Source organism: Desmodus rotundus, chromosome 9 (assembly GCF_022682495.2).
Source record: "Desmodus rotundus isolate HL8 chromosome 9, HLdesRot8A.1, whole genome shotgun sequence".
Classification (NCBI taxonomy): Eukaryota; Metazoa; Chordata; class Mammalia; order Chiroptera; family Phyllostomidae; genus Desmodus; species Desmodus rotundus.
In genome coordinates this window covers 2,665,360-2,801,702 of record NC_071395.1, presented here as the reverse complement: position 1 = coordinate 2,801,702, position 136,343 = coordinate 2,665,360, and the positions used below count along the sequence as shown (strand labels likewise).

General features: G+C 51.5%; 1 protein-coding gene across 1 annotated transcript; it reads left to right on the top strand.

The window, feature by feature from the left end:
* The first annotated feature begins 36,663 nt into the window (after positions 1-36,663).
* Positions 36,664-120,095, top strand: PRDM5 (PR/SET domain 5). Its single transcript, XM_053911638.2, has 16 exons — positions 36,664-37,043; positions 49,607-49,690; positions 62,365-62,487; positions 72,195-72,330; positions 74,349-74,523; positions 75,556-75,648; positions 75,868-75,989; positions 78,453-78,532; positions 80,333-80,417; positions 81,634-81,791; positions 88,751-88,844; positions 91,311-91,471; positions 94,127-94,220; positions 102,778-102,863; positions 118,433-118,537; positions 119,804-120,095. The coding sequence occupies exons 1-16, from the start codon at positions 36,951-36,953 to the stop codon at positions 119,966-119,968; spliced, it is 1,854 nt and encodes a 617-aa protein (XP_053767613.1). The 5' UTR covers positions 36,664-36,950; the 3' UTR covers positions 119,969-120,095.
* Positions 120,096-136,343: the final 16,248 nt, after the last annotated feature.

Below are 136,343 nucleotides of genomic sequence, written 5' to 3'. Positions count from 1 at the left end.
GGGGCCGCGTGCTTCCCCTTGTGAGTGGTTGTTGAGTGCTCGGGACTCCGATGTTTCCAGCCCATTTGCTTTAAATTCATCCCCCTCCGAGGTGTCCTTCGGCACGGCCGGCCCTCCTGGGTAACGCTGGGCATGGCTGCTGATTTCTCTGTAATTAAAAACCCTGTGGGAAGAGCAGAGAGCCGGCCTTTCACATCATTTTCTCATTGGTTTGGTTTGTCACTCCTCTTGGGTCACTGTTTAAGTTTGTCACAGGGCAAATTTCATGAGGGTCCTCTGGCTGCCGTGTTGTTTTAACAAAGGCAACGGAATTCAGAAACCCAAACAAACCTCTCTTCTTCATTTCCGATGGATAAATGAAGCCACTAAACACAATAGCCTCTTAAGGGTGTCATTTCTGCCATATTTAATATTTGATCTTTGAGTTTTGGTAAAGACTATTGTTTAGGAAAATTTTACAAATGTTAAAAATTTCAAGGGAGTCGGTTGAGTTTTCTACTAAGATTTAAAATCGCAGCACCAGAAACTCAAGAGTATGGGAACTCCCTCGTTTTGTTGACTTTTGTCCCTTGGTTGGCGGGAGCCTGGACGGCAGACCCAGCTGTGCAGCTGAAAATTGCGCTTCGGGGCCATCGCCTTCCTTTCGGTTTTGACCTGGGCCGCCTCTTCCCACGTTCAGCTTGCCAGGCTGTGTGTGCGGAGCCATAAAGTGCACGTCCTTGGACGGACCTCTGGATCTCCCTCTGTGGCAGGGGCCTACTGCAAAGGCCTGCCTGCGAGCCGGCTGTTGCTCGGCTGTTGCTAGGTCACACAGAGCAGAGGGAGATAGCTGCCCCCCTCCCGGGCTGCTCTGGGCTGACTTTTACGACCGAGGTGCCGTGCACAGGGGAGCCTGGTACCAGGCTTCCCACAGGGCCCGCGTCTACCGAGGGGCCATAAATAAACTCAAGGTCCTGACACCGGTGCAAACACCAGGATCAGAGAGGAAATTGCACAGAAATGAACCCTGATTTCAGATAAGAAAACCTCGGCCTTCACATGTTTTCTTTTTGTCGGCATGAGCTTTTCCCGAGTCTCCTCTTCGGCTACTTACAAACCAGAATGGAGTCCCGGGAAAACACAGTTGTGCCGGGGGCCTGGAAAGTGCATGCTCTTTGAGACTGTAAAGATTCCACGACTTCCCCTTGCCTGTACCAGAAAACGACCGTGGAGAATTTACCGCTTCGATAAAGGGGGAAGAAGTGTGTGTTAATAGTAGCTTGTGCATCAGGAGCTGGCAACCTGGCCATTTAAATGTATCGTCCAAACATTACTCTCTGCCACCGGCCGACTAAACACGCCTGCTCGCGGGAGAGGGCGAATGCCCCTCTTCTGGGTCTGCTTAATGTTACCCCTTGCCCTTCTGCGACTGGTTTCTTCGGCCCACACCTGTGCCGAGAAGCGTCTCTAATGTCCCGCCGTTTCAGCCCTAACTCATCACACGCGGTCTGTGACCCCGCACGTGCGCAGCGCGGGTAAGGAGGGTTCCTGCGGCAGGGCTGTGAGTCCGCCAGGTCGCGAAACAGGTGGGCTCCGACGACGAGAAGCAGATAATGTGCCTGGTCAGCCGCACAGAAACAGGAGGGAGGCCATCTCACCCCTCCACGCCGAGTAGTTTCCAGCAAGTCATAAAACCAAAGAGACAGAGACTGCGTCGACAATTAAGCTTGGAAGAGCTCTCTCCGCCAACCCGGGCAAACGTAGTCAGTTGAACGGCAAAACAGACAGGCTCCGAGTGATGCCTCAGGTGGCCCGGGGTGACGCGGGCTGTTCCGTGATTCCTGCTCAACAGCCTTTTCTCTGCAATGCCTTCCTCGTCTCAGCTCCTCCGTTCAATGTCAAACTTAGTTACAAAGTTTGGCCTGATAGTCACACTTACTGTTCTGAAGTATTTTCAAAGATCAAAACTCCACACAATTACAAGCTTCGGATTTAAATGGTAAAAGTGGCGGTCAGGAGCCTATGCTTCTATTCCTCTACGTAGTTCCAACTCACAACAGATCATTCACAGCCCTGACGTGGAGCTTTCCTTCAGAAACCGCACTTAGGATTTGCAGTAAAAACGTTAAAATGAGAGGTGGGCCTGTAAATCGGTTCTCCATCTAGCTGCACTTTAAGACACTGCAGGCCTACTCAGAGACCACTTGCTTTTGGGAAACAAGCCCCGATTGTGCCTTCTTCCCCAGGTGCCCCAGGAGCAGGCGTTATGTATAACAATTGCGTGAAATTACGAGGGGCCTGTTGTTTGCGAGCCCGGGTGGAACTGGACCGCTGCTAGCCGGAGCTTAAGGTAGAGGGGGCCCGACAAACGGGAGCTGGCACAGAAACAGAACCTCTCCCTCCTTGTGTGCTCTGAAGGAAGAGTAAGCCACAGACTGCACTGCAGGAGCCGGTCAGCCTCACTGACGAGGAGGTGGCCGCTGGGGCCTGTGCATGTGGAAGAAGGCAGCTGGGGCAGGCGACGTCAGCCTTCCCATTGGTTGTCAGAGGGGTGGGCGGGCGGGGATGGGGGAATGGAGACAGGGAATATAGTCAGTAACACTGTGATACATTTGCACGGTGGCGGATGATGACTAGAATCCATGGAGTGATCACATTGTATAGGATACATCATTGTACTACGTTGAACCCACGTCGGAAAACCTGCGGCGTCCTTGGCTGACACAGTGGGATTTTAGGCACTTGGCTGCGTATCTGGACTTCTTGTTAGTGAGTTGATTCATCAGGGTGTGTTTTAAGTAATTTATCTACATTTAACTAAAATTATTACTGCATCACACATTACTCAGAGAGGAAGGGTCTTGGAGGGATTCAAGGATCATTCCCAACCACATGCTCTTGACTCAGAGAGAAGACAGTGCCGAAGACAACGGTCATGTTCACAAAACCACTGCCTGCTCAGGCAGGTCATCTGGTGGATTTTGGGACATGTGTTTTGCTACTTGACCCGTAATAACACGCCTGAATTGGCCACGACATTGAAGCACCATTGGCTGGGTATTTAAGAGCATTACCAAGGATGTTTCCAGGGTGCGCCTTGGACACCAGCCTGGCGAGGCCCCAACAACGGGACGTGGGCGGGATGAAAGCGTCTGCGTTCTTCTGAGTGCCTGCGACCCTGTCACCCCACGGGTGGGCGGTACGCGTCTGCCGGTCATGTCTGTTCATTCTCGGGATGGGCTGGCCTTTTGTTGCTGAGGATGAAGACTAATGGCCTGAAAGTTTGCTCAATATCTTAATTTCCGCTGTGGGAAAATCTAACCTATCGCCCCAGTGAGAGGTCACGCACTTCACGGAGACCCTTATCGACGAACTCTGCAAAACCTCGGCTTTCACTACTCAAGACTTCCTCCTCAGTGTTCAGGGAAAGTAGAGCAAATAAACGGTACTCTCCAATGATTAGCGTGGGTTTCAGAGACACCCAGCTCCCCTTGGCCTTCGGTATTTTATCAGCTTTAACGACAATGAAATCAACTACTTAGGGCATTCGTCAGCTTTCCGCCTTATGAATTAATTAGTAAGAGGCCACCCCACGTAGTTTGGACTTCACTGTCAGTCCCTGCGGCCAGCTCCTGCAGTCCAGGCCTGCTGTGGAAGCCTGCTCATTCCATCTCACATCGACACAGCAGCTTCCCCCAAGCACCCTGCTCGGAACATCCGACACCGAGAGACCCAGTCTTCCAGAAGGAGGCCACCCTCCGAGTCTGAAAAAAAGGCCTTATCAGGTGGCGTCCACAGTGGGGCCATCGTGAGCACCCAGGCCCTGATGCTCGTTTCAGGCTTTCTAAGTTAAAACACACAAATTGTCTTCCCGGGACCATCGGACATTCATTTCATCAAGAGACCTTAAACCAAGGATTCTTTAGAATCCACCAGAGAGAGAAGAGTTCGGAACAAGGCTATCAGCCCGAGAACCTCTAGGTCAGGCTGCGCATCAGTGTCCCAGGTGGGCAGCTTCCATCGTCGATGAGGCAACCAGGTGGTTCTTCTGCTCTCAGCGCTACCCTGTCTACCCTTTCTTTCTGTGTGGTCACTCTTCCTTGTCGTTGTACTTTGTTGACCCCTAGAATTGCCAACAAAGAGAAGGCTTTATCAATACGTTGTTATGTGTGGACCTCATTTCCAGTAGTCCGAGCTCTTCTCTACCACCCGGGGAGAGGGGTCTAGTGGGTCATGGGCTGGTCATCCCCGCACCTGATCCCGCTGACAGACATTTAAGAGCCAGTCAGGTAACGCCTCAGACGGCTCAGTTCCATTCACTGGTCCCCCAGGGGCTTGAATTCACTGGGGTGCAGGCCCTGCTCCCGAACTACAGGTCACCCGAGCTGAGAGAGGGATTGGCTCCAGCAATCCGGCTGTAGTAGTTGGTTGGTTACTTGTTTTGTTTTGACTTTGGATTTTCCAGCCAACTTTGCCCACACTATTTAATTCCACTTAAGGAATCTGGCAGCAGTGACCAGGACCAGTGACGAGGACCAGTCACTGACCCACTCTGGCACTGGGGACCTGTGCCCTGCTCGGATACCACTCCTTGTGTGGGTCCCTGTCTTGTAAGGACTCCCCACGCACGAACGGCCTTGTGTTTACAGCCTGAGAGCTTGCGGCTTTCAGAGCCCCTCCCAAATGAGGGACAGAAGGACCCCTCAGAGCGGCACAGCGGGGTGCATGAGGGAGCGAGGCCCCCACCCCAAGCCCAGTGTGTGGACGGTAATTCCAACCGTAGGTGTAACTGAGTTGGGAAGAAACATGAGTGAAATGTCTTTCTAACCCAGGAAGAAGTGATTGGTAACACTGCAAGTTCTCTTGAAGTCGCTCCAAAGCCGATTTAAATGCATGAGTGACAATTACCACTGAGAGTCACACAGCCCCTGATTGCTCTCGGCTGGGCAGCGGCGGCACGTGTCCTACCGCGCACCCCTGTGGCACCTGGGTAAACGCCACCAGGCAGGTAGGGAGGTCTGCGGCTATAGGTAAGGAAAACCCCTGTTTTTCTAGAACAGCCCCGGCTGTGCTCTCAGTCTTCTGTCACGGCCGGAGACAGCAACCATTCCACGAATAATGATCTTCTCCGTTCCGGTCATTGTCTGCATTCAGTTGGCTGGTGCAACAGCTGTTGATTCACACACTTGGGGCTTTTCACACTTAAAAACCTTTTCTTTGGAGCTATTCTCTCGGAGCAGGGGTTTAAAAGGCTGTTTAGAATTCGAGAGTCCAGTGGCGACTTTTGTTTGTTTTGTTGCTCTCTCTTCTGCCGTAACTAACCCTTTCTGAAGCAATAACTGACTCAACCCTACACCCTAAAACAGGAACGCGGATACGGTGGTTAATTTCAGTAGGGAGGCCCACCGCGCATAGACTCCCTTTGCTGAAATAAAGTGTTTTCCTTCGCAGCGTGCCATGAGCCACTCTCAGAGGTTCCTCCTGATTTCGTAACGGATGAGGAACACCCCCTGTCAGGGGTGCACACACACGTACCTTACTGATGTCTACTGGCACACAACAGAGACTCCCTCAGGCCTATGAAGGGTGCAACCAGGCACACCATTCTTCCTCACAGCACGCTGCTATAACGCTTATTTCCGTTGGGACAGCCCATGATTGTCTTCCCATCACACGCAACATGTAGGAGGCTTTGGGTGAGAGACACACCACAGTGAAATATCTCCTACCTCCAGATTAGCTCCAAACTGAAGGGAGGGTGACTGAACTCATCCGGAAATGATTAAAGAAAACAATTAATGAAATGAAGGAAGGGCCGTAGAAGTAGGAAAGTTCTTGGGGCGTGTCCATTTAGAGGAGGGGTGACAACCTGAACTCACTGGTTAGCATCAGAAAGGTTTCCCTGAAAGGGCTGGCTTCCACCACAGAGAGCATCGGCGACCTGCGTGGCGGGACCAGTGTAGGATGGCCTAAGAAGGAGTACCGAGGGAAAAGAGCAAGCTCGACTGGCTAAATGTATAGGCTATGTGGGACAAGGAGCCCGTTGGCAGGACAAGGAGAGAGAGAGAACAGAGAGTGGGCCAGGGCGGCGACCCGTAGTGCTGCAGACAGGATGGCATTGTGCGGGTCACACTTTCAGTATTTCTCTTATGTTCTTGTTGGGACATCGTTGGCCTTGAAAAATACAACTTCAGGTTAGGAGTAGGAGTAGGAGGCGATTGCAGCAAGATGAGAGAGGGGCAGGTGTATGAAAGTCGGGAGGTTGAAGAATTGTGCGGAGAAGGGCAGGGATGGGGACATCTACGGGTTAGCAAGAAGAAGCTGTTTCTCATTGGCTTGTTTGGGTAGCACGGGGTAGAGAGAAACGCATTGTTGTCGAAAGAAGTAAAACCCAGGGAGAGGGTATCATTGAAGATACCAGCCAGATAGGAGGAAAGTGGTGGGCAAATGGCAAAGAGAACTCAGGAGGAAATGGGACAACCCATGTAAGAGGCAGGATTAGCTATTTCCATAAAGTGGGCTGTTTCCCTCAATGGCTAGGGCACAGAAGTTCATGTGTATAGAGGACAGAGGTGAAAGGGTGTGTGTAAATGCAGTAGTTTCTTCCTTGTACAAAGTGTGTTCACGTTCACGAGCTCAGGCTATCGTCCCCAATAAACCCTAACTCGCAGCCTAACACGCTGACGGTTAAAGACGTTACACGAGACCCATGTCCACACACTGAGTCGAGACCTCCACTGCCCCTCCAGGGCGTGAGCATCCCAGGCCGTGTGCCTCCTGGACATCAGGAAATCGAAAACAGAGGGTTGTCTTTGTTAACGAGAGGGGGGAAGAGAAGCACCTTCAGAAATGTGAAATTTTCACTGTGCTCATCAAGAAAACTCAGAAAGCTTCCCTTAGATGTGAGGACATACCGGTAACCACGTCAGCTAATGCAGAGAACAGACCCGGCCAACTGCGAGTGGGACTGAAAGGAGCGGATGGGTCGTGTTTCTCTTTCCTCTTTCTGGTTCGTGGTTTTGAGAAATCCTTTTTCACCTTGAGATCATAAGGACATTCCTCTCTTACTACGAAATTTAAAAAATGTTGCCTTTTCTATTAGGTCATGTTATAAAACTGAAAAAAACTATTTTATTAATATCAAACTAGATAAAACCAGCAACAAAATATTTGTTTTCTTTTCTGATCAACTTCATTCAGGGATAACTAACATGTAATAAAGTGCACCCGTTTAAAGCACTCAATTCTATGAGTTTCAGTAGAACTATACACCACGTGACTGCCACAATCAAGACACAGAACATTTCTGTCACCCGAGGAAGTCCCCTTGCCCCTGCCCCCAGGCCCAGGAAAACATGCGTGGCTGTCATTCCTCTAGATTAGCACTCTCGATCCTCTGGTTTATGTAAATAAAGCCGCGGAGGGGAGCAGTCCTCTGAGTCAGGCTCCAGTGCTCGCGGTCACAGGCCAGACATCCATCCACATCACTGCACTCAGCAGCACCCTGCTCCCTTCTGCCGCCCAGCGGTGACCCGGTGGCTAAAGACACCACAGATCTCTTCCCCTGTTGGTGGGAATTTGGTAGTTTCCAGTTTACGGGTATTATGAATAAAGCTGTTACAAACATTTCTATCTAAGATGTTTTGTGGACAGAAGTCTTTATTCTTCTTGGGTAAAGATCTAACAGGAGTATTGCCAGATCACGGAGTAAGGTTGAGTTTAACTTTAGAAGGAACTTCTGAGCAGTTTCCCAAAACGAGTGGTGTTGTTTCCCACACACACCAGCAACGCAGTGAGGTCCAGTCGCCGCACTCCTTCTCATGCAACCTCACTGACCCTGGTATTGAGATCGCTGAGGTGTGCAAGTGTGTACGTGTGTGTGTGTGTTCAAATACAAAATACCCATGTTTCCCATGATCAGATCCGCCATAAAGCCACCAGCTCGGGCTGGCCCTGCTCCTGGAAGTCCTCCAGCTGGTCCAAGGAGAGTGTTTTCTGCCAGGGTGGCTGCAGGCCTCCTGCCCGGAGCCGCGCCGCAACAGTGCATCTGGGACAGCCACTGCGGTTTGAGTCGCCACCTTACTAATGACAGAGTATCTTTCTTATCCCCCACGGCCAAGGACCAAAAGGGGACACGAGAGAGACACCACCTCTGCGAGTTCCCAGTGTTTGAAGATGACACTGACGTCTGCTTTCGGTGAAGCCTTTTGATAGGGACGCGTGGTTACACGTCCTTCCTCTTGGCGCTTCCATCCAACAGTCTGCTTCGTAAGTCAGCGAGCCCGAGCCTGGCTCTGCTCGGCGCCCCGTCTTCCCACTGAGAAGTCCACCCGTGTCGGGGGCGCGTTGCTGTTCGTGTAGCGGGCACAGAGTCAGGTGTGCAGGATGAAGAGGTCCTGGGGGCTGCTTGTGCAACGGTGGGAATATGCTTAGCACTCTGGACCTGCGCACTTAGAAGTGGGTAGGATGCTGATGTTGTGTGTATTTTACCCCAACTAAACCAATAAAAAGACACACTGCCTTCACTGAAGTCCAGGGACAAGGTCACGACAGTGTTCCAACCATCCCCGAGTCCGCCAGAAACAAAGTAAGCGACAGGACACGGCATCTCCAGGGAAGACTAGTCTGGGCTCAAGCTGTGCTTCCAGAAGAAGAGCCGACCATCAGGCTGAAGGCCTCTGCCTGTCTCCCTTCAAAGCCCTGTGTGGCTTGCTCTGAGCCCCACAGCCCCCCGACACCCCAGCGAGGAGCGTAGGAGGATAACCAGGAGAAAGCGAAGTGCTGCTAAGTGCCAGTTAGCCCCACCCCCCACGGAAAAAGTGGTTTTATAGAGAAAACACAATTTGAAGGCAGCCAGGAGTGGGTAGTATCACGCAAACAGAATACAAATAAAGGAATGGAAGGGTCAAAGTGCCAACCTGGGTCACGGCAGCTTCGAGACGGTCGCAAGTCAGTGTCACGATGACTTTTAAAGGGACACCAGGAGTCCATGGGTCTGGGGCAGCCCTGATTCGGGACTGAAGTGACAGCCAGGAAGGTCGCACTTGTCTACTGCATTCTTCCCTCCGACACAGTGGCAGGTCACATGTGATGGGAAAGAAGAATCGGGACTTAGAGAGGAATCCATTATTTCCTCTCTCAATACCGGGTGGGCATCTTTCCTGCAGCGTTTGAAGACAGTTTTCTGTTCTGCACAGAAGTCAAAACAGTGTCTCTTTCCTGTGTGCAGCTCAGAATCTGGATGCCAACAGTGAGCAGATGAAAACACAGCGTTTCGCTTTCTGTATGGGAGCCAAGGACCTCATTTCCAGCAAGGGACCAGATTGTAGCACCGAGTAACTGCCTTCTACTGGGTCTCGCAGCTTTTTGGGGTGCCACCCCTTGCGACGGAACAGCAGAAACTCGGAGGATTTATATCCAGAAAAGCTAAACCAAATGGGGGAGATTTAAGAGAGCGTTTAATCCTGATCTGGAAAGGGGATTTGTTTGTTCGCTGGTTTAATGTTTGTTTTAACTTTGATGTCCTCAAACAGATTTCCACAAAGAAGCATCTTCTTCCTGTATCTGCAGAAAGGAGCTGGTGATTTTATTTTTGAACAGTAAGGGTGGTTTTTTAAAAGAAAGCTACCACGTTAGTCCAGCTGCATTACTTTGATCGGCCTGGCTGTGGGAAGGTGTTCAGACATGATGCAAAGTAGCTTCCTCGTCCCAGCCCCAACCACCCACCTCTGGACGTCCTGAAGAGTCGCTGTCATCACCAGGCTCTGTCCCACTCAGCCTGGCACCCGACGGGGCTCCCACACCCAGTCTGCCCTAGGTCTTTGGGAAGAGACCATTCTTTCTGGGCAGCAAGGAAGGCAGAACATGACGCAGAACCTTCCAGAAGTGAACCTCTCATGAAGCACTATTACATTTAGATGCCTGCAGGGGGTGTACAATTACATACAGGTGTGAACGCCTAAGGTCAGCTGTTTGCATTTCAAAGTAGGCAGGAAGGAAAGAACCTGCTCCAGGCAGAGGCACAGCCGTGAGTGCAAAGATCCTGGGGCAGGAAGAAGTTTGACACACTGAAGGTGTTGAAAAAGGGCAGTTCCATTTTTAGTTTTCTGAGGAAATTCCATACTATTTTCTGCAGTGGCCGCACCAGTCTGCATTCCCACCAACAATGTACTAGGGTTCCCTTTTCTCCGCATCCTCTCCAACATTTGGAGGCAAGGGAGGGAGGTGGGATTGGCTGGGGTGGTGTGGAGGGATGGGGAGAAAATGCAGACAATTGTAACTGAATAATAATTAAAAATTAATATAGAAAATAAAGAAAGAATAAAGAAAAAGGCCAGCAGGAGTCAGAGCAGGGATTGGCTGGGGACGGCTTTTGCATTACGAGGGCAGAGTAATTGCAAAATAGACATATGGCTTGAAAGCTTAAAATATTCACTCTCGGGCCCTTTAGAGAGCAAGGATGCTGACCCTTGACCTAGCCAACGGAGAGGCAGGAGCCAGGTGTGGCTGGTGAAACCGAGCCTGGGTGTGTTCACGCAGGGTCCTGTAGGCTGGCGCTGAACGACAGGATCTGGCAGAGGTAAGGCCTGCTTGCGTGCAGTGGTAGGGTAATCATATGGGTTAATAATGCATAGTTTTAATTTGAACGTTTCACCTAGAATGTCGTATGGTGTGCTTGAGTGTAATATTGGTATGTTACAGAATTACGTGCTTGTGATTTTGTAATAAAAAAGGGCGTTACGTGGGCTGGACCCCTCATTTTGAGTTTATGTTATGGGCCATAGAAAGCCGAAGAAGTGTTTTAGGCAGGGAGTGCTGTAACCGGGTAAGTGTGTGTAAGGCAGCACTCTGGCTTCTACTGCAGGACAGACGGACGGATGGAGACAGGAATGGGAGGAGACGAGGGGACCAGTTAGGAAGCCGCTGTGCATTGTGCTCGCACAGAGGGCGGGGCGGCAGGGCCCTCGGCACTCAGGGGTTTATTTGGGGTGAGGATGGAGGGGGAGGCAGGGATGTGTCAGTTCCCCTGTTATCACGCCTTGAGAGCTTCGAGTAGAGTTGAGGAAAATAGAACGGGGGACCCTGCAGGCTTCTCCGTTCTAAAATGTCAATTCTGCACTAGTTTGTGCACCGATAGCATTGTTGTTTGTGGGTATTACTATTTAAATGTACAATAACAGTTATCAAACAAATTAAAAGTATCCTGTCAGGCAAATATAATGTAAATGCATATCAAAGATATTATTTAACTCACTAATAAATGAAGGACCAGTAAAATGTTATAATTCGTTCCAAGGATATTTATGAACTAGCTGTCTGAAATTTTAAAATGAAATGTTAGACAAAAAATTGCTGGATTAGATACTAAACTGGTTACTCTCTTAGGGGGCGACTGACCCTTGTGGCTACTGGTTCCCCCGGACAGAACATTTTTGTGTCTGACGGACAGCCGTGTGGAGCCGGCCCTCCCTCCTACAGAGCTGTGATGCGTCCGAGACAGCGAGCATCCGGCCCGATAATGTCTTCTGCGTATCCCCAAGTTCTCTGTCATCTTTCTGTTAGCTGCGCCGTGGAGTTCTGCGTCAGGATAAATGGGATTGCTTATTGCGGCACAACGGAAGTGCGTTATCATCCTCTTTCTTCCCTGGTCCCCCCCGCGTTCGGATCCCAGTGGGAGATCGACGGAGCACTGTGTCAGGGGGAACGTGAGTTTTATGTGGGAGGGTTCGGGTTAGGAGACTTCTTTCAGATTTGAAGTGTGAATTTTCCATTTCTGGGATAGTCACTCAAATGTCAGTCCAAGAGTCCAACTTTAAATACATGAACTTGAATTTGTATCGGGGGAGAATGTACTCCTTAAAACACAGAGTGAAGCTAATGACGACCACTGCAGCCAGCAGCAAGATTTAAGGATGTTTTCCTTGGGTTTTCCTCTGACTTCGGCTTGCCTCGCTGGCAACGTCCAACTTGAATGTGTCCCGCTGTGAGCTGAAAAGCTGACCGGTGTCCTTGGCGGAGCAGGTTCTAGCACCAGCTGTACTTGGCCGTCAACCTCCTGTTCTACCTCATAGTCCCACCGATGGACTGATTCTCTCAGAGAGGGCTGATTATGAAGCACATACAACTAACTGTTTTAATGCTTCCTACCTGTTCCAAACTTCTTCGTGTTCTTGAAGCATACCTTTGTGGGCAGGACCTTGCATCATTATTCATCTCGCTTGCCTGAAATCTGAGCCACGAGAAGCGAGCATCGTTCCTGTGCCATCCCACAAAATAATGCGGAGAAAGTAAGAATGGATTTTCCTGGGGAGCTGAAGGAATCAAATCATGGGGATTTAATATTGGCCTGGAATTCGGGTTCCTGAAAATGTATTTGAATGTCAAAAATGGAAATTCTGAGGTGAATAATTTTGTAGAGAAATTCTAAGAATCTTTGGCGCTTTAATAGGTGTTGCTCATGACGAATGAGGTGTTTTGTTGTGAACTTGGACAAGGTGCCTCCCCGGGGTGCTCTCATGCACTGGGGCGGGAAGGAGGCCATATCGCTCCGCAGTATCAGACTTGGGAAATGAAAATGGAATCACTCCCTGGGCTGGGATTTGTCTGTCATTTACTACCAAATAAGCTCAAAGGTCCAATTCTCTTTCTCTTCTTGGTAAGATGAATGCAAAAGGCAGAAGAAAATTAACTATTTCTTACTGCATTCAGATAGTTCTAGAAATAACCCACATGCTCCCATGATGCCTTTGACTGCGCATGCTGGCGGCCGCAGTGGTCACCCTTCAAAGTAAAGTCGCCGTCTTTGGTCCACAGCCTCCCTCGTCTTCCACGGACCGTCCAGAAGAGCAAGAGGCTGCCCCCCGCAGCGGCTTGGGAGACCCCGGCACGGAGTGATCCATCCCTGTTGTGTTCCACCTGCCTCAAAGGCACAGAGTAGAGCTTTCAATAATAAACTGAGGTAGTCACAGCATTCTCGGCGAGTTAAAACTCTTCCCTGTTAGCACAGAAAGAGGGACGGACAGTGACACCAAGGAAATAAAGGCCCTGTGACCTTAATCGCCCTTGACCCTTGATGGCTTTGTATGCAATGGCAGATCTGGAGGATTTCCGTTTTCCAGTCCCTCCTTCCTCCTTGCTCCTCCTCCCGTTGATGGACAGCTTCAGAGTCCACTGCAAGCCCAGTGCCTGGGCATCTCCGCCAAAGGACCCCTGAGAAATAGTTGTGCGGGCTCGATGTGATTTCTTCTGTCTCTGTCCTTTTGTTCTGCCACCTGTACGGTTGGAACTGTATTAGTATTGGTTCAGAACTGCACAAGGTGGGTTAGAGGCAAATAGCAGCATAGACTCAGGCAGGCAAAGATTGAAACGCATACCATCCCAGCTGAGGACAGATGTCACGTCTCCAGAGATGCCCCCCCAGGGACCCAGAGCCACGGGAAGCCTCCGTTCACGCAACTGACAGGCTTACTTTTCAACTGCAATTCTTTTCAGAGGTGTCCACCACTCCGGGTTGTTGTGGAACGTACGTAGCATTTTCCAAGTATTTCTTCCTGTCAGTATCGGGTGACTCTGCACTTCATCTGTCATCCGAAGAACTCTGTCCTGGGGGCCGCTTTGCATGATATTCTTCATCATGTGTGCAGGAGACTGTAAAGGCTTGAGGTAATTTTTTTACATAAAGTAAATCCTCGAAATGTTTTTTCCAACATACTATCAGTAATGAAAACACTCAGAGTGGGTCCTTTCTTGTGCCAATAGGAATATTCTCTCTCTGGCAGCTGTTGAATACAGCCTCTCAAGGATTGTCTCTGTCTTCGGTCGCTATCTGTCAACTTCCAAATGTAATTCAATGAGTGATGGGTGATCCAATGTTTAACACTTCACATTGACCGTCGGTCGGTTGGCATCGACCTGTTAAGAAAGCTTCAGTTTTGCGAGAGGCCCACGTCTCTGGGAGCTTCCTCACCTGGGATGTAAATGTCCACGCCCTGCTCTGTAGCTTCACAGAAACACGTAAAGCCGCGAAAGTTCTTTCAAGAGTTCACAATGAGTCGATTGTACAGTCGTCTTGCCAAATGCAGAGGGAGTGGATAGACCAAAGTCGTTCCCAGATCAGAATCTGATTTATAGAGTTTCCCAAAAGGACCCTCCCTGAAGCGGGCAAGATAAGCCAAGGCTTCTAAAACACACAGGGGCCACCAATCACCTGGTTAACTCTTTACACAGTGGTTTCAGGGTCACACGCACTTGCTGAGCCTCCGTCCTGCACCTGCACTTCTGTTGCGCTTGGAGGACCGAGCAGACGGCGGTGCCTTCGATCACCCAGAGCTCCATGGGACATGCAGTTCTCTCGCCTTCCTTCCTGTCAGCTTCGTTTGGCCTCAGTGACCCAGAGGTTGGGCAACATCAAGCTTTGTGCTTTCATCGCATTCAATATAACAGCAAGAATTACCCACCTCCGTTGGACACATACAGACTTGTTTAGAACTTGAATAATCTCTGATCATTGCTCACCATCTTCAAAGTTTCCGAGCATGGGCTATTGTAGCCTCTGTCAGAGCAACGGCTTTCAAATCTAGTTTTAAAATGCTATCCATCCGTCCATCCGTCCGTCCATCTGTCCATTCATTCATCCATCCATCTGTCCATCCATCTCTCCATCCATCCATCCATCTGTCCACCCATCTCTCCATCCATCCACCCACCCATCCACCCATCCATCTATCCATCCATCCATCCATCCATCCATCCATCCATCCATCCATCTATCCATCCATCCACCCACCCATCCATCCATCCATCTGTCCATGCAATCATCCATCCATCCTTCGTTAGTTGGGCACCTCTCAGGTGTGAGCCACTGTGCGTTAGGTGTTATGGGTTTTCCCATATTATGAAGATAGCTGAAGAGAGTATGATGCTTTCTACAAACTCAAGTAAGCTAAATTAAAAATTGTATATATTTTTTCTTTAAAGCCCACATCCCGTCAAGTTGAAAGATAGTTTAGCTTCAGTCATCACTAGCTACTACATAGAGGAAAAGTTGAGGAGAGGGTCTTACTCATGTTTCATTGCATAAGTTAACTGTCTTTTCATAGCCAAACCTCATATTATGCTCTGGGATTCTGTATAGAGAGTGAGCAAGTACCAATTTCCACATTGGTGGTTGTCCTATGGAGTTAAATGAAGTGCAGGAGAGAGCAAACTCAGAAATCAAAGATTCAACGGCTCACCACTCAGCTGAATGGATATGGTTCACTTGTAGGCTATTCACTGGGCAGCCAGTGTGTGCCCAGTGTTGGCTGGGCACAGAAAATGCGAAGATAAAATAAGCACCCCTTCCCTCTGAGAACCCACGGCTGCATCCTTCTCACTGCCAGCCTCACACTGGCATAGATGTTAAAATATATCCTATATACCTCTGTGTGCCCCTTGCAATTGAAACAAATGTAAGTGTTTATATAGGGTAGCAAACGTAAAGGGTAGGATGGTATTTCAAAGCTTGCATGGACATTCCTGGTACAACTGGTGGTAAACGGATTCTCGAATCCCTTTACTCTCAACTCTAAAACCTAACATGGCTACAACAGCTCTGACCACTTCTCAACTATGTAAAATAAAACTAAATTTATGTACAGAAAACACACATCTAGATACAATTGTACTAATGGCTATCTCTGGACTGTGTGTAGATATTATTCTTTATACATTTCTAAATATTCTGAGTGCTCTACAATAAACATTTATTCAGAAAAAAAATACTTAAAATAAAATTGATCAGGTATGTTTCACTGAGTTATTTTTAAAGAGGAGAAAGCATGCAGACTATTCAATGACCATTCCTATGAAGTGGTGTTAACCGGAGCTCACAGGCAGGCGCCGGGCGCCCCTGTGATTTACTCCCAGAGCCGTGAAGCTGTTCACTCGATCTTTTAGCTCCCCCTTTGTGAGGAGAGGGTACCAGCCATTCTTGGGCCATTACAACGGCAAATGAGCTTAGGTTCGTAAAGTGTTTCAGAGATGAGTTCCCGTGTTAACTTGCTTTGCAATTTTTGGTGTGATTTAAAGCAACAACAAGGATGGTGATGAATGATCTCGAGTGTTGGTGTTCTCGTGGTAAAAGCAAACAGAGCTTCATGCCTACAGTACAAGCTTGCGTGGCAGCAAAACGGCTCAGTGGGCGAGAGCGGGCACGCTTGGAAACGCAGCAGAGGAAAACATTTGTGCGTGGGCCCCCTCTCCAGGACCCACGGCCTTGGTTTTTGAAAAATTTTATTTTTAATGTATTTTTGAGGCTGAGCAGGAGTTGGGGAATCTTGAACAAAAGATAATATTCTTTGCAATATTAATTAAAATATGAATAGGATGGAGGAAAAGTCCTAGAAACTGAGAGACGATTTTTCGCAAAAGCCTCTTTCATTTGAGATAGCAAGCCAACAGCACGTTGTCAATTAAGTCAGCATCTCTCTGCAGGTCAAAAATAAAATTCTCCAAAGCTGACTCAACCTAAATTTAATTTAGTGGGGTGATGGTACTCTGGTAGTTTCTTAGGCTTAAGAAATTAATGGACTAGACTGAAATACTGATTAAACTCCAACAGTTCTGAAATAACTTCTAGGAACAAACGTTACCAACTTTTATCTTTAAAAATCATTTGCTTGTAGTAAGTCAAAGTATGTTAAGGAGGAAACAGATGTTTTTTGCATCATCAAAAGTGTAGGCAAAGAAAACATTACGGAATGGGGGAGGGGGGGTGCCTTCTCCCTGAGTGAGGAAGGACCTTCTTAGAGGCTGACAAAAGGCCCGTTTAATTGCTTAAGAAAGTGGATCAGGCCTTTGATTTTTGTGGAGGAGCCCCTGTAGGAAATCAGCTGTGAACATGTGGTTCGTGTTGTGTTCACGTCAACACGATTTGTTCCGGGTCCTCTATCCGCAACTGTCCTCCTGCCAGAACACCGGGCAGGGAGGAAAACGGAAGTCAGGAAGCCCCATCTCTCAGGAGCAGAATGTGGTGCACAGGGCGTCCTGTGACCTTGGCCGTGCCCCGTGGTGCGACCGCATCCCCTTGCTAATCCGCACCCCTCCTAACCTTGCGAGGGGGACTTGTCTCTCCGCACCGAGCTACCGCCGTGCGAGTACAGAGCTGTCAAACGCAATCCTTGTAAGGTAGGGTGTCCTCTTCCAGAACCCGACCCGAGACAGCCCAAGAGCCGCCCAGAATCTCCCCAGACTCTCACCTGCGCCCAAGCACACTTGCTGCCCATTATGAAGGATTAGTGAGGGTCTGTCTTGCAATTAACTTCTGGCTCTGATTTTGTTCTTTTGAACCTCAGCTTAAACCTCCCAGGAGTTCCTTCCAGGTTTACAATTTTCTCGCTTTGCCCCTTTCATGAATAGTGAGTGCAAGCATAACTCGGTGTCAGGAAGGATTAGTCACATATTTGCTGACGATATTATTTGCATTGCTCTTTTAGATATGGCAGAAAAGAACGCAGTTTTTCAAAGGTCACAGACCTGCAGCTTTTGTTATGATCTGAGAGAAAAGTACGTATTGAGGGCCTGGGCCTCGTTTCAAGAAGAATATGAACTCCGTGTCGGGTGTGCTCTGTCGACAGCGTCCCGATCACGGAGATTAAAGGAAAATGAGTGTGCGGAAGAAAAGTTTGATCCCAGCATTTCTTATGGTTCTTGCTGCTGATGGCCTGGACTCTGGGGCACGACTTTTGGCCAGTTAGTCATTAATAAGTGGTGAATGGTAATAATAGCAGGGTTTCAGTGTTGAGATAGTATCGGGGTCCAGTGTGATGTGTATTTGAACAACCTCCTGGTTTTTGCAGTTTGGCATTAATACTGAAGATCTCGGCCAGTGCAGATTTCTGTCTTTCGCAGGATATTTTTATGTGCTTTCCATAAGCAAATAAATTTGGATAGCAAGTTAAAACTGCATGGAACTCTGGAAATTTTTTACATTTTTTTTATTACTAAGTCTCATTCACTCATCAATTCCCTAAGAAGTAGGTTGAGAAGTTGAGTATAACGGTTTAGTTCCCCGAATAAAATCCAGAGAGAGGGCTTAGGAGCCCTCAGGTTTGACCTTAGCTCTCATCTTATGAGGAGAAAGTTTGCTGTCATTGGGCCAAGGATGCAATCTTAGATTCTCTTCTTCTGAGAATACGTAGAAGATATTCTACATATCGTCTTGTAAATGTATCTATTGGCTGTTGATGGCAAGAGAGTTAAGATACTGGGGCTTCCATTTAATTCAGCTTCCAGAAATATCTCTTAAAGGCAGACTGTACGTATTATGCCTTCCCTGTCCCAAGCCCACTTGCCTGTGCGTGGACCCCAGGTTTGGAGGCCGCATGCTGCTTCTGTTTGTCTCCGGCAAAAGAAGGATGTGCCTACAGCCACCACACTGGGATGCGGGCCTGAGGAAAGCTGGCCTTGCCAAGGGACGATCGCTCAGTGCTTGACATTTGTCCTGTTAGTTTCACATCTCTACGGAGTCCCAGCAGTCTCGCCCCGTCCCCTTCCCTGGGTCATTTGTGGTGGACCAACTGTGAGTAAAGTGATGGGCTGCTTGCGATTGGAGTCCTCGAGACTTTTCTCAAGCCAACAGTAGGAATCTGTTGGAGTGAGATTTCTACTGTTGTGAGTATGGAAGTGAGTACTGCATTATCGCAATCCTGCAATTCAGAAGGACACAGGCACCCCACATTCGCTGCAGCCGAGACAGAGAAGCAACTTAGGTGTCTGTCGACAGATGACCGGGTAAAGAAGTGGTTCCTGTGAACAATGGAACATTACGCAGCCATAAAAATAATGAAATCTCACCTTTCGCGACTACATGAATGAACTTAGAGAGTGTAATGCTCAGCGAAATAAGTCAGACAGAGAAAGACAAATACCATAAGATTTCACTTATATGTGGAACCTAAAAAAACACAAATGAGTAAAACACAACAGACATATTCCCATAGATGCAGGTAACAAGCTGATGGTTGCCAAAGGGAGGGGGGGCGAGACTTTTTTTTAATGGAGGGCAGGCTGATGAATTGATGCCTCAGGGAACTGTGCAGAAGGAGGCTGTGGCTCAGATAAACAGTGAAAACAACAACAACAAAACCCAAACGTGGCCTTGGCCAGGGAGTTCAGTTGGTTAGAGCGTCTGACACACCAAGGCTGCAGGCTTGATCTCCAGGCAAGGCACACGCAAGAGTCAACCAAGGAACGCGTGGGCAGGTGGAACAATAAATCCATGTTTTTCTCCCCCTCTCTCTCTCAAATCAATCGATAATTTTTTAAAATTATTGTTTAAAAAACCCACAAATGTGGGAAGAAGGCAGCTAGATTAGAATAGGAAATTTCCATGAAAAAAAAAAAGGAAAAAAAAAGGAACCAAATTTCAGGTTAGAGTGAGCCTGAGATGTCTACAATTCATTTAGGAAAGGTTGCGCACCATCTGAATAAACATAATTTTCATAATGAAAACGCCGTTTGCCCACGGACAGCGGTTATCTGTGGTGGGACTGGAGGAGGGACACCAGGCCCATTCTCAGCAGCTGCTTTAACACGGAAACTGCTTGAGCTTGGGAAGGAGTCGTGGGCTGATGGATGAAGGAAGCTTCAAGGCTCAGACTGCAGAGAAGATGCGGAGAGTGTTCCGGACTGAGGAATGCAGGTGGGCAAAGGCAAGAACAAGAACGCAGGCTGCCTACCGCGCAAGGGTGTGCCTAAGGAAAACAGGAGAGGGAAGGAGAGGGGCCATGCCTCCCATCGTAGCGATGCGTGAACCCTTTAAAGGTTATTAACCTGGCATTTCCAACCATTTAATTGAAGAAGCATGGGCTCAATAAGTATTTGCCATGTATTGAATAAACAGATTGATAGGAAAGATGAGTTCACCTTCGCGATGCATTTTCCCAGTATCCTGACCCTCGAATTTGTGGGAACTGTGTTTTCCTCAGGGTCTGGGCACTGGGTGGATATCGCTGAATGTGAACGCACTGCCCACTTCTAGAAGACTTGTGCTTTCTGGGGGAGATGCCCTGACGGGCGCACCCCGTGATGTGAGCCGTAGGAAGAGCGCTGGGGGTGGAGGGTTAGAGGCACACCCACTGCGCTAAGTACTGTGTTTGCTGAAATTGCTTCCTAGTGCCTGGAGGGAACAGGAGGGAGAATTTAGTTTAAAAGTGATAAAAACTTGCCTAAATCTGGTTTAAATGACCTAATCGAATGAGTGAGTTACTTCCGAAAGAAGACCCTTCACACGCGCTCACTGTGGAATCGAACAGAACAGAAAACTTAATCACTGCGTTCTCACGCGGCCCGGCAACGGTTTCTTCATGGGAGGAAATGCCGAACAACGCGCGACTGTGAGACATATTCTTCACGCTATACACCTTCTAGAGATGAGAAACTTCCCTAGTCGAATTGTAAGAAATAGTTGGCTGTTGTGTTTTTCCAGGAAAGGCTGCCATTTTGTGTTTTACCATTTTTAGTGACAAAAAGTGTTTGAAGATGAGTAGGGGAGAAAGCAAGGAAAATTATTAGTAGCTTTAAAGTCATTAATAGAATCGGTGATCCCTTTTAGGTTATCTCTTAACTAGTGCAGAGTGAAAGTGACTTTAAAACGGTTGCACATTTTAGGTATTGAAGGGTTTCAATTAGCAAAGAAAATCAGCCTCAACACTTTCCTTAGCAAGTTTATCCTATTCACTGCGCACCAGGAAATAGATGGGCGCAGTGATTTTAACTGTCTAGTTGATACCTTTCTTGGGTGCTGTGGTTTGTATAATTTCACATGGAAATAAAAACATTTATTGGAAATTAAGCTATTTGACTGAGTGACTTCTCTTGTATGCAGTTTTACACTTTGAGCCCTTCCAATAGTGGGTGACTGTTAGACCGTTTAGTCAATATGCGGACCTGTCGGTGGAACGGAGTGCTGGGCTGTGTGCTTGTGGGTGTGAGAGAGAGTGTGCACTTTACTTTTTATGAACGTCTGTGAGTCCAGCGTGATGACAGTGCGGACAGCCTGCGGGGACACCAGCATCTGGACCCGCGGGCTGAGAGAGAGGACAGAGCCTCTCAGCTTTCTCGTGAAGGTAAGGAGTGGGGGCGCGGAGATGGGCGGGGGCATGGAGGGGGCAGGGTGCAAGGGGAGAGCAGCCCGAGGTGTGGGGGAGCCGTGGGGCCTGGGCCACGCCCCCTCTGGTGCAAGCCGCTGACTTCTGCACCTGGCACCCTTTCACCTCCCTCCTCTGACACCTTAGAGTCTGGGGAACTTTATTTTCCGAATCTGGCCGTTTGATTGGGAGGCAGAACTTTTCCCTGTAGGAAAACACTGACAACTTGTCAAGGCTTCAGCAAGAGTTTCCCAGCACCGCCCGAACTTCACACAGAAACGGCCGGCACCTTGACCAAGGTCGGGGGCTGCAGGAGCACCAGCGACGTCTGGGTGGGTCCCGGCCTGGCTTTTCTCGGTTCAGAACTTAATGTGGGTTTATTAAATCCGCAAGCTTAGAGACGGGCTCCAGTGATTTAGAAGAGATGAAAGACATAAATTATAGCATTCTGACAATAACTTTATTAAAAATCCATCAGTGTTACACTTATTACATGAGAAATGTACTTGAAGTAGTGCATTTGGGTTAAATCCTTTCTCAAATCTTCATCACCAGATTAGCTCCACAAAGATATTGCATTTTGCAAATTCCAAGAGATTAAGAGGAGGCGATCAGACAGGAGCGAGAGAAAGGCAATATAACTTGTTTTTCATAGAGGGTCGGATTTCCAAAGGGACCTTTTTGGTTAAGTATCATTAGGGGTGGGCTTAACGCTGGATCCGTATTACCAGCCACATCATTATGGCCAGAAAGGGTTGACGTCTCTTTGCAAAGCAAATTGTTTCATGCCTATACATCGGCCGGTCCTGAAAAATGGTCCCCCACGTGCTTTAAAATCTTCTTATTACATTGTCCTCCCTCCATTCTTTCGAGACAGGGGATTGCAGCCAGCGGTCACTTGTACTTGTGTGACCCAAGGCAAGGGGAGTAGGAGGAGTAGTGATGCAGCAAGCCCTAGCAAAGTTCACTGAGTAAAAAATAGAATTGAAATCCAGAAATAAGAATGGACTGATTGCAGGAACTCGCTAGAGCATTAACTTTTTAGAATTCAGAGGTATCTCCCAGACGGGCGGCTCCAACTCCCTCCTTCCGCAACTGAGGAAAGTGAGTTGTATGGAGAGCCCCGCAGCGTGCACGAGGTGTATCGGACAAGACAGGCCCAACCCACGAGACGCCCGCTCCTGGTCCTCTTCTCCCAGCAGCTACTGCGTTTGGAGACAGAGTCCCTGCCACCCACGTCCAGAAAGGCTGTAAGGAAAGCAGACCACATAGACGCGTGCATCTGACAGTCGGACGGGACAAAGACTGTTTCTGGGAAGATCCAGGAGGGCACCAAAGAGGAAGAAGGGGGTGTGTGTGTGTTTTGTCTGTGTGTTACTTCAGTTTTTAGGATGAGGAATTGGTAGGCAGTGGTGAAAGGAGCAAGTTGCAGTGCAAGACAGTGGGGCCCTGGGGGGCGTGAAAGCCAGGTGAGAGTGTGGAAAGGGGGAGGTCAGCGTGATGGACGGATGGAGCTCCCATGGAGACTTCCGAGTAAGAAGAGGAAGTGGCGGAGGCCATGCTGCCAAGGGGCTGAGTCGAGGAGAGGGGCCCTGCCATGCGGACAAGTGACAGTAGACCTCGCGGGAGAGGGCCTTGGCTTTGGTTCTGGGTCCAGGTGTCCCTTCTGTCAGGGCTCATTACCCTTCCCCCTGGCAGGAGGGCTCTGCCAGGGGGGAATTCAGATTTGATTATGGCAGCATCTGGGAACTACTGTAATTTTTTGCCTGCCTTTGATTTCTCAAATGTGGTTATTGAAGTGAACACATGTACCGTTGTACATGCATGCACAAGAGAGACCCCCAAGCGAAGCCCCCAAATATTACACATTGGCTCCAAAAGTGTCTATTCTAGCTGATCTCGTGCCTCTCTGGGCGTTAGAGTACCCTGAAAACACCACAAAAATGAAGGACTGTCCCTAAGGAGATATCTCTATCTATCCCTGTGCATCTCTCAGGGGAAAATACTTTTTAAAGTCTTACCTTGTGCAAATACTCATCAGTAGCCATTTTTATTACATGTGCACTAGGAGTTCTTACAAGGTCAATGACAAATCGTCCAGTCAGTGTCTTAGCTTTGCAAGCGTTCCTTACGAGCCGCTGAGATCATGTGGCCGCCACCCCGAAGTGCAGGGCCTGGTGTTTTCCTGTCCGCGTGGTTATCCCCAGGCGGGGTGTTAGTGACTTTGTGATTCTTTAAGCTGTGGTATGAGGGAAAGGCTGCTGTTTGAATCAAGGACTAATGGAACTCCAGGTAGAGCAATAATACTCTTTTTAAATAACCACATTCCCCCACCTCCTGCCCCAAATTGTCAAAGATTTCACAAATATTGATTGTCATTTCTAAGACCATTACCTTTATTTTTTTTTAAAAAAACATATGCGTTAACTTAAACCAAGATTATTGTTTGTATCTTGCATCAATCCCCGCATTTAGACAGAGTTCTGAAAGCCCGACACTTTCCTGGACGTGGCGTCTCTGCTGTGACTGTGCCCGGTGCGCAGTGTTTGTGAGGAAGACACGTAGCATCTCTCTGTGGGGTTACGTCCTCAGGAACTTGCATCTCCGTCAAATTAACAATGTTCACAAATACCCGAGAATCAGGGCAGTCCCAAATGTTTCTCTCTACATTACAGATGTTTTCTTTCTTCATTTTTCCGCCTTAGATGTATTAGGTTCCTTTTCAACTTTACAATCGGAGTTCAATCAATCAGTTTCTGTGGGGAAAATTATGGACTTTCACCAGCTGCAAGCTTCGCTGTGTCGGTAAATTGATGTTTATTCTGTAGTAAAACAGTAATGCGGGGCCCTGGCCTGAATTCACAGATAGAACGTAATCTGTGTAATTGGGCAGGTTCAGTCTGAGGTCCTTCTGTGCTTCATAAAACTGTACTCTGGTGGTTTACGATTCCCGAGAACCTCCGAGAGCCAGTTCCAGTTTGGGGCGCAGACTGGGAACACGCGCAAGATTATTCAGAAACTAATACCCCATTCGGGGGTACTTTATCTTTTTACAATGGGATATTTCATTTTATTGGGCCTGGAAATATTTGTCAAAGCAGCAAAAAAGAAAACTTTTTTCACAGACCTTTGGTTCTTTGCTCTTGTTTTCCAAGGTAGTTTGTGTAATAACGTTTCAGTTCCTTTGACTGGAGAACAAGTGTTTTCCAACCGCCAAGGAGTTTTCACGAGAAGTCAGGGCTCCGTCCAGGTTAATGAGTCATGCGGAGTCTCGGGCGTGGGCCTCTCCGTCCTCCTGGGCAAGTGCTTCCCAGACAGAGGGAGTGTGGACTGGGGGCCCCAGGGGAGGCGCAGCCTCAGAAAAAGGCTCAGCAGGAATTGTGTGTGTTTTGCTTGCACTGAACAGAGAGAGGACACTGGCAGTTTGGGGGCACTCCCTGCAAACAGCCACAGTACATGGTGTGTCACAAACATTAACTCCTCCCACACTCCTCTCTCTCTCTGTCATATCGCTGTTATTACAGATCTAGTACACAGGATGTATATGATTATCATTACATGTATGACACATAGTAGATGCAAACTTGTATTTTATTATGTGTTACACTGTATATTCTAGATTATACATGGTACCAGTATACTGTATAGATTCTATGTTATTCACAATATATGCTAGAGTTACATCTATATAATAAAATATATATTAGTATCCCTACTTAGTAAACGAGAAAACTGGTGGGTTAACACATCGAATAATTTTTCAACATGGACCCAGACGCTAAAGCATGATCTCTGCGGCTCCAAAGTCTGTCCTCTTTTTCCTTCATTTTTATTTTTTAAAATTACATGTGTAATGAAAAATCCATCCTCCTTGGAAACATCTAGATTATGGCTAAACGTAGGTCCCTTTTAAACCCGCTCCGATCCCGGTCTCCTCCTTCCCTCGTCTGAGGCCCGCAGTCTAGTAGCCCCTCCCCCTCGTCTGGTGAGCGTCCTGTCCCTGAAGCTTGCATTTCCCTGGACGGCTCTCAGGCCCTGTGGACAGCGCTGCAGAAAACTTATCTCGAAGGCGCACAAAGAGAGTCCGTTTTCCCCAGGAAGCTGTTTTGGGGCACAGTTGCGTATAATCAGAGGGCTAGGGTGATTACTATGTAAATTTTCCGGCTTTTTCTTCAGTTCAGGCCAGTCCTGGTTCCGACGACCGGCCTGACATGTTACAGTAGCTGGAGTTTGAGGGCTGCCCCCTGGGGACTGGCTTGTCACCCCACTACACTTGCCTCGATGTGCTGCGTCGTGTCAGGGGGCAGAACCGCAAGTGCAGTGGAAACAGAAGATTCTGTGTTCCAGACTTAGAGCTGAGTGACTCTGGAATGTCTTAATAAATGTTCCACAAAGGCTTCAGAATGCTTTCCTTCCTTCTGGGTACACGGTTCCATTCCGGCTTAAGAGAGAAGCCCCTCCCCCCCCCTTTCTATCAGGTTCCAAAACCAGCTTCCAATTAGGCCAACTTCTGACCCTAGGGCTCCTTATAAAAAAGAGCCTTTCAAATATCTTACCAGGTTTCAGCCAGGATGCACAGTAAATGTCCTTGCAGTACCGAACGTCATTTTACCTTCAATTCTTTTTTCCTCTTTCTTTTAAACCAAAGGCGTACGTATCGAGGCACGTGAAATCCAAACCAGCGACCCTTTTATGACAACCGTGGGTGCAAGAACAGCCCCAGAGAGGGTGTAGGACCCAGTCGTCCCAGGACCCAGAGCCGCTCCCGAGGGAGCCCGACAACCCTGCTGAGGGCAGGACGCTCGGTGGGATGGTGGCCTCGGGTAGGGCCCAGCCCACGCTTCTGTGCAGACAGCCGTATTCGTGGGCCCCCAGCCTGAGTGTTGAGTTATCTGCTCCTGCAGAACACGAACACCTCCCCGCGCCGGGAGGGCAGAAAGCCGCGCCCAGTCCTCTGGACACAAACCAGACAAATGGGAGCACAAAGCTGCCGCTGGGAGGGACAGGGTCAGTGGCTCATGGGCCCCCCAGATCCAAACTCCCAGGAATCTCGATTCAAAGACCTGATTCTTCCAAAGGTTTTTCTCCAGCTCACCTGAATTTGGAAAGGAAAGGTCAAAGTGCAATTTGCCTTCCTGTCTCGCCTGGGGAACCAGACAGTGATGCAGGAGGACTGACTTCAGGGAAAGTTCTCCCCGTTCCCTGGCTTCGGATGGTTTTCCAGGCCCCACTGTGAAGTGGGCCAAGCTGGGAGGCCACGAGGCCATGAGACAGAGGTGGCTCCGATGCTGGCGGGGCAGCCTATCTCAGCAACCCCCCGTGTGGCCTGTAAAAGCCTCCAGGTTACGACATCGAAACACTAAGGACAGGTAATCACAAACAGCCGGCAGGCTCTGCCCACAGCCATCCGGAGTTCCCGGCTTTGCTTCTGCCTTTCCTCTCTCGAGTCCCTCCCCAGCTCCCACCCACTTCCGGTTTGGTGCTGCCCGATTTGGATCCATTTTTGCTGGATCTCTCAAAAAGCCTTGACTATGCCTCAGTTTATTTTTTAGCACCACCAGCAGCAGGCTTCAGAGCAAGAAAGCATTCCTTCCTTGTCACCAAAGTTGGAAGGAAGAAAAGGTAATATTCCCTCTACTTTGCTGAGTTCCTGGCTGAGACAGATTGGAGAAAACCAGATGGAAGTTTGCCGACACGTCCACCTCAGGTACACATGGGTGGCACCCAAGAAGGTCGGACAACCCTCCAGATGGCCCAGGTGTTCCCCTTAAATTCCACCTTCGGCTGGAGACAGAAGAGAGATGCCGAGGGAGGAAGGGAGAGGCCAGTTATGGGAGGTGGCCTGGAAAAGCAGGGTGAAGAGGAAGGCTCGCTATGCAGATTCAAGTCACTGCTTTGTACCTACGAAGTGTCTTGGGATTTAGAGTCACCCTTCTTTTCCTGGTACCAAGGAGGAGGCATCTTGCAGATGGAGATTTTCTTTATAAATGTACATTTACCCCACAGAAGGGGGAACTTCTACTCACTACATCTCCACAGCTTCTCCTGTGTCTGCTGTTTCTCAGAATGATCAGCTCAGAATAAATCTCTATGCCCAAAAGATGTATTTTGGTGGCATATTCTACTACCCTTCAGTTGTAAAGAGACAAAGGCAGCTGTGACCCGCTGAGAAACTGTTGTTACAGAACATTAGGGAAATGATGCAAGGCAGGTAGAATGTCAGGCCTGAGACCTAAGCTGACGCCGTCGGCCAGCAGGCTGCCCCGTGCAGCCAGGTGTGCGCCGTGCAAGCTCAGCCCCGGAGGGAGCCCACCCAGCACGGTGACCCTGACGTGATGCGGGAGCCTGCCTCCCTCTGAACTGTGCCGCTGTCTTTAAAGTGGGTTTCCAGGTAAATGAGGATATAAAATTAAGACAGTACTTGCCTTCAAAGACCTTAAAGTCTAGTACAATAGTTTCAGAAACACACGCACACACACACACACCCCCCTAACAATATAAACTAGTGATTGTTAACTGGCAAACGACCAGAAACCAATATCGAGGGCTATGTAATAGCAGGAGAGATCACTTCCCACTGTGGGGATCAGAAATGGCTTCATGCAGAGATGACACATAGATCGGACTGTGAAGGGTGGTAGAAGTTCAGAATAAAAGAGTGGAGAGGGGTGGTCACCCTTTGACTCAGGGTGAGGATGCTGGTGTACCCAGCAGGTATGTGGACTTGTTCAAGGTTTTAGAGAGAGGACGTGGCAGACATTACTCAAGGAAGAGGAATCTCCCTGTGCTTCTGCACTGCATTCAGGTACAGAGGCACTAGAGTAACGGCATCACACACAAGGCTGTAATAATCAGTGGGCAGCTCGGAGGGTCTGAGCTCGGGACAGCACCAGTGGTAAGAGAAGGGGCAAGATGAGAGTGAAATACATGTCAACCCAGGCCCTCTGCGGGGGAGGGAGCAGCATTTCAGGAGTAGATGTTGGCAGAACAGTTTCTAGAAATGGAAAAGCAGAGGGATCAATCGTATTGGGGTGATGTCATGAACAACCCAGAACAACCTTGGGGCTCATGAATTCAGCGAAAAAATAATTACAGCCAGTTTTTCTTTTAGTTCTTTAGTTTTGTTATTTACTATTTTTCCCCATCCGTTCTTCTTAGAGCCAGTGGGGAAACCACCTGGTTGCAACTCCATATGTTACGTGCATCTAAATGGTCCTCCTTCACACAGGCAGTACGGCTTTTTCAGATTCTGCGTTGCGGCTGATTGTCATACGGAATGTTATTGGGCTAGGAAATAGTCATCCTTTGGAAAAGGTGATGTTGGTATGAGTAAATATTTTTGAATACATAATGCATTCTTTATTAGACGTGTTCTTTTTATTTATTTATTTTTAATCCTCACCCAAGGATATGTTTTACTGATTTTAGAGAGAGGGGAAGGGAGAGAGAAGCATCGACTGGCTTCCTCCCGCACACACCCGACTGGGCATTGACCCAGCAACCTGGGTGTGCGCCCCGGCCGGCATCAGACCCACAACCGTTCGGTACACAGGAGGATGCTCCAACCAACTGAGCCACCAGCCGGGGCTGCTTGATGTGTCCTTTAAAATAGGTTAAAGCACTTCAAAACTAGTTGAAGTTAAATTAACAACTTCTTCTTAATCGAATTTTGCTGGGTTTTAATGACTTCCTTTTGAAAGTTCTACGGCTGCTATATAATCATAAGCGTAAGCAATATTTTACTTGCCCTGCAATCATTTTAAACTTCATGGGCCAAATTCTCCCTTCAGATGTATTTTGTGTAATTCCCACCGAAGGGAGTGGAAATACAGTTAGACTATCTGAGGGCAGACATTGGAATCACATTTGCAAAGATACTGATTTTTCCTGATTCATGTTTTATTGAGGAATTGGACACTTAAATTGGCTAGGATTATCTGTAATAAAGTATTTGAACATGACGCCATTTAGACATACTGGGAAAAGAAGAAAAAGGACTGCAAGTTGCTACTTTTCAGATTTTGACTTTCATTTCCCCCGGAAAAAAAAAAAAGTAAAACTGGAGAATTAAACACCTCCACATTTTTCCCTACTGAGCTCGCAAGTTAAAAGCATTGCAATTGCATGAGTGAACTGTTTTTTATAGTGTATAATAACGCCAAGCCGCAGGAGGCTGGCAGGAGAAGGGAAAGAAAATAGAGGCGCATGTGTGTGAAATAGGGGACCCAGGAATCCAAAGTAAATGAACCAAATAGTTTTAAGATTAACTCATATATTTTTCTCCTCTACATTCTCATTGTGTGAAAACTATTACGAAGATTTCTAACAGCTCTCTTTTTTCGGTGTTGACTTTAATTATCTTTTCTAAATATTAGCGTAATGGTATATATGTACCCAGACAAAATTCAGTGCCGGGTGGACGGAATTCTGCAAGGGATATCTTGCTGTGAGATGTCCCCTGGGGGCACTGGACTTGTGACGGCAAAGCGCAGGTAGAGGTCATTCGGTTCTGCTGTTGAATTTAATGAATTTGGGAGGAATTTTTTTTAGTACCTGATGAAAGGTTTGGCCAAGACAATGGTGCTCATCCTCTCAATGAGGAAATCTTCAGTTTACTCCTCATACCAACTTATAATCTGCCGTGCGTGTGAGCTCCTCCGTGTCCTCTGTGTGCTGGGTTCCTGCGTTTGTCCCCTGTCTCCCGAGCTCACGTTGTGAGTGCAGAACCGGCTAAGGCCCCTGTAGATCCTCCTCTGCGTCTTCAGGTTTCCCGCGGTCTTCACAGTCGCCCTTCGGCCTGGCTGCCCAGTCTGGTCTCTGTGTAGGCCCTTTGCCCAGATGCACCGAGAGTGCTGGTTCCAGCCAATGGTCGGGAAGGGCTGTGACCCTTCCTGGAGCTCTGCAGGCCGGTTCCGCGTCTGCGAGAGACCGCAGTGCTATCTGTGGTGTGACTGCCCCGTGTCTGCATCCCCTTCCTCCTAGTGAAGTTCCTGCTCCAGGGACCCCCTTCCTCCTAGTGAAGTTCCTGCTCCAGAGACCCCCTTCCTCCTAGTGAAGTTCCTGCTCCAGAGACCCCCTTCCTCCTAGTGAAGTTCCTGCTCCAGAGACCCCCTTCCTCCTGGTGAAGTTCCTGCTCCAGGGACAGACACTGGGGAGCCCGCTCCTTCTCAGGAAGACTTCCCTTCCTGCACACTCACTCTGCCTCCACGCGAACTCTTGGTGCTTGGCACGTAATCACGCGTTCTCTACATACACACTTGTTGTAGGAAGATGACAAACATGGGTGACCTTAAAATGTTTTTTAGTCCTCACTGAGGATGTGCTCGAGCGAGGAAGGGAGAGAAACATCGATGGGCGGCCTCCCGGGTGCACCCCGACGGGGGCCACACCCACACCCTTTCTGTGTATGGGACAACACTGCAGCCAATGAGCCACCCGGCCCGGGCAAGATTTATTTTCTTAAATAGACAGCGCATACTTTCAGTTAAAAATCGAAGGACTTCCTGCAAAGTTGTGAATAGACTGGGAGTGCCGTCCTGGACTATGTACTGATAGGACATGTCTAGCAGCATTTAACCGCGGGCAGGTTGGTTTCCCCTTCACTGGGACACGTGAGCGAGCCGCGAGCCCAGAGAACGAAGCTTCCTGCTGGCCGTGTGGAAGCATCACCATCTAGAGTCAGCTCTGTGCCGACGCCAGACATGCCGTTCTTGGCCTGCAATGACGGCTGGGGGCTGCATGTGCACGGTGCAAGTTCACAGACCCCTTCTGTACAACTGCGGCGAAGCCCAGGTGGCGTGGTGAGGGACACGGAAGCGTGGCTGTGAAACCGAGTCCTCAGCCATGGCAGTCATAACAACTACTCCCATTTATTTGGAAACTGTGCTGGGCCTGGGGCTCCGCAAAGGAGGTGTGATGATCCCTGAAGTACAGACAAGGAAACGGGGTGGCAGAGTGGCTGCTCGCCTTCCCTGTGGCCTCGCGCGAATACTTCTCAGCTCTGTGATTCAGACGCCACTCCCCCGGATTCCGGCGTCCTCACCATCCCCAAGGCTCCTCCCCACTGCACTGGAAACTGCGAACCCTCCATGGACGGGGCTCCCACGGCGGGGACAGTGCGGGTGACCACTCTGGCAGCTGTGTCTGGAGGAAGAGGCTTCCAGGAGCTATTTCGGTGGGTAGCCTGTATAATTCAGCCCAGACTCTGGCATGGTCGGTCTGATTTTTTTAAAGGCTTTTGCCTCTTCTGGTCTAAGGTCCTTCATGGTAATATTTTGCAGAAATGCTCAGGCCTGATGACTTGAGGAATCAGCATGACGCCAATTTTTTCCTCACAGCTGCAGCGTGGCCCTCAATAAAGAGAGACTTATAATAACTGAATTCCTCAAAGAGAGCAGCAGTGTGAAGGCGGCGGGATTATACAGAATTCATAGAGGAAACATCTGACCCAACGGTATAAGAGAATCTGTTATTTTTGCCGTCTTTGATTATTTAAAATTTTTTGGTATCTTTTCTCCAGAGAATACACCTGTCACACAGCCAGAAGTCTTCCAATTCGGTTTTCCATATGTTGACAAGTTTCTTGTAACAAAGGGTTTAAGTTACCTTCAGGGCACACGGCACTGGGAGCTTTTGGAATAATTTATTGTTTCTTATTGTGCTCACATATACGATTTAAATGCTTTTCTTCACAGCTTAGGTTTGGATGTAACAGCTTAAGATCTACAGGCTTATTTCAGTGACAGAAGATTTTGCTGGTGTGAGCGAAATGAATGGTATGTATATACTGTTGCCTAATTACAAAGACTCTTTAAAACAAAGTAGACCACTGTTGGTGAACATAATTTTCTTGAACTCACCCTAGAGGCCAAGTAAATTTCTTTATTCATATGTAAAACTATGTTAATATAGTATTTGCTTACAATTGGAAAACAGAAACATCCTAACATCAATGATCCTCCAACAGTGTTAACTGGCTGTGATCACACGCAGCACGGGGTCAGAAGCTTCTCTTTCTGACAGTGAAACTTCAGGCTGCCAGACTTAAGAAGAAAGAAGCTGTTGGGAGGGAGGAATTCTTAGGGGGACCCTCCTTCCACAGGGAATCACATCATCAGCGTGCGTGTGACCCTTTTTATTGGAGGGCCATGCAGACATCAGCACTCGAGTGTCATATTTATCTGAAATAACATTTTCTATGGAAAAGTTGGTTCTTTCTCTTGTGCTAAATAATTAGTGAGACGTTATTATGAGGGTTATTATTATTTCTATCCTCTACACAATTTCAGCATTTATAAAAAATGCTTCCTTACTAAGACCCTTCCTTACTCATTTGGGAGAGTGTGTCATAATCAATAAAATATATTTTAAAAATTTTAAAAAAGGAAGATGAGTTTTTAAGGGAAAATATTCTCGAGCGCTTTAGTCAAAATGTTATTTTAATAAGGGAGAAGGGAAACTAGTAAAACAAATTGTGAGGTTTTGGCAAATGTAGGAGCATTGGTATTGCTTTGTTGATTCATTAGTAATTCTTTTTAATGTCATTTCTATAGATTAAAAATTTGTGGATGAGCTAGGGTATAATTATAAGGAGACCAAGCCACAAAATAGCTTCCAGCTTCAGGGAAACCCTCTGTGAGACGGTCTCATCTTACACCCCTCTGCAGAGGAGATTCTTGGAGAATCACAGGACTCGGTCTTCTCTTAGACACAGTTGATTGGACCAAACTAAAGCATCTGACCGTGACCTTGACCAATCGTATTGCCGTCCCGGTTTTAGAGGAGGATTTGGAGGGCAGTTGGGCGGGGAGGTAAGAGAAGTGGAAAGAGAGAGAGAACTGGAGGGTTCCACCTGTGCTGGAGCCCCTGCTCAGCCCCGAGGGAAGTGAACCTGGAGAGAGAGACAGTCCGACTCAGCTGGGTCTAGAATCGAGGACGTTGCTGTCAGCACGTCCTCAGTTCGAGTCACCTCCACCGTGCTGTGGCTGCATGCAGTTGCCTCAGGTCAGTCACCTGTCCGAGGTTGTTTCCTCGTGCGCAAACTGGGGCCAAGGACAGGTACTCTGTGGGGCTGCCGCGGTAGGGCCGTTAGGGCTTTAGGATAATGGAACCAAAGAACCCCGTCCAGTTTCTGGAATATATGAGGCTCAATACGTGGAGACTATCATCCCTCCTGGTCTCCTGCCTTCGCCTCCCTCCAGCTTCCTGCCACCCCTGCACACTCTGCTCCAGGGTCGGCGCTGACTACTGACGTGTGCTCTGGCTTTTCTTTCTATAACACGACTCACTCTCGTTCCGACAGTGTCTGGGCTTCTTCTGATGAAAGGGTGCCGTCTGGGCTTCTTCTGATGAAAGGGGGCTGCGATTCTTCTCTGGTTCTGCCTTCGAGTCGTTGGTGTTGTCGTCACTGCAAACACGAGGTGATGAAGCGGGAATGTGCAGACTTCACCAGCTTTCAGGGCTCGTGTCCACAGCGCTGGGGCTACTGCGAAATCCCTGCGAAGGGGAGGTGGTTTCAGAGCCCACGCCCAACTCGGAGTCTTATTTTGAATGATTTTTTTTTTCTTTTCTTTTTGCGAGTCACACCAAATCAATCTTTGTTCTTTGCTGCTCAGGCAAGTTGGTTTTATATTCATTCGCTTCAAAATCCTTCTGAGTCTCAGGAAACTGAAGACAAATAAAGCTCAGCGTTTCCTTCTGTCAGGCTTTTATTCTCCCATTGCAGTTGGAAAGAGTCCTTAACAGCCAAGACACGGTCAACAGAATTCGACAGAGTGTGTGGTAAAATCATTAATTAATATCGAATGAGCATTCAGGTTTTCCCAGTAATGAACCAACAGGTTCTGCATCGGGACATAGTCTGAGTTCAACAGCTAGAGCTTGCTTTAGGCATATCAATAAAAAAAATTTCTGCCCAAAGCAAATTTAAAAGTACCAAGGAATGTGCGGGGAGTCATTTCTCTTGGGTCGATGTAGTGAAATAGTTTCTAGAGTAAGTAAATCAGGAGCATGGTAGTACTGTAATGTCAATATTTTGATTTTCTTATTTTTTTTAAGACTGGATTTAAACGTTTGATATAAAGCAGACTTTTAATTTCCCTTTTTTCAAAGATAACATTGAAAGGTCACTTTCTGGGTTTTAGAGTTTTAGGGGATGACTCACGGTACCGCCACTGTCTCACTGGCTTCGAAATCCAATTTCCGGTCACTGCGGTGCATTGCGATTTGGCGTGCATCTGTTTTTACGTGCTGTAATAGAGATTATTTTTATTGCTGGTTCCCACGCTGCTGGTAGTAGATCCTCAGAACACTCCGTCAAATAGATAACAAGGACATTGCATGCTTTGATGAAATATGCTGTTTGCCCCGTAACAAAATTCCTGGTGGAGGCTATAAAAGATCTGGAAAGTGTCTCAGCTTATTACTTTCAGATTCATCTTTATGAACATATTTATTTATTTATTTATTTTTATTTTACCATTTCCTTACTAGTACAGATGACTATGGTGCATTGAGAAAGGTGAGCATTCTTGAGCTGCTTATTTTGTTCCCCAGAAACGCAGCACGCATCCAATAGGGAGGCAGGCCAAAGCCAGGGGCATCCGTGACCGAGGACTGTGTCAGACCAAGACCTTTCTCCCTTGGTGATCAAACGCTGGGGTAACTCCTGTGCCCAAAGAGACGCAGCAGAGCATTTGCCTGGGGGGCCAGTGTGGCTTCAGGGCCGGAGCTGAAAGACAGTCCTCTGATAACGGGCCATTTCCTGGGGAAAGGCCATGGCCACCCTCTGCTTTGGTTGCAGCAGGGCCTGGTGGAGCCGGCCTGGCCTGGGCTTAGCACAGGGTTAAAGGGCCCCCAGAAAGCTACTCACTCAGTCCAGATTCTTTGAGGTCCGATGGTGACCTCTGGGCTCACCACTGACTGGCTTGAAAATCCACACTTAGCTTCATCATTTCTTTTAATTAATAAATGTTTGTTGAACACCTATTGTGTGTTTCAAGGCCGTCTAATTTTCCCCAAACAAACTTTGTGGTTATGTATTTATTCATTTCCCCGGAAAGCAAGTTAGGGGATATCTTCAACAGTGGGTCGAAAGGGCCAAAACTCAGAGAATGATTAAGGCATCGTTCCTCTCACCTCTGGCAAAGCCTCCCTGAAACTCTGTGTGAAAAACGCTCATTTGTTCTATTCTTTAAAATCTCTGAATGTTGCTATTACTGATTTTCTCCATAATGCTTTAAGAAAAAAAAACATTTTCTAAACGTTTATAGAATTCTTCTATGTGGGATATTAGGAACTGTTCATGTTCCAAGGTTTTCCTTAGTCCTGCGGACACAGGAACCGTTTCTGTGGTGTCTGTTGTGGAAAACAGGAGGACAGGCCCAAAATGGAGTCACTTATGCTAAGGACTGCAGCCCAACTGACACTCAGCTGAAGTGTTTCGGCTCTCCTGGAAGTGGACCTTATGCCCGTCAATCACGAGTTGTCTGATTGGCACTAGTGAGGTCATCTGCCTGACAGACCCCTCAGGACAGTGGCTTTGCAGCAACCAGCCGGCTGTGCGGCCTAAACGTCCGTGTCCCCGCTCCCTTCTGCCAGTGAAGTTCTTCCTTCCTGCAAAGTCCCTCCGAGGTCCCGTCTGCTGGATTGGATGCTGCCTGATTCATGGATTGCTAAACAAGGCCAGTAAGACCTTTCAAATGCGTTCAGTTGAAGTTCTTTTTTTAAGAGAGTGGTTTTTAATTTCGCCAAAGTTATTATTTTATTGGTTTATAAGGAGCAGCAAGTGTTTATGGGAATATCCATGGTTTCCAAGAGAAGAACCCGGACAGAAAATTATCAGGAACGCCGAAAGAGCAGAGAGCTCCTGGCTCGCCTTGAGGGATGAATCAATCAGCCTTTTAATTTCTTTTAGCACACTACCCTGACTTCATTAAAAACACGAGCACGAGACTTGTGGCGTTATTATACGGCTGCGATCGTGGATTCTACGGTTTGCGTGTTCCCTCCCACAGCCCCCTCCCCCACCGAAGTATGTTTGGAAATGCAAGGTCAGGTAATTTTCAAGCAAGAGAGGGCTCAGGAATAGTGTTATCTCGGGAAATGTAAGGACTAACCAGGAGCTGGCACCATAAAAAAACTAGTTTCTACTCTATTTAAATGTTACGTAGAGAGTTCTCGACAGATTTTTGAATTAACTCGAAATGGATTGGTGGCGGGGGGGGGGGGGTGGTGGTGGTGTACACCCCCTTTCTCTGAACGTTAAACAACATTCTTAGGGGGTCCCCACGACTTCAAACCTCTCGAACAAGCATGAAAAAACAAAGTTGCAGAAGTCAGATGCGGGAGGGACCCCTACTTCCTGGCACCCAGGGGCTGTTCCCAGGGGTCTGGAACTTGGTAAAGCTGCCGGAGATGCCCGGGCTGTGGCTGGGTCAGGCCCACATCCCAGGAGTAAAATCCCCGCCTGGCACTCGCGGTGTTTTCGGAGGGGCAGACCCAGCTCTGGGCGGGGCGCGCGGCGGCCGGCGCGGGTGGAGGCCCCGGGTCAGCCCCGCTGCGGGCAGCGCGTCCGGGCGCGGGTCCGAGCCACCACCTCGGGGCCAATCAGCGCGCGGCGCCCGGCGCCCCTGCCCGGCCGGCCCGCGCCCCCGCCGGGGCAGCGCCGGCAGCCGCGGCTGGGGCCGAGCCAGGGCCGGGGCGAGGAGGGGCCGAGCCGCGGGGGATCCTGGAATCGGCGGGGAGGTGGGGATTCTGGGAGGAAAGCTCCATTTCCTCCTTCCCGCCGCCTCGCCCCTCCGCCCGCACCCCAAATTTCGATGCGCCGTCTCCTGCGGCGGGAGAATGCTGGGCATGTACGTGCCCGACAGGTTCTCTCTGAAGTCGTCCCGGGTGCAGGACGGGATGGGGCTCTACACGGCCCGCAGAGTCGCAAAGGTGGGTGACCCGGCGGCCCGCGCGCCCTCCCCGCCCCGTGCGCCCTCCGCGGGCCCGGGCCGCCGGCTTCTCGCCCAGGGGGTCGCCGGGCGGCGGGGTCCCGGGGGCCGGGGGCCGGGGTCCAGCAGGGCGGCCTTGCCCGCCAGCCTCCCGGCGGCAGCGCCACGTCAGTGCCGGCCTCGCCCCGCCGCCCGGTCGGGGGGCGGCACTGCCTGCGGCCCTGCGGCAGGACGTCTGCCCTCCCCCGGCTCCCCCGGCAGGAAGTGTCCTTGTGCAGCCTTTTCTGCCCGGGCACCGCGAGGCCGGGTTTCCGCGAGGGCTTCGCCCGCGGGGCGGGGGTCCCAGGGCGCACGCGCACCCCCCCCCCATTCCTCCTTTGGGATGAACCCGCGCGCAGCCCTCCGCAGCCTGAGTCTCGCTCAGACACCGGGGTGCTTTCCCTCCTGCGGATTCTGGGAGGTGGCAACTACACGCTCTTTTTTCTCTGCCTCTGGAGGTCTCTCCTTCCAGAAACTTCGGAGGCAAGTGAGCGGGGTGAGCACATGGCACTGTACACGCGGGATGGCCGGGAACAGTGAATCTTGAAAGCAAAGGCCTAGGAGGAGAGAGGACTGGAAAATTCCAAACCTTTGGGTTCACAGACCTGTGTCGTAGCCATTTTGGGCAGGGCTGAGGGTCCAGCGAGCTGCGCTTCCTGAGCAGATACTCGGTGCCAGGGCGCACCTGGAGCTCCACCTGCGTGAGAGACGCCACCAGCCCACCGCTCCCGGAGAACAGTTCCAGTCCTCGAGCAAAGATGCAGAAACAGAAGCACTGCAGGGTCCGATTTCCTAACGAGCTAGTGAGTTAGGCTTCAAACCCATGGCTTCTGAGTCCAGAGCTCACATTCTTTCCAGATTGTTCCCTGTCAGCTTCCTAGCACCCCCACCCGACCCCCTTACCAGATACTTTCACAAATGGAACTCTGGGCAAGAGCAGGCTTGTGTGGGTAAAGCATGCTGTCAGGAGGGCTTCGTGTGCGCCAGAGATGCCAGGGTGCAGTCTCCCCCCACCCTCACCTCAGAGCAGGGGAACGGGGTGGACAAGGCCGCGGAGGCTTCCCTGGCTGCAGCCTCCTGGGCAGACTTGGAACCAACGAGCCCCACGTTCACTTTCTCAAATGGGGGTTTGGAGGAACGCTTGCAGGGGCGCCCCAGGAACAAGCCGCTTCTCTGAGTTGGAGGTGCACTAAGTGGGTGGATGTTAACATCGCCACTCTTTCAAAGCAGGCGCTGAAAATCTGCTCTTAATTCTTTCTCACCAGGTAGAAACATTCCCAAGTGGATTTTTCTTGAGGATCTCAGGTCTAAATGTAAACACTTAAAAGTTAAACACAGTCCTTAAATATGGTTTTGTTTAATGTTATTACGAGTAATATACTGAAACGTTGTGTAAATATTAGAATTATTACATAATGCCTATTTTTTGCCTTATATTATTATGTAGGTTTTAAAGAAATAGCTTGCTAATGTGCTTTCTTTTGGTATATTCATTGATTCCCACTTGTATTCCCATGTCGTTGATCATGTGGAAGTTGTCATTATTTGGGGGCATCCCATGAACAGCGCCCAAAGTCGCCAGGTGACTCCGTTTTACTCTCGCAGCCCCAAACACACCCGTCTGTTTCCTGGTTCCCGGACTTCAATGTGTGAAACACACAGATTTGCCTCCAGTCACATCTGGGATTCTTACCTGTATTTCGGGTGAGTCTGCAGATGTCTGCAGAAAATCCAGATGACAGTCTGTGAGTGACACAGACCCATTATGATCACGAGACACGGCATCCGGAGGCCGTCGACCACAGACAGGTGTACTGAGGCCAGAGATGACCCCGGAGCAGGCTTCAGCTCCCCTGCCGTCCGCTGGCCGCGGAGGGAACTGAAGCTGGATTCAGATTTCAGGTGAACTGAAGGCTGATGCTGAGTATCCCTCCCTACACCTTTTACCTGTTTGCCTATAGTTTCTTGATTCCTAAGTGTTTCCCAAGTTATCTGCACTAGGCCGGCCCCTGGTGATAAAGGGGTCTGAGAAGGGGACTTCAGCTGTTAAGTGAAGGACCTTCATTTAAAGTTTTCTTATTCTCTGACCAGGTTTTTGAGTAGATGACTTAGATACACAAGATACACAGATGCGTTGGTTCCGCAGCCCTTTCGTCGCACTTTGAAATCCCCTTTGACACGTATAACACTCGTGTTTTAGAAAATGGTTGTAACCCAGCCACCTGTCGATTTCACATCCGGAGGCTCACCCAGCTCGGTTTTGAGGGGCTGGGCCCTTGCTGCAGACTCCGCCCACACTGCCTTCGCCGAGTTGACTTGGGGTTCCCTTACCCACGGGACCCCGGAATCCCGCTGGACATGCACCCCGTTCTGTGCAGCCTGTCCTGGAGCGGGCTCCCTGCTGCAGAATCACCCAATTCCGGGCTCCACCTTCGCCCTGCTAGGTTTACGTTCATTGCAGGCTGTTGGTTTTCCTTCCGTCTGACTTTGTCACACACGGCGGGCACTTTGCCAGGCTCTAGGGGTGCAAACAGACAAGGTCTCTGTTCACAGGAACTTGTCCTGTGCGGGGCAATGGGCGGTGAGCAAGTGGAATCGGGAGAATACCCAGGCCAATCCACATGTGGATGTAAGGGCCGATTTTGCTAGGCACCTGCTAGGCAGCAGCGTTTCAGAGTTCCCGTAACGTGCTGTCTGGTCAGAGAGGCAGGAATGTAAATGGTTCCCATGTAGACCGACGACAGGAGGTTGCGAGGTGGGGTTGCGAAGTGATTGTAGGAAGTCCTTAGAGTGAGGCATCGGAAAATGCGGGGGGGTTGCAGAGGCCTCACGGAGGAGGCGAATCTCATGGGGGCACGCTAGTGTTACTAACACTGTTTTACTGAGCACTCTAACTGGGTAGGCATTCTTTTCTTTTCCGCTTCTGGTAACACTGCAGCGTAGGCACTGGATCATACCCCTGCTCAGCTGAGGCAGAGAGGGCGGCCAGTGTGACATGCTGCGTGTTGCCCGGGTGGCGCAGAGCGAGCGGTGGACCCGCCATGCTGACTGCAGCGAGTCTGCCCGGGTCTGGGGCTCCCGACGCGGGTGGGTGGAGCTGAGGGGTCTGTTGGTGGAACTGTTGGAGGAAACTGTGGGCGACCTGAAGCTGCCGCGTGCAGTCGCAGGTTTTGGAGTCTGGGTTTTCTGTTTTCCGTGCCCTGGCCTGTGCCGTCTCCTTTTATTGTACAACAGACTTTCAAGGTCTAATTGCTGCCCCCCGATCTACTGATCACTTACTTGCTTGATTATTACTTCTTGTCAACAGTTTTGCAATGGTCCTATGTTGACCTCTACAGTTTTTTCTGCTTTCCAATTCACTCTTCATTAGTGAGCTAAAACCTTACCTGATCTTCGGATGTGTTTAGAAGCCCTTTAACTTGCATATGCTTAGCAGAGCTGAGCTGGGTGTGTATGTATTTTTAAAAGGAACTAAAGACTAAGAGGGAAACTGAAGAAAAGTAAAAGAAGGAAATAACTAAGTATCGGTGAAATGCAGTATGACGTCTCATCTCCCCCAGGTTTCTGGTCCCCTTGTTCCTCTAGAAGCAGGAAGGGCATTGCCGGGACCCCAGAGCACTGACCTGAGTGCCCACCAGGTTCAGGGGACCGCCTGGGCCGGGCTCGCTCTGTCCCTGCTTCCTTCCCTCTCAGCCCTCCGCCGCTCTGCCTGCGGAGCCCCCCGTGTCCATGACCCCGGCTGTCTCCCACTGTACTTGGCCCTTCTCCAGAACAGACGCAGTTCCTAGTTCAAACTTCCCTTGGTGTTTTTCAGGACAAAACTTAATGGCATTTAGTGGCATAACAACACAAACACATCACAGAGAATGTGCATGTGAAGGGAGAGGCAGGCTGCTCCCTCCTGGAGCCTCTGAAAAGTCCCCTCCTTGGCCCTCATCAGTGCTGCGGACACTGCCTGTGTCCTTTGCTCAGGGCCCCACAGCCTCCAACCTCCACCTCCTCCATGAGGACCCTTGTGGTTAGGCCAGGGCAGGTAGAAGCCCGGGTCCCTACCAGAGTCACATCCGCAGAGGCCCTTTCGTCAGTGCCATGGGAGATGACCTGCTCCCAGGTTCTCAGGGTTTGGATGGGAACGCTTTGCCGGGCTGTTACCCATCCTACCACAGCTCCCACGCACAGCTCCTCCCCTCTTAGCTCATGCGGCATGTTTCACAATGACTGGCTGGGGTGAGTCCCGCCTGCCAGTCTCCACGCACTGTACCCACTGCAGGTCTCCCGCAGGATGGGTGTCCTGCCTTGTTCTCGGGTGGGTTCTGGCAGAGGTGCCCAGGGTTGGCCTTCACGCGGGGAAGCTGGGCTGTGGGGCCTCCGACGAGTCCGTGCGTGAGAACTGGACAGGAGGAGGTCCTGGTAGTGGTCTGAGCGGCAGTGGTTTGAAGACATTTGGGAGCGACCTCGAGTGCACGTCCTCCTGCAGTGGATGAAGACGTGGGAGTCTGGGGCAGCCCTGCGCAGTCTGGCCGCCAACAGCTGCCTCTAGGGCCCACGCCTTCTGCAGTCCCTGCGCCCTGTCCACGCCCTGTCTGCCCGGCGGGGGCCGACATCCTGATAGGGCATTTGTGGTTACAGATGGGGTCAGGTAAAATCTGAGGGAACGACACCTGACATAAAGGTTTAAATTCGAGCTTTTGAAAATACCATAAGCTCAACCAGACGCAAGTTGGATAGGGTTAGAGAAACATGGGGAAGAGGAACCACAAAAGGAAAAGGCAGCAGGTGCATGGAGGAAGAAATGCACAATGCACCGATGTGCATGCGGCAAGAAGGCGAGGCTCTGCGGAACGAGGTGTTTGGTTGGTCAGCTTTGAAGGTGTCTCTGGGGAAGAAACACCGGATCGCTGTGCAGGGCTGAACTTCCGCCGCTGGTGTTTGCCTGTGTTTCCTGGTGGCTGATGATAACTAATCTGGAAACACCCGTGGGGGTGGGGGGGAGCCGCCACCAGTCAAGCCTGCCATGGGGGCTGTCTCCTTCTGGGCCCCAGGGTGGTGACTCCATCCAGCTTTGCATGTCCTGGGGTTATTACAGATTTAAAAAAAAACCAACAAAAAACTGTGCAACTAATCCACTTACACTAATGTTTCCTGGGAAACTTCCTAGTTTGTTTATTTGCGATAATAACAGCTACAGTTAATTCTCTTAGCAAATATTTGTGGAGCCACTGTCTTGGTTGGCACTGGGCTGGCTGCTGGCGATGGGGGTGAGTGACAGAATGGCAGTCACTGGCTGTGTCACACCCTTGGAATTTAAGTCCCCCAGCAAGCCCGTGGGAGAGTGATGACTGTGTTTTACAGGTGGAGGCTGATGGGAGGAAAGTAATGTCAATAGTAAGAGAATTAGTCAGGATTGGAGCTGAGATCGCTCCACAGGCCCTTTTCACTAAAGAAAAAAAATCCCTAAGACTTTCTCTGTACCTATAAGAAGCTGTCTCACTCACTCAAACACTTTTAAAACATTATTTTATAAAAATGAGACAAGAGTCAACTCACTTCATCAGTTGGCATTTCTCATGCAAGGGTGTCTTGTGGAAATCCCTGCAAGTAATCTTTTTTGCTTGAATTTATTATTTTTAATGACTGAATACATTTCTGTGCTGTGGGTGGTGCCATCGTTTTCATTTATTCAGGTCTTGTTTTACACGATTATTCAATGCATCTTCATCACTGCGATCCGTCCTGGCCGTTTGGAAGACGCTAGGGAACCAAATGGAAACTGGTTCTGTGAGCTCGCGTCCCGGCCCAGCGAGGGCAGACGGAAGCAGACAGGGACTGTGTAGCTGGGTTCTGTGCTGTGCCGAGATGTGAGCAGTGCTGCGGAGGAAGGAAAATGTGGAGCTGGGCCTGGCTGACCAGGCGGAGAGTGTGGGTGTGCATGTGGGAAGCTCGAGTGAGAAGGGGGTCCAGCCTGTGCTCCCCACACAGGGAGATCTGGGCAGCAACCTGCAGGATGGTGCGGGGGAAGGAGCCGGACGTATTTCTACGGGAGAGTGTTCTAGGCAGCAGCTAGGGCAGGGGCCCCAGGGTGGGGGTTTGCCTGATGTGTCCAGACAAGGAGCCCAGTGAGGCCGGAATGGGCTGAGCCAGGGGGCTGAGTCCAGGGAGGAGGCTGGGGAGTCAGTGAAGGGACGGGCACAAGCGGAGCAGCCCCTTAGGCCCTTCAGGCCCCTGTAAAGACATTGGCTTTCCGTGGGGTGAAGGGGGAGCCACTCGCTGTGGGCCTTGGGGCAGAGGAGTAGTTCCTGCTCTGGCCTGAGTTTACCGAGGGTGCTGGTCTGCTGTTGAGGATGGGGGCCCAGGGTGAGTGTGTGACTTGGCACACTCGTCAGGGTTCTCCCGCAGTCATCCACAGGGGAGGTGGCGGCGGCTCGGACCAGCGTGGTGGCCGTGTGGGTAGACAGTGGGGACAGAATGTGCCGCTGAGATGCGGGTGAAGGAGAGGGAAGGATCAACAACATTCTAAGGATTTCAGCTCGGGAAATGGGCAGGGCTGGATTTTCCAGTTCATTCCTCCGCCCCCTGGAGAGAAAGCCTCACGCCAGTTCCAGGCGGGAACCTGGGGCCTCACCTGCACCCCGTTGCCCGGGCACGAGAGGAGCAGTGGCTTTGCTCATGAAAAGCAAGTAGTCCAGGGAAACGGTGCAGCAGGCAGGTCACCACGTGCCCAGAATCTCTCCTTCCTCACAGCTCTCCCGCACGACCCATTTCATACCTATTCTATCCGTGATGCATCTCTTAAAGAGTAATTCCGGGACCTGGGCACCTGGGCACTTTTCCCTGACTTCTCCCGTAGCAGCTGAGAGGAACAGAGACAACTGTGGTAACCTAAACCTGGGGACTACCTTCTCCCAATGACAAGAAGTTGGCAGGTGGGCTTGGCTATCCATTCAGCAACTCAAAATGTCAGGGTGGAAAACTTTGCAATTCTCCTGGCCTCAGAATGGCTGCTGTAGCTCCAGCTCTCATGCTCTTATTCCAGGTGGGGAGAAAGAAGTAACCAAGACTCACCAGCTGACCCAGTTCTCATTGAAGAACTTTTGTGGTTTCTGCTTATTAGCTCTCCACCCTGTCTAAATGAGGAGGTAGTATATGTAATTTTTCTACCTGGTCACATCAGTCCCCTCAACAAGGCCAGCCTTCTGGTACTAAGGCGAATGTGGGAGGATGGATACAGGGAGGCAACTTGTCCCTGCCGGGCAGTCACAGTAGGGAAAGGAGATTGGATATTTTTCAGAATTGCACTTTGTTGAAGGCTTAATTGCATTGCAAGAGTGCATGTGTGCACAGTAGTTTAACATTGAAATATACTTATGTTCCAAGTGGGAGCACTAGGCCCCTTCTGTGAAAAATCATCATCTCACACAGAAATGATTCAACTGCAGATCGAACTCCCTGTGATGTGTCTCAGCTATGTGTATATACATTTTTTATTTGCTGAACCATTTCAAGGTAAATTACAGACTTTATGACAATTTACTCCTCAATAGTTCAGCATAAGGGCATTCTCCTAAATAGCCATGATATCATTTTAACATCCACCAAAAATAACAGCAATTTCCTAATGTTGCCTAGTTCCCCCCATATTCAGATTACTCCAATTACCTCCAAAATGTTTTTATAAGCAGTTTATTTGTGAACCAGGATCCAATCAAGGTCCACCTATTACATTTGGTTTTGTCTATTAAATCTCTCTTAACAGCCTTCCGGTTTCCATTCCTTTTCTCTCTCTCCCGCTCTCTCTCCCCCTCTCCCCTGCGCCCTTCCTCCTCCTCTTTCAACCCAGATCCCTAAGTTTTAGAGGTGAGGATACTGAGGCTCAGATGTCTGTGATGTCCTAGGTCACAGCTAATTAACGGCAGCAAGGACTAGGATTCAGACCTCGGGAAGCCTCCACTTGTGCGGTCCCCGCTCTCCTAAGGGGTAAATCTGCAGTGAGTCTTGCTTTCAACTTCTTACCAATTATATTAAGCAAAACAACAGAAAATGGCCCACATGTTTGCAATCATATATTTTATAAAAGTTATTGTCTAGCCCAGTGGGTGGCAAATGGAATGGATAATTGTCTGCTTTGTTCAGAAACTGCAAAAGAGCACCGCTGTCAGCTGGGCTTGGGTTGGTCTGAGCGGTGAGTCTGACTGGGACAGGGTGGTGTCTGTAGGTTGGTTTTGTCTCACAGTTATATTTTATTGGACCTGCATAGAGTTTGAAACGTTGGAATTCCTTTCTAATATAGAAAGGTGGGGATTTCACATACGCACTTGAGTCATCAGCATCTCTAAAATATTTGCAGTTATCTGGCAACAACATTCAACCGTGGAAAAACTGTGGGAGTGGGTGTGCCCTCCCAGCGCGCCTCCTGGCCTCTCCCCGACCTGCCCTTGGCACACTTGTTCTCGGGGTCTGACGTTGCTTCCTGTCCAGCCTCAGAAGCGTTGCAGATGGTGGCCCCTGAGATAGTTAGAAGCGAAGAATTTTAAGAGGGCTCTCGGGTGAAGTCACAGACGGAAGGTCGTGTTTGTGGCAGGAGGATGGGAGCACCGGCCGAGCCCTGCGGCTGGTGTGGGGTCTTCAGCCGCATGGCCACAGAAGGGGAAACCAGCCAGGGCAGGAGGGCAGCTGGGAAATTTTGCTGTTTTCGAGAAGCTAGTTTGAGACGTTGGTTTTCTTCCTATTATTAACATTAATTATGGACCCCCTCTTAGGTGTTTAATTTGCTCAGGCATATGTATGTAATTTGTATTATAATGAATCATAAAAATTTTCATTTTTGTAGGTTGAAAATGGTCCAATGTTGACAATTTCATATGGTCCAACTAAAAGAAAAAATAATTATATATGATATATATTTATTTTACATAACTACATATTATATATATATATATATATTGTATTATTTGAGGTCTCTATCCAGCCATGCAATATGAAAAATAGAGACATTTATTGAAGAAGATACAAGAAACATTGTACACAGGACAGATGGTGCTTCAGTCCCTTTCAGAGTAGGCTACCTCCCAGTCGCCATCAGGTGCCCCATCGTATTTCTGAATTTCATCAACAGTCTGAAATCTCTTCCCTTTGAAAGATGATTTTAGTTTTCGGAAAAGCCAGAAGTCTCAGGGTGCCAAATCTGGGCTGTAGGGGGGCTGAGTCATCTGGGTGATTTGATGTTTTGCCGAAAAACTGCATGAGACATGATGCGTGAGTGGGCACATTACAATGATGAAGCTGCCAATCACCAGTTCTCATAGCTGCAGCCTTCTGAGTCATCCAAACAGTTTCTGTAGAGGAACGTTCAAGCTTAACACAAAATGTGATGCAGGTTTGTTGCTCTACTTGCTCAGTCATTTTGAATGACGGCCACACAGTACACATGCTCATCACTCGATGTCTACCACCCCCACTGACTAGTACAGTCATCATTGTCCACACATGTGCCTTCCAGTCCACTCTCCTTGGCTGCCAGGTGACATCGATGTCACACAAACCATTCTTGTTATATTAACAATGAATGGACTTTTTTGTAGGCGGACCTTGTATTATCACCTGCCTGTGCTACCCAACCTGGTTTGAAGCCCACTAGACAGAAGCAGCTTACACGGAGGCTAGAGTTTCCACAGGAGGAGGTCAGTGGATAAAGCAGTGTATACAAGGAACTTAGAATGATAAGAAAGTGCCGTCCCTGGCAGGGGGGCTCGGTTGGTTGGAGCGCCCTCTGTGCCCCGACAGACTGTGGGTTCAACCTTCAGTTCGGGCACGTATAGAAGGCAACCGATCGATGTTTCTCTCTCCCACTGATGCTTCTCTCTCTCTCCCTTCCTTTCTCTCTAAAAATGAATTTTAAAAAAAAGCCCTGTTTGCACAGTGGAAACCACAGTGAAGGAAGAGTTAGAACTAGAGCGGGGGTGGGCAGCAGGTGCTGCGGTCCTTGGGGGAAGCTTCAGAGGGAGGGTGTGTCTGCGGTGTTTGGAGATCTTCCTGTGAAGTCACACACAGACACATTGTCTTAATGACCTGCAGCGCTTCTCACCGCCAGCGCTGTGCGCGACTGGGAGCGGGCCACTCGCATTTCTGTCATCTCGCAGCCCCAGAAACTCACGTGCCCTCCATCAGATTATTGCGACGCACTCAGCAGCACGCTGAAGGCCGTCTCCTCAAATCCAGAGAGCGAAATAGTCTCGTATGTCCCCTCCTCTGTGTCTGCCTTTGTGTCGGTGTTTTGCAGACTGTGATGGCAGCCTGTTGGTGAGTTGTGGAACTGTTCCTCGGCCAGAACTTGTATTTTGACACGAGTGATTAAAATCGAGCAGACGATATGGGCGTGCCCTGGGCAGCGTAAGGGGAGTATGGTTTCGCGGAATTTCTGTTTTAGGGTCCCATGCGTGTGTTTCTGCGTGTCTGTGTGAATGTGCTCAGCCGAGACGCACAGTGCGCTTCTCGCTGTGGGTCGACGGAAGGCCGTAGTTGTCATAGTTCGCGTTTACGGTGGAGCGATTGAATAGCGGTCTCTGAAGTCGGTTTCTGAGTCTTGTTTTGAGTAGTCGACGCTCTACGTCCTTTCAGGCATTTATTTGGGTTTCCTTCCTCTTCAGTCTTTTTCGGGACTGGCCGATTCATGGTTTTCCCTCCAAGTTCGTACTGACGGTCCGGGTAGATCAGTTGCATCAGGAAGTGTGTGCACTGATGATCACCGTCTGCTGTCATTGATCAAGGCTGAACACATGACCACGTGGGGCGAACAGCTGACCTACCTGCATTAACACAGAACCCTCACATTTGCTACCAGAACACACCTGGTTTTTGGCCTGTCTTCCAGACTGGCTTTGTCCTCGGTTTCCCCACTCAATTCCCCCGTCACTGTGTTGACCGCCTGCTGTGGACAGGCCCCTGGCCGGTGCGGTCATCTGCCAGCGTGTTGAGTGGTGGCCAGGGACAGTGCCTGAGCCCTCGGCTGAGAACAGACCACAGGTTCCCAGTCCTTTGTCTGGCCTTAATCAAGTGATGGGAGCTCTCGGGTCCCAGTTTCCTTCCCTGCTGGACAGGGGCATCCTCACAGGGCATCGCTGGGCGTGTGGCACACAGCAGGTCAGGAAGCGCTAACTTCCCTTCCTCTCCTTTCCATCCTGCACAGCCAGTCAATTCCGGGAGGGTCTCCTGCTGTGCAGAGGACAAGTCCCCTTTATAGGAGTGTCTTTGGTGCTGTTGTGTCTGCCTGAGGAGCGATGCTGAGTGTCCGCTGTCAGCATGGCGTGGCCGGGACGTGTGGCCCTGAGGCCTGCGCCCTGAGCTCTGTGCCAGCACCTGTGTGTTGCTGTAAATAGCAGTGTGCCTGTGCTGGCCCAGGAGGGTCGGAGTCTGGACTGGACGGGTCTCTGTAGCGTTTCCTGCCTCCAAGTTAACACTAAGGATGGGTCCTCTGGCTCTTCCGTCGCCCACGGCCTCTCGGGCCCCTTTCCTCATCTGGGAAATGAGGGGCTGGTGAGCAGGTGGCAACTCCTTTATGCTTTAACATTTTACTGTCCCCGGCAGCTGGGTCTTCTGTTGCTCATTAAGTCATTGTTTTCCTTCAGATGCTGCTTTGGTGGTTATTCTTCCCCCAGCTGTGGTCATCCCAAGTCCCCCGGAGAGTTGGGTGGCTTTGCGTCCTCTGTCTCCTTAGGGAGGCAGGGCAGCCTCGTGTGGAGACCGGGCGCAGTCAGGGCCCTGAACACAGCTCACAGAACATCTGGCCGCCACCCCGAGCCCATTCCCTGGGTCTCTCCAGTCCCCGCTTCCTTCGCCTTAGTGAGAAGAGTGTTCCTGAGCTGTTGGCCCACCTTATGGGTCCCTCCAGGGCCACTGCAGCCACTCCTGGTGCACGGGGGCCCCTGACCTGGGAGCTGGTCAGGACGCAGCTCCCACAGCCCCCTCCCGGGGCCCCGAAGTTGAGGCTCTCACACAGGTGGGCTGCAGGCAGGTGCTGGGACAGCTCTGGTTTCCGGTGTGCCCCTTGGCTGTTTGAGAGACTGGCAGGAGAATTTAAACTTTATTTATGAAGTCTTCCTCTGAGAATGGCAAGCCTACTTCTTTTTTCATCATAATTGGGATGAATTTATGATTTTGATGGAAACCAGGCGATTTTCAGCCTGGTGGGCTTGTCTCTCAAGGCAGGCCGAACCCAGTGCCTGTCCTCGGAGGGCCACGCGTGCAGGACACAGCCCTGCAGGGCCTGGTCTGGGTTTGAAGGTTCCGAAGTTTAACCCTTTGATCTCGGCTCCTGTGTTTTACAGTCAGGATCTTGGGCTAAAAACAGATTAAGTTGGATTTTAAATATGTAAATGTTTTGTGTTGTATAAATTGGTTAACATTTTAAATGTGTCTCAATCATGGAGCATGAAGACTTAGCAGAAGAAATTTTTCCAGGAGACAAATGATAGTTTCTCCTCGTCATTGGAGTCTTGTACTGATGCTTCTTCAATGTCATCCCCTGTGCAGGGCGAGAAGTTCGGCCCGTTTGCGGGAGAGAAGAGGATGCCCGAGGACCTGGATGAGAACATGGACTACAGGCTGATGTGGGAGGTAAGGCTGGGGCTGGGATGTTCGACAGTGAAAGTCCGTCTCTCTTCATGCTCTTCCACGCGTTCGCAAGGTCGGGTAATAAATACGGATTCTAGTCGACTCCTACAGCATTGCAGTATTGCTCTCTTAGGGAACCCGAGCACCTTGAAAGTTTGGCATTCAAGGACAAATACTGTTGAAATATCTTACCGGACAATTCCAGAACTTGGAACTTTATGGAGTTCACTGCTGAAAAAGAAATTTCCGTGCATCGGGGTATTTGGAGTTCAAAATAAGCACATTCTGGTACTGGGTGGAGGATTTGATTTCTGTACACGAAATGACACTTTCCCCTTCTTTCCCAGTCGTAGTCGTAACTGCGTAGAATCAATGCTGAGCTCTGCATCGGAACGATAAATCCCGCCCTAAAACGTGCCCTCCTTTCAAAACGCGACACCGTGTCCATCTCCATACAGGGACTTCAGGGGAAAACAGAGCGGGGTCTAAACTCCGCCTCTCGGGCAGGCTGTGCTCTTCCCTCCTCCGCAGAAGGTGAGGTCTCGCGAGGGTCCCGGAAGGGGCGCAGGCGGGTGAGGTGGGTGCACAGGGGCTCTGAGAGCTGTCTGCTTTAGACCTGCCTGCGCCCGGCTCAGGGGCAGTGTAGAAGTTTTTGTTTGTTTTCCTAAATCCGTCCCCGTGAGGCCTGAGGAAAACCCCGTTTTTCACAGCAGAGGCCCGTGGAGTCGCCAGGGCAGGCGGCCACCTCCGCCCTCGGACGGCGGCCTGTCACAACGGCCAGTTGTCATGGTTCTCTCTGTTTTGCCAGCAGAAGAGGTGTTGTGCCTCTGGCTAAATGACATGTTCTCAAAAATATACCTTCCAAAGTATATGATCACAAGGGTTGCAAGCATTTTTGTAAGAACTGTTAATCTCCTATCATTATAGTAAATTATTTCACAATAAATGTACATACGGGTGAGCGGGGGCTCCTTATGTAACTGGGCTTTGAAAACAATAAATACAGATTGTTTGGGGAAACTTCCTTCCCGAACCCCCACTGCCCACTTCACCCACACCCTGGGGTAGCCCCTAATCAATACCTCCTCTCTCCTTGTTTCTCACAAGCATGCGGTAACCCTTACTTCAGGGCTCCAGAGAAGCTGGATTGGAGACTGTGAGTGGGATCCGAGACCCGAGTGTGGACTTTACACTCAGCTCCTTTAACCTTGACCTTTGTACCATGTGTGGCAAGAGCTGGGTCTGCAAGGGAGCTTCTGAATATATGTACCCATCAACTGCATGGACACCTGGGGCCTGACTCCCACGGAGGACACCAGTGAGCGTGGGCAGGGACAGTCCCCGGACCTCGGAGAAGGCCCACCCGAGCGGTGTGGGGGGCAGTGGGCAGAGAGAGCGGGGCAGTCAGGGTCTCAGTGGTGAGCCAGGAGGAGAGAGGGCTGTGACGGGGAGCACTCCAGAGCACAGGGACTCTGCTTCCCCTCTCTGGGGGTGCAGGGAGGGAGGGTTCGCGGGAAGCGGACCGAGGTCACGGACGTGGGGACTCAGGGTTTCTCTTCTCTTACTGAAAAACAAGGCGGCTGTTTGGAATTCTGCACAAAAGCAAACCCGGCCTGTCAGGGAAGCACGAAAGCACGGTAGGGGGAGGGAGCATGTTGGCGTTTGTTTCGTTTTTGGTTCTAAAACTTACGTGAAAATGCAAAGGCCACGAGCAGCCCAGGCAGCTTTGAAGGGAAGGACTAAAGCTGGAGGACTTGCACTGTCAGACGTCAGGGCTGTTATGAAAGAACTCTGATTCGATGCTGTGTTGGCTCAGGGGTGGCCGAGCAGCGTTGCTGTCTGACAAGGATGTCACCACCAGTGTGGGTGGAGGGTGGCATTTGCAGTAGTGCTGGGTAAAAACGCTGTCCGTGTGGCTAACAAGTATTCTCACCCTTTCCTCACACCGCATATAAAAAGTCAATTTAGTATCGTTGTAAATGTCAGGTTAATAAACACAGTAGCCTGTAGAAGAAAACGTAGAAGAATACCTTCATGATCTTAGGGTAGGCGGAGGTTTCTTAAATAGCAAGCAGTAAACACTCTAAAGGGGAAAATGGTAAGTTGGAGACCAGCAAAATGAAGAACTGTTCATCCGAAGGCACCGCAAAGAGAATCAGCAAGCAGGTAACATGGGGAGAAGATATTTCTAAGGCATTAGTCTGCACAAGGATTTGAGTCCCAAATAGCTCAAGAACTACACACTGATTTCAAAACGGAAAAGTGGGCAAAACACTTGAACTGGCACTTCACACAAGAAGTGACCCAAATGGCCAATAAAGAACACGAGAGATGGGCAACTTCATTGTCGCCGGGGAAATGCCAAGCCGCGGCAGAGGGACGTCACAGCGGCCGGGAGGGTGGGGGGGGCCTCTCACCTGGCACCTGTGTGCTGTGTTCATGCCGTGACAAGAGCCCGGGTCTGCGGTGCGGAGAACAGGCCAGGGGAGGCGGCAGCCCGCGGGTCCCAGGCAGGACGGAGTCTGCTCTGTGGTCCAGGAGCGACTAGATGGACTGGGCCTTCGCAGTGGGGTTGGCGAGGAGTGGCTGGCTCCTGGCTGGACGTTGTCAGAGGCAGTTCTTACCTGTGGGGCGTGCTGATGGTTGTGTGCGGAAGAGCAAAGTCCAAAATGGCTTTGAAGTGTGTGGCCTGGGCCACATGGGGCGGGCCGCTGCACTGTGGTCTGAGGACAGGGTGTTGTCCTAGCGATCTTTGCTTCACGGCTTCTAGAACATCGGTGCACAGTGTCTGTCATAGTCAGTACGTAGTGACTCATTAATGCTTAATAAACACACTAAGTAATGTGTGTTGTGTTTACCACCCGCGTTCTTAGACGATATGAAAGTCAAAGGTTAAAGAAACGGCTTACGTTCCCTTAGCATTTCCTGCCTGGTGGATGGTTCTCTTTGTTGTGAGGACGGGGGTTTGACGGAGAATGGCTTTTAGGGAAGCGGGGGGTTGGCTATTGGACTGGACGTTTTGTTTAGATGTTTTCCTCTCTCTTTGCAGTTATTTTGTGATTACAGCTGTTCTGCTGTTTGGGAACTTGGTTCAGAACCAGGTTTCCAATGTGTTTTAGTTTTTGGAAAAAATGTTTTCAATTGTTTAAAATCTCTGATTTTTCTCGATTGTTTATAGAAGTCTCTTTAGGTGTTTGGAACAAAGAATTGTCTTCGCCAAATGTTTTTATTTTGCAGATGATAACATTTTGCTTTAGGTTCCAAATGGAACCACTTAGGGTAGACGGCAGTGGCCAGTGCCACCCAGGAAGCCTGGTGGAACGCTGGGAATCCCAGGACAAAAGTCGCGACCACCCCTCCTGACACCCGTCCTGCCGTTGGGGACGAAGCAGAGCCGTGGGGGGCTACGTGCCTCCTGGAAGACCTACGCTGGCCCGGTGGCTGTCGTTTTCTGCTTTTCACAGGAAGGCTCCCACCTGCGGATGTCAGCCAACGCCTGGCCACGCAACCAAGCCTGTGGTACGAGTAGAAGAATCCTGGGAATCCAGGCCAAGTCATTTGGTTAAAAAAACAAACAAACAAGAAACACAACCCTTTCTGCATTATTGGAGTGCTTGCACCGAACTTTCCACCTGGAGCGTGGGGTGGCCAGCATCTTGGGCAGGGCGGACCTTGGAACACGTCTGTTCCTTGAGGAAGGAGGATGGCGTCCAGGCTGGGTGGTGTTCTCCCTGAGAGCCACACGGTTGTCATTGGTTCACTCAGCAGCTTCTGTGTCTGGACAGCTTGCTGTGTGCCTTCCCGTGCACGATGAACCCCGACAGGAATGATACGGGCTTCCTCTTACTCGCCCAGGAGTAGCATTGATGTTGCTGGTCTGACTGGTGATCACGGAGCGAGGCTTCCCGTTCGCACTAACAGTTTCCACGCAAGTGGGGGAGGCGCTTGTGAGTTCTTTAGAGCAGCTGTATTGAGATCGTTCACACACCAGCATTCACCCTTTCGAGTGTGTAACTCAGTAGCTTTCAGTATGTTCAGAGCAAGGGTCCCAGTGTGAAGTCGTCACCGCTAATTTTGGAACATTTTTATCACTCAACATAGAAACCTTGTACCTATTAGCAATTGCTTTTGAATATTTTATGAAAACATTATGTTTTGGGGTAATATTTCACGTAAAATTACATTTTAGAGAGCCGTGTTTATTTAAGTAATTTCGGAACACAATATTCCCATCTTTTCCTGTGGGACCTCATTTGGCTCTGTCTTCCTGCATGGCCACTTTCTCATGGAGATGGGGGTGAGCCCATGCTGACCTGACCTGGCCCCCGGTGACCACCACTGGCTCTCCCAGGCGCCCCGCCCCCTGGGCACCAGAGGGGCTTTGATGCGTGAGGCCGGTGCAGCCTGGCTGGGGAGACCCGCTGCCCTGTCCTCTGATAGCCCACCTGGCGAGCACAGCCGCCTCGCGCCTTTGAAGCCTCAGAGTCACGGTTAGCACAGCGCCGGGGCAGCCAGCCCTGAGCTGTCTGAGGGGCACTCCACTCAGAGTCTTTCCCTGTCATCGTTTTCACCGGCTTGCTGTGTCTATGAGGTGTAGGCTTGGGGTCCAGGGTGGCCTGAGCCGGGGCCCTGGGCGGGCTAACTGGAGGAGGTTGACCACATGCCGTAGGTCGCCATATCCAGCCAGAAGTCTGCTTCATCTGTTCCTGCCAGCCCATCAGGCAGGCCTAGAGCAGCCCCTCAGGATATCACTGTGGGCTGAGAAGCCGGTAGTGGCTGCCCAGCGGGGCGGCCCCTGCCTGAGGGCCCGTGCCCTGACCACTGTGGACCTGTCTCCCTCGTCCTCGTCCGCGTTTCCTGCTGCTCACTTGACTTTCTTACAGTTTACATTCCCCTCGCCCCCACGTGGGTACCCCTGCTGCTGCTGCCCCTTCCCTGGGACCGGCCCTCCTTTCTTGCCCAGACCCCCTCATTCCTTCCTGGCCCACCTGGCTTCTCCTCGCTGCTCTGAGCACCTGACACAGGTGTGGTGCTGCGGTCACCATGCAGGGTGGGTCTGTCCCTGCTCGGGGACTTCGAGCTCCTTCCCAGTGACTAAATGGTGTTGCACTTTGATTTCTTGGTGCCACAAACATGTTTATTCAATGAAATGAAAAGGGGTGGAGTCTTGATCTATGTGCCCCTGGACTTGACCCACTGAAGTTGCTCATGGCTTTGGAAAGCTGGGAGAGAATGTATGTATTTGTTTCAGTTTCCATCATAACATTGCCAGATGGTTCTAGAGACCTTAATCGGGGTGGGGTGTGCCGCTGATTCTCAGCGGGAGGCCTGCAGGGCCCCCCTTCCCTCCCCGCCCCCCCCTTCTCCCTCCTCTCCCTCTCCTAACTCCACCCCCTGCTTTCCTAACCCCGTGCCCCCTCCTTTCACAGTGCTCTCCTGCTGAGTCGGCAGGCTTCTCTGTTCCAGTCTCGGGCGTCAGGGAGCTGAGCCGGAGCAGCGCCCGAGACCTCAGAGGCACGCGCCCCGCAGAGACCCCCGGTCTCCTGGCTGTGTCGACATGGGTTTTCTTTCTTTTTCTCCAGCATGGCGAATGAGGTTCCAATGTACCTTGTTCAGTCTCCACATTTGCCACTTTATTTACTTGTCTTTCTAGATTCTTTCTTTTTCTGTCTTCATGCCAGCCTCCTGATGCCCACCGTCTGCGGCGTCTCTAATGCCGCAGCAACACAGGCTGCGTTGGCATTCAGGGCGGTTTACGTTTTGGTTTGCCAAGATCTTTCGCTGTTATTATGCAGCAAATTAAACGTGAGAACGGCGGGCGGGCCAAAAGGCCCCGAGCAGCTTGATTTGTGTGTGTCTGAGTGTGTGAGCGCTGTTGTGTGGTCACTTCGTTTTCAGTCTGCTTTAGTAACGAACGGTAGTGCTAACTTCGGTTTGTTATAAAAGGTGGATTTGATGGGCTTTTCTACAGCGAGGCAGGGAATGTTGTGTAAGTCAGAGACCGCCGGCTCGCCTGCCGCTGCTCTGCACACACTGGAGACCCTCCAAACGCCGCTGGGCCTTCGCACCAAACTCTACCTGAGGAATTCCGTGTTTTCATTTTGTACAAAGAAGATTAATGTTCCTGGACGTGAATAAATTCCCTTTAATGATTTGGGCTGTAATTTCCGTGCTGTATGATAAATGAGTATTCTGAAAGCACTTTGTTCTTTGAAGAATTTTTAGGACAGCTCAGATAATTAATGTTTTGTTGTGCGTATTTGTTACTTTTTAACTTTTGATTAACGAAGCATGGTTTTTGCAAAGTCTTTCCTTCTGTCAGGCCCTAGAGATCAGTTGAAACCCATGCGTATTCTTTTGTCCTCATTCAAGATGGTAATTGTGGATTTTTCAATCGCAGACATTTCCACACACCTGAAGGGGGTTGTGTCAACCTGCTGCCCAGGTCTGGCTTGCGCGCTGTCTCCAGTTTACACGTTACTATGTAGATTGCCGGTGGCGGAAGGCGGAACACGTTCTTTCCTCCCGAAGGGACTGTGGAGCTTAGTGGTCTGCGCCCTGTTTCTAACCTGTGGGCTTCGCTGCCGGGTCGGGGGGAGAGGACGTTGTCCTGCCTGCGAGGGTGTGCTGAGCAGCATGGTCCAGAGTGCCCGCCGCCCACGCAGCCCGTTGACTTAGCAGGGCGAGGGGCTCTGTGGAGGTCACTTGGCATGCCTCCTTTGAATTCTGTTCCCTCGAGTTCTCCCTGGACTCCACGGCCAGAGCGCCGGTCACCATCCTCATCCATTTGTCTCATCTCCGCGCAGTGGAACCCCAGTGGGCTGTCTCCTCCCTCATTTCAAGCTTGAGGGTCGGCGACACTCACCTGGAAACCCGAAACCCAGAAGTCTTCTTTTCCAATGACTTACCTAGCAGCATGCCAGACTTGAACTTAGGTGAGGCCGCTGTAGCCTTCTGGTCTTCCCGCACTTGACATGGCTGTTCACACATCAAGTCATGGAAACAGGAGCCTGTTTGATGAAGGGGCGGAGCTCCAGCCCTTGGGAAAGCGTTACGTAGACATGGTGTGTGCACCGTATCCCTGTCAGCTTTCGAACACGAGTTGTTAGCTGGTTCAGGATGTTGTGCGGGAGCATCTCCAGCTCTCGTTCAGGTGAGAACCGACAGCCATAGACACTCCCGAAGGAGAGAAGCGTTAGAGGAACTATAATCCGGCAACAGTCCCGAGTGCAGCCGGAGGCGTTGGAGTCGGAAGGGGCTCCTCGTGAGTGGACGTCGACGTCATCATGTGCGTGGGACAGACGTGACAATACCCACGTGCGCAGGTGGCTCTGTCTTTGGAAGTTGGCTGCGAAGACCGTGCTAGCGTTGGTTCCACGCCCCCGGTGGTACCGCTGGAAGCTGCCGCCGTGGATCCAGGGCGCTGGTGGTCAGAGCCCAACATCAGGGTTTTTACAAGGTGCGTGGGGCACGTTTTCCTCGCTCCGGGGCTGCCAGCCGCCGGTGCGGCGCGGCGCCCTGGACGGAGAAGGTGTTTTTGTCACTTTGTAATTTTAGATGGTTTATCTTAAAAGGTCGTTTGTTGCAAAATTAAATCTCTTAGGGAAAGCCTGCTTTTAAAAACTCAAACCGACGTCACCTAATACCTGTTGAGTGTAGTCCTCCTTCCCTCCCTCCCTCCACTGTGTTCGGCATCTGTGTTGCTAATGGCTCTCTGTGCTTTTATGAGGTGAAAATGTAATAGGAAAATATTTACAGTCAATAGTTTCCGTACGTGTTAACGTCTTGGTGTCGGCTTGGTATCTTCACACACACGGGTGAAGGCGTGCTCAGGCCAAGCGCAAAAGCAATGGAAGGTTTGGGGAAAACTGATGCAATGGGAAATGTAGAAAAGATACGTATAAATGTAAAAAATATATAAAAATATATAGAATATATATATTAATTTCATCAAAGGAACTGGTTACGAAGAACTAGAGTTAGAATTTTAGAAGAGTATGTACTAGGGCCCTTTTCTATTTATTCCCGTCCCTTCATTTAACATAAGAAGAAATTCCTGACACTAACTGTATGTTTCTGTTACACTGAGAGGCGTTTGTCTTGTTCACACAACTGCATGATGTAGAGTATGAAGCCCCCTTCATCACCTTGGCTAACGTGGAAGGGGCAGCTTCGGGCCACCCGAGTGTGTCCTTATCCGAAGGGGCACAGCAGCTGCCTGCAGGCACAGCCTCCCCTGCCCCCTGTAGCGGAGGGCCTGTCCAGCCGCCCAGAGTTTGGACCCATGGGATGGTGGCAGCGTGAGGTCCGTGTTGGTTTGAGCTGTTCTGTTGGTGGTGACTATGCAGCGAGCCCACACTAATGCTGGTTTGGGTACCAGGCGGGACTGTGGCTGCCCGTGACAGGTCCCCCCAACTCAGCGAGGTCGCCAGGCTCAGAGCCAGGCGGACTTTGGTTTCTCTTCTTCTCCTCGAGGATGGCACGGTGGCCCTGTTACTCGGTGCTCCTGTAACCTTTGCCTGGAAGCGTGTGGGTACCAAGCGTCTTCCTTTAAAAACACCCTCAATACCATGATCTCTGGTGTCTTGGAGATTAGGGTTGTTTTTCACACGATCATCAGTTTCTAAAGATTTCACGTCATGACTCTGGCCTTCAGAAACTGGAAGGGCTCTCTGTGGAGGAGAAATTAAAACCACCAAGGAGGCCAGAGCGGCAGGTGGTGGCCGTCGCTGGTCTGAGAGCCTGAGGGAGCACCTATCCAGGTGAGAGGCACCTGCCTCGTGAGGGCACCTGCCCTTACTTCAGGTGTTCAGGCCAAGGCCTTGTGACTGTGCACCTGGATGCGAACGGTGGCGTTTAGGATATTGTCCTGTTTGTTCCTAGAAAACGCTGACGTGGGAGAATACGGTCCACGTGTTCCCGGATGAGCCATCGGAAGCGGTGTTTGTCCCTATGGTGTCTGTGAGTCTGCAGGAGCCCGCTTCCTCGGTTCACTTGTGCTTGTGATTGCAAAGTACCGCTGGTAGAAAGCTGTCGTGCGCCCCTCGCACCGGAGGCTGGCAGGGTTTCCGTGAGGCCACAGGGTGGCGGCTGCTGTCCCCACCCGAGAGGTCAGGCGAGCCTGGCTGGGCTCCGGGAGAGGAAGCCGCTCGCCCACAGCAGTGCGGTCAGGGCTTGGACCCTGTCTGGCTTTTGGCCTCCAGCCCAGCATTTTTACTGCTCTGGAATGCCGGCCGGAGGTTTCTCTCAGCCTGAAACATAGAGGGCACTAATTATTGTAATGAAAAAAGACTTTGTTTTTCTCATCAGGCTTTTTAAGGAATTTGATTTCGTGGGTATTGTATTCTGGGTGATGGTCAGGAGACACCAGGACCCGTACAAACCTGTGTCTTCTCTCTCCGCCCTCTTTCCCATCCGAGGACAGGGAATCCATGGGCCAGGACTGTTAGTGCGGGGAGGGGTTGGGGTGGGGGGAATAAGGCAGATGTGCTCAGTGTGTCTCTGTTTGTAAGCACCAAAGAGAGCAAGAATTTTAGAGAGAATCCTTTGAAAAATCAGCAGGAATAAAATCACACCCTTTGCTTTCAAACGATCGATCACAACAGCTTCCTAGAGACGGTCCTTGCTGAAGGCTGGACATGCGTCTCTTTGGTTTTGATCTGGCCGCAGCGCCGGCCAGAATCCATCACGTGAGCGCCCCCCCCCCCCCCCATTTCTGGTGCTCCTGGAGGTGTCCTGAAGTCTGGCCGACTCAGCATTGGGCGGAGGCCCCTGGCCTCCTCACAAACAATGGCCGCAAGAACGCCTGTAGTTTGACCAAGAAAATGTGACGTTTTGTGCTCTGAAGCGACCTACACTTTGAATCTCCGTGCTTAAAACCACCTCCTTTGATGAGCCTTGTGGGCAGAGAAGGAAACACTTTCCCTAGCGGATAAACCATACCACGCGACGCTTTGGGACTTCTCCGGAAGGACATCGTTGCTCTAGTTGGGGGATCTGAGTCTGCGTCGTGGCCATTCAGCTTCACCGCACGGGAAATCAAGTTCCCCTGGTTACGTTTCACTGCGTCTGGGGACAGACCTGCCTGGTGGCTTTGCCCTGCGGCCCCTGACAGCCGGCATGTCGGCAGTGCAAACATCTGAGGCATTCAAAATAATGGGAGGAAATATTAAAATAAGTAACATTGTACTTCTCCTGTGAAAACTAACCATCCAAAGAATAAATATGCTTCTTCAACTCTCGTCAATTTAACTAAGCTTTTCATTTCAGAAAAATTGTGTTGATTACCTATTTTAATGTTCTTTCTGTATTCTCTTATCGAGCTGCATCTTTTTGCGATTTTTCTGTCCATTGCTGGTCAGGAGGGTGAAATCGGCAGTGGCGTAGGGTCAGCACTACTCAGCTTTGGACTGGAAAGGGACAGGCCAGGTCGCACTTCTCCTGGATGCCTCAAAAGTGATGTCGGTGGCATTGAACAGAAATGAGGGCCTGCCGAGGTCCCGGACAGTGATAACTGCTGTTAAAGCGGCGAAGGCACAGCCAGGTGCACAGCCGTGCTGAGGTGCGAAGGTTTTGCTGCCCCTTGAGGTTTCTCCTGCTGTCCTCCCTGAGCTGGCTGCTCTGTGGACCGGGCCTCGGAGGCCGGGCCTGTGAGATGGAGTCAGGGTGCGGGTGGTTTTGATGCAGGAGGAGCTCATTGACCTCACCAGAGGCCCTGGTGGGCAGAGGACAGTCCTCAGGTCCCCAGCAGGACACCGACCAGCACGTTGTGTTTCTGTGAACATTCACGTACGAGAGGACGGTGTTTGGAAGATGAATTCTGATTGGCACAAAAAAGGGACCCTTTCTGGAAAGCTTAGTCAGATGCTGGAATGTGATACTAAGAGGAATTTCGAATCTTCTTTCTTTGTGAGACTTTAAAAATGTTCCATTTATTACCTCAGGGCTTGGTATCGCATGAAAATAGATAAATGGAGACTTTAATAACAGCCATCTGTCTGGAGTTTTGCGTTTGGTTTTTCTGGAAAGAGAAAGGCCGGATTGGATTTCCTCTGGCTGCCTGTGTTAGGTATTTCCAGGAGGAGAATGTCGCGGTCAGGCAGGAAGATGCAAGTCCCGTGCGCAGACAATCTAACGGCTTGAAGGGCCCCCCACCGACGGTCTGCGGCCGGTGCATGACCTGACCTTTGCCAGCCCGTCTGACGTCACGCCCACCACTTTCTCCGCGGCTCCTTCTGTTCCGGCCCATGGCCTCCTTGCTGTTCCTGGAACAGACCTAAGGTGTTTCTGCCTCAGGGCCTCTCTACCTGCCCCAGACCACTGCCCCTGCACAGTGCTCCCCTCCCTCCCCCAGAGCGTCCCCTTCCTGTAGAACTCTTCTCTGGTCACCTGCTCCGTGAGGCTCTGCGTGACCGCCTCCTCCTGCAGCGCCCTGTCCCCTCCCACCGTGCCCTCCTGCTCTGCCATGTTTGTGTGCAAGTGTTCTCTCCACCTGAGGCTGTGTCCTATGCTCCTTACTCAGGTGCTGGGACCTCGGGCCTCATCTGCCTTGTTTGCTGAGAGAGTCCAGGGCTGTAAGCAAGTTCCTGGCCCATGGTAGAGATGCAAATATTTGTCAAATGATGAACGAATGATTGTCTAAATGTATCATGAAAATATATGCATTGGGCTGGTTGTGCTTTGTTTTATGGGACAAAATTTTAGAAATCTGGAATTTGTTTCTCCTACCCCAAGTCTGCAGAGGAGAATTTACAGCCGTGCTCTGTGTGTGACTTGGTGCTGGAGATCTGGAAGCTCTGCACGAGATGAGTGGTTAGCTACCCGCTCTTTCCTGTCCCTTCTCTCCTGGGCTCCCGCGGCATCTCCGCACAAAATGAGCTCGGCAGAGATGGGCAGGTGTTTGCGAGGCAGAGCCAGTGCCCCGTGCCAGCAGCGCAGGGGTGTGTGAGAAGCCAGATTTGAACAACTTGGATTCAGGGGTGTTGGTGGACTACCTGCTGCCTTGGCAGGCACCCCGTCCCTCCACTGGAGAGCTGGGGGGATCTGACCAGGAGAGCTCATGGCATGAAACCAAACCCAGAGAGCCCACTGTCCTCAGCAAGCCTCGAGCAAGCCAGGGAAAGACAGAACGGAACTTGGGTTGTTCCCCCACTTTAACAAGCTGTGAGATGAGGGGCAGTGGAGGTCAGACTCCCTGGTTAGGTCAGCGCGTCCTCCTCATGGGGAAGTGATTCAGGAAGCAGGCGGAGAGAGAAAGTGAAGGGGCCATCCTGCCCCCTGGCCCCCACGTGGTACTGTCCCCTTCCGTGGGACACAGAGGATGGGCTGCAGGGGGGTGCACCCCCTCAACAATTGCAATTGCGACACGTGCATTAAGATCTGCCTACAAGTAAATAATGTTGACTAGAAGAGAGCTATCAGCACAGGTGATAGCTCTCACAGATGGCCTCTGAGAATTGACTGCTGTTGTGAGTCATCCAGCCAACAGCCCAATGACACGGGAGGCTCTGTCTCTGTGTATTCTTCCGGGATAGACAGAAGGGCTGTTAATCCAGCATCTATTCCACACCTGTTAATGAGAAAGGTATATACTTAGGAAAAATACCACGTTCTAACCTTGACGTTTTTCAAATGGCTGACATGGACTGCGCGGGTAAATCGGTCCTTTTGTGTTGCAGGTTCGAGGGAGTAAGGGGGAAGTCCTGTACATTTTGGATGCTACCAACCCACGGCACTCCAACTGGCTTCGCTTCGTGCACGAGGCTCCGTCACAGGAGCAGAAGAACCTGGCTGCCATTCAAGTGAGTGGAGTCGATTCTCATTTGTTCTGAGCTCTGGGAGGGGCGTGAACTCATTACAACTGCACTCTGTTTTCGGTTGATTTCCCAATGACCTGCTTCAGAGACAGCCGCTACCTTGTAAAAGCAGAGAAATCACATCTCGTTGGCACAGGCAGGAAAGGGCGGGGCCGCGTGGGGTGAATGGACACAGGATCACTTGCTTTATGACAATTCTGGGCGGATTGAATTACACCGGCTTATACGGTCTTTGGCAGATCATGCTGCTGAGCCCTTTAAATTCATTCCGTGAATGTGTATTGGTAGTTTTTTAAAAAATCTGATGGCTTATCTGGCTGATGGCACAATATTCTGTGTTATTGTTTGGAAAAGGTGTTCTGGGCAAAGTTTACTTGGGTGTGTCCCTACAACTAGACTTTGAACTTCTTAAGGATAGGGTGTTAGGATTCTCCCAAGGAACAGAGCCAATAGGGACTGTATCTGTCTGTCTGTCTGTCTGTCTACCCACCCACCTACCCACCTAGGGACAGAGAGAGACACAGAGAGATGCGCTATAATGAACTGGCGTAGGCAGCTAAGGAGGCGGGCGGGAGCTGCCTCTGCAGAGCCAGGGCCCCACTGTGAGCCTCTGCGGCCAGGAGGAGCTGAAGCCCCACCCCAAGGCCCTCAGACCAGAGGAGCAGATGTTCTGGTGGGATAGCCACCAGGCAGGACAATGCTCCTTCCTCGGGGAAGACCAGCCTTTTGTTCCATCCAGGCCTTTCTCCTATTGGAGGAGGCCACCTACGCTGTGCAGGACGGTCTGCTTGGCTCAAGTCCATCTATGTAAATGTTCATCTCATGCAAAAAACGTCCACACAGAAACACCCAAATACTGTTTGGACAGCTACCTGGGCACCCGGCAGTCCAGTCAAGTGGACACATAAAAGGAACCATCCTGGGTGGGAACCGTGTTTTTGAATTCTGTGTTCCTGCAGCCTAATATGGCGCTGCACACAACCCTGGCTCTGACACCAGCTACGGGCTGGGTTTGGGGACCCTCAGTGGGAATTAAAGGAAGACGAGAAGCTAAGGCAAGGAACTTTCAGAGGGGCTGTCTCGTTAAAACTCATTAAACAGATGATTAAGAGAATAAAGAAATAGTGTGTTCCACTGAGAAATAGAGTGATCACATGTGGAAACCCGGCTCCTGGATTTTAAGCTGCAGAAGAGAGGAGAGAAAAGAATAAGGGAACTAACATTTTTTTGAGCATTTACCCTATGCAGTGTTCTAGAAGCTTTGCCTTCATCTATTGATAAAACCTCAGAGTTTCATATTTACTGAGTGCTGTGCTGATGTCGCTCAATTCCAAGTGTAAAGCCAACAGTGGCGAGAGGAAAAGTGCACAGAATTAGGTTTTAAAGGAGCCAGGAGGCACTGTCGTCGAGAATATTCATCTCCTGATGTCCTCAGCCATCCACGTTTTGTACAAATAAGTATTGCATAACCAATGTGATTACTGTCTCTTTTTACATGAAAAACGAGAGAGGACTCTTTCCAAAGGGCTGGGTTGGAGGGAGAGTAGGATCTCTTGGCAGCCAGGTGTATCTGGACCCCTTGCACAGTTATTTATGATGTGCACTGGCCAAGTGGTGCAGCCACAAATGCAAACGGGTCTTTTTTTTAATGTGTAGACATTGCTTTTTGAAGTATCTTACCTGTTTCCATAGTTTCCTGAGGCAAACCCATCTCACAGGACCTCAGTCAGGTTATAATTTTAATTTATAGACTCAGTCTGTGTTTCTTTATAAATTCACTCATTTCAAAATTGCCTATAGAACTATGACCTTTTTGCTAAACTGTTTTTTGGTATGTTCCTTACTATGGGGTTTTTGGAAATAGTATTCTTTTCAAACTAAATCCTTTTCTTATGCTTCTGTCGTGATTTTAAGCTTTCCTCAAGCTCCTTCAGCTGAGGAACCTTTCCCTGTCCCCTGTCCCCGCTACCCCCAGCATCTGCAGCTGTCCCTGCTGCCCCGGCCCAGCAGGAGCTGAGCCGGGCTTGGAGCTCTGCCCCAGCGTCTCCCAGGCCAGCCTCGGCCCCGGCGTGCCTGCTGCTGGAACGTGCTCTCTCTGCCTTTCACTTCCCACCTTTGCCCCGCTGTGCGCTTTTTATTCCACGAGGCTGTAGCCTCCTGCAGACCTCTCCTCCTGAGTAGCCACCGTTTTTAAGGCCCCCCCAGGGTTGCGCTTCTCTTCCTTTGTATCAGCTGGGTTTCTGTCCTTGCAAAAGTCCGGACCCAGGGAAGATGGCCCCGGCAACCTCGGTGCTCCAGGAGACCCTGCTTGCCTTGCTGAGGGCTGAGGCACATGGGACTCACAAGGGACTGAAGGCAGCCCGAGGCTCTGTGTGGCATCCCCCTGGAGTCTAATTAGAACCGGTGGGGAATGCTCATAGGCCCCTCAGCATCTCTGGTGCAGAGGCAATGATAGAGCCTTAGTTCCTTCTCTCCCCACAATGCCGTTTGCTGAAAGGGGTGGCGCGGTGCCGTGACCAGGGAGCCCAACGTGGATCTCTGTCAGCCCCTCAAGGTAACGTTTGTGCTACCTGCACAGTGGCTGGAGTCGCCAGTGGCTCCGGGTTCAAACTCACGTCTGCCCCGGGGGGCAGAGAGCCTTGTAGTGGGGCCACTGTGGTCAGCCCTCCACGGGCGGGCACCCTCCCTAGGAGGGCACCTGGATGCTCTGCCCTGGTGGGAGAGGAGCTTAATGTTTCCTGTGTAACATTAGAATCCCTCGCATTCCAAATTGCATCTGAAATTTGGGGCATTCAGGAAATTTTTTATTTGAGCTGCATGTCCCGAGAGTGGAATAAATGAGAACCATTTGTGGCTATGTGGCTTTCTTGGTGGAAAACGTCAATACTTGGTCCAATTTTTTTTTGGACAAGGGATTAAGAATTCGAGGTCTGTTTTGGCAGAGGGTTGGAACTTCTTTTTGGAGACGCGATTATATTTCTCGTTTTGCAATTTATTTAATTTCGGGAAATTTGCTTTGGAAATGATGGTTTGAGTATCCGAGTTATTGAAGAAGGCTCTCGTAGGCCGACAGTTCTCCCCACATGCCCACATTTCAGAGCAAATCAGGTGAACTGTGCGTTCAGACTCCTGAGCACCATTTCCAAGTAAACCAGAGCAGTCTCAGAACGAGAGATGTGCCTTAAAGTGAACCAAAAGAGTCCTCAAGCTCCACGAGAAATGGGTGATTCTTACTAAATGTTAATTTTGTTACACGGAAGCAAAAATGTATATGTAATATTTGGAAAAATATTTGACCTCCGTGTTTGGTAGGCTTTCAAAACTTTCTCATTGTTTGTGATAGAAAACTGTTTGTTTAAATACAGAACTGGCCACTTAAAGTTGAAACTTGAAGAGAGTGTTACATCGCATGTTCTCAAGGATATATTTTCCTTAATCTCGCCTGGGACTTTCTGCAAAACGTTTTCAACGTAAATGAAAGGTGGCTTGGTGTTCTCAGAAAGAGCGGCATGTGGGAAGTCAGCGGGGTCCCGCTCACCTCACGAGGGGTGCCAGGCTGTAGGGACCGATGGCCTGAGGGAGTTGAAAGGGAACCGGGCCTCGGCTGAGCTCCTGGTGCGGACACAGCTCTGCCGCAGTTCTGCAGTGAGTGTGGGTCCCCGTCACCAGGAGACCTAATTGATTCCCTCGTGTTTGCTCTCCCGGCTCCGCCCCGTGGAAGACCCGAGACTGAGGCAGGCCTCCCAGAGCCCTCGGAGCTGGAGGTCGTGTGGGAGTCTCCAAACAGAGCAGCGATCTGGATGTTTCTGAGCACGGGTAGGGCTTTCCCCACGGTCCTCCAGCCTCCAGGGTCCACGGACTCGTCACTAGTGGGACGCAGAATTCCGGGGGTCGTGGATCCCGCTGCGCAGCCAGGCACCCAGCAAAAGGAAATATCAAAATAGCCCCAAGTTTTAGTTTCCTCCAGTTCTGTTTCTTTTCTATTTGTTTCTTCTCAGATTTATACAAGTAGATTGCTACAATGTTTTCTAGGCTTTTATAGAATAGTAAGGTGCGACTGCCTAGTGATTTTCTTCAATACTGCCATAAAAATATGAGTTCACTAGCTGCAGATTTGTCTTTTCACGCTATCATCTGCTAAGGTAAGTATTTAATTTTCAGTAGGTGAAGGCTTACACGGAAGTAAAATCATTAGCCCTGGGTCCCATGAAGTTTGAAATACCAGCCCCGCTGTGGTCACAAGTCCCTGAGGGGAGTAGGGAACTTTGTTACTTATCAATGTATTATTTCATTTGGGAAGGCACACCGGTTTCCAGGCAGAGGGCTAGGGAGAGGTGGCCCAAGCATGCGGTGATGCTGAAACCTTTCGCTTGGACACGGTCCACTTTGCCTGTAATCATATTTCATGGGTCAGGGCAAGTCACCTGTGCAACCTGATATGTATGACACCCCCCAGCCCACCCCGCAGCACTGGGCGCCACACGGCAGCTGGGCCAGCCCTACAGGACAGGGGGGAGTGTGGCAACACCACGGGCTGTTACAGTATGTGTCCTTTGAAGAGTTAGGGTCTTCCCCTTAGATTCGTAGTTTACACATCTGTCATCCTGTGGAATGACCGCTTTTCCTCGTGGCCATTAGCTTTGCCTGTTGAGCTCTCTACAAATCATACTGAGATACAGGTTGGGACGGACGAAGGGTTTTGTAAAGAGTTAAGTGAGAGGTTATTAAATATGAAGTCCTTACGAGCTATGTTAGTATTTTTTTTCTTTTCTCTGCTTTCATCCATTGTTCCCTCCTCCTGCTGATTATTGAGTAGGAATCCAAACTACACACTCTGGTCTGGATTGTCTAATTTTGAAGCCCAGCACTGGTTTTGAAGCTGCTGTCCCCATGTGCTGGTCTCCCACTTGTCATTTCAGGCGGGGAGGCTGGATTTTCCCGACTCACAAACTTTCTGGTACAGCATGTTGCGCCTCCGCCGGCCTCCTGGCCATGGTTTTCCTTCCATCGTCCACATGTGGACGCCAGCCTGCCGGCGAGTAAACAAATGCAGGTGACGTCACAGACAGACGCAGCTGGAACCCCCCGCTCGCCCACGGCCTCCTCTGGGGTCATGTGCCTTTGCACACAGTGGAGATCACTGTTTCCTGGAAAACCCAGAGGCAGTTACTTCTGCTGTTTCAAAACAGCAGGGATGAGCCCCAGATGCCCGGGTTCGTGGAATCTGGTCTGGTGGGGCGTGGCAGGAGGGAAGGGGCGCAGGAGGATGGTCGGAGGAGGCTGTGGTTTGTCTGTAAGTCCTGCCGGAGACGGATGGCAGAGGGGCCGTTTGGAAAGCAGGTACGCCCCCCAGAGACCCGGGGGTCAGTGCGGTGAGATAGTGAGAATCGGGAAGAATTAGACGGATGGCATTTCGAGGTCACTTGGTCCGAACTCTGGCCCCCGTGCAGGGTATACTTTGTCTTACCCAACTCTCCTTCAGAGAAGAGCCCCCCACCCACCCTCACAAGGTCTGTATTCCAGCTTGCCACTGACACCCGAGTTAAATGTTCCTTTGGGTTCTGCGGCACCATCCCTGTCAGTCGGGTGAGGCCAAGAGGGAGACGCAGCTGTGATTTCACAGCCTGGGTGTCCTTTCCCTTGACATTCATCACCAGGCTGTCCCCTGTGGCTGACTCCTGCTCTGCCAGCGATGAGCTAATCCAGCCCAGCGTCACCACTGTACAGATGAAATGAAAGGGTTTCAGAGGTGATAAGGGACTTGCCCAAGGTGACAGAGCCCAGGAGTGGGGGAGTCAAAGCCAGAGGGGCAGACGTCGACCCCCGAAGAAGCCTCGTCCCCTGCAGACTATGTGCAAGGAGCTGCTCTGAGAACAGGACCAGGTCAGGCGGAGGCAGGCAAAGCGGCATCACTTTGTGCAGGGGATTGAGGCCGCAGAGTCAGCGATAGGCTCCGAACCCAGTGTCTGACCGAAAAGGAAGATTATTTTGTGAGTCACCAAAAAGTAAACAGAAAGAGAAAAAAAGCAAGTGGAGACATATTCCCTTTGGCTTTTAAATGCATCGGGCTATTTTAGGCTCCTTCGGAGCCTGTCTGACGCAGAAAAACTGAAGTTTAGCTGCCCAGATGAAGTCTCCTTCATTCCCGCAGCTGCCACCGCTGTGCCAGCATCCTCCGTTCGCACTGCCCCGGGGTTCCTGGGGCGATCCTCAGGGTCTGCTGACCATCTCCGCGCCTCCGCTCTCCTTTATGTAAAAGCGGCCAGGTTGGGGGTCCTGTGGCAGCTGGGTGCTATTGCCAACCGTCTCCCCCGTGCCTGCCGCCTGCCAGGCCCACTCCGTCTGTCCTGTGCCGATTAATCCTCGCCGGGGCTCTCTGAGGTAGGGGTGCTGACCCCACTCTGCAGAAGGGGTGCCTGGGACTGGGAGGAACTAAGATAACCTCTCTGGAGGACACAGGGCTAGAAGGGTGTGCACTAGGACCCCATGTGGCGTCTGTCTGCCTCCCACGCAGAGCAGGTCTGCCCGTGTGCCCAAGGTCTCCATCGGGCCGTGCACCCGGAAGGTCTGCACCCGGAAGGTCACCAGGACAACCTGATGGCGTGAAGCACGCGGACAGCTTTAGAAACCTGCAGCGTGCTGGGTCAGCTCGAGACAGGGTCCCCCTTCTCGGGGCTCTCGGCCACTTAGCAGAGCGTAGCAGCGAGGCCCAAGGCAAGGGTCAGGCCGGGCTGTTGTTGTGTGTTGTGCGACAGAGGCCTGAACAAGGAGGAAGACGCTCGGACAACCCCCTCTGGTTCTAAAGTCCACTCTCTGGCCGCCTCTCCCTGTTCCTCCAGGCCCTGGTTCCTGCCCCCTCAGTGGGGCTGGGATTCGTCACCGTGGGTGGGCTCCTGACTCCTGTGATGGACCCTCCCACCCAGTGTGCTCAGAGGCCCCAGGGCGGGGGCGGGGGGGGCGGGAGGGGGAGGCGCTAAGGATGGGTCACTGGTGTGGTAGGGGCAGTGGTGCTAATGGCATGAATCCCCTAAGAGGGTGTCAGGATGAAGAGTCCAGTGAAACCTCAGCCTCTACCCTTCTTTCCAGCTGCATTCAGAGAAACAGACCAGAATTCTACTATGCGTTCTGTAAAATCTGAATTTATTGGGGTGACACTGGTTAATAAGGTTATTTAGGTTTCAAGTGTCCACTTCTATGACACATGGTCTGCGTGTTGCATCGTGAGCCCCCCACCCAAAGTCACATCTCCTCCCGTCACCATGTATTTGACCCCCTTTACCCTCTGCTACCCCCAGCTCCATCCCTCGGTCGCCATACTGTTGTCTGTGTCTGTGAGATTTTGGCTCTCCAAATGAGGAGCTTTGTGATTCTCTGATGACCTGAACTCATTTTTTTGGCTGGGGGTTTTGAATGAGTCTCATTTTGCAGGCCGGTTGAAGCATAGTAATTGTCTTTAAAAAGGCTGAATTGACTGATTTTCTCAACCCCCGAGAGAAGGGCCACAGGAAAGCACATTTACATATGGAGAGAAGGAAGAGGTTCGAAGCGGGCAGTCTGGTTGCTGTTTTATTTTGGATGCTTAAGAATTACCATTAAATGGAGTCACACCTGTGAAGGCCCAAAGGGAAACTTCGCCTGGATTTCCCGTTGACCCTGCTGCCTCGCCCCCCCCCCCCCCCCAGGTACAGCCTGCCAGGCAGTGGGTACGTCTTCGAACTGTTGTGGAAGCCGATGAGGAGGAAGCGGCTGCCGGGCGGGGCAGCGGCAGGAGTTAAACGTGGAAAGCTCGCTCTCGCTCGCCGGCTCCCTTACACACTACGCAGAGTGGCGTCATCGCGGTCAGGGCATGTCCCCTCTGACCGCGGCTGGTTGGTTCTTGGAGCCTCGAATGCTGGCATGATGCTTACAGAATTGAAGTTTTAACTGTGGCAGTAAAGTTGTCTTTTACTGCAGAAGCCCCGAGTAGGCATGCTGGGTCTTGTGATTGTCGTTTAAGTGAATGTATCATGTTTTAAAATTAAAAGTGGCTATCTTCCCCTGGCACTTACGGAGGCCGTCGCAAAATTAATGGCTACCGTGCGAGAGAGGCATTTCAATGAACTTGCGTGGGGATTGATCAGATAAGCGCTGAGATTGATGACTGTATCCTGAAATCTTCATTAGGCGAGCTCTTTGCTGCTTTGGGGAGCTTACAAGGGGTTTCCAGCCCCTGGGAAGTGTGGCTTCCGACTTGATCCCACAGGAGGCCTCTCTCTGTTGTGGAGGGTCGACGTCGTTTTTTGTCTGCCTTTGCCGCACTGAGGGTAGCGTTGTGTGAAGTTCGTTCACGGTTCTGTCAGACGTGCCTTTCCTGCATCACTTTGTCTCTTCCACGGCATTTCTAGTGTATCTTGTGTTTAAAATTACAAAGTCATCTGTTTGCGTGAAAAGAAGCTAAAACAGCCTTGGCCATAGACTACCCCTTTTGCCAACTGAAAATGGGTGGTAACTGTGTAACCGTTGGACGCCTGTTTCTGCAGTTTTTCGTGGGCTTGTGCCTGTGTATGCATGCAAACAGACACGCCCACGGACAGACGCACCTACATACATCCCTCTGCCTCCCTGCTCACTCCTTCCCCGCCCTCTGGGCTCATCTCCTTAAGGGAGCGCCAGAGGAGAGAGGCCACTCCATATGCTGGGCATTATGGCGTTTATCCCCCCGAGGGAGTGCGTGGTGGAGCGCATTGTCCTGTCCCTTCCTCCCCTCACCAAGGTTCAGCAAAGGCAGGCTGAGCTTGCTTCTCTGTGTCCCCAGCAGCCACACCAGGACCCCACCCAGAACAAGCCCCCAGGTTTGTAAAAGCCACCGGGGCACTTCTGCCCCAGCCCAGTGTCCCTGGAGACTGGCCCTGGCCCTCCGCGGCTTTGGGCTCCAGCGGATCCTGAGTATGGGCTTCCCTGGGCTTCTCCTCTGCTCGGCCCGTTCGGGGTGAGATTTCTCCCCCAGGAGCTCTGCGTCCTTTCAGCCCCATCTGACCTCAGTCTCCTAGAATTTTCTGAAAAGCGTTGGCATGGTGGTGGGACCTGCTTCTCCCCTGCTGTCACTGGAGCGGGATGCAAGTGCCATGGTGACTCCCGTGGTGCTTCGAATGGTCCACGGGCCTCCTCGCCTCTCCTCTCTGGTTTTGGTCCAGTGTTTCGGAAATGCTTTCAGGGCTCGTTTGCAGTTCCTTTGGTTTGTGTTGTAACTTGTAAGTTCATTTTTCCTCCAATTTTGCAGTAAGTGTTCTTCAAAATGACATCGTGGACACGGCAGTGCTCTCGGTCTGATGCCACGCCTTCACAAAGTACTTTCTCCTGTGTTTGCCGGCCTTGCAGCCTGGGCTGCGGGAGGCCAATTACTGATGCGGATTCACTCCATAAGCTTAGGTGCTGACCCTGATTTCATGTGATAGGTCTGAACGTCACCGTGCCTGATACATGTTTGTGTGTTATTTGAAAGTGGCTGAACATTGTCGGCTTCCTCGTTCAGTATCCAGCTTAACTGGACATATAAAAAAAGCAGTAGTAACTTTTTAAGGGGCCCTGGACCTCAAGCATCTGAAAATGATGTCTTTGTTACTGTTAGCCGCACACCAGTGGCTCAGCGGCGTTTTTATTGTCATGGAGATGTTTTGTCATACCGCACCGTGTTTTTTAACTTGTGGCCGCAGGAAGGAGAGAATATTTTCTACCTGGCGATTGAAGACATAGACACGGACACAGAGCTGCTGATTGGCTACCTGGACAGCGACATGGAGGCCGACGAGGACGAGCCACCAGTCGCCACGGGGGCCCAGGAAGGGGAAGGTAAACACGCTCCAGGAGGTCGGCCCCTGGCAGGACCTGTGCTCCCTCCCTTTGGGGTCCGAGAGAGCGGGAGTGGAGGAGAGACAGCGCTGGGTCTGGGGTTCGCTCAGCACTGCTCTCCGGGGGTCTGGCCATGCGCCCAGCTTTCTTCCAGTGGGAAGAGTGGGCTGGCATGCAGGGGTGGGGATGTGCCCTGTGTCATTGCCACGGTCCCAGGAAGCTCCCGGCTGTCCCCGTACACTGGCGTGACCAGGAGTGAGGACCCATACTCCAGCCTGGGACTGTAACCTGGCAAGTCACTGCCTCTCTGACACTTGACTTTCTCCCCTGCGCGTGGGGATGGCAGGAGCCCAGGTGTGCAGAGGGCCATACGGGACTACTCCCCAGCCTCGCTCTTGCTCGGGAGTCTTTGAGAACCTGGAGCTTCCCGACACCTCCCTTTGCTCTGATCAGGGAGGCCCGTGGGGCTGCTGGGGTGCCCTAGCGGGGTAACCGACACTCCTGAGGACTGTGGGTCAGACCCACCCAAATCCACCCCTGTCCGGGAGAGAGATCTCCTGTGTGTCAGCAGCAGGGGTCACCGGCCCGATTCCCCTCTAGTAGGCTTTGCTCCTGGTGGGGCGGGGGCAGGGGCATGTGAGTGATGGTGGTGGTTCTCATGCTTTGTGACCGGCTGGTACTTACTATGGAGCATTCCACAGGAATTCTCCCCGTGCTGGCTGGGAACATAGGCGGGTTCTCGGCATGGCTGTCCGACGCTTGTCTCCTTATTTTACTCGGAGCGGCGCGGGGAAGCTGAGGCCAGGCCGGCTGCTCTGTTTTGCTGGCTGCTCTATGATGCTGTGTGGGGTGTCAGAGGTTGAGGGATGGGAACTATTTTTGCATTGTTTCGAGTTTTCTTTGCTTTTGTGTTTATTCTCTGCCTCTATTGCTCCCAAGCATGTTGTTAATTATGTCCCTTATTTAAACTTGGAATCTCCTACTGACATATCACCACCCCTATTTTTCTTTCGTTAACAAAATATCCATTTTCATTGGTTTTTTGTGTATGTGTGTGTGTGTGTGAAAAGAATCAACAGAAAATAGATTTTTAAAACATATGATTTAGGAACTTAGAATGCTGCTATTTTTGTTCTAGACTTTGGAGTTTTGTTTAACCAAACCCAAACCAAAACAACCAAACCACCAGCAAAAGAAAGAAAGAAAACCGCCCAGATGTCCAACAGTGGAGAGTTTTGTTAAGTCAGTTATGGTAGCTTCGTTTACTTTTTTTTTCACTTTTCCATTTTAAGTGGAACAGAGGAGCAGCAGGCAACACCGTGTACAGAGCGTGACGGTGATTGTAGCTCCTTGTAGACGGCACGCGAAACACGGGTGCACAGGGCCCACGTCTTCACTGTCACGGGATTGCCGGTCACATGTATTTTCGCCACATTCTCCTCAGTTTCCAAATCTAACCTCGTGTGATCATCAGAAAAATATGTGGTGTGAACACACACTTGGGGACTCTGGGTAGAGCCGTTGCTGAGGGTCCGACCAGCCGGCAGCGGTGGACCACCTCCCCTGCGTCCCGAGCCTGCTCTGTGACCTGGGTCCCCTCCTGGAGGCGGGGCGTCCCCCTCGGTGATTCAGCGCAGTTTTTCTCAGCTGGATTTGTCTCTCTGTGCAGCTAACCGTGAACTCAGGATGACCCATTTCAGGGAAAACGTCTGTTTTCCAATTCTGCAATTGTTATATAACAGCTCTTCGAGGTGAACAGTTAGTATCACAGGGAGAATTAAAAATTGACTTTGTAATAGTTTGGTAGAACCGAGTGAAATGATTAAAAAACAATGTATTTCTCTCTAGTAACACTCCCCATTATTTTTCATGGGTAACACTATTAATATTCGTAGAGATTATAAGACTTTTCAATGCTGATGCCATTAAACAGAATCAGTGGGATTTTAAAATGAGGGGGAAACCGAGCAGTGCTTGTAACTTTCGCCCCATAAACCTGCGCCCTTCTGCACGGGCAGACTGCTTTGGCTGTGACGAGGACCACGCCTGTCCGCAGTGTGAGTCCAGCTTCACCAGCGAGGAGGTCCTGGCCGAGCACCTTCTGAGCCTGCACCAGACGCCCGGCGAGGAGAAGGAGTCCAAGTGCAAGGGCTGCGGGAAGGCGTTCCCGGTGAAGCAGGCCCTGCAGAGACAGTGAGTACCGAGAGGGTGGTGTCGAAGTTCTGAGCGGGCCTCCCTCCCACTTGGGGGTCCTAACCTGCGTGCGTGTGAGTGTGTGCGTGTGAGGGACAGAGACAGAGGGGAGGGGTCAGGCGTTCCAATGTCATTGCCATCATCTCATCTTTTCTCCGTTTGGTATGTTGACTTTGAAACATCCTGGTTGGGAATTTAACAAGCAAACAGTGCTTCTGTGAATTCGTCCTTTTGTCTACTTCCTAACAGTAAATCGCTGGGCTACTCATCTGGAATTAGGTAAGCGAAACGTAGCACGTAGCGAGTGCTGTGAGGCGTCAGGGCGGGAGTCAGCTGTCTGCACCGTCAGCCCAGGAGAAGTGTCAGGGGCAGAGCGGGGTCAGAGCGGAGAGTGCAGGCCCAGCAGGGGAGGGAGCGGTGCCTGCTTCCCAGCGCCTTTGGAGGGGCCGTTTGAAGAGGAACGTGCAAGGATGTGAGCGCCCTGTACTGCTTTCTTCACATAAGTAGTAAACGGCACATAACGTTCTGCTGCTGCAGCGGCTCACAGTCCCGTGAGTTATTACAAGGGAGAAAGGGGTACACGCATTTGCAAACTGTTATTTTAACAGAATGTCACTTTGCATACGAGCAAGAAATCTTTACCACAGGCTTCATGTTTTATTTATTTTTTTAGTCATTAAAGTAAAATCTTGAAATATGCCACATGTCATAGGAAGACTATTGCCACATGTTGTGTACGTCCATTTTTTATAACAGCAAGAGATTAAACATTTGGAAATTCTGTTATAAGCGCTTTTGAGAACACAGGGGCTGTACACTTTAGGTAGACTTTAAAACTGCATTCCAGTCAGCTTTTATTGAATGTAGTATTATCTGTTCTACACCAAAGACACTTTTGCTAAAAATCTTCAAGGGCCCAAGTCAGAATGGAAAGAGAGATCACTCACATGCCTTTATTCAAAACAGGTATTTTCTTAAGTTTTGATCTTGGACTTGCTGTTTTTGTTGCTCATCTTTTCCGTTTCCCCTCAGCGTTCTCCAGTGCCCGGCGAAAAGCAGTCCGAAGGATTCTTCCAGAAGTTTCCAGCGCTCCGTCTGCGACTCCCCCTTCAGTTCGGTGTCCAGGTTTGTGTCTGAGTGGGCCGGGGGCTGTCACAGGGCAGTGGGTCATTTCGGGGCGCCCGTGTCCAGGGTCTTCGTGAGTTAGTACCGTGGGCTCCAGAATTGAGCCGCTTTATTTCTCGCTGGCCCAGGTGACACATGCAGGGACCCTGAGCGTGTGCTGGGGGCATGTGTCACGGCTCCTCCTCAACCCCACCCCCCGGCCCCTCCCCTGTCCCGCAGTTGTGAGCAGCACCAGGAGACGTGCCCGAGCAGAGCCAGGTTCGTGTGCAAGGCCGGCAGCTGTGGGAAGAGGCTGAAGAGCAGGGATGCTCTGAGGAGACACCAGGAGAACGTCCATGCTGGTGAGAAGTCCCGGCGCAGCGGTGGCCTGCCGTGGGTGCTGTGGAGCGGAGGGCCGGCCTCTCCTGCGGGAGGTGCACAGGCCTGGGCTCTGGCCATGGCGGTTTCTGGTCGCCCGCCGCTGTTTCCTTGTCCAGCTGGTTTCAGCAGAATTTGCCATTTTCCCGTCCGAGCTCATCGAGACTGGGAGCCCCCGCTAGAGTCAGCTGTGCTTGGCAGTCAGGTGCAGCGGGAGCTCGTGTTTCTGAGCAGTGGGTAGTTGCCTGCACCCTACGCCGCGCTCCCTGGAGGGCACTGACACCATTCGGTGATGCCCTCTGCCTTCGCCTGCTCACGGCAGGATCCTGTGTTTCATGCCTCGACTTCTCCTCTGGTGGGGAAAGCTGCCGACTGTGTTTTGAGATGGGAGGTGATGAGTAAAGCAGCTCCTATCAGAGTTCTTTTCCACGGCTGGATAAACAAGGAAGCGACGGTGAAGTGGGACTGTCACTCAGGTGGCGGCTGCTTAGCGCCCGGTGCAGGGCTTTGGTCCAGGGACGCAACCCACTGTACGTACACCCAAGAGCTGGGCAGGTGGCGGCCTCGTCAGGGCGACCTTCCCTCCCCGATCCCATCCTTGAAGGGGGCAGAGGTCCACGGGGCCCCTCTTCTGTACCCACACTTTCCTCATGTGCTTCCTGTCGCCCTTGGCTTCCGGGAAGAGGGCGGAATGGTCTTTCCGGACACGAGGGTGCTGGCTGTCTCTTCTCCCGTCCCGTGCCCTCACATTCAGGAGACAAGGATAATGGTATCAGCCTCAGTCTCCCGTGGGGGTCCTCGGATGCTAAGGTCCCAGACGCTGGTGTGAGTGTGCGTGCCAGCCCCCACGGGGCACCTGGCCGGGGCCACACAGTAGGTGAGAGCACAGGTGGGAGAAGGAACGGCCTCACGAAACAGCTCGTGGGGTGCTGACTCCTTCCCCTTGGAGCGATGAGGCTGACTGAAGGGAGACAGCATTTTTCTCTTTTCTTTTTTTTATGGTGGTTCAAGTACAGTTGTCTCCATCTTCCCACTCCCACTCTCCCCCGCCCCACCCACCCCCACCTCCCACCCTCGATCCTACCGCGCTTTGGCTTTGTCCATGGGTCCTTTATACATGTTCCTGGCTGACCCTCCCCTTCTGCACTCACTGTTTTGGGCCTTCCCTCGGCTGGCGAAGGCAAGCCTGGCTTTTTGATGGGCCTGTTTTCATAGACTTTTGAAAAGCTGTTGTGTTTCAAATGCTGTTCTTAATTTTCTCCATCTTGGTCTGTAACGTATTACAACAAATCTTTCTTGTCATGTGTAACGTTAACTCTGCTGAACTAAGTGAAAAGCCAGATGCTCGCGGAAAGTGTCTCTGGAAACTTGCGCTCCCGCTCGCGACGGGGCATGCGGTCTTCAGGCTGTCTTACATAAGCATCGTTTCTTTGAGGCTTCTTGTAACTGGCCTTGGATATTATAATATTACTCATTCAGGAAACTCGTGGTGATTCCGTAGGAAATAGTTTGCAATGCAAAGTTTTTACTTTCCCGAGCTGTGGGTCATGTAAACCGTGGAGCTCTGTCTTCGGGCAAAAGTCGCTGTGCCCACCTCCTGCTGGGGCTGGCTCACCGGCTGTCTCATTCCTCGCCTCTCCCTGGCTCCCCCTCCTCTGTGACCCATATGGACTCTTGGGGAAAGAAAATTCCATATTCTGAAGCAGAGCAGTGTGCCCGCGTGGGGTGGTAGAATCCGTTACTGGAGAAAGGCAAGGATTCCAGGAAAGAGAAGGTCTTGCAGCTTCTACCGCTGGCGATGACAAATGGTCGCTGTTAGTGATTTGAGCTGAAGATGCTGAGAAGAGAGAAGCTGGATTTTTAAATGAGCACCACAGTTGCCCATGGACACTGTACATGTGGTGGGCAGGTTTGCAGACCGGCTTCCAGAAGCACGCGCAGCCCACCTGGTGCTGGAACTCGCAGTGACCACGTGACTCTGTGTGTGCTGTCCCATTTGTTAATCGCGCATCTCCTGCCTTCGTAAGCCCTGTGCTCCCACCAGAGGTACCTGGATGCAGGAACAGTCAAGTAGGATAAAGGCTGGTTTGGGCTTTGTAGGGGCTGTTATCCTTGAACCTGGGGATGCTGGTAGGGAGGCGAGAACCTCCACGTCACCCAGCGGGAAACAGAGAGAAGGGGCTCCCTTCCCTCCCCACTCCCCACCCCTCTCCTTTGCTCAGGTTCTGTGGATGCCACCTGTGAGGTTTTGTGTTTATGGGGGTAGCATCTCTCTGCATGCTCAGGTAAACAAATGTAAACTGTCCCTGTGTTTCTCCTCAGAGGAGCCAGGACTCCAGGTCTCCAATGAGGAGGAGAAGATGGGAGCAGGGGCGACGCAGAAACTCTGCCTCTGGCGCCCTCTCTATCCTCCCTGAAATTGTGACGGCCTTCGGTTTCTGTTTTAGGAGATCCTAAGAAAAAGCTCATCTGTTCGGTGTGCAGTAAGAAGTGTTCTTCGGCCTCAAACCTGCAGGAGCATAGGAAGGTCAGTAAGATAAAGGTGAAGGCTCGTCGGAGTGGGAGGTTTTTGAGGTCATTTACGGAGTCTGCCATGGACATCTACGTTGGTTTTTTTATATTGCAAAGGCGGAGCTTGTCATGACCTCAAATACAAACACAGCCTAGAAGGCGAGACTCGTCGCAGAAGAGTGGGCTCTTCTGGAGACTAGTCAGTGCTCAGAATTGGTAGAAGTGTGTCTTGAATGCAGCCGCCTGTCTGCTGAGTCCTCACCTACAAGCTCCATCAGTGGCTGGTAATTCAGACCTTGGTGAATCTCCATCCTGCCCGGGGGTGGTGGAGCACACACAGCACCGAAGTGGTCTCTGTGGGATATCAGTGACCGGTGAGCTCAACGCAGCATTCCCTCCGTGACAGCGGAGCTCCTCTAACTGAGCCTTTCTGAGGCCGCAGGCAGCTGTGACTGACCTCGTACAGCTGGGGACATCTAATGTCTAATAGAGGTTGGTCGCAGTATTTCCAACTGCCAGTAGGTGGTGCTCCGAGATGAGGCCAAATTACATTTTCAGCCAGTGTTGCAATAAGATACACAACTGTCCTTGAAAATCATTTAATCTGGGACTTGAAATTTAAGTTAGTACCCTCCGTATCAATTTAGTGCAGTGGGCGTTTTATGAAATGTACGTTGCTTGGCATCAAGCATAAGTAAATAGCATTACCTATCATTTTCATTTTATATCTGTTTTGTTAAACCTTTTTAAGAGTTTTTAAAATAGCTTTGGTGTAAATTTTCCACAGTAAATAAGATGCAAAATGCTTTCGTGCACAGTAAATACTTCTATTTTATAATCTGGGGACAATCTGTTCAACCCAACCCTTAAAAATGTCTCGTGTTTCGGAAGCTGTGAGCATTCAGAAGCAAACAAATGTGATTAGTGTTCTGCAGTATTTTAACAGTTTCCATTTCATATATGCATTAATAATTTTCTACATTTTATATGCTGGCAAAAGCTGAGCATTAAAAATGAAGATAAAGTGAATATGGCTTCATTTGGGCGTGGCTGAGGAGGCTCACCGTCCTCTGCAGAGTATCTGGTCGTTAGAAAGGGCATCGTGACGTGTCAGAGAAACCCAGGGTCAGAGAGCGTAAGTCTGCTCTGACTGGAGGTCAACGTCGCCGCCCAGCCATCGGGGGTGTCCCGCTGCGGCCTCGGTGAGACTCTCTGCTGGTGGAAGGGGCTGCCTCTCAGAGGTCTCAGGCCGGGGTCGTCCTTCTGTGCCAGGTGGTGCTTGCCCTCTGGCTGCCCGGACAGACCCCACACTGCTTTCTGAGGGGCCTCGGAGGTCTCGGGACTCCACACCCCCACCCTACCCCGGTCAGATGAGATGCCCCTGGTCAGGAGCCAGACTCCTGAAGTGGCATCTTCCTGCTTCTGCCTCGTTTCTCTGCCTTTTCCCAGCTTTTCATAACTGAGTTTATAGACTCACGCAGGGTCTGCTCATGGCTGGGCACAACGAAGAGTTCATATAATACACCAGTGTAATGTGTTCACAGCAAGGGTGGATTTAATTCGGACTGCATAGGCCAGCAGTATTACATATTTAAGCAGTGTGCACCCTATGTGCTTTCAACGACATGTTTTACTGGGTGATTACGCTCGTAGCCGTTTCAGTGGATACAGGATACAATGAATCAACTAGGGCTGAGTTCTGACACATAGTTTGGACAGTGCAGTAGCAGCTGGTTGCACGATTCCACTTTTATTTGAATTCTGTATAACTCACTTGGTTGACAGTTGATTTGACTGTCAATTTAACCTTTTTCAGATTCACGAGATATTTGATTGTCAAGAATGCATGAAGAAATTTATTTCAGCGAATCAGCTAAAACGTCACATGATCACTCACTCAGGTAAAGGACATTAGTTTTGTCTATAGGGAAATCACGACAGACACTCCCTGTGTCGTTCTGAGGAGCTCAGAGCGGGGCCAGCAGGAGCCCTGGCTGTTGGTTTTGGCCCAGCCTGCCCCTGCGGGTGGTTTGAACAAGCTGCATAACTTCCCCAGAGCTCAGTCTGCTCGTAGAGCAAAGGTGGCTGGACCACATGTTTTGGGAGGTCTTCGAAGCCACCGTTTCACCTGTCCCTCAGTCCTCCTTGAGCCTCGGTGTCTGTGCTCTCCCTGTGTGGAGCGGGCTCCCCGTGTTGGGGCGGCTGTGAAGGTGGAAGCCCGGAATGGGCTGCTCCAGCGGGGGGGTCCGGCTTTGAGAGCAGCGAGGCAGCAGCTCCGCACAGCTCCTGCGTCTGGGGGGCAGGGCTTCGGCCTTCCAACCTCGGTGCTAATGAACCTCAGTGGGAGGCGCACAGACACGGTTTGAAAATCTTAGGTTTTTAAAGCCATAGGGTCATTTTAAATAAGTTTGTGTCATAAATAGGTCTGTTACCCAGACTTTTTAAACAATCAGCTCTGAAAATAACTTTTGCTTTAGAAGGCCTCTTTCTAGAGTTTAGGATGTCTATTCCGTGAGCCATTAAAGTCTCACAGGTTTTGGAAATCCACTCTGGAGACAGATTCAGGTATTTTGGCGAATGTACATAGGAGATCAGGAGCGAGTGCTCTTCACATGTGCTCTGTTTGAAACAAAGGGTATTTTTCATTTTTACCTCATCGTCAGCATTCCACGAACCCTGTGTACACGGGGGCTTCACACGCCCACCTGAGTGGGTAGTTTCTGCACGGGTGTGGGGGCCCCGCCTGTGTGCGGCCCACTGGGCCGAGCCGGGGGCAGGTGCGTCCCCTCCGCCTGTCAACATCAGGCCACTCCTCGCGGTGGAGCTGGGCCTGATACACACTCACACCTGTTAGCAGGGTTTTCATTCGGAAGTAGGGTTTCCTCATTGAATTTAAATCTTCGTGTCCGAGCTACGGTAGAGATTTTAAAAGAGCGAACGCGCAGTTTGCTGGTGAACAGGCTCGTGTCGGTGTAGGTGGACGGGCGGCAGCTTTTGTTCCGTTGTGTTGGTCACGCTTCAGTTGAGGTGTCCACGAGAAGTTGTACGAGGTAAGGCTGTTTCTGTTTTTATCCTTTATGTACGTCGAATGAGATTGTCTCCACTCATTTTCCACAGAGAAACGGCCCTATAATTGTGAGATTTGTAATAAGTCCTTCAAGAGGCTCGACCAAGTGGGTGCCCACAAAGTGACCCACAGCGAAGACAAGCCCTACAAATGCAAGCTCTGTGGGAAGGGATTTGCCCACAGAAATGTTTACAAGAATCACAAGAAGGTAAAAAAGCTTGTAATATGGTCGCCTGTTTTTCTCGCCGATGTGCTGGTATGATTCCCAGTGGTTTGTCTTTTCAAGGAGGGTCTGCATGTCTGGTGCGGCTGTCCCTGGAACAACTAGAGAGATTTGCTGCGATTTCACCCTCCCTCGGGCTGTGTCCGTGGACCCCGTTCCTGTCTTCCATTCTCTGTTGAAGCCGCCGTCCCCACAGGCAAACTGCCATCCAGCCCCCCTAGGGCTTGCACTAACTATGCAGTTTTTGTCCCCCCTCCCCCCCCCCCCCCCCCCCCGCCGTCTTTCTGTGACCTTGGACATGCCGCTCATCTTCCCTTTCTGAAACGCTCTTCTCTGCGGGGCCCCCGTGGCCTCCCCTACTGGGTCTCCCCTGGTTTCTCTGGGCGCTGGTGCCCCTCCCCGGGGGGTCCTAGGCACTCTGGCTGGATCTCTTCTCTGTTCTCTGTGCCATCTGCAACTGTTACTTCTGCTGTCCACTCTACACTGATGAATTCCAGGTGATTTATTTTTTTAACCCCAAGCTTCAGGCCCCCACTTACGACTGCTCATTTGGTGCATAATGGGGCATCTTTTTGGCCCAGTGAATGAAGCATGTCCCACAATGTCCTCTCATCCTCTCTGCTTTGGGTGGCCTCTCCTTTGGAGTCTGCTGTTTCTGCTAATGACTGAAGCATGGCACGGTCCCTGCATCTCTCTTTAGTCTTCGCCCCTGTTGGATGTCAGAAGGTGATTCTCAGGGTCCTCCCTCTGCACAGTCTCACCGCCATCACCATCACGCATTGCTGTCCCACCCTGGGGACCGCTCATCGTCACCACACTCACGCCCATCCCTCCTGCCAGGTAAACCGACCCGGAGCACACCTGCCATGTCCCGAGTGTGCTCTCGGGTCTTAGCTGATCCCTGAAGCCAGGGGAAGTCACAGTGTATGTGCCTCGCCTTGTCACCCAGGTCCCTGCACCCTGACCTCAGTGAGCTTCTCCGGCTTCCTATGCTTCAGTCTTTGTGTCACCACCCCTAACAGCCTGACACTTGTCCTCGTTCGGTGTGACCTCTCTAACTTCCCCTTCCTCCTTTCTGATGGGACTCTCTTCATGTTGTCATCCCGTAGTTTTCTCTGTTGACCTTTTTGTTTTGTGTTGGTTTTATCTTACCCGCTTTGGGTATATAATACAAATGTTTGAATTGAACTCACAAAACTTGTTCCACGAGACTCGGCATCTTAGAATTGTGTGGTAAAATGTATTTGTGATAAATATTTGCTTACTGACTTTGGTTGGTAGAAGCATGCTGCTAAGTAACACGTACACACTACCTTTTAACACGACTCGTTACTTACTTCCGGCTCCCCAAAAGCCTGAACGCCGGGAGTCTGCTGTTGACACGAAGCCTTACCAATAACATAACAGCCAGCTCACACGTGTTCTGGAGGTTATGTGTGTTGTGTATTCTTACAATGGAGTAAGGAGAAGAAATGGAGAGAGAAAAGAAAATGTGAAGAAGACTGTAAGGAAATAGAAATGCATTTACGGTGTTCGTTGAAAAAAAATCCACGTGCGAGTGGAGACATGTAGAGTTCAAGCCCGTGGTGTTCAGTGGTCAGCTGTAGCTATTTTGATATTTTTGCAGGGACTCTTCAAAGACATATTTTTTGAAATCATTTAAAAAGTTATGATTTCAGTTTCAGTCTAAAAGGAAAAAAAAGGCAGATTTACCAAAGAACGAGCAGCTTGATTGCTGGGGTCTCAGATCGTCTCTGCCGACTTCCCCCCCGCTGCCGGCCACCCAACACGGCCTCCTGTGCGCTCGGGGCAGCAGCTCCCCCGCGCCACCGCTGCAGATCCACCAGTTTCCTACTCGGTCCCTGGAACTCGCTTGCTCTCTTTGGTGAAACTGATCGACCCACACGGATGAGTTTTTCAGGTCTTGGCAGGGGGTTCTGTGCCACACGGGAGCCTGGCCCTGGCTCTTTGCAGCACCTCTCCTCCTTTCGTCCATAAGTGACAGGAGAGCAACAGCGATGTCCCAGGGAGGACCAAAACCACAATGCCCGTCATTTCCACAGTGGGGAGCAAGCACAGCCCCCGGCGCAGCCGGCGAGCTGCTCATGGGGCCGTGGTCCCAGCACGTGTCTGCCAGGGTTTTGGGAGACTGTCTGAGAGAGAGTCCAGAGTCCCGTGAGATCAACTTCTTCCGTGGTTGTTCAGCAGCGGCCAGTGAGGAAACGGAAAAGTTCGGGACGTGGAAGGAAAGCAGGAAAAAGCCATTACGAGTCTCATCGATCCTCATCACTTAGCATGGCCCAAGGCTGTTACTTTAAATCAATGAACTCTTTTTGGTTTTTGATTATGCAAGCTGTGCATTTTTATTGTGCTTATTTGACTTATTTGGGGGGTGAATTATTTTAACATTTAGATTTGCTTGGAAAGGGAAATAACACCTTTCACTGTGATTCTGATAATACGTAGTGAGATTTCGAGGAGGGATTTCTGTTTCTAAAACCGAGTTACTTGCTGCACCCTCTTGCCAGTCACACAGGTCAACATTGGTCTTCCTGCTCTCTGGCCTTCCTGATTCGTAGCTGTAGAGTAGGAGCTGGCCAAAATGAAGACGATCCGGACCCAAGTATACTCAGATTCCGTAAGTCAAGACTGGACAGGCTTTTCAGAACCACAGAGACACAAACGTCACAATTCGTCCTCACCCTGCACTTCATTCCCTATCACACCTGATGCCAAGCAAAATTGGGATGAGGGAACCACCTCCTACAGGCCGGGTGACTGGGCGGATTGAACCAGCCGAGAGTCTGGAGCTGGCGGCGTGCGCTCGATGGCGGGAGGACGCACAGGGCTTTCGTCCTGATGAAGTCGTGAACCAGCTCCTGGGGACAGAGGTGTGTCTAGTCCAATAAAGACCCTTTTTCTCGACCCTTTAATAACATTCCAGAGTGAACTTTTAGAGGCCCGTCGGGACCTCTGGTCCCACCCTCTCTTGGAATAATTCCATCGGGCCTTCTGTGGTGACATGTCATACAATGATCCCCGAACTCTGGGCCATGACTCCTTGGCGGGTCTTGAAATCAGTCTAGGGGGCCATGAATAGCCTCCAAAAATAGCACAGAAAACCCAAGAGGGAGGGTCATTTAATGAAATAATGTATCTGTGTGTGTATTGGATTTTCATTATAGAATGCATGTCTTTGGCCCTGGCTGGGGTGGCTCAGTGGATTGAGTGCTGGCCTGCAGACCACTGTGGGCCAGGTCCTCAGTGGGGGGTGTGCGAGAGGCAACCACACATTGATGCTCTGTCCCTCTCTTTCTCCTTCCCTTCCCCTCTCTCTAGAAATAAATAAATATAATCTTTTAAAATAATATATGTCTTTGCTCACGATCAAGCAGTTTGAAAGATACTGCAGATCAGGCAAGAATCTCTTTGAATAGATCATGAATTAGGTTTGAATGCCGTAACACACGGCATAAGTTTTCCAAAGTAATGAAACAGAGGTCCCTGACCATCTCTTAGGAAGGTGCCCAGTGGACCGCTTCCCGCTCTAGCTTTGCACCAGGTTTCTCGTCTTCCCGTATGCCGCAGGAGTAGTGAGTGGTCCTTTATGGGGCCGGTTGTGCACAGTCACCTCCCTCTGCAGCCTAGAAACAGAGGATGAAGCGGTGTGTTACCTGGACTGTTGGTGAAGAGTCACAGTTGCTGTTCCCGTATACTCAGAGAGCTTTGTGGAGCAGGAGAGGAGAAACTTGCGGGGTTGGGTGGTTAATCTGCAGCAGCCGGCGCAGAGGCAGAGGTGAGCCTGTGAGCCTGTGGGCAGTGCGGTGCCTGCAGTGTCCTTGGTTGGAACTTCGAGGTCTCCGCGCAGGGCGGGAGAGGGGACGGTCCCCAGTGGTGTTCTAAAGTGCTGTCTGGGAGGAAGACTTCTCCTGCGAGTCTAAGGCCACCCCTTCTGTGAGCAAACCCGCCTTGCCCTCCTAAGGGTTCACCTGAGGCCCTGGGGAGCTCAGGAGCTGGCTCTGTGGGTGACGGCTTCGTACCGAGGGAGTCGTCTCTTCGAGGCAGTGCCGGGGTTGCGTTTGGCCACACAAGGCTCTGACTCTACAAGAACGTCCCCTAAATGTCGTCATTGTGATTCTCCGTGGGGGACGAACTGCCTCTTCCTGTACTGAGCTTAAAGAAACGGGTTTCTTCCTAATCTCCCCAGGTCCCGTTCATTCAGTGAGAAGAAGCCTCGTGAAGAGGCCGGTTATGAAGCCGACTGAACATTTTACTCCCAGACCTTGTCAACAGCCACACGACGTACCCTTTACGCGGCTGTAGCCTCATCGTGTGACCCGGTGGGACGGCACTGTGCTTATGACGCGCAGGCTGGAGACTTAACAAAACTAGGGTAGTTCCAACCCGTATTTCTGGGATATTTTCTCCAAGTCTATTTTATCGTGGTATATTTCCCCCGAATTTTATGGCAGTTTTCTTGCTTTGTACGTGACCTGAGGAAGAATACTGCTTCCAGTGAATTCTGTTACTGTGGAGTGATAGGTGTCACTGCCGGTCCAGGTTTTCATTTTTAATTGCGAATGAGCCTTACAAACCTTTTATTCTGCTCTCGTGAAATTCATGTGTGGTCTGTGGGGCTCGAAATGTGCCAGTTTGGTGATTATTGTACAAAAGTCACGCTGCAAACCTCCTGAGGCAGCTTCAGGACGTTTTGTTCGGTGCTACGATACTGTGACAAGTTTTCTCATGGATTTTCTGCCTCTGCAGCAGCCTCGCTGCGCAAAAGGACCTGCTTCCCCGCCCGAGTCTGCGGACGGTTCATTTGTCTGCCAGCAGATACCGGCATCCTTGGTGGTTTGGCAAAGACACAGGGATGTTTTGTACTCAAGGGTTTTGCAGTTAATGTCCAGGAAAAGCTTGTCTGCCTTGGCAGCCCAGTTGCCTCTTAAAAAGCTGCATTTTACCCGGTCCTTGTAAAGTGTGTCTTGGAGACAGAAGCCGTGGACCCCCAGATGGCAGCGTTTTTCCTCCACCTCCCTCAGCTCGGGCGGCCCCCAAGGGTCTTCCGCACTGGGACACACACACGTGACATCACCGCAGTTCGCTCGGTGGCGTTGCGGTCTTGTGACAGAGGTGGCTATTCACCTGGCCATGCGCCAACGGGTCGCCACTTCCAACATGCTGTCGGCTTCGGGCCGACGTCTCCGTGTGCTGGCTTTGGTTCGCAAAGCTCTTTGCTGCCCCGAGTTCTTTCAAAATGAAGCTATCAGTCACACCCACCGGTGGTTTTGCCCTGGCCTGGGAGAAAGACAGACATGAATTGGGGGGCGGGTATAATATTTTTGGAAGCCTGAAGTAACCCTGTGTTTCAAACCTTTTTCCTTCCATTGTAAAATTTAATTCTTCCTCTCATATGAATACCTGGGTTTCCAACATGCTTAGAACACCTTTCTCCACTCAAACATTATATTAAAATCCACTTATATTTTCTTCTAGTAAGCTTAGGGCTTTATTCCAAACTTTTTAAAAGACACCTGAATGAAAATGGAATTTATCTTACTCTAACGGGTGTGAAATAGACTGGACTTTCTTTTTTTCCTGACTGTCCGTAGAGTTGCCTAAAAGCCATTTACCAAACATTTTACGGTTTTCCTGTCACTTTGAAATGCCGTATTTTCCTATACTAAAAGTTCATATATTTTATGCGCAATAAAAGAAACCTATTCTTTTTTCTGTTTCATTGACCTGGTTATTTCCACCCGTCATTTCAAATTTCTGTGACTTAAATAGCGCATTTGAATGTCTGCAGCTTATCCTCATCTCTGAGTGTCCGTTCCTCTCATCCTTTCTCCGTATCTGGCAGAACCGAAGCCGGGCGTGGCGGCAGCTTTCCCACCGCACTGTTCCCAGGCCACGCTTGCATCCTGAAAGTTACATGGTCCGTTGGGCTAAGAAACGTGTAAATCACTGTGTCGTGAATGAAGTGACTTTCCTCTGACTCAATTCCTTTTATTTTTATGCCACATGTATCATAAAAACCCATCGATTGTGTGATTTATGTTATGGTCATCAGAGAGCACACTGCAGTGTGTGATGCTGGCGTTCTCTGGCCACCCACAGTGACCATTCACTGACCTGCACTGAGTGGATTAGTGCTGGGAGAACAGAGGGCCGGGTTTGCTTCCGTGGCTTGTGTTTTCGGGTTTTGGGTCCGGCAGGTGGTTTCCGGCGTTTTCCTCTTCATCAGCATATTTGTTGGTTGCCTGTGTAAGGCTGCCTGCTGCATCGTGCTGTTCGACATCCGGCAAGTTACTGAAACTGCCTGAGCCTTAGTTTTCTTACCTGTGAATGGGGACAAAGACAGTGTTCTTCTTCACTGAGTCACTGCTCGAATTTGGGGAAATAATTCGGGAGAAGTGTTAGCATCTGACAGAAAATAAACATGAGTGCGTGTTCCCTCGTGTTAATTATGATGTGATGCTCTGGTTTAACTCAGGGGACAGCGTCACCTGGGATGAAAACGGACCTGATGCCACTCATTGACGTCGAGGGGGAGGGTGCAGTCCCCTTTGTGAGGACAGGCTGGCCCCATGCAGTCAGGCCTGTGCGGCCATGAAGGGGCTTTGGTCTCAGAGAGATCGCTCGCTCACCGGACTCCAAGGAGAGCCGGAGGGAGGGACCCCTGCGAGCGTGTGACTGCAGGCAGGGCGGCCTGTGCCGTCGATCAGCTTTCTCATCGGTGTGAGAATCTGGAAGCACAGTCGCTTTCTCCTGTGACCACAGCGTATTTGTGTGAATGGCTTCAGGGTGCAAGCAGGTCACCAGGAGAAGCAAGATATCACCTGCGGTCCCTGCTGTCCTCTTTCTCCTCTCGAACCCGCACTCCGGTTCCGGTGAGGATGCCAGGGTTCCGCATCCTCCTGACTCAGTTTCTCTGTCTGCAGACCCACTCCGAAGAGAGGCCGTTCCAGTGCGAGGAGTGCAAGGCGCTGTTCCGCACCCCGTTTTCCTTGCACCGGCACCTGCTCATCCACAACAGTGAGTCTGCGGGATAGGGGCGTGGGGGGCGGGTGGGGGCAGGGCCCTGGGCCCGGGGACAGGCAGGCACAGCAGCGTGCAAGCCCAGAGTGTGTCTGCTGTGCGCGCGGGGCTGGTCATCTGCCTGCCGTCTTCTCTCGTCCCTCTTCCTTGCTTCATTTTCCCAGTCAGATCCCTTTAGGAGACATTTTATTTTACATCGAACTTGACTTCCTAGTTGGGAGAATTGAGACTCCTAGTTGCGGAGCAAGGCGGGGCGTCCTCGGGGCTCCAAGGCGCCGGGTCTGAAGGCCGCTGTGCGGCCTGCACTCCGACTCGGCCCCCCCCCACCACGGGCGCAGGCGTCTCCTCCCCTGTGCCACACGCAGAATGCCTGTCTGGCCGTGGCACGTGGAGCTGTGTCCCGATTGGTGGCGAAGGGTCAGCTCTGCGGCTGAAGGCCGGCGCTCTGTCCCAGAGAGTAAAGTGTTCCTGCTCAGCGGGGTGTGAGAGGGGCTCGCTGGCCAGGTGCTGAAGTCCCCAGAGGCCCCTACACGGTGGCATCTGACACTGAAGAAAAAATGGTCTGACGTGGTAATACGTACACGTCTTGCTTTTCATTCAAGTCGTTTACCCAGCAGAACATCCTCTGCAGATGAGATCTGTCCTGCTGATGACATTTTTAATATTCCTGAGGAAGGCGAAGCAATCACTCAGTCCTGACAGCTGATAAGATGGTATCTGGGAAGAAAATTTCTCTGGTCGTCAGAAGCATCTAAGACTCAACGGGGAAAAGCTGTTGACGTGTTTATGATCACAGAAGGCAGCGATGGTGACAAAGCACATCTGTGCCCATAGAAATGCTCGCACTGTGTCCTCAGGCACCTCGCGGCCCTGGGGACGTCCTCAGCACGACTTGCCCTTCTCCTCACATGGGACAGCTGTACCTTTCATAGAGTTTGTCTCGAAACCACAGGAATTCCCACTCCACCTCACTGTCACTGGACTGAGAAAAATAACTGCTAGGAGATGAAAGGATTGCAGAATAGGGGTTTACACAAGAGGGCCGTGGGCATCCTGTGAAGACTGATAAATGTGGCCTGATGCTCAGGGAATTTTTCTTTGGAAAGATGAAATTTTATTTTTAATACCAGCAAGGACTTTTCTGGAGAGGAATCGAATGCTTTGGGCTTCAGCCTCTTTGGTTCCCCTCAGTTTGGAGCCAAGGATTGAGGTGCCTTAGGATAGACTGTGCTTGTGTGTTTGATAAAATGTTGCTTTCATGTTTCTAAGTATTTGATATAATGTTGCTCTCACGTTTCTAAGTATTTGATATAATGTCACTCTCATGTTTCTAAGTATTTGATATAATGTCGCTCTCACGTTTCTAAGTATTTGATATAATGTCGCTCTCACGTTTCTACACGAGTGCTGGTTACAGTGGAGGGGAGCGAGAAGGTCAGTACTGAGCCATCCCTTCCTGAGACACGGAGAGTTACCTGTGTGTTTTGTGTCAGTGGATGTGTGAATCAGGGCTAATGTGACTGACCTCTGAAAATGGAAAATATGTGCTCGTGCTAGTCCGTCTCACTTGTACGATCGTGTGCCGCGTGCATTTGACAACTTCCTGGGAGAGATCGCTCTCTGCTGCTTGTGCTGTTCGTGGCTGGAAATGTGGTGGAAGCGGACCACTCCGAGGTGGGCGATGTCCAGTGAGACAGCAGTCTGTGCAGGTTTGGAGAGCACCACGAACTCCCTGCACGTAGCTCCTGCAGCGGCTTCCCCGCCGGCCCAGGCTGCGCTGTGAGAGACGGCACCCAAACTCATGGGTGTAAACGGGGAACTGCCACTCTGGGGTCCCCTGCTACCCCCGCCCCCAAACTGTCTGAGAGCCAACTAAGGACCTTAGTCAAAACACCTGAGACCAAGCACCTGAAACCATGCGGAGGCCGGAAGGGGGTTGTGGCCTCCCCTGTCCCGGGACGGGCAGCTGCTCTGACCACTCCTGTCTGTCCTCGGGGCCTTCTTCCTGGCTGGCTGCCTGTGGCCAGGCCGGCCTGTACCCCACCCTTGAAGGCCATAGGGCCCGTTGTGGGATTAAGGGGAGAAAGGAGGGCCCCACAGCGTCTCGCCCTGCTTGCAGAGGCCCTTTGTCGCCACGAGAACCTACTTGCCTCCAAGCCCAGCCCCTGCCCTGGAAATGTAAAGAAAGCTCATCGAACCTGAAGAAAATGAATTCAATCCCCAGCTTTTCCACTTGAAGACACCGAGACTCTAGGATGGTTAAAGGCGCCCCGCTGGCCACACAGTGGTCCGGCAAATCGGGAACAAAATTTGTTGTGAAAAAGGACCTTTTACGCTATGATACGTGGTCAGGGCTCCGAAGCTAACTCGGGGGGCAAGACAAGCCCTGGGGCGCACGAGGGCGGCTGGCAGGGCCCCACGCCCGTGACTTTTTCTGTGTCTCATGTGACTTTTCACTCGCAGGTGAGAGGACTTTCAAGTGCCATCACTGTGACGCCACCTTCAAGAGGAAGGACACCTTGAACGTTCACGTCCAGGTGGTCCACGAAAGACACAAGAAGTACCGGTGCGAGCTGTGCAACAAGGCGTTCGTGACCCCGTCCGTGCTGAGAAGCCACAAGAAAGTGAGTCGCAGCGGCGGTGGGTTTGGGTGGGCCGCACACTTAGGCCACGTGGGTGCGTGTGTTACTGCCAGCTCAGCCGTTGTATGTGCGTTCCTCAGTGCAGTTACTCAGAATGACACACACAGAAGGCGTGGGGTGTATCAGATCTGCAGAAGGTGCGTTTTCCTCACGTGTCCAGAGAGGATGGTTTTCGTGTGCCAGTGAGAACCTCGAGTCCGGGGTGCGCCACGCAGCCCTGCACTGTGCTGACATGGGCCCGGGGCTCAGGGAGCGACGCTGCTCGATTTGTGTAGGTTTTCATATTAACGTGGGTGTTTTAAAAAGAAACGTGAAGTGCCTGAATGATTGTATTTTTCAAAGCTAATTTGGGAGGTATTGGTTGGCCAGAAAGTCCAAGTGGCAGGTAACTCAGGTCATACAAGTGAACAACGAAATACTGATGTGGCAGCAGAAGAAATCCGGTGGATTTTATGAAGACAGTGCCAATAAACTGTAGTTGTCTGGCGGGGAAAACCCACTGTCACAGTAACGGATACGTACGGTTTCTGCACAACTCGGCACGCATCAAGAGGAACTGCGATATGTTGCCCCTTCGGGCATCGGGGACGGAGGAGATAAGGTCTGTGGTTGTGCTGAAGTGTTATGTGTTGACTTGAGATGGAGCCACCATGAGGTGGGGAGGGGGGGTCGGGGGGAAGGGTCTTCCCAAAGTGTGAAGACTTTGGAGCAAACATGGGAAGCTCGGGGGTGCCCAGCGCAGAGTCGAAGCGGTGTCTGCTGCGGGGGGTGCCGTTGGTGGTGGGTGGCGGTTGATTACACCGTGTTTCCCAGACTTCAATGTAACGTCAGTCCTTCCGAGGGAGAAAACAGCTGAAGGACCCTGACGTGGCCTCAGGTGCGTGGTGTAGAGCTCTTGGAAACATTACAAGCACAGCAGTGATACCCAGCTCCAGCTTCTCATTCAAATATGAGAATGGACAAGTAAATGCCAGTAAGACTGTGCCTCCCACTGCGTCACACTGAGCACGGGAGTGAGTGTGGGAGATGAGAGCGTCAACGGTCTGGGCGTCAGGTGAGGAGGCGGCTGGCTGGCCGGCCCCTTTCCTGCTGGGAAAGCATCGCTGTAAAACACCGGTCCCCGTCGTTCTTCAGCAGCCACAGCAGTCTGGATAACACCTGCCTGTCATGTGCCTAAAAAGCGATGCAAACTTGGGCCTGGGAGTGCTGGGGTGTGCTCTCAACCCACGTGGCCCACTCGATGCTTTTATCACGGAAACGAAACAGTTCTGAAACAGCCCCCTAGAAACTGCGTAGACGCTTGAGGCGGCAGCTTCCTCGCCCTCCCCACCCCCAAACCCGGGCTTGAAGGGGCCCCTGACCCTCGCTGCGTGATGGTGCCTGTTTGGATATTGGTGCAACGACTGGTCTCCAAATGTGCGATCTGTCTCTTCTCTCTGGAAATGGTCATTCTTTTCTCTTTTCTCGTTGAAACATTTTATCAAAAATTGCTTGAAAACATCTTTTCACTGTGTAAGTTCCAGGTACACAGATTATATTTCAACATCTGTACGATACAACGGGATCACCGTCTCGAGTTCAGCTGCCACCCATCACCATGTTGTTGGCCCCACCCCCCTTCCCCCCACCCTCCTGGTAACCACCAGTCTGTTCTCTGTACCTGTGAGTTTATTTTTGTTGTGTTTGCTTTGCTTCCTTTGGATTCCGAGTAGGAATGAAATCATGTGTTTTCACTTGTTTCCCTCTGTCTGACTTATTGCAGTTAGTACGATACCCTCCGCATCCACCCACGTTGTCACAAATGGCAACATTTCATTCTTTTTTATGGCCAAGTAATATGCCCAGAAGTGGAAACACTGGGAAATAAGGAAGTTCCATTTCCGATTTTTTGGGGACCCCCACACTGCTTTTCCACAGTGGCTGCACCAATCTGCAATCCCACCAGCAGTGCCCGAGGGCTCCCCCATATCCTCACCCTCGGCAGCACTGGTCGTTTCTTGTCGTTTCTTGTCGTTTTGACGACAGCCATTCTGACCAGTGGGGGGCGTGAAAACGCGCTTTTGTCCAATGCGCAGATTAAAGGTGTGTTGAGGGCAGGGATGTCCCTTCAGGGTGACCATTCAGTTAACACCTGCTGATTTTAAAGATCGAATCAGATTTATATTCTTTGCTTTGTGCCAAATTAGTCTGGTCAGACAAGCAGAATGCAAGGAGCATTCCTTCACTGAGGTCAGTTCTATCCTCAAGAGTTCAAGGCACACAAAGAGCGTGGCAATGCGTCTAAGGAAGCGCTCCGTGGCGGCGGGCGGGCGGCAGCCGTGGCCCCGCTCTGCTCACGTGTTTTGCTGCAGGCAGTGTCTTCGTGTGGCTTCATTATTGTTTTGGGGGGAGGCTCCATAAAGGCTTAAAAAGTCAACCACAGAGTTATTTTGAAAGGAGCCCTAATGCATGGTTTTAACGGGTTTCTTGACCCCGGGGGATACCCGTGATAAACGGTTTCCAGTCTCGCTGTGATACTAAATCATTGTAATGAAACATAATCCAGGAAAGCGAGGGTTTACCACTGTCAGAGGCACTCCATCATCTCTCCCTCCTTCTGTGCATTCACCCTCTGCCCTGTTATTCCACCCCGTTCAGACGCACACCGGAGAGAAGGAGAAAATCTGCCCGTACTGCGGCCAGAAGTTCGCCAGCAGCGGCACGCTGAGGGTGCACATCCGGAGCCACACAGGTGAGCAGGCCGTGCCCGGGGACACAGTCGACGTAGAGAGACCTCATTCTTCCAAGAAAGGGAACACTGTGATGTTACAAAGTATCCCCGTTTCTCTCTCTTAAAATTTTGTAAAACCCGGTGTTTTCCTCCAGACACTTCTGAGTAAGTACCCTCAGCCTAAGTTAAATGTCTAACGCAGCAGTGGTCGGCTGGCTGGCTGCCTGCGGTGTGGCCGCGATTTACTTTGCACACTGTTCTAATGGACAGGAGAGCGGAGAGCAGGCTCGCTTTCCGTGGAAGGCCGGCCACCCCCCCCCCCCTCCGAGAGCGCAGAAAGGGGCCTTCCTTCAGGGCCCGTCCAGGGAGCCTCCAACCACCCCGTGTTTCTCATTTCCCGTCTGTTACGTTGGAAATCACAGGTGTGGCCTGCACCGGGGTCTTCTCCCCCCTCGAGGTTCTGTAACGCAGTGTGTAGGTCCTTTGGAAAATGCTGTCTCGCTGAGGGGCCAGGTGCTCGTCCTGGTGAGTGTCATCGCTGTGTGACACTGAGGCGAGCCCGCCCTCCAGCACGGGCAGCGGATGCACAGTTTCCCCCGTTCTGCAACTTGCTGGGCTTCCCTAATTCTTGTGTTCTGTAAAAATTCCTCCCTCCCTCCCTCCCTTCCATGACAGGCTCACTCCTTTCACACTCAAGTTCACCAAATACCCACGTCGTCCAAATGGCCGTAGTTTGCTTGTCAGTCACTTTGTTTCAAGCACAGATGCAGCCCCACAAAGCGTCCCACCCGCTCAGCACCCCCGCAGCACACGCCTTCCCACGGAGCCACTTTCCTCTGTCCCACTGCCTGCCGTGTCCTCACAGGAGCCCACTTCCCAGTCTGTCCCAAATACTAGCCAGGAGGAGCCCGCCCGTCGGGCGGCACAAGGTCGATCCCGGAGCAGCTGGGAAAAACAACGGACACCTGGGTGGCCTGTCCCGGTCCCCAGCCCGTGGTCTCATCTAGTAGAGATTGGAGGCTCCCCTGTCCTTTCCGCGCCACCCTCTCTCCCCAGCTGTGACCTAGCACTTGTTCATCTGTCTGTGACTCTGCTCATGGCCGAGAGGCTGGGCAGAGCAGGCGCCCGGCCTTCATCAGCTGAGGGGGGCGGAGGCTCCCTCAGACACTGCCTCCCTCGGGGCCCCCCCACAGCGTGTGGTCAGTGTCCCAGGCCGCACTCACTCCCCACGAGGAAGCCGAGATTCAGGGAAGCAAGTGACTTGCCCAGTCAGGGCAGCGAGGTGATGACTCGTCTGGTCGAGGACAGAAAATCCGTCTTTTGACTTCAAATCCCATTTTAGTTTTGCACTGTCTGTCCTGTTTTGCTGCACAGCTATGGTAACTAACACAAGAATTACAGAATGCCTAAGTTCTGCAGGATGAAAGCGGGGAATGACACTCTGAAAGCCTAACGTTATTCCAGTAATTTGAAAGTTTTATGCTTTAGAGCTCAACAAAAGGTGGTTTAAAAAAATGTAACACCCCCTGTTTATTTACTTTGAGTCCTCTTTGTAGTGGGCTGTGACAGACAGAGAAAGCATGATTAGATTTAGTTTCGCCCTATTTCCTTTTTTAAAAACGGACTTTATTTTCTGGCGCAATCGTAGGCTCACAGTGAAAGTAAGAGAAGGCACAGACAGTCACCCGTCTGCCTCCCCCCACCCCGGACACGCCCGCCTCCCCACTACCTACAGCCCAGCCTGCGGGGTGTGCTTGTTACAGAGTGTGGGCCTACTGTGGCACATCACCGTCCCCCAGGGCCCACGGTCCGCCGAGGGGGCCGCCCTGGCCACGTGGATGATGGCAGGTGTCCGTCACGATAGTGTCACACAGAGCAGTTTTGCTGCCCCAAATCCTCTGTGCTCCGCTGTCCCTCCCCAGCCCTCCACCCCTGGCCTCCACTGGTGTTTTTACCGTCTCCACAGTTTCCTCCCAGGATGTTCCGTAGTTGGATAGACTGTTTTTTGCTTTCTTTTTAATCTCTAGGAAATGATTATTAACTGAGAGTTAGGCCTTTGAGTGAGGTTACGTACATTTGAACACACTGCGGTGTGATGAGGTTTTTATAGAGGAAGTAGTCTTTCCACTGTTTTCCCATTATGTGCAGGAGTCGGTTTCATTTTGTCTTTATTGTATTCAAACGGTCCATCGATATTTTGGGAAGCAAACTCTCTTGTAACTTCAGCTAAGTTCTATGAAGAGGAAATATGACCGCGGTCTCTGTCTCTTCCTTCCCTTCTGCCGACTGGTGGTGGTCTTCACTTCCCGCCCAGCAGAGCGGCGCTGTTGGTCTGTGTAGCATTAGAGGCAGGTCGCTTCGTGTCAGCTTCCTCAGAGCGGGTCTTGATTTACTGGCTCTTGACCAACAGCCATTCCGCACAACAATGATAACGTAGCTATTGAATTACTACCTGTGTGTGCGTTCTGGGAGGAGTCTTGGTGTTTATGTCTCTGTTGAAATCTATTGTTAATACTGTTTAAAGGAGACATTTAAAAAACTCCTCTGGTCCTTCACGTTTTGACTGATTTCATCCTTTACTGCCTTAGATAACCAACCAGTTGCACCCTTGGCTCTCCTTCTGCCTTCTCTGTCTCTCCCCCGACCCCATTCCCATTCCCACCATCCTGGGGCAAGGGCCGACAGAACTTTGGTCTTTTCCATCAATCTCGAAAACGTTATTTTTCCTATTTGTCCTACCTTTGTATCTACCCTCTAAAGTCAATTCTCTCTTTATAACCAGGTGATTGGATAAGGGCGTGCGCAGCAAATGTGCCCAGGGCGTTTGCTTCTATCGGTTATTAAAATGCAACATTCCTGACTTGTGGAATAGGAAGGTGTTTCGGAAAGTTTCTAGTTCCGGCCTCTCCGCTGAGCTCCTGCCCGGGACAACGCAGCGGTTCGGTTCGCCAGAGCTGCACAGCTTGTGCGCGGTTCCTCCAGAGCTCAGCCGAGGCCTCACATTGCCTCATGTTGCCAGTATTTCCATTTCTTCTCTGTAACAGCCCCTCCTCACCCTTCCCGTCACTCCTGAACTTACCGTGGAACTACAGACACTCCTCCCACCATGTGTGATGACATTACCTTGGCGACCAAGCAACCGAGGATAATAATCTCGCCTTGGGCATGTCAGGGCGTGTAGTTTGTTACTTACGGTCTGAGAACTTAACTCCGAATACGGGGAAACTCCGAATACGGGGAAGCTTTCCCACCACAAAACCGGCCGCGGTGATGCGTTATTGCTTGGTGCTGGTTGGTGTTCCCAGCATGGGTCCCGGAGTCTGAGTGCCAGCTTTCGAACTCTGCTTATTTACTTCCTCCCAGCCGAGCTCCTTTAGTACCTCGCTTAATCTCTGTAGCACAGTGCCCATCTCTTCAAAGCTTCGATTCCTCACCTGAAACCCCGCAGGGCAGTCCCGGCCTCACAGCCTTGTTCTGGGGACCCAGGGAGGTGTGTGCAGAGCGCCCTGCTCGATGCCCAGCGATGGCCAAGCGTGCCGTGACCCGTGACCTCGCTGTGCCCTGTTCCTGCTGCTCCTACTGGAGTTCACCCCAGGAGGGCACGCTCCTGGGTACATGCTCTGGCTCTCTATTCAGTGTCCCCGTCACCATCTCTTTCTGTCACCGCTGGCGGTGGCGTGTAGCTCATCTGTGAACGTGGCCGAGGGGCCGCTGTCAGGCGGGGCTGCCGTCACCATCACCGTCTGTCAGGTGCCTGTTGCAGGAGGGGCCGGGCTGGCGGCTCTGTAATCCATCACCAGTGTCCTGCGCTGTGGTGACGGCGGTGGCCCTGGGGGTCTCCTGCTGCTTAGGGTCAGTGAGAACTGGGGTCGGTTCCGCACAGAACCCACGGCGGTGACAGCAATGCCGTCAGCTGTTCATAAATTATGACAGAGATTCTAGGACCTGCTTTGGGGTTTTAAAGCCTGGGTCAGAAGGTTAATTACTTGCCTTCTGTTTGGAGCAGCTTTCCGGGTTAATAGAGACGGGCTGGGTCGCCCTCCTGTTCCAGGCTGGCATGCCCACCGCTGTGGGAACGTGTGTGGCAATAAATCACTGTCCTGGGGAATCTCTGATTTTTTAGAAATACCTGCGATCAGCCTGCAAGTAAAGGATCGGTATGTGACCGTTTGATTCTGCGTGGACTTGAGCCGCTCATTTTCCTTCTTCCCTAATGCTTTCACTAAGGGATCTAGTCATTCTTTTAGAACAGTTGTTCAGTTTTTAAAAAACAGCTATAAGTAATTCTAAATAACTACATGGCAATGAGACAATTATCAATACACAAAAATAGACAACAGGGTAATTATAAACACAAATGGAAATTTAAAGCATAGTTTTCACATTTTTTTAGAATTAGGTAACCCTCACCTGATGAAAGGGAATTCATTTTGCTGCGTTTATTTTGTAAGTGGTTGGTTTCTCTTGGAAAACGATGAGATGCTGTTAATAGCGACCTCTGTCAGTTCGGACCCCCGCCGCTGTCCTGTAGTCCCGAAAACCGAAAACCGAGGCGGGTGGATTCTGTCCGGGAGGTCCTTTCTCTGCACCGCTGACACTCACCCCGGGGCGACGCCCTGTGCTGTGCTTCTGTGACTCTGCTTCAGGGCTGGGCGGGGTTCATAGTGGCTCTAGTTTTTAGGGGAGGGAGCCATTTTCTGGGTTCTCGCCGCCCAGCAGGCCCAGTCTTGCTGCTTTCTCCTCGGCTCTGTTAGCAGGAAGCCCTGTGGCGCGGGTACCTGTGGTGCCACTGCTCCACTAGGCCATCGGGCACCCTGCCCACCTGTGCTCGTGAGCCTGGGTTCAGCAGGACTGCGTGCAGACACTCCTCAGAGCAGGACGCGCTGGGAGAGACAGTAGTGACTCTCCCACCCAAGGCCGACTTCCTGCGAAGAGCGAGCCAATCCCTACCTGGCCACCTTCCACCTACCTGCCTGCCTCACAAGCATCCCCTGGCCCAGCGGCATGGACGGCCCATAGTGGCCTCCCCTCGGTCAGAGCCCTGATGGCTTGGCCAGGGTCTGGGCAGTGTGTGTGCCACGCCCCTTGCTCCTGCCAGCACGGGCCACAGGGGCCTCACCTGGGCGTCACGCCCCCTCCAGGTTAGTGACGTGGAACGGCGTCCTTTGTACACCTGCTCAGCCAAAGCCAGGGCATCTCAGTGGGGCACCTTTTACTTCTCTCCCTGGATAATGATAGTTTTAAATTACTCGTTAGCTCTGTTCCCTTTTCATTCTGAACCTCGTTCTGTTTTGTTTGCTTCAGCAGGTTCTGTTTGCTTTCAACCAGACAGTAGGTTTGGCTGTTTGTCCTTTGAGACAAGTTAGTGCCACGTGGCCCCCCGGTCCCCCTGCTTCCCACTGACCCTCACTTCAAAATGGCAGAGGGGTGCCGCGGCTGCTCGCTTCCGAGGGAAAAGGATGTATCTTCCGCTTTTTAGTAGCTCTGACCATAGAACCCTGACCTGAAGAAAAGATTTGTTTTGATTCGAGTGGTAAAACATTTTGAGAAGTAAAGTTCCCTCCTTCAGTCACTTCTCAGTTTTATATTTTATTGCCCACTTCCTCACAATAGCGAGCTCTTTAAACTTTTAAAGGTAGAGTGTCTCCATAAATATTTCCGGAGTAAATGTCAAGTTCAGATTTTTGTTGCCTTTCTTTCAAGATGGTGTCCTCGGGTTTCACTTCTTCAGATCAAGCGAGATTCTGCAGGATTGGAGTAACAGGGCGTTCCAAGAGTAACAGTGTGGGGTGCAGTGGGGTTGGGGGGTTTCACGGCTCTTTCTGCGGCAGGAAACAGGAAGTGTTTCCACCCACCGAAGGTTGCCAAGGGTGACCGTGAGCTGCTTGTTCGGTCAGGGCAGCGTCTCTCTCCCTCCATGGCCCAGAGCAGAGGCTCCAGCTGCCAGGGTGGGGGGGAGGGTGCCGTGGTGGAACCCAAAAAGCGATTGGGTGGTGCTGGCACAATTATGTTTGTGGCTTTAATTTTCATTTAAAATGAGCCAACTTTAATGTTTTGCAACAATTTCCTTAGTCCACAAAAGCAAAATGAGCCCATCCAATGATATGTGTGGAAAAGAACTATAAAGTTCTTCTAAAGAATTCCATGCAACACGTTTATTTTAAAGTTCGACCACTTGGAACCATTGCGGAGTACTTTTTATGGAACATGTACTATTGAGGCACGTATTTTTATTTTTAATTTGGAATTTGCCCTCTCCAAAACTGATTTTTGTTAGAAAAGTCAAAAGTAGAATGTGAAACTATAACTCCAAAGTCTTTAAACATTATTTAATTTGGATTCATTGAAAGCAAGAGTTATAACTTTATTTCATCTTAAACTACATTTTCTGTGTATGTAAATCTTTTCATCTTTTCAGAGAATTATGAGAGTTCTCTGAAATCTACATAGCTTTTAAAAATATACTGACTGACAAAATAAAAGTTAAAATTATTAAAATGTCTGAAAATGGTCCATTTTTATTTTAATCAAAATCTCTTGAAATATATACATTACCTATTAAGCTTTCCGGCTTGGTTGGAAATATTTTCAAAGCATAGGGATTATTTTCTGTACACTTTTTAAATTTTGGTAGAAAATACATAAAAGTTATCATTTCAACTATTTTGTTACATCTTTTGTCTTCAAAGGCGGTCACGGCCGTTCTTGAAGAGTCTGCTGCATTTGATTTGTTTATCAGCATGAAATACAGTGTGATCTTCTGAGCCTTCTGGCCACGTGGTCAAGTGCACTCTTAAATTAAGTCCACGCTCTGATTTAGGGATGTCAAGGCTTGCGAGACTTGTCTTCATTAACTCTGTGCTCCGTAAACGTAGATCTTTAGGAGGGATTTGTGTCGAGATGCCGCACGTCCAGGTGGTTATGTGGCCGTCGTTGGATGGGTAGTAATCGGTGGCTTTTGGATCCTGTTTCGTGAACACACAGGCTCCCCTTCGCTGCCTCCCCAAACTTACGACGCTGCTTTACTACTAGTACATGAATCCTCTGCTGAGGGCCAGCGTTCTCCTCACGTCTTTAATTAACATCACATTCCATACACTAACGATGACGGCGACACATTATCATCAGAATGACCTACATTAAACTGGATTTTTCCCCCCCGTCTGATTTTTCCCTGTTGCTTTTAGCCATGTTTGCTAGAGCTTGGTGGCTGTCATTAGTGCATTTTCTTCATCGAAGACTCAAAGGGACTTGTTTGGGGACTGGGCCCGGCTCTGGCAAGGTGTTCCACGTGGCGTCCAGATGTGCCCTGTGGAAGGCCAAGCCCCCCCCCGCCGAGCGTTCTCCCCCTTTCCACGTAAGCACCGTCCCTCCCAGGCGTGCCAGCCTGAGCGTTGGGAGGCAAACCCCGTGTGACAGGATCATGCAAAGGTGAACACCCATCAAGTGCACACTCGGGTCGTGTTTGGTTGGCATTGGAAGCCGCTTTCACTCCGTGTTTTGGCCGGTTCTGAAGGCCTCGGCCAGGCCCTTCCTCGGCCCACTCCTGCCGAGGTCTCTGCTGGGCCTGTCTCTTTGGTTCAGTTTATTCACATAAGGCATCATGTCTGAAATGGTCGTGCACTTTTTAACTTTTTCTTGTCTTTCTGTTACACTAGTAAATTCGAAGAGAGAGTGCTTTTGTGAATGTATTCCTTACTCCCTTCCCAAGACCCAGGACAGTAGCTGGAAGACGGCAGGCACTCCAAAAAAATCTGTTTAATGAATGAATACATTTGCTTCACGGGGAACCCACTCTGTGGCACCTTTTAAATCAACCTAAACTCAGCTCTTTCCAGTTTCCGTCGTGTTTCTGTTTGTCCCCGGGTGTGTTTGGAGAAAACACCGGTGGGCGTTCACGTTGCCGACTTCCAGACGTAACTTAAAGAAAGGAGCAGATACGAAGAACTCACCTACATTTCCTAGTTACGTGAAAAAATATTCATGTAGTATGTTTTCTTACATGTCCAAGCTCGTGGGTTCGATCCCCGGTCAGGGCACATACAAGAATCAACCAGTGGTGCATAGATAAGTGGAACAACAAATCGGTGTCTGTCTGTCTGTCTCTTTCCCTGCCTTTCCCTCCCTCCCCCTTTCTCTCTCTTTCTAAAATCAATGAATAAAAACAAAAGGAAAGCCCCGTGAAACCACTGAAGACCCTCACAATGAACAGCGCAGTGCTCACTGATTAAAAAAGCTCATGAATACACTGATTCATATAAAATCTTTTTTTCACAAATTATTAAAATTAGGTGATTTCATTTCGGCTCAAGTATTGAAAGGAGAATGCATCAGGCCTGCTTCTGGGGACTGTCCCATGTTTCTGGGTCCTGGACGTGCTCTGGGCGAGGTCCCCGTCTGCAGGAGGGCAGCTGGTGGCCCACTGCCCACGCCCCACACAGCCCCTGGTGCGAGCGCCCCACTGTGCCCCGAGCGTGAGGGTCCCGGGTCTGAGTGCGAGAGGGTGACGATGGCGCGCGTGCTCCCCCCCGTCCTGTCCGGTTGTCCGGTTTCTGACACGGAGCCCCCTGTCTCGTAGGCGAGCGCCCCTACCAGTGCCCGTACTGTGAGAAGGGCTTCAGCAAGAACGACGGGCTGAAGATGCACATCCGGACCCACACCCGGGTAAGGCGACGTCGGTCTCGCTCCTGCTGTGAGAATAAAAACGTTCTCACTGGAAACAGTGTTTAGTCTTACACGAGGAAAGAAAAGGTGATGGACCTGAAAATATATGTTTGTATCTATGACGGACATTTGGGGAAATACACTTCTTAAAGACAAAACAATGAAAACAAAAATCCACACCCCCAAGGGGTCCCCATTGTTTGCATGGTGACCCAGTTTTTAGAAGGAATAGGAGTTACAAGTGACAAAGTTCAAATAAGTAGATGGTAACATTATAATACTAAAAAATAAGAAGTGGCTGTCTTGCCAAGCATTTGCCAGGAACCTTCTGGAACAGAGGCATCTGTCAGCCTGAGGCCATTAGTGCAAATGAGTAAGTGTGTTTGCAGGGAGCCGTTGAAGGCGGGGTAGATTGTGGGGGCAGGCGGCCAGCAGGGCAGCTTGTGGCTTGTCACCTGTGCCTGGTGCCGTCTCTGTCTGTCCCGGGGGCTCTTTGTGCCTCCGCCCACACTGTCGTCACTGTGTCCTAGGTGGCTTTTCCAGACGCAGCCATTGGCCTAACAACCCGCTCCGTTCTCTGCCCACCGCTCCGTTCTCTGCCCACCGCTCCGTGGAGGGCGCAGGCAGCCCTGTGCCTGGTGGGGGCTGTTTCCCACAGCTCAGCTGGAGTGGGCCCCGCCCACATCCCCTGCAGCCTCTCTCTCCCCGCACCTTTAACGTTCAGCCCTTACGAGCTTATGGTCCATATGTAAATGACTTATTTTTCACATTTTAAGAGGCTGCCTGGCCCCCTAAGAGCCGTTCGAATTCAGGCCTCCCCTGGACCTCACGTTTTACCTTCGCAGTAAAATAAAAACTCGAGAGAAAACATGTGGTGGGAGTTACAGCCGTTCCAGGGTCAGGGCGCTATAGCCTGGCCCAGCAGGGCCCTGGGCCGGACCGAGGTGCCGGGTGTGGGGGGCGCTGGGAGAGTCCTCCTGCGTTTGTGACGGTGAGAGAGGAGGCTCCTCCGCGCACTGCGGCTGATCTTCCAGGGTTTGTCCTTCCCATGTAGACAGCCACATTCATCTGTATGACTCTCAGGAGCTGGAGTGCTTGCTACGTATAAAATTACTCCTTAAACAGTAAAATGACTTAAATGTGCGCATTCAAAATATGTATTTCACAGTGAGCCTTGTTGAAGAGGTTTAAGTGAGTTTCAGTGTAGTTTACTTATTTTATACGTGTGCGAATAATGGGTTTGAAAGATGCCAACATACAGGCAAAGGGGCCCTGGTCCCTCCTGTCAGAGCTGGTGCTGTATTACCTGGTTTCCATGGTTACTGCAGACAGACATGGTAATACCCCAGAAGGGGCTGTTCAAGTCACTGCAGGAAAAAAATTATCTTTTGGGTTTTACCCAAGAAACTGGGCTATTTCAAATTTAAATCATTTGTTTTTTGCTTTTTAATAAAAGTTTATTTTAAAAGTTTTAATAAAAGTTTATTAATGAGACTAATAAAAATAGTTAAAATAAATACAAAGACCAGTTCTCATAGGCCAGGGATGATTCTGGGCCTTCACATCTATTAACCCCTGTAAGCCTCACCTTTCGCAACTCAGGCATCCTTATGGTCCCTTTGTCAAAGTGGAAAACCGAGGCATGGGCAGGTAAGGGGCAGGGTGAGATCCAAGCCTGGGCCGGTGGGCTACAGAGGCCAGCCCCTGGCCTCCTTCTACACGTTTGCCTCTGGTTCTGTTAAACCTTCTTGGTCTCACTGACTCTGGTCTACTTTCCGTGTTTTTGCAAACAGACGGTAGCAATGATGTGTACGTCTCGTGTGCATTCGAATCCTGGAGCCTTAACTCAAGGACCCTGAGGCCGCCTCCCGGGGCCCAGGGGCAGGCGGCGCACTCACTGTATACCATGGGGGATGGGGCTCTGACCCTCGGGCTGGGAGTCCCAGGGCCTGGACCAGAGTGAGGGGATTGCAGGCAGACTCCTGCGCTGTTAGGGGGAGGAGCCTCAAGGGACACCCGTGATGATGCCAGCCTAGCAAGCGTTGCCTGCAGCTCTCGTTTAATTTTTCTCTGCGTGTGCCATTTAAATTTGCGCGCAGACAGCTCTGGCTTTGAAATCTTGTGTCCTGAGCATCAGATAAATGCAGAGATCGTTTGCCTATCAGGGCAACTTTTGAAAGTGCATTAAGGTTACGAGCTGACGGAATCAAATTAGTATCAAGAACCAAAAGAGGCGTTAAAAGACATCCTAGAGGAACAAGCTCTGCAAGTTCCTGTTTCCCAGTGTACGTTGGGCTCTAACAGACTGCGTTCAGAACAGACCCCTTTACGCGGGGACCCTTAGCACGTCCGTCGGTTTCAGTCTTGCGTTCTCATTGCGTTCCGATCTGCGGGCTCTGATCCAGACATTTTTGTCCTATTTCAAGAGCCCGTTTTAATCCAACATCAAAGACTGTGTCATTCAGCCAGTCACATCTTTCAGAAGGTTTGGCATGTCCACATAACACTCCCCACCCCTTCGTGCATCCTGGGGTTCCCACCTGGCCGCCTCGGGGGAGGAGCACCAATCCTGCCCTTCTGGGGCTTGTTTATGGGGGGCAGCTGGGGCCCCGAGTGGGGGAGGCCATTCTGCTAAAGCCCTAAAAGGCTCAGCAGTCATTTTGTCGTTGAGAGTCCAGGGTTGGTGGTTGATTCCTTGCCTTCCCTGGATGTTCTTGGTATTTGGTTTTCAGCATGTTGACGGGGGGGGGGGGGGTGTTTTCTTGGTGTTCATCCTGCGTTGTTGGGGGTTTCTTATCAGTGAGTAATAGTAGTTTCACCTGTTTTCTTCCAACCCGCTCCTGTGGTGCCGGCCTCGCCCTCGGGCTCCGACACAGGTGAGACAGCTCTGGGCCCGTCTCTGTGGCCTGTGGCTCACCTGCTGGTCCTCCACCTCAGCCTGCACAGTGTCTTGTGATGTGTGGTCAGAAGGTCGTGCAGCTGTGCTCCCTGGCTGGACGGGCCAGGATCCCCGCCACGTCCCCAGCCTGAGCGGAGTGACGTATTTGTAGCAGCCGCGGCACGTGAGGCTCTCTTCTCCCACTTCGTGGCTGTAGGCCCACGTGCTGCTCGGGAGCGGATGAAAACAGGGACCTTGCACTCCGTGTCCAGGTAGCGCCCGCTCCAGGCCTTCCTCTCTGCCTGGGTGATGCAAGACACAGTTCTGGGGTGGGGGCAGGGCCTCTGCGGGGGCAGGTCTCACAGGTGGGGCACCGTGGCTTGAATTGAAACCAGGACTTTCAAGCCACCTCAAGGGCAAACGTGAAAAGTCCTGGGTCTTAACTTTGGGCTTGGGCTGCTCCCGGCACCCTGCCGGTGCCAGCCCCTGCATCGCTGCCCTCTTGGTCTGGAAGGTGGCCCCCCCCCAGATCTAACCAGACATCAGATGTCAGCGGCTTAGCTGCTCCATGTCACGGGCTTTGCTTTCCTGGTCTCAGACACCCTGAGCCCGGACACGGTGCACGAGGGCACGTGCCGTAAATAGCCTTTTTGTAAGCATTCAGCTCCAAACCAAGTGTTGTTTGTGACCACCACCGCGGCCGGCTGCCTGTCTCATTTAATTGCTATTGGTTTCACCACGAAGAGCACCTGGACCAATCAGAAAGCTGTTTGCGGAGCTCTGCCTTTTGAACGCCACTTCTCAGTCCACGCAGGTGCACAGGTTTGAGGGGTCTCTGTTCCCAGCTGCCCTCCAGCTCCGTTTGCGGGAAGAGCCAGGTCAGTCCTCACAGATATTAACATGCAGCCGTCGCCAGCAGTTAAAGGAGCAGCGGGTCTTTTATGCTGTTTGATGGTTCACTCCTTCGATGAAACTTCCCGTCCCCCACCCTCAGGTGGTTCGGAGGGCTGGAGGGCGTGACCACCGTGTGCACGAGGCACTTGGTCCTGACGGCGTGAGCACCGCCCCCTCCCCGGGGCTCCAGCCAGGCTGCGTCCCCAGGTCCGGGCACGGCTGGGTTTGGCCACGAGCAGAGCGGCCTGACCAGAGTGTCCAGCTGGCAGACGACGTGGTGCCGGCCAGGGTGATGCTGCAGGTAAAGGAAGAGTTAGGTCCTCATGGGGGCGCAGGCGGGAGGAGGAGGAGGGAGGCTGGGGGCTGCAGAGCCAGAGCTGGAAAGGTGTGTCTCATGGTGGGGGGTCAGTTCGGAGTCCTCCTGGATGCATGGGGAGGCCTGCATGCCAACAGAGAGAGCCCAGGGGTCAGGCCAGGTGGAGCTTTGAGGAGCTTCGGGAGTGGGGGATTTGCTGGCCCAGGTAACCCCCGGGCCACATGAGCGGGGCGCCTACAGCTTGTCAGGGTAGCTGGACCATGGCGGCTGAGGGTGGGGTGCGCGCTGGGGTCCGCGTGCAGCCGAGGGGGGCTGGCCTGGGGACCTGTGTGAATCCTGGCAGCGAATGCATTTTCCTTGGTGTGACGGGCTCTATTTTGAGTGGGGAGGTGACAGGATCAGCCTTCTGGAAAGGCTGCCCTGAGGTCATGTCCAAGGGGGTATGAAGGAGGCGGCTGCAGCCTGGCCACCTGGACAGGGAGCCCCGCCAGGTGGCCCTGGGTGGGGCATGCCCCCAGCGCACCACTTCCCACCCGCTCCGGCATTTCTTCGGTGTGTGAAGGAGGCAGCCCTTGTCCTGTGTCTTCTTTATTTTTAACCCTCTCCCGCCTCCTCCTCCTCCTCCCTGTCGGGCATCACTTTCTTACCACCTCTCTGCCGTGGGCGTATTTACTGACACGTTACTGTACTGTTGCGTTAGCCCGGTTTTTCCTCTTCCGCGTCATAGTTTTCCTTCCTTCCATTTTTCCTTAGAGCCAACTTCATTTATTCATTCAGCAATGGAATAGTCTTATCATCTTACACTCGTCCTCATCGTAGTTGTGTGGACTCTCTAAACAGATCCGTGTCGCTGTAGAAAGGGCAAAAGCTCTGAGCCGGGTCCAAGCCCAGGGGAGCTCCGCGAACTCAGGAGGGAGCTGGACGCTTCCATTGTTGAACCACGTCTTTCCCCAGCGGGGGCAACAGCGTGTGGTGGGAATGCTGGGACGTGGGGAACGGCAGGTAGCTGTGCCTGAGGGAGGCCCAGGCCAGTTCACTGAACCAGCTCCAACTGGGTCAGCAAGCGTGATGGCGGGTTTTCAGGGGGAGGAGCAGAGGTGAGGGTGGGCGGGCCGTCTGCTGAGTGTGCAGGGGGGAGGTTGTGCTGTGTGGCTGGAGAGGCCCTGGCAGTTTCCCCGCCGGGTGGTGCATGTGTAGGTGGCAGTGGGCAGTCCAGGTTTGTTTGTCCCCTGTGAGCAGAGGGAGGAAGGACGCGATTAGCAGTAACCTCAGGGAGTTTTTCTCCCACATCTGGGTACATATGTGGGAGAGAAAGCAAATAAGCCCCCCGAGCAACCCTATGCCCTGAGATAGCTTTCTCCTCACTTTTTATATGATGAATTTTTACATTACAAAACCTGCAGGTGAAGACTAACGAAGTTCTAACTCAGTTAGAACTTAGTCTGTGCTTGTTACTGTCATCACTGTGTGAGCAACATTTAAGCCCTCGGCACTAAAATTTCTCCATAGATCGGGAGCTATTTTGGGTATTTGTTGAACTGACTAGAAAGTGTCAGTTAATCCTGAGTGTCACGAGGGGGCTTCAAGTCAGTGGCGTTCCAGCCTCAGCGTCATTTCCCGTGGCACCGCGGTGGAAACTGCCGCGCTGCTGCGGTGGGTCCCGTATCCAGTGGGGCGTGCGGGGTGCGGGCCGGGCACCCTGGTCAGGGCAGCCTCGCGCCCTGGTGGGCAGCCCGTCTGTAGTAACCACGTGCACGTTTCCGTGGCGCCCATGGAACTCTGCTGTGAACTTGGTGTGAACTTGGTGTATCAACATGGAGCACGCATAGAGCAGTTTGCAGATTTTGCTAAGACAAAACTCGGCACACATTAGCATGTGGGCCGGTGGCGGCTTCGCCAGCACGATGCTGTTATCTTTAGACTTAATAACACACTTCAGGATGGAAGGAAGTGCGGCCGTCTGATGCGCGCCGAGAGATTCTCTTTGTTTCTGAGACACGCAGTGTACAATTAATTTTTTAAAGTGGGATCGTTATTCTTGGGAAAGTGATACATTTTCTGTGCTATTTTCCCTCTGAAACAGAATTTTATATTTGTCTTGTACTCCATTCAGGGGGGTTAATTACTAAAGTATCCTAAGAATCTTGAAATAAAAGGCCATGTATTTATATGAAGAATCTTGAAATAAAAGACCATCTGTTTATGTTAGTGGGTTTCAGGAACGTTGCTATATTGAGAGATCCACACACAGTTCCCTTTCTTCATAAAATCGCCCCGGTTATATTTTCGTAAAGTATGCCCTTTCCAGTTTGAATTCCATTATTCACATGCATACTTTGATAACGCATAGGAGAAAGGTCCATATAATACATGAAATACCCTGTTGAAAGTTATTATGGGCCAAGCATTATGACAAGCAAGCTCGGCAACACAGCGGAACGTCTCCTGTTACAGACGAGGGAGGCAGGGCTTGGAGAGAGAGGGGGCCCGTCCCCAGTCACATGGCTGGTCACGGGCGCCTGGGAGACGGAAATTAGATCCCTTCGCTGCCCACGGCTCTATTTGTCATTACTGTGTGCACAGGGTCAAGACGTTGTCCAGGGTTCCGTTCCCATTGGACGGACCAGTCTTTTCCAGAAACTCTGAAAACGGGGGCTGACTTCTCATTCGGTTCAAAACCAACCGGCTGCTGCTCCTCAGCTCAGGTGGTGCTGTTCCCATAGGAACCGGCCCCACGCTGCCCCTTGCCCCACACTGAGGGGTTTCCTGGGGTGCAGAGCTTTTGGGGCCGACCCAGGACTGGCCCCGGGTACACGGGGACAGTGGGGCATGCTAGTCATGGTGCTCGGAAGAAAGGAATGAGACGTCCCTTCTCTAGGGACACGCGAAGCCCCACACGTTCAGAAGCTGGTTGGTAGAAAGTCACCATTTTATGTTTAAAAAGTGAGCTCTGATTTGTCCTGGGTCCTGTGGGTGATGGCAGCCATTTCATTCTGGGGGTCGGAAAGGTATTTTGCAGAAGGCAGCACCCCCCGAAATTACAGTTTTCGCAAAGAACCCGCCCATTTGTGCATGCAGATGGAGCTCAGGTGGGGAACGGCACGGTATCAGAGGAGGAGAAAGAGTGAAGCCGTCGCTGCATGAATAAAAACTCTTCTGCGGGTACCTCTGGGACCAAGAAGTGGGGGCAGCTGTCAGGTTTGGGAAACGAAATTGCCCCACTCCCTCCAGCAACCCTGTTGGGTCGGCTTCTTCTTTTTCTGACCTGGGCTCACTGCTCTTTTGTCAAAACACTTCACAACCTGTGCACATTCAAACCTGGCACGATCTGGGCCAGGATGGCAGGGGACCCTCGCCCGCACAGGTGAGCAGGTGGGTTTTCCCAGCGTCTCTGAGGTTGGAGGGGACGCTGTGCTTTGAGCTGCCTGCCCTGTGGGCCCTGGGCGGATCAGAGACTTGACTCGTATCCATGGCCTGCCTTGTCTGCTCCTGCCTGCTGCTCGATGGCTTTGTCTCACCTGCTGACGTGAACTTGGCTAAAGTAAATGCTCTCTCAGCTGTGGGTGAATTAGTTGCATGTGTGATAGTACCTCTCTGCTGTGTTCTTATTATTTTTGAGGTTGTGTAATGGGGTAAGTATGTCATTTCTTTAGATGAGAGACCAAGTCTTCTCGGAGGCCTTGCATTTACATAATTCCTCTCTCCTGTGGACCTCGGCTTCGGCTTGACGGTTTTGTTCAAAGATGGATTGCACTTGCCACCGGCACATATGTCGGAAAGCACGCTTGTTATTTGGGAGCAGGCAAGCTGCACTAGTCGATTCTCCGCGGGCATCAATCTCTGCACCCCCCACCGCGCCCCCTAAAGCGGCAGGGGTGTTTGATGTGTCCCCCCTGGTTGCCGAGTAGCCCCGAGAGCTCAGGTCGGTGCACAGGTGCACCTGGGCTCTGCATCTGCTCCTCTGCCTTTGTCTGTGCTTTGCACACCTTGGGGCACTTCTCAGGCACGAGGGCCATGTGTTCAGCTTGTTTCCCCGCAGGTCCTAACATCACCTCTCGCTCAGTGCGCGGGGGGCGTTAGCTGGTGCATTTCCCCTCAGTTACATCGTGTCACAGCAGGGATTCTCTCCCCTGCTGTCAGTTCACCTGTCAGCAGAGCCGGAAACTTCGGAATTAATGGGTTTGCGAGCTACAAGTACTGGGGCAGGTGCAGCAAAGGGCCTTTTCGGAGGACGTGGTTCCATTCCCCTCCGTGAGTCTGCCTTTGCTGCTGGGCGACTGTGTCTGAGACGGTGCAGGTTCCGGGAACATCCCCCTGGTGAACGAGGCTCCCTGGCCACGCAAACAAAGAAAACCTGAGGCCGTCCTAACCGTGTAAGACTCCGGTCCCATCAGCAAACGGGCTGGAGACGGTGTGTGACACATGGAGAGGCAGGCGTGTCAGCCACCTGTCTGCACCTCGGCGTGCATCCCGATTGCTGCCTTGGACACGTGTATGCAGGCATGTGCGTATCTGTATGTGTACCTGTGTATGTATATTTACATCGTCCCCGTGTCCTCTGTATTTTTGATTACATTTATTTTTCTTCTACTTCTTTCCCGTATGCCCTTGTATTCTCATTATAATTTATATTTCAGAGTTTGTTTTACAACTTTTTAAGATGGTGAGCCTAATTTTTTGCTTATAAAATTTCCCTGTTTATCCATTTGGCCTTCTTTTGTAAGATTTTTGAGGAAAAAAAATAATCTAAAAACAATTAGTGATTATGCAGGGAAAGAAATATCTAAAGTTTCCCTTTAGTAATTTAGATAATCACAGTCTTTCACTTAACCACCACTTCCTTTCTCCCAAGGATTACAAAGAACACTCCTTATAATGCACAAGTCTCCAATTGTTCTCAGAATCCTCATCAGCAAATGTGTTTGCGGTTCCCCTGAGACCCCTCCTGTTGGGGAGATTCGCTGCTGTCCCAAAGAACACTCCCACCCCTTCACCCCGCCCCCTGCTTCAGCCCCCCACTTCCAGAGGGGGCTCCTTCGAAGGTGTGGTGCGTTATCCTGTTGACAGCACCCCTGATGGGGAGTTTTTATCCCCCGCTACAGTCTTATGGTTCAGTCTGTGCGAGAGGTCTTCTTGGCCCCCCAGGTAGGGCTGGGCAGAGCTGCCACGCCTCGAAGTCACAATACAAGGTTCTGAGCTGGCTGGGGGAGGCTTCGCCCGCTCTGTGCCAGCCAGGCCCTCCTCCGACCTTGGAGCCAGTGGTGGGGGAGCTCGCAGCCACTCTGTCCCCACACTCTGTGCCGTGGGCTCCAGAGCTGAGTACAAAACAAGGCCCCGACGCCTTCCTGTTCCTGCTCAGAGTCTGCACAGCACCTCAGTATAAAGTTGTGCTCTGTTGATGGTGCTGATTTTTACTGTTCTGTGTGTGAGCCGCACCATTCACCTTCCTGCAGAGAGTGACCCTATTACCCGTGAAGCAGGCCCCATGGTGCTGTGCGGCGTGGGGCCCTGCCCTGTGCACCTGGCTCTCTGTCCGCTTCCCTGAGGGTGGTCATTTTAAAGGTGCGTTATTACTGGGCCATGGGCGTGCTTTGCTCTGTGCTGGAAAGAAGTTCCCAGGCCGGACTCCGTGTGGGGGGTAGGGGTGGGGGGTGGTGCCGTGTGTGTTGGTGGCATGCAGCGGGCACGTGCAGCTCCGGGACCCTCAGATAGATGGAACGCGTGCTGAGGGACGCAGGCCGGTCCCCATGCCCTGTGTCACAGCACAGGAGGCCGCGCTCGGACGCTCCACTCCCTGCGCCTGCGATTCGGTGCGAACTGGATATTTTATGGGGCTGGGGGTCACTGTTGGACCACAAAGCCAGCTCAGAAGAGAACTGGCCACCTCCAGGGAAAGTGGAAAAATCTGGAAATGTCAGCATGGGCTTCTCAGTCTCAGGGCTGAGCTCTGGTCAGTGGTCAAGGCCACCACAGGACGCTGCCTGGGGCTCTCCCAGTCTGGGAGGATCTGTCACGTGAAGACCTAAGTGAGGGGGACATGCGGACTCGATTAAGCAGGAGGCCTGCCTGCTGGGGACACGCATCTGGGGGACTGACCCGGGCGTGCTGGGCGGGGGAGGGGCTGCGGTTCTGTGGCGCACAGCTGGCCGGTCCCCGGAGCACCGTGTTGTCCCCACACACGTTCTGAGACGGCGTTTCTGATTTCTGATGGCTGAGTGTTTACATGACCCATCAAAAACAGTCCCCCAAAAGGACAAAACATCTTTGGAGTGGAAGGAGACTGGTGATGTTTTAAGTTTTAGAATAACATGAAAGCATTTAAAAAAATTTTTTTAACTTGCCCTGACCAGTGTGGCTCCATTGGTTGAGTATCATCTCATTAAGCAAAAGGTCGCAGGTTCGATTCCCGGTCAGGGCACAAGCCTGGATTGTGGGCCCCGTCCCAGTTGGGGCCCGTGCGAGTGGCAGCCGACCCGTGCTTCTCTCCCTCTCTTTCTCCCTCCCTTCCCCTCTCTAAAAATAAACGATCTTTAAAAAAATAAAAATTATTTTAACGTTTCATGGGGAAAATTTCAAATAGAAGCAGAGAGTGAGATAATGAATCCCCAGGGGACCTCACCCAGATCCAGCAACAATTCATCCCTTTTTCATTTATTACCTCCCCGCTGCCGCACCACACACCTTGGCGTTTGTACGTATAATATTACAGTGACACTTAATTCAGAGTTCAGATGCCGTTCTGATGGTAGGCATCCTTTTGTGTCCGCGGTATCAGAGCATTTGTTCTCCGTGTTTGGATCTTCAACACCTGTGACCAAAGACGTTTTTGAGACGAATACTCTTCAAAGTGTGGCTCGAAGACCACCCCAGCCCACAGACCCCATTTCCGGTCTGTGAGGAGACCAGGAAGTGCTGGGAGCGTTTATGGTGTTTTGGCCTTGCGGCACCTCTGGGGGTGTGCTCATTTTTTAGGTGTCTCACTTCCATTACGTTTTGCAACGTCAGCAACACATTGGGGAACCACAGTCTTTCCCTACAGGAAGTTTGAGAAGCACTCCTCTGTACAGTTCTGTGACTGGGTCCCATGGGGGACCTGTGGCATGACAGTGGGGGTATTTTGAGTCATCACAACTTGGGGGGCCGTGGGGTGTGCGGCGGAAGCTGAGTGAGTGCATGGAGCAGCTCCCTGAAACAGACCAGGAGCCGGCCCTGAGTCGGGGGGGGGCCGGGCTGAGACCCCTGCCCTGGGCCTGGCCAGGGGGAGGCTGGAGAGCGAGCCGGACTGGCTGTATGTGAGCTTTCCCTACGCTGGGAGCTCCGTGTTCTGCAGGTGAGAGAGTTGGAGGATTCAGTAAACGACTTTCCCCCGGATCCTTAAAAAATATGACGGAAGCGTTTGAGTCACAAGTTGCCTATTTCATCTGTGCCGAGCTTTGTCGTGTGTCCAGTGGGAACGAGCCAACCACTGCCATGGCAGCTGAGAAGACGCAGAATCGGACACTTATAAAATTCCTGTGTAGTTAGAAATTTTATGCTTAGGAAATTCTTGCCAAATCTCCGCTTCAAATGTGGTTTTTTAAGATTTTTAAAAAAATTTAGAAATAGGAAATGATTATCCTGCAAAAGCCATCATTTCTGTGAACACGAACAGGGTAACTATTTCTAGCTGTATAATACTTTACGCTAGAAAACAGTGAGCAGATGCAATGAGTTGGGGATAAAAGATGATTTGTATGTCCTACCACAGTTGTGCGTGTGTGTGTGTGTGTGTGTGAGAGAGAGAGAGAGAGAGAGAGAAAGAGAGGAAGACATTTATTTCTACACCTGATTCCTCAGCCTCTTCTCTCGCATTCTGCGTGACGTCCACCCCGCTCATGAGCAGGCTGGTTCCTTCACCGTGCGTACACGCTGGCCCTGCGACCTCGCTGAGACACAGGCAGAGGAAGTGCGTTCACAAAAGAAAGAACAATGGGGCGGGCGGGGGAGGGGGGCTTTGCTCACAAACCGGACCTCCTTTCCGCCAACCCTGCTGCTGTCACTCACAGCGCTGAGGGCTATGCCCGCCCTGGCCGCGCTCACCCAGGCTGCCTTCTGTTCGTGGCTTCCCGGTCTTTCTCTCTCAATTCTGTCGGGCTCAGGCTGCCACTGGTGCAAACAGATACTGCGTATCATTCATTCCGGGACTTCCTGACTCCACTTACCTTGACCTCTGACTGCAAGGGGAAAAGCTGACTTGCTAGATGTTCTGTTTCTACTTGATTGTGGCCTCATGTGGTACCGACCGTACGGGATGTCAGGATTCTGTGCCCATGCGTGTGGATAATCTGCCCACAGCCCGGCTAGTCTTCGGGCGTGGGTACAGTGGGGGGCATGCGTCTTTCCCTCCTGGCGAGCCATCCTTAACAAGGAGGAAGCCTCCGTCCGATGAACCATTTCAAAGAACTTCACCGTAGCGATCCCTGCACAACGGATAAAAAATGTGCCTCGGTTTGTACAGAACCCTCTCAAATGACATCGAGATTTACTAAGTCAGTTCATGTTGGCAAAACTATAACATTAGAAGCTCCAGTTCTTTTACATAGATGGGCCTTAACAGCACGGAAATACGACTTTTTATTAATTACGCTGCAAGGCGCAGAGCTTAAGTCCCACCTTCTGGGTGAAATCTGCCACGCGCAGCTTCATCAAAGCTGCACCGATTAGACGTGATTAATTTGGCCTTTGGTAGATCACGGTTTAACTGACAAGTAGGTTGCCTCCATTTGGTCACGGTCCCCCAGTCCTGATGACAAAGGGCGAGCTATTTGTCAGTGCAACTGTGTAATCACTCAGAATCAGAATTAATCAAGACGCTAATCACTTTGTGTCTGGTTACTGCCGCTAACGAGTTACAGGTGTAGTCCGTGCCGCGTGTTGCACGCAGAGGCAGAGTTACACGCTGGGCCCGTCGTGCTCCGTGGATCTGACAGGTGCCCCGAGGAAAGGTTTCGTCACGGGGGAGGGACAGAGGAGGCGATTCGGCCGCGGTTCACGTTGAAGTGATGATGGCGTCAGGGTCTTCAGGAGCTCGGCGGTGGTGCCTTGCGTGGTGCTTGCCAGTGTCGGCACACTCTGGACCTGGTTTTTCGTGGAGACAGGAGGGCTCTGCTGTGGGGCACACCGCCACAATGCTGGGGCCCTGGGGAGGATACGCTTGAAGTGAGATCAGGGACTGGAAGGCGTCGGCATTTGGCAAGCGGAGCTGCTCAGGACATTTACCTGTGCTGGGGTGACTCCTGGCTAGGGAAGCAGTTCTTCTTAGAGTCTAACCTCAAGCATGTCTGCAGTTCAGATTTAAAATATGGGCTTGACCAGAACACCCTAAGGCAGGAGATAAACTTACAGGGCCTTTGACTGAGAGGCTCCTGGTGCAGAAGCACACACAGGCTGTTGGGGGTCGGGGGGGGCCTTCTCTCAGCCTGGGGCCACAGGACTCTCACAGGTCGGGCCACCAACGGTGACTTCCGGTCCCCAATTCCAGGAACCGCGGAGGAAACATGCAGAGCCCCAGATAGCAGCACCCGACTTCCAAAAACCGAAGACAATGTCTCGTCAGGTTAAGAAAACCACATGCGTGCCTAGAGTATCTGTTAAATAGGCATAAGCAACATGAGTAGTATATGATTGTATAAAAATTGAGCAAAAATAACCCCTGAATATAAGCTTCTAGAAATTAAAAATATGATCATGGAAATTAACTGCTCAAATGATCCTATTAAGTAGCAAGTTAGACCGAAAAAGAATTGATCACTTGATTCTAAAGAAGTCCCATAGAATGGGACATAAAGGGGGAAGGTGAAGAGAGGCCGGCAGACATGGGACACGGGGCCCCCTGCACATCTAATTGGCCAGGCGGGCTTCGCTCAGCAGCAGAGGAGGGACAAAGTCACGTTCAATCCAATGGAAACAGTTTCCTCTCAGTGGACCCTCAGAAGGCCAAGTATGTGGAAAGCGTGAAACGTGTACAGCCGAGCCACACTGATGGTAGGAGAGTAATCCCGTATTAGACATTGGAAATGAGGGGGCGTAGAGAATGGGGCTGCACGTAGCAGGTAGGACTGCTCTGCCGGACAAGTCATTTGGTAGGAGGGGCGACATGTAGGTGAAGCTCAGGTTGTGTTAAACGTGCGTGGTAGCAACGTGAAGGGCCCCCACTAACGGTAAAAATAGACTCCATCACCTCTGTAATAATGCAGGGAGAAGGATCAGTCCGAACCGTGCCAGGAAGTAGAGGGGGGAAAACTTAGAACCAAGCCAGAAAAATAGTGCACAAAATAAAATGTTAGAAATATATTCAATTATATTATTAATGGCAATGAATAGTATACTAATTATATTATTATAATAGTAATTCTATTTTATAACAATGTAATAAATGATAAAATAATAAATATTAAGGAGCAAAAGGAGCAAGACTTGCTATCTTAAAAGAAGTGGTATAAATTTGAGTCAAAAAAGAGAACCCCAGTTGTGTGCTGTGTACAAGAGACGCCCTTCACGCCTGAGGACACAGACGGGAAGTGAAAGATGGCTGTGCGCTGGTTTTATTCTTTGCCTCTATTTTAATGGAGGTATAACTGACGATCAACACCGTGCAGCTGCAGGCGGACACGCGTTCACACGCTGGTGTGTTGCGGTAGGATCGCCTCCTGGTGTGTGCTGCACCCCCATCGCGGCACCAGCACGATTACGGTTTTCTGGGGTAGGGAGGACACTCAGTGTCCCGTCCCTCAGCCACTCCCAAGTCCCTCCCCCCGTGCTGCTGACCCTAGTCACGGCGCTGAGTGCTGGCTCCCCACGCTCAGCCTCTTCCTGCTGCAGACAGGTGCCCCCGCCCCGCCTCCGGCAGGTGCTCATTTTGAGAAGCTGGTAGAGCTGCGTTAAGACCACGTTACCATCAGGGCGAAAGGGACTATTGCAGACAAAGAAGATCACTTCAGGACGCTCAGAGGCCCTCTCTTTCCCAGGAGCACCTTAGTTTCACCTTGCACCCGCTCATCACACGCATGTCCCTTGTGGGCACCCGGTGGGAATCTTGCAGTTTGCAGATTGGCAATAGCACTGCCCGTGGGAGGGGTGACGGGTCGGTCACAGCAGAGAGGTTTCCGGCCGTGCTGGGAAAGTCCAAGGCGCAGCCCCACTTCTGTGTCCATGCCGGGAGAATTAACCCTGAGACCCAAGGGAAACCGGAGTCCAGGCCACAGATCGGGGCGACCTAGGTGGCCTTTTGGAACCCAGCATCGCACAGGTGCGGGTTCCTGTGAGGCAGGCAGGTGGTCGGACGCGGGACTGGGGCCCCTGAGCCAGGGGCTTGCAGACCGCCCAGCAGCTGTGAGGATGGCTGGTTCCCCCCAAATTTAAACACCCCTTGTGACCCTGCTGTGGCCTCCTCCGGCCAAGGGCCCCAGGCCCCGGGACTCACAGTCTCTTCCTTGACCACAGGAGAAGCCCTACAAGTGCTCCGAGTGCAGCAAGGCCTTCAGCCAGAAGCGAGGCCTGGACGAGCACAGGAGGACGCACACCGGGGAGAAGCCCTTCCAGTGCGACGTGAGTGGGCCTCCCCCACCAGGCGGGGGTGCGGGTGTCTGAGTGTGCGCGCCTGTCAGGTGTACAGTGTCAAAGGGCCCCAAGACACAGCACACCTGACATTTATATAATGTCAGTAACCAGCGTCCCCCCGACGCATTTAAATAAATGAGTACAAATTAACTTCTTTATAGTGCAACACGCTGCTGCTTGTTTATAACTTACAGTGGGTTACTCTGTATTGGACCCCTCCCTCTCTGCACAGCTCGGCCCGCGCCTTCCTGTGTTTCCTGTTGTGGGGAGGGTCACGTCTTCCCCCCACAAACACAGCGTGCTTTTTCTCTGCTTTCGAGTTCCCCAGCCCTCTCCTCACTCAGAACCTCGGCTTCCTTTCCAGCAGGCTTCCTCTCTGCACATTCATGATTCCGTCCAGGGTGTTTGCATGGGAGTTACACACACCTCACGTCACATCATGGGAGTTACACACGCCTCACGTCACACGGGAGTTACGCATGCCTTGTCACACAGGAGTTACACACGCTTCATGTCACATGGGAGTTATGCACAGCCCACGTCACATCACGGGAGTTACACATGCCTCATGTCACATGGGAGTTACACATGCCTTATGTCACAGTGGGCGTGCTTTGGAGGAATTTCACGTAAATGGAATTTTTGTGAACGCCATCAAAGTTGGAAGGAAAATGTGGTATTGTAAGAATTCCATTTCACTTCCTTTTATGACCTGAGTGAATATGCCTGACATCTTCTGTGTAAATGTGATATTTTAATCGGCTCATCTGATGTGTGGAGAGCTGGGGGGCGAGGTGGCAGAGCTGAATGAGTAAGCGTGCACGGCCCCTCCGTTAGAGGAGCGGTATCTGGGGAAATAGAGTCAGAAGGTGGGTAAGGATGTGGGATGAGGGGAGGGGTCGCTGGTGACACACGTATGGCGCCATTCAGGGGGTTAAATAGGAAACTGTCAATTCAGTCCATTACGGGGAGAAAGACATCATTTTTAGGAGTCATCTCCTCGAGATGTCTACATACAGTGGGGGGGGGGTGGGCAGTGCAGAGGACACGCGTGAAGGGCAGGTAACTCTCGGGAGCTGTAATTAGCTCTCCTCCCCCTTGAGCGGGCTGTTCAAGCCCACCTGTTTTGGGGGCAGCGTCCCCTGTCGGCCCATCCTCACAGCAGGAACAGCCTGACGCCCTGTACCCCGGCGAGCTGCTGCGGCCCGTGGGCTTCTCAGTGCCCGGTGACCCGTGTCTCTGGGTGTCTTCCAGGTGTGCGACCTGGCCTTCAGCCTGAAGAAGATGCTGATCCGGCACAAGATGACCCACAACCCCAACCGCCCGCTGGCCGAGTGCCAGTTCTGCCACAAGAAGTTCACCAGGACCGACTACCTCAAAGTGCACATGGACAACATCCACGGCGAGGCCGACGGCTGAGGCGCCGCCCACGGCTCCCACATCCCTCTGGCCGACCTTTAGCGTCTGCAGACACGTACGCAAAACAAAACAAAATCCTGCTTTCACCGAGAAATGGCACAAATGCAAAACAATCCCTTCGCAGCCTTACGACATACTCCTTGTGCTGTGTTCGTGTGAAACGGAGAGAGCCCGGGCGGGGGGGGGGGGGTGCTCCGTGGCCATCTCTGTAGTGAAGTTTATCAGCCCCCTCCCCACCGGTCCTTTTTATGTTACTGTTACGTCTGCACACGTGCGCACGCTTTGTGCACGGGCTGGTCGTCTGTGACTCGGCCCTAAAGGGACGGAGAAACCCACGTTCTGCCCCTGCGGGTGGGGACGAGGGCAGCGGTTTCAACGTCCCCAGAGTGACAAGGGGGTAAAGGTCGCGGTGACCAGTTCTGTGACACGCACCCAAGTCGGCCTGACTTACCGTCTCCCTGCAGCCGGTTAGTTTAAAATAAAGAGGTATTTCAGAGCAGAAACGCCCACCGCAATAGCGCTCACGCCCAGCAGCTCTTAGGAAATATTACTTGCTCTCGCCATTCTGATGCAGGCACATGGGGCCTGGGATACTTTGAGAAGATCAATGCAAAAGGGAGTCACGCTTAACTGTTTACCAGGCGGGGCCTCGTGGGTCTACACGGGTTGTCTTTAGAAGGCACCCACAAGCAAACACGCGTGGCTGGAAAGGGAAGCGGAGCGGGTTGTCAGTGTTGGGGGCCTGACGGCGTGGCTGGGTGACGTGGCAGTGTTGGTGGTGACGGACCCCCAGCCCACCCCGCTCACTCCACAGCGTCACCAGACGTGTGCCCACGGGAGGCCCCAGAGCAGGAACGCTCCGTGTTCCAGCATCTCGGCAGTCGTGGTGCCGGAACACTTGAATTACCCTCAGCCATCCTGAACTACTAGGAATCCAGACTAAAAAGTACCAACCTGGCGGTCGTTCGGGTTGAGATGGTCACCAACACTTAGGGGAAACGGAAGCAAGGAGCCTTGATTCTTGCTTCAGGTTACATTTCCATAAAATACTCCAGAGCGACGTCGAAGGAACAGCTTGCTTTGGGAGAAGATAGGGGAACATGGGGCTGTGATGTCAAGCGGCACAGAGAGGAACCCAAAGCCAAAATAAACAAACAAAATGAAGCCCCAATGCTGGGCCGTTATACTTGGAGCCCACCCCAGAGAGAGGAAGTGTGGCTCTGAGAAGTGACTGGGTTCCAGTGATTTAGGGAGAAAGGTTATCTGAGGACACAGTTCCCGTAGGTCAGGAATCTCGTGTTAGAATTATGTTCATGCTTAGTTGCAGTTTTGAACAACAAAAAAAAGATTCAACGTAGATATCTAAGCTCTGTAAAAACACTGACTGTGAAACTCACCCGAGGTAACTGTAAAAAGCGTAAGCTCCCAGATCGTAGTTTCGGGGATCTCCAGGTGCGGCTGTGTGCGGCGTTTTGTAGCTGAGATTACAGCCCGTGGTTTGTGAGAGCGGATGTCGGTCTTGTTTCTCCCGGGTCACTTGTTCCCACGGGGTATTTGTAGAGCCCCGGTGTTTCCAGGGGACGTGGTGGCGGTGTGCCGATGCCTCTGAATATAAAAGGACAGCTGTGCCACCCGGCGGGGTGTGCTCTCTGGCAGGTCTGCACACACCTTTGGGTGCTGCCTGCTCTGGGCGGGTTGCTCCCGGTCCTGATGATGTCACCAGCGTGAAACTTGAAAAGGAAGCCAAACACTGATTTTGTGTGACCTCAGTGACTCACAGTTTCTAGGGCTGCTGGGGAAATGACCCCCGAAGCCACGCGTTGCCGTGCTGTGGAGTAGTGTGACCGGGAAGAGGTGTCGGCTGTATCAGGCTGAGGGGTTGTAGTCGAGGAAACCATTAGAAGAGGGTGTGGGAAGCCCCGCGTGCTGTCTGTTCTGGGCACGGAATCCGAACCGGGTCCGAGGAGGCAGGTGTGTGTTGTCCCCTTCCATCCAGAGGACCCTTAGGGAGAGCCTTTCACCAGTGAGCGTTTGTGTCCTGCAACTGTGACGTCACCTGGCAACAACAAAAAGATGACTTGTTTTAGGTTCGATTGAGAATGAGGAGCAAAAATCGTCACTGAGGAAGGGACGGCAAGCTGGGGTGCAGGTACCCACTTCGAGGACTTTCTCGCCTTCCTGCTGTGAGAGTGTGGCCCACGCACGTCCTGGGGAAAAGGACAAGCCCTCGGGTACCCATGAGTCAGGGCGCAGCCCCTGTAAGAGGTGGGCAACTGTACGGAGGCTCTGAGCATCGCCAGTCAAGGGGTGTACGTAGCGAACTCTGTTTCCTCACTGGCTTACGCTGTTCTCCTTCCTTTTCTCCTCCTCCTCCTCCAGTTGTTGCCGGCTAGGGAGGGTGCTTCATCGACGAGCCGTGGTCAACAGTTGCAGCGTAGTAGGAGTCATCACTGGAGATTCAGCCCTGGGGCTGCGGGGGACGACAGTTCGCATGCTGCTTCTGAGAAACATCTGTATTGCGTCGCGTGTGTGCCTGGTGTGTGCACGTGTGTGCGTGTGAGTGTGGGGTGAGTGGGGGGAGTGTGCATGTGAGTGAGTGTGGGGTGTGTGTGGGGAATGCGTGTGTGTGTGTGGGTGTGAGTGTGGGAGTGTGTGGGGGGGTGTGTGCATGTGAGTGAGTGTGGGGTGTGTGCACATATTCATGCACTTGGAGAGCTTTAAACAAATATAAGAGAGTTTTAAGTAACACTAAGCATTTTCTTAGGGTTTCATTCCTGGAAAAATTATAATGGCCTCAAAATGAATTTCCCTTACTGAATTTCAGAGAACCCAGGGTTTAAACATGTCTTTTAAAACACCCTGCAAAATCCAGGTGAAAATTATTTTTAATGTGTTCTCCACGTGCTGCATGACAGCAGACTTTACAGCCTCCATGACTCCTGGGTGAGGAGGGCTTACCCGGAGTCGGGTCCTTCAGGTCCCCAGGTGTCACGTCAGGCTTGTCTCTGTTACCGTCTCTGGCCCAGGCCGTGCCGGAAGTCACAGTGTCCAGGCAGGCCTCGTCCTAGGACCCCGCTCAGAGGGGAGACCACAGTGTCTGGGCGTTTGTTCAGGAGGCGCTTAGTGTGGCTGCTGCAGCTGACACTTCCCGGGAGATTCTGTGGGCTCCTGGACTCAGCATCCGCCTCCATCCTGCACTTGCAGTCAGTACCCATTGGCAAGTTTCCACACAGAGAAATTCTCTACTTTCTGTCCCCATAATGCTCTGACCTTCTTGTCCCTGACGTAGCCCATGCCACTCAGCATCAGCTGATAGAGACCGTGAGCGAAGACCTGAGCCCCACACGTGGGGGTGGAGGAGAGAACGCTTCCCCCTGAGCTCAGCATTGAGGTAGGCTGCCGGCTGGGACCCCTGCAGTCCACACTGCTCTGGAGTTCCCTCCGCGCTGCGTGCGGACAGCGCGATCACCTCCGTAGGAAGTCTGACGATGCCTGCAGACGGCAGCTCACTAATAAGTGTGCTTGGCAGGGCTGTAGGTCACCAATGCTTACACGCAAGTCAGTTCTGCTTCCATATGCTAGGAATGAATAATCAGAAAAGGAAATAAAACCAAACCAAACCATTCAGAACAGCATCAAAACTGCAAAATACTTTTGAGATAAATCTCATAAAAGATGGGCAAGATCTGAAAAGCACAAAATAATTACTGAAAGACACTACAAGATTCAAATAAGGAAATATACTCTGTTCATGGGTTGCAAGGCTGAACAGTGCTAAAATGATAACTTTTCCAAATTGATCTATCCCGGCAAAAGTTTCCGTAGGCTTTTCGGTCTGTCTAGAAATCAAGACGACGATTCTGAAATTCACGTGGAAACGCAAATGGTCAGGAAGCGCTGAGCCATCTTGAACAGGAGTAAAACGGGGGACGAGTACTACTACCTAACTCAGTCACAGTAGCCCAGACAACTCAGCACAACGTAAGGATCAGGGACATCCACGTGAAGACAGGCGTAACTATTTTGGGCAAGGGTGCAAAGGACGCTGATGGAGAGAGGGCTGTCTTTGCACCCAGTGGGGCTGGGATGACTGGACGGCAGGGTGGAGTCACGTGAGCAGGACAGCTCCGCCCCGGGCTGACCCAGGTGAGCTGTGCTGTGGACAGGGAGACCATGACTGGGAGGCCCTGACCAGCCCTCCACCTTCAGTATGGCTTTGAGATATGATGAGCAACCCCTGGACGACCTCCGAAAAAAAAAAGAGCAAGACAAAATAAAGCAATTCTACGTCGAGTGGGTGTTAGGTTCCTGGGAAAGTCAGCATATATTGAAACTATGCGCGATGGTTTCTGTGGGTGTATCAGGCGACCTTGGGCTCTGATGAGTAGAAGGGCGGCAGGTACGTACGAGTTCCCGAGGGGACCTACAAGGGCTGCTCTCTGACCTTGCCCTCTTGCACTGGACTGGAAACTCTCTCAAAGGCTGTGGAGGGAAAGCGCAAAGTGCTTCACATCTTGCTCGTGTCTCCAGGGGTCTGTTTTGCTCTGGGGAACTCAGCCGAACATCCGAGGCTCTCTGGGCTTCTCTTCTCTGCGACACGCAAGCTGCAGGAGAAGGAATGGCTGGTCAGCCCGCAGGGAAGCCGGCCCTGGTCTGCCGCAGACACTGTGTCTGCCGCTTACAGACAGCGTGGCTCAGAATAACCAGAACCCGCTTAGGGCTCTCATAGTAATTAGCCGACTCACAAACTGCTGCAAGTTTGTTCTCAGCCTTGTTTTGCTACCAGCCCACAGCCATCACCGTGTGTCAGCTGCCTCCTGGGGAAAGTCAGATGGAATCGGCAGCCAGCCCCCAGGGTCCTGCATCCTGAACACTCTTTGCGGCCTTTCCGTACAACTGCCAGATTCGATCAAGCAAAATGCACAGAAGTCCTGAGAAGCAAGTTTCATCATGGAGCAGCTCATTTGTTACATCTTCAGGGGGCGGGGGCAGGGGGTGGGCTCCACTAGTCTGAATGTACCACCGACACCGGGCAGAGCCCACAGGCCGTGCCACACCCAGTGGGGTGGGGGAGCCGCTCTGGAGATGCCCCTGGACAGCCGTGAACACCGGGGCGGGGCCACAAAGCATGACATCTGTACTTGCTGTGGCCTTCCATCCCCTAACGAGGATGTGGGTGGCTTAGGGGGATTTCATCTGACGGAAGGCAGTGGAGGGTGTCACGTGGCTGAGAGCTTCGTAAAGCCTGCGGTGGACAAGCCTCCCTGCGCCGTCTGCGGGGTGACGTGTGGTTTTCATTTTTCAGAAAGATTAAAGTAAAAAGCTTCCATCTGGAGAGGCTTCACATCAGAGTGAACTCCCCGCGCTCCCCCCTCCCCCCACATTTCGGTTCGCATGCGTGTTTGTGCTGCTGGTCGACCACCGGCCAGTTTCTGGCAAAGGTGAAGCAGGCCCTCACCCGGAGTCATGGTGAATCCCTGCCAGCCGGTGGGTGGTCGCCTCTTCCCCGTTTCCCAAGAGCCACACCTGATGCCGCCTCCCTGCGGCCTGTGTTGCAGCTTGTCTCGTCACCAGACCACGGTTTCTGCCACTTGCTTCTATGTCGTTACTCCTGCTTTCTTCAGTGTTTCTGCCCAGCCCACAGGGACACGCTCTCTCGGCTCTGGCGCGGACCTCGTTGGGCCCACTTGGGGCAGAACAGATGGGGAAGCGAGGGAGTGTATGATGTGGGACGTGCGGCAGTGTGGGCCCCCGCCATCAATCACGGTTCACAGGCGACAAGAAAGGGACAGTGATTGATGCAACCCTGTGCGGAACAATCTGGAGCCGCACTGCCCCAGGAGAGCACGCTCATGTGTGCTCTGCTTCTACTGAATTAATGCGTCGCATAAATCGCTGCTCGGGGGGTGCTTCATAACGTCGGCATTTCTGGGACAAATCCCCCAGCAGGCGGCTTCCTCACAGTCAGCCATTTTCCTGGCTTCTCACCTGCCGTGCATGTCACCGACTGTGACAAGCACCGTCCAGGAGGACAGCGGAGAGGGCTCTCTTACCCGCTGTGCCAGTGGGGGTCGCTTCCTGAGTCGGGTAGATCCCTGGGGGTCAATTGTTAGTCTGCAGTGTCTAAGCTGGTTGTCTGTCCTGGCAAAATGCTGCGGTGGGTGCATCCCCTTCACTGGCACTGCAGGTGGGACAGGCAGCCCCAACCTCTCGGATGCAGCCTCTGTGGAGTGGCCTCCCCTCAAAAGTGGTGTGACACTCGGATGGGCATTCTTCTTCCTCTGAAAGATGACGGCGCACACCCACGCCCACCCGGGAGTGGGACGGCGGTCCTGTAGGGGCAGCGCCACACCTGTGGCTGGATCTCACGCCCGCACGTAGGAAGTGTGGCCCCCGGGGGCTGCTGCCTTGTCTATCCACAGGGGGCTCCCACCTGTCAGAGGGAGGGGGCCTCGTTACTTTCAGCACAGAGATCGACACCGGTCTCCCCACTCGGACCACGTTTCGGAAGGTCCCAGGTGACGTGAAGGAGGCGAGACGAGCCTTCCCCTCCCTCACACGCACTGGCAGCGTGGCCCAGGCATGCAAACATGGGTGGGCGGGTTGTTAGTAGTTTCCATGACTGCACCTCCAAAATAAGCATGTGGCTTAAAAACTCTCTGTGACACTGTCTGGAGAACCGAGATGGCGGCGTAGGTAGACACACTGTGTCTCCTTGCACAACCAGAACTGACAGAAAATCTAACGGCAAGGAAGTCCGACACCAAGAAAATAAAAAATAAACATTCATCCAGACTGGTAGGAGGGATGGAGATGGGCAACCGGGGCGGAGAGGACTCGCGTGGCCGTGGCGGGACCGAGACTGGCAGAGTATGGGACGAACGGGGTAGGCAGTCTGACCACTAGCAGACCCTGTGACACCACATTCGCGCAGATAAACCGAGCGGGCCAGACTCAGAGTGGCGGAGAACGGGGCAGGCAGAGCGATGGGTAGCACCCCGCAGCCCCACATTCACACACAGATAAACCGGACAAATGGCGGGGAACGAAGCAGACCACGCAACCCAGGGCTCCAGCTCAGGGAAATAAAGCCTCAAACCTCTGATTGAAAATGCCCGTGGGGGTTGGGGCGGCAGCAGGAGAGACTCCCAACCTCACAAGAGAGGTTGTTGGAGAGACCCACAGGGGCCTAGAGTGTGCACAAGCCCACCCAATCGGGAACCAACACCAGAGGGGCCCAATTTGATTGTGGGTAGTGGAGGGAGTGGCTGAAATCCAATGGAGAGTGGAGCGGGCACCATTGCTCCCTCTCGGCCCCTCCCCCATGTACAGCGTCACAGCGCAGTGACCAGCCTTACCCCACCCTGGTGAACACCTAAGGCTCCACCCCTTAAAGTAACAGACACGCCAAGACAAAAAAAAAAAATGGCCCAAATGACAGAACACTTCAAAGCTCCAGAAAAAATACAACTAAGCGAGGAAGAGATAGCCAACCTATCGGATGCACAGTTCAAAACACTGGTTATTAAGACGCTCACAGAATTGGTTGAATCTGTTCGAAAACCAGATGAAAAAATGAAGCCTATGCTAAGAAAAACAAAGGAAAATGTACAGGGAACCAATAGTGATGCGAAGGAAACTGGGACTCAAATCAACGGTGTGGACCAGAAGGAAGAAAGAAACATCCAACCAGAAAAGAATGAAGAAACAAGAATTCGGAAAAATGAAGAGAGGCTTAGGAACCTCCAGGACACCTTGAAACGTTCCAACATCCGAATTATAGGGGTGCCAGAAGGAGAAGAGGAAGAACAAAAAATTGAAAACTTATTTGAACAAATAATGAAGGAGAACTTCCCTCATCTGGCAAAGGAAATAGACTTCCAGGAAGTCCAGGAAGCTCAGAGTCCCAAAGAAGCTGGACCCAAAGAGGAACACACCAAGGCACATCATAATTACATTACCCAAGATTAAACGCAAGGACCTACATCCAAGATTACTGTATCCAGCAAAGCTATCATTTAGAATGGAAGGGAAGATAAAGTGCTTCTCAGATAAGGTCAAGTTAAAGAAGCTCATCATCACCAAGCCCTTATTATATGAAATGTTAAAGGGAGTTACCTAAGAAAAAGAAGATCAAAAATAGGAACAGTAAAAGTGACAGCAAACTCACAGTTATTAACAACCACACCTAAAACCAAAACAAGAGCAAACTAGGCAAACAACTAGAAGAGGTACAGAACCATAGAGATGGAGATCACATGGAGGGTTGTCAATAAGGGAGTGGGACGGGGAGAGGGGGGGAAAGGTACAGAGAATAAGTAGCATAGATGATAGGTGGAAAATAGACAGGGGGAGGGTAAGAATAGTGTAGGAAATGTAGAAGCCAAAGAACGTATAAGTATGATCCATGGACATGAACTATAGGGGAGGAATGTGGGAGGGAGGGGGTGGGCAGGACGGAGTGGAGTGTGTGTGGGGGAAATGGGACAACTGTAATAGCATAATCAATAAATATATTTAAAAAAAAACTGTGACAAGCCATGCACTAGCAGGAATACAATAAATAATGCAGTGAAAACCGCCAACGAGGAAGCAGTCACCACCACCACCTAATCAGGTCTCCCGACGTGATGGCCGCAGCGACTTGCAATGGTCGACAAGACCGTTTGCCCTCAGCATTTACCTTCGCTGTCGGTCACTGCAGTTAACTAAAGCTCCAAGGCTGTATTTCAGGTTCAACTCCTCTCTTTGAGATCCAGTTTCGTGTACTTTCTAACGTACAATATGTGAACACGGTAGGATGCGTGTGTGTTTGGTGGATAAATGGATATTTATCGAGTACTCATGTTGAAAATATTTAAGATTGAGGACACATTCAAATATAGACAGTTTTCTCATATTCGAAATAAGAGGCAGTGAAGCCTGAGGAACTGCTGAGATTCTGAGTAATCATGGTGTGTGGCGCTAGGGCTACACTATTTTTAGCAGCACTTTAAACCAACAACAATAATTATGTGTTGGTTGGTTGGTTTCGGTCTTGGGAATCTAAGGGGCCACGCGAGTCCAGTCAGACGGAACGAAGGTGTCACTAGTGCAGGGACCTGACATGGCCTCGTCACTTGCCTAAGGGGAGAGAGAGTCCCCGTCTCCCAGGCAGAACCCTTCACTGTGTTCGACCCCAAACCAAGCCGACACCTACAGCCCACCGCACATCAGAACCAGGGCCGCTGCACCGTGACCTTTGGGGGGTGTCCCAGGGACGGAGTGAGACGCACTGCAGTGTGGTGCCCACTGAACCAAAGCGGCCCTGAACACCGTCACCGGGAACCGACGGTGCCCGCTCCTGCTGCAGGACACGGAGTGCAGGTGAGGGACAGCAGTGCCGCTGCCTCCCGGCACGCTCTCCACGTGACAGCCCCTGTCACCCGGGCGCCAGACGAGGACACGGGCACCCCCATGTGCAGATGGGCACGCGGAAATTTAACGTGGCCAATGGATGTCACACACTGGCAAACGTCACCTCTCGTGGTGGGATCCATGGGAGAAATTGGGTCCAGAGCAGAATCGGATGTGAAGTTCAGAGAAATGGGTTTTCCTTCAACGTTAGAAAGAGATCAAAGAACTTTTTCTGTCAGCTGTTCGAGCCGGGGGCTTCCAGAGAGGGCCGCTCTCTCCCTGGAGAAGGCGAGGGAGGGACTGGTTCTCATGGAGACTTCATGGGATGGGGGTGGGGTCCAGTGGGGTTCAATGTCAGGCCAGCCTGGGAGCAGATGTCGTCTCTCTCCGTCCTCCCCCCGTTACACCGTGACTTTAATCCCACAGAACCTTTTTTAAGGTTTCAAAGTTCTCTGAAGCCAAGGGATTACATTTATTATTATTATGTTTATTCTTACCATCACTCATACCAAAACACCATATCATTTTTTAAGGTAAGCAAAAACAGACCAAGATTTAAAATCAAAATTAACCTGCTAACACACAGTTTAGAGGAGCACGCACTTGCTGGGTCATTTTGACGAAAAAGGGCCTGTTGCTTCGTTTTCTTTGCAGCTCAGGAACTAGTTATTACCATGATAATTGGATAATTGGTAATGAGGGCACCTATAAAAGGCAAATACATTTCTGAAATAACGCAACGTGATTCTGAGTCCTGCCTTTATAAGTAGCTCAGACAAAAGTAGGCGCTCTCTTTCCAAGCGATGAAGATACAGTTGTCCTATAACAAATTACAAAACGAGACTTTTGGGTACACGTTTATCCATAACAATATCTACCTGTCACACATGTACACACAGAGGTGCACGACACACATGCCTGCCCACATGCACTCATACATGTGACAGCGATGCCTTCGTCAAGTGATATGGACCGAAACTACATGTCAACCACTTTGAAGGGTCTGAAATGTCACCCAACTTACAGTGGAAGAAACCAGCCTGCCAGTGTCATGGATGCTGGCAGGAGACTCGAGCCTCCCGGGTCAGAGACAACACAGCTTATTGCTCACAGCCACAGCCAGAGTATCATCATTTCGGCATCAGTTCCTGACCCCCACGTCACATGGGACGATGGGAAGAAGGTCAGGTGACAGCTGCACATGCACTAAGTTGTGTTAGGAGAGGGGACCCTCAGCTTAGGGAACCCACAACTTTTATAGCGTGTGGTGCATCTGCGCCTGAGCTCCAGGGGGAGCCGGAGCTTTCACTGCACTGGGCGGTATCAAACCCACCCTTTCTGCGGGAGGGCCAGTCGTTTGTCTTTGCCAAGGCCACTTGCCAAACTGACATCCTGAAAAGGCAGGACGGAGGGCACCAGGGACCGTGGAAGACACACAGACATGCAGGAGGCTCGTGGAGAACTGCCTGCCAGCGCCGATGGAAACACTTACCATCGGCATTTGGTTTGAAGAGGGACGGACGCACGGCTCGGTGCTTGTGACGTCATCTGGCCTTTGATCCCCGAATGGCCACACAGAATGTTAGACACATCAAACGTACGGCCTTTTCCGCATCACGTTTCCTGGGAAGCACGTGTTTCCCACTCCAGGCTCACTCGGACACATGTGGCCGTGGGGACCAGCGCCGCTGATGGTTGGCGTCACTGGCTGCCTGGGCGCTGCTGTGCCAGTCTGCCTCCCGAGCCCACGCAGAAGGGTGAGTAATGGAGCGTTAAATGCCCACAATCTGGCCATCACACAGGCTTAATCTCTCTCAGCCCCACAGGGATCTGGGCGAGCTTCCGAATAAGTGCGCCACATGCGAATCCCATCAACTGCAGGCGCAAAGGCTGACACCCCGGCCAGCGTACCTGAGGCTCCAGGCAGCCTGTCTGTTAAATCACATATGGTGCGTGTTCCTCGAAGGCAGCCACATGGGCGAGTCCATGCCGGACTCCTCAGTCTGGACCCACCCAGGACTTCACAGCCAGAGCTCCAGGGCGGAGCTGCTTCTATTCCTCTCCGCTGCAGCCTTCTCCACGTGCTCTGCGTGGCTGTTCTACTCCGAGCCGCGCTGGCGGCGGTGGTCGGGTGCTGCGGGGCGTGACGATGTTTTCTGTTCTTATGGCCCCTGAATAGGGCCCGGAGTCTAGAGAAGGGCACAGACATTCTGAACGGCCCAGGGTTGGATCCTGATTCTTGGCAAGTTGTCCGTTACAAATGTCAGTTTTCTCATTCATTCAGGACAGGTGACTGCTCATTCCGGGAGGTCTGAAGGCTTGACGAGAGAGCACACAGTCGGTACTGCAGGTAGCCTCGTGGGGTAGCCTGAATCCAAGTTCTGCCCCTTCGTGGGGTTTAGGCCACTAACTCTGTCGGGCTATAGGACCTTGTGACCTGGGCCACGCCCTCTAAATACTGCCACCACCCAACTTAGATGGAGCTCAGGGAAAGCGATAGTGGATAGAAACCGCCAGACTCGCTTCCTCCCTGAAAGAATAGCCTTCCATCCTGGGGCCGAGCTGCTGCTGTTGTCTCAGAGCAGGGAGTGGGGGCCAGAGTCACCTGAGAGGAGAGTGGCAGCCCCCCAGGTGGGAGAGGCACAGAGACAACCATGATGATGAGCTGGGCGGCGTGGTGGCCCTGGGGACAGACGGACCCCACCAGAGGGACACCTCTGCGTGCATGGGATCGGCAGAGGGCTTTCCTGTGTGTTTAATCACCACCTGCCCTGGGAAGAAATTGTGCTTCCAGCCCATGTTGCCTGCCTGTGTCTGCTGCAGAACTAAACAGGGTTGAGGAGTGTGGCTGGTTTTACTGGCACAAGCCCTGCTCTCCCAACCCAGGGCCACTCCCGCCACAGGCGGGGTGAGTGGTGCCCCCCTGCCACGGTCCCCGGAGCCTGCAGCTTTAAGAATTTGACTTTGTTTGCACAATTACTGCTCTTTGTACTTTATTCTAAATCGCCATGTGGGAAAAATATGTGTAGATACAGCTTGTTGGACGTGTTTTCTGAAGATGCATTTATAAGACAGATGTAGTTCCGATGTGTCAGGGCTGCTTGCTCACAGGATGGTTCTGATTAACATAAGTACATACCCTACATGTGTTATGTGCATGAGACGTATGCCATCATTTTATTCTGAATTATTATGATGGGTCAATTTCTCAAATTATGAAGGTACCATATTTTTCAGACTATATGACGCACTGGATCATAACACGCACCTAGGTTTTAGAGGAGGAAAATAGGAAAAAAAAATTTTGAAGTAAAAAATGTGTTCCTGCTCCTGCCTCCTGTGACCCAGCTCCACCGCTGCCCCCCTCTGCCAACCCCCCCCCCCCCCCGCCCCCAAGTGAGTTAGGTAAGCTACATTCGGACTATAAGATGCACCCCCATTTTCCTCCCAAATTTGGGGGGGAAAGTGCGTCTTACAGTCTGAAAAATACGGTGTAATACGAAGTAAAATAACTTAAAGAAATGAGTGATGAACTTCTATGCAACAGTGTTGATATTTCTTCAATAAGTCATCTCTGAAGATATATTTAAAACGTCTATTGTCCAGTTTATCGACACACACTCTTCCCCGAAACCTGGCACAGCTGCGTCTAAACAGGGACTGTTTTCTACACGTACTTCCTTTTTGCTCCGCAGCCGTACACGTGCCAAGGCCTTGCACTAAGTCTGCGCCTTGTAGGACAAGCCAAAAGGTCTTTGAAACCTGGTCCTCGAAAGCCGGGCCTGTGCAAAACGTCTAAGGACATGTTTGGTCCACAGGGACCCATCTACGTGACCCTGTGGGCCACACCCAGCCAGGCGACGCAGGCAATACGGCCACGACACAGTTACTGGACCAGTAAGACACGAAGGTATTTTTTATGAATGAATCCTCTGAATCTGGAGTATAAATAACGCCCTGGGCTACTTGAACCCAGGGGTGTCTTCTGAGCATGGACATTGTCACAGAGCCAAGTACGAGGGCCTGGGTGTGACCCCGTGTCTCTGTGGATGTTTCGGATGTGACCACATGTCTGCTGCTCGGTCTGCGTTCGAAAGATGAAGCGATGAGGGAGCATCCAGGCTGATGGCTGATGGGCTCCTGCTCCTCTAGCTACTGGCCTGTGCTGTCGGTGGCCCATCGCAACACGGGCCACCTCTCTGGCATCGCTGCCATGTTTGCTGGTGGCGCTGTGACTAAATCTCGTGGTGTCGCTACATCGGTCTGCACCATCATCTTCCTTTCCTCCTCTTCACTGATGATTTCCTGTTCTTTCGCTCTTCCGTCCCTCCGGGGGTTTGGCCCTCTTCCACGCTTTCCCTTTGTCCCCCAGTCTCCTTTGGGGACAGGTCTCAGTGGAGTGAGACTGACAGCTCCTGACACTGGCCTTCAGGGAAGTCACCCTGAGGGTGGACCCTCTGACTGGAGTCAGCCTTCAGGTGACCAGGGCCCAGCAGCAACCTCATGGGGGACCTCAGGCCAAAGCTGTCTGGCCCACTTGCTCCCACACCCCTGGCTTCCGGAAACCGTCCGTAATTCATTTCAGGTGCTAAGTTTCCAAGTAGTTTGTTCCACCAGAGTAGACAGGTTTGCCGGGTGTAATTGTGTCCTCCCCAAATTCGCCCGTTGGAATCTTCACCCCGACGGCAGAACGTGGCTTTATTTGGAGAAAGCGTCGTCCCCGAGATGGCTGAGTTTGAACGAGGTCGTGAGAGTGGGCCCTCGCCCAGGGGGACCAACGTCCTCTGTAAGGGGGGAGGTTCGGGGACGAGTGCACACGGGGAGAACCCACGTGCAGATGAAAGCGGAGGTTGGGGGCTGCTTCTCCAGCTGAGGAAAGCTGAGGGCTGCCAGCAGACCGTGGGGAGGTGGGTGAGAGGCCTGGAAACAATCCCTCTCTCAGCCCTCGGAAGGAGGCCGCTCTGGCGGCACCTGAGTTCAGATTTTAGCCTCCAGAACTGTGAGGCAATAAATGCCCATTTAATTTTTTAAAAATGTGACACTGGGTCAATAGTCTGCCCTGACACTCATATCCTCAAAACCTTCCTCGTACCGAGGGCCGGGAAGCCTGGACATCACCTCTCCCAGACTCCCTTGCAAGCAGGCCGTGCGTGTTTCTGACCATGGCAGGCAAGCCCAGAGGTTTGTGGGGCCGATGGGAAGGATGGGGCACCCTTTTCCAGGTGACTGCTGTAGTCGGGTTCCTGGACGTCAGCGTGTGGCCTTGGGGTGGCTTCCTGAGAACTGCCCGGGTAGATGTTGCAGCCACTGGGGTCCTCGGAGGGGGTGTCCCCAGCGCCTCTGCCTTCAACTTGGGGAGTCGAGCGCCCTCCCTTTTTACTCCAACTCCTAGGATTCCTCTAGTTTTCATGGCTGCTGACCACCACCGACACCAGTCGCGGGGACTGTCCTTACTGTCCTCCTCCCTCACAAGTAGTCTCAGTTTTCGGTGTGTAAAACCTTGCAAAAGTCACAGTGTTATCTTTTAAAAGTACACATACCCATTTGGACCATCGACTAACTACTTTCTGGAATAACAATGTTATTGTTGGCAGTGCGTTTCTCAAAATGAAATAACGTCCCCAGCTCATCCTTTGCTTTTCGGTCACGGTGGTGAAGTGATTCACCTGAACACTGGAATTACTCGTGTCTGACAACATTCACTGAGACACCCAGAAAAATACCTCCAAACACTTTCCTCAGAGCCACACGCACGTGGGAATACCGAGTGCTCGGCGAGCCACCACACGAGATCGCGATCGAGCCTTTAGCAGGAGAGTTTGAAGGTTGCCAGTCGCCCTTCATCATTTGTGCCGTGTAACGTGGTCACTGGCTCACAGCTCGGACGTGGAAATACGCTTCAGAGAGAAACAAAGGAGAGCAAACGCAGCAACGCCTTCTGTGCCCAGCACTTTGGAGAAATTACGTCAGTGCGTTTGCCAGGGTTGGTGTATCTATTTTTTGAAGTAGTCAACTGCAGAACTGGGACTGTTTTGAAGTTTTTCTTTGGTCCTTAAATGTCGCACACGAACACCACTGTCAGAGTGGACACCACGTCGCAGTCTCTAGTCCTTCTGTCGGCTCCCGCGGGCGGGTCCCTGTCCACAGCGTGACTCTTCGATGGCTCGAGGCTTGTGACGCGCTGCCTCTGATGTGCTGTGATTTGAGAGATCCGATCGCCACTGTTGTTTGAATCAAGCATGAAATCGGAGTCAGTGTGTTCCGGATGGCGACCTTGGACCTCCTAGGGGTGGGGCCTAGCACAGCATTGTGTGAGAGACAGCACGGCCCGAGTTATAATGTGTGTGTCATCTGGCGTGTGTGTGTGTGTGTGTGTGTGTGTGTGTGTGTGAAACGCAGTGAGCTGCTGAACGTGTTTACATGACCGTGTGCAGTGAGTGCTGGAGACAGGTGTGTTCACCCATTAAAATACCGCAGCGCACCATTTCATCCCCCGTTATCCTACCAGGAGAACGAAGTGTCTTCCTCTTTGTCACCAAGGTGACGTTGAGGCACCTGCGCTGCAAGATGCAATGCGTTGTTTTGCTGAGAAGGTTCAGATCTCGTCTTCTGACTCGGAGGCACTGGAGACTGGGAACGAGGCAGCCCAGCTGGCGAGGGCGGGGCCTGAGGATGCGGTGGAGCCTGCCTTGGGTCCTCAGAAACAGCCTCCCGGGTGATGGCTGTGACCCCTGACCCTGTGACCTATCACACTCAGGCTAAATGATTGCAGGTGAAGGAACCCAGGCCTGGAAACAACAGCAACAAATGAGACAGAGTGGATTGATTTCTGATGTAGCAGATGGCCGCCTGACGGAACCCCTCTCATTTACAGAACGAAGCCAGAGTACTTTATTATTCCGAGGTTCTTTCTAACAGCCCGGCTGGTAGGTAAAATTTTAAAAAAATTCAAAGCAAATGTTACCAATCGTGTGAGTCC

What these genes read in the sequence shown, in the direction of transcription:
- PRDM5 (XM_053911638.2), top strand. Translation starts at nt 36,951, where the DNA reads ATGCTGGGCATGTACGTGCCCGACAGGTTCTCTCTGAAGTCGTCCCGG. An exon ending in ACTACAGGCTGATGTGGGAG is followed by an intron (nt 49,691 to 62,364) that starts GTAAGGCTGGGG and finishes TTTGTGTTGCAG; the next exon opens with GTTCGAGGGAGTAAGGGGGA. An exon ending in AAGCAGGCCCTGCAGAGACA is followed by an intron (nt 74,524 to 75,555) that starts GTGAGTACCGAG and finishes GTTTCCCCTCAG; the next exon opens with CGTTCTCCAGTGCCCGGCGA.